Raw genomic sequence first — 140,988 nt, 5'->3', positions numbered from 1 at the left:
TGTCCAAACGGAACAAGAAGCAGACGTAATCAACTTTGTTCTCTTTGGGTTGGTTTTTTTCCTTTTTTTAACCCTCACGTAGAGTCAGGACAGTCCCACATTTTACACAGCAGAAACTAAAGATGGAGACATTAGTATTCTGTGGATTCATTTGGAATCCACCAGTTAACAGGTTCCTGTCGTCCCTTCAAAAACTTAAGAGCTTTGTTGCCAAGTTGCAACAAATTCATGGCTGGCTTTGATTGACAGTCATTCTGCACATGAACAGTTTCTGATATGATAAATACCTTCACTCACTGGAAAACAAAGTAAAGCATCTACTTCCAAGTGTGTCCGTCCTGTGGAATTTAGGAAGAACTCCTGGAAAGCCCGAACAAGGCACGCTGAAATTTGTGGGACTATTCACCTACTTCAAGTTAGGCAAGTACTAATGTGAGCTACAGCTCCAACATGCATCCTAATAAAAGTGATGCATACATTTATAAGATCCTGACCCTTATTCAAGAGATGCTCTGAACAGCTTATAGGAATTTCCTATGGACATTCATAGCTCCTATCCTTTCCATATTCTTACAGGCAATCAATCTTCAAGATATGCTTCAAGTAGACTATTAAATAACCTACAGTGAATTTCAGGGTTCTTGGCTGACCTGAACTCTTCCCTTCAACGTAAAAATCTGGTTTTTAGACTGTTTTTTATATTCTGGAGTTTATACTTGCTGTCTTTTAAACCTTTTTGAAAAACTAGAGCAACATACTGTAGCGTGACCTCCTCTGCGTTGCCTTTCTTTACTTCCCCATTAACTAATGGAAGTAAATGTTCCTTATTAGAATTCCTTTTTACTACCTTGTTAGTTAGGACTTACTTTGAAGCTTCAGCCCTTCTGACTTTATACACTCATGCTATTATTTTTTACTTGCTTTAGCCAGAAAGCTTTATTCTCACTTTTTATATGATTCCTCATCATTTCCAAGTCTCAAACAGTGACTGGGGCATTCTCCCCTGCTGCTTTTTCTCCACCTTTTGAGTTTTTAATACATTTTTTCAGTCACGGTCAATGCTTTGCTGAATTTTACCCAACAGATGAGCAGTTCTCCATTCTTTGCTGGTTGCAGTTCCCCTTGCACAACTGTAAATTTCTGAACATTAAAATAAATTTATTTTCTTTCAGGGTTGTAACTTTATTGGCCTTAATTTCAATGAGTTTCACCTTCCTGTGGAAAGAGTTCCCTTATCAGACTAGGTCCTCTAGAGAATACCCTGTCCTGGTTTTTGTGCGCTGAAGGCTGCTCTTTGAACGCCACTACCATTATTTTGCTTCCCTCTTCCTTCCTGACCTTAGAATAACGGACATCATCACTTTGTGATTATTTTTATCCAGATCACTCAAAAAAAGGAAGACATTTTATTTCAACACAGAAACCATAATTTTATTAGAAATAATCAACAGAACTGCAAGAAGTTTTAACTCAGTGTTGCACTACGTATATTTTGTTACTACAAAACTGCTCTCTGGTTGAAAGACCTACAACTGCAGCAGCTTGAAAGCTGCTTAACAGAATGTCACAAATAGCATTTTTGGTTTTATTACATACCTCGTGCTAGCAAACCTCCCCACGTGTGGCAAACCTATTAGTCTGAAAGAGGAAGTGGTGAACAGGCTGTACAAAACTGATCTTTCAGTATCTATGGCAGTCTTGTCTTTGCTATTGGCAGGCTCCATTTTAAAGTGAGTGGCTTTTTCACTTCATTTCAGTTTATCACTAGGCTGACTTAGAGTTTTGCCATCATCCACCTCCAATTCATTTACCTCTTCCTGTAATTCATCCTCCAGCTCATAGTCCGAGACTGATTCAGTGTTCTCATTCCAGTAATCGGCTTCGTAACTGTCCAGTAAGTATTTCTGTGGTGTAATGTCATCATCAGGAGGATTCCTTGGTTTTTTCTTTTTTATTTTCTTTTGGATCTTAGAAAGCTGCTGCTCCTGCTCTTCTGTCCAGGCAATGCTTTCTATATCTCTTGACACCTTCAGTCTTTTGTAGTCCATTATCTGCTTATTCAGCAATGCATGATCAATACCAAAAAGATTAGACCGCATGGGTGAATCTGAAGATTGAGTTGCTGAGGAGAACAGTTCACTGTGGAAAGGAAAACAAACATTGTGGGGTTTTTTCCCCCGTGTATATTTAAGGGGTAATGCTAATTGTGACAAGTTGAGTAACACAGAAATAAACTGGAGTTTTCAGTGTGACTTTATTAATGCACTGTGTTCAGCACCGTGGTCCCTATGTTAAGAAGGAAGAGATACCACCGTACTACGTGTGCAAGGACAGGCTGCGTATAAGCCTGTCAGCGTGTCAACAGATTTAATGAGAGGAAGCCAACAAAGCAACTACATTCCAGATGAAACTGCTTGCTTCTGGGAAAAGGCGTGCGTAGGTAAGAGAGTGAGCACTGGACCTGGGAGCCCCAGGGAAGTTGGACTACTCACAGCTCTTCCAAGAAGCGAGAAGCAGCAGCCTGTGCCCAGAACACATCAGACAGGCGTATGAATGACACCATATAGCGCTTTAAGCTGGACTTAAGTATTTCCACAGGACACAGAGGAAGTTGTTAGGTGTCCTATGGGAAAGTCTGTCACAACAGTGATTTCCCCCCAAGAAGCTATGTCTGATTTGCACCTGATGAACCGCCCTGTGAGACGTTAAAGCACAAAAGGCATTTCCACCAACAGACTGCAGCACACAAATGCAAGGCTGTTGGCTTTGAGAGCATCCAGTCCAGAGAATCATTATTCCAGTAGACTGTTCAGCCCTATCCCTCAACGGCCAAAAATCCTCACATAAGAATGGTTAATTAACTTACTTTTTGTTAACTTAGGGAGATTTATCAGTAAACTTGTACTCATGTATAACAACCCAAACTCTTACTAGAAAAAAGTGGCCAAGTAGAGGAGTGCTGGTAAATATAGAGCTTTTATCCTCATGAGAAAATTACCAGCAAGAAACAAATGCTGCAAAGCATTTTTTTAAATTTAATTAACACAAACACATTGAGTCTTGAATTCTTAGAAATTCTAAAAATATTTCCCTCCTAAAAGTAAAGATACTAATACCAGAACAAGTATTGGGTCTGCAGGTAACAAGTCTGACGACTATGTCACTCGGAGTATAAACATCAAACACAACTGATTTCTAAGACTGTGTTCTGATATCACCTTATGGGTTAGTTGCCTCTGAAAGCATATACACTCCGCTGTTACAACTGACAATTCAGGCATTCTCCACAGCTTAACAGAGGCCCGCTTATACATAAAAAATAGACTTTCCCTTTCCATATTTGCAAACCTGTGGTCTGCAGCAAGGTACCTGTGCACAAGAGCCAACAACAAGATAGCCTATGAAAAATGCATCTGCACTAAAATACGAAAGTAAACCAGAGCATATATAATAAGAAATATTTTCCCTTAATTTTAATAAATGGGTGTAACATTAGTAAAGAAAACTTGAGCCACAAAATAAAATGCCAACCTCTACATTTAATTTCTGGGATGATTATGTGTTAGTTTTGTCCTAGGCTATTCTGTAGCCTCTTCTGTTAATAAAAGGGCCCAAATGATCTGTTTAAAAGCTGAGATGCCTTTTTGGTAAGGTCTTCAAAAAGTCTCTCTCTTCTACTTTCTATTTCTTCATAACACCATTTGCTGAACTCTGAGATAACAACAATGTACACATCTAATTAAAATATACTTTGTCACATCAAATAATACCCAATTTAAGCTGGCCAACAGAGATGAAAACGGACACTTGTACAATTCTGATTCAAAAAACCCACCTAGAATCATTTTGAGATAATGTTTCTACTTCTTCTGGAGGTCCAAAATCAGCAACTGACAATAATTCCTCAATCTGTAAACACATAAAGACAACACATATTAAAGGCCCTGTATTAAATTCACTTTGTTCACACCAACACAAGAAACAGACAAGTATCAAACAGCAAATATTTTATTTTCTACATTTGGAATATTTAGCAAAACCATTTCAAAATAGCCTTTTCCTCCATTTACATGGAACTGCTTATTCTTGCCTGGGAAGTTTGTGTCAAATAGCATAACTGATCCAGGGATTCCTACAAAGTTTTTTGCCTTATGTACATTCTGAACAGCTGGCTAGGGAATGCGTGACGTATATCATTTTTGTTTTATTTGGTCTTACTTCAGTCTTGCAAATCCTTTTTCATAACATCCTTACACTGGGATTTGTTTCACTTCTTCCCCCTTTCTGCAAGTTTGTATTTCTATTGCATGTAAATATTGAGTTCCCAACTCCCTTTTAACATGGCACCTAACCAGTAAATGCTACAAATCCTGTATATCCAGTGCTTATAGACCGTACCTAATTGTGAAAATTCTACACCTCTTTTGAAATTTTTATTCCTACTTTTCTTTACATTACTTCCCTTCTAATTCAACGTATTTTTCTAGGAGGTGAATTGGATGGTCCTTCCCTGTCTTCCAATACTTAAAAATCAGGTTCCGCTACGTTATTTCAAGCCCTGTTATTCGAATCTGTGGATTACATAAATCTGATGATCTGCAAAGTGTGAAAAGATGATCCACCTAAGTGCTTCCCAGTGCCATTCACTGACAGAAGCTATGTAAGGAGGATTTTTACTTGTCTTGTGTAGTTAACGTTCTTGGTCCCTACGCACTGAACTTGAAGGTAAGGTAGTCCAGGGGTTTTCTTCAAAAAGAGTTGGTGGTCATTTAACAACGTTTGAGAAACAGGGATTAATGGAACAGGTTCCACAATAACAGACCTGAAAGACAGGACCTGCAGGAGTAGATATTTGTAGCTCCATCTCGGTATGTTAATGACAGAGTAATAGTAACGACAAAGTGCTTCAATAATCACTTGTTACTTGTTGTGTAGAATTTTTTGTGTTTATTAGGTGGAGCATAATAACAAATATAAAAAGCCTTCAGAAGTGTTTAGTTCATTTCTATTCTTCTGCTTTTGTTTTTATGCTAATGCAGGTGAAAAGCATTTGCGCTGTGGATCGGTATATTGGCATGAAACTCGGAATTTTCCTGACCACAGAAAGTTCAAGCAATTCACTGTATTTCTAGAGAGTCTGAAGTTTGTGTTACCCCTTCCAGCTCTGCTAATACACACCCCATGAGCCCGTAAGTCACTAACAGCAATTGGCTGTAATAGTAGCGCATCTAAGAATAAGGCACTTCAAGGCACAGAAATGTGAACACGCTCTTTTCAACTAATGTTCTTTCCATTCACATCAACAGCTTGAGCGATGTTTTTCATGAAATTCCACACATTGGTGTCATCTTCTGGAAATCTCACTATTTAAGAGATCTCACTTCACAGTCCTAATGACAGCAAATTCCTAGAAAACATCATTATTCTAGCAATATTTCAACTAGTTAAAACTATCAACACCTTGACACAAAATGTGAAATAGTAAAGATAATTTTTAAAGTGAAAAAAAAAAAAGCAGTATGAGTGAGCTTACATCCTCTGTGCAAAGATCTGCACTTCCCTAGAAACACACTAGCAATTCACAGATGGAAAAAGCTTGGGGTAAAAAAAAATAAAAATCACTGATTAGATTCAATGGCATTTTAAAAACACGTAACATTTAAAATGTGGAAGACAGCTCCTCAGACCTCATTTCTATAACCATGTATACCAGGCAACACACAACTGCCTACCCTGTATTATTCCTTAAAACTGTAATTTCATTTTTTAGGATTTCTTTATTGACCTAATGATCTGGCCTACAAGCTGCTCTGAAAACTTCAGAGATTTTAATAGTAGCATCAAAAAAAGTTCATGAGCTGCAATGATTCTTTTACATTGTATATAAGCATCAGTCTTACTCACGATTCTTTGCTAAAATGCTTTGGAACATGAAGAGGAAAGGGTATAGACAAAGACTGATTTTTAATGTAGATTGGTAGAGCAATTGAATGATCAGCTCTCTCCGTATTCCTAAGCATTATGGTATGCTAAGTCACCATGTTTGCCTATAATTATTTTGGTACATTGAGTCAAAGATTACAATTACCTCTTTTACAGCTGCAGCTTCTTTGTCTTTTACAAATACTATTGGGGGTACATTTCCTAGAATCTGCTGGCTCATCAGAAGATACCTGGCAAAAATACAGCATTCACCAGTATGAGTAACAGTATAGCACCTTCAGGACAGATAAAATATGTTAAATTAATTCCAGCAGTCCTGCAAATTTAAGGACATGGTTTGCAAAACTTACAGTTTGATGGGTATCCATTCAGGTTAGTGCTAAGCAAGACATCACTGCAGAATCCCAACTCTGAATGTATAACATACAAAAACTACCAGCTGCAGATCCCACTGAGTACCGATGGTATTAGATTTGTCTCCTATATGCACAGGCTAGTGGAGGTCTTTCCCCACTTCATTTGGCTTCCTTCTCCCCACTGTAGGAGTGACAGCAGTGGGGGACAGAGCCCTCACAGCAGGGCAAGACAACTAGTCCTACATGCTAGCTGCAGGAAGGAGTGACAGGGCTCCCCTCGTCTTCTTCCTAGCCAGCAGCATTCCTTCTCAAAGAGTGGAAGCTGTTGGGAGTAGAGGAGAGCATTGTGCTGGAGCAGGAATTACACAGCCTAGGGAAACAGGGGGAAAGGAAATGGCTCTACAAGTATGCTTCAATGCCACCCTCCCCATGGGGTGAAGTCCTGATCCTCCAACAGTCCGGCTGGGTAGCAGAGGGTAAGCCCAGGAAAGGGGGAGAGACAAAAATCTCTATGATATCCTGAAAACTCACTGGACTCTCTGCCAAAAACGGGTAAAAGCATCACAATACACGGTAGCATCCCGACACTTATTTTTTGGTATCAGTATTGTGAAAAATTTCTGTAATATCAGTCGTCCCTCCTGGAGGCCCAAATTGTCCCTAGCGATCAGAATTGCCCAGTGAATCTGTAAGGAGATCCTTGTTGTAATGGCCAGTCCTCTTGTGCAGCATCGTATTCCAGCCTGCTGCCATGCACGGCATGTCCAGCCCACCATCACTAGTACAATGAAGTGAAACTTCATCCAAACTCCTCTTTCTTTCTGCTCAGCCCAGTCCAATCCTAGGAAAGCACAAAAGCCGAATAAGCCAGCTGTGCTCCAGCAGGAGAATACACAGGTGGTCTGACATGGTCATCCTTCCCTGTGACGCTCATCACAGGAGATGCTCCGACTCCAAGTATCTAAAAACCTAAAGCATCCTAACAGGTCAGATACAGACTGTTAGAAATACTTAGGAAATGGTACTAGTACGTGGCTATGAATTATGAAGTGGTCTAACTGTTTATCCCAGAGCAGTACCGTATGCGTGGAGCACTCTTCCGCAGTACACTTTCAACATAACTTTCTTTCTCCATAGTAGCAGCAGGATTCCAGTACACACGACACGCTGAAAAGTTTGATGCCAGGGACACCTGCAAAAACACAAATGTTTCTTTAAAATTATATATATACACACTCTTCATATACAACAAAGTCTCTAATTCATGAATAAGCATACAGTGACCCAGACTGGATATGTAAATTCTTAGGAGAATCTCTTCTTCCATCTCTGCTCTTAAGAACCAAAATTACATGGTGCCTTTATAGAGGTAGAGTTTAACACCAAGTAAGATTTACATTCAGTACCTGAAAGGACTTTTTTTATTTAGGCGAGTCACTGCCTAATCTCCCCTTCAACTGAAATTAGATGGAGGAGAAGTCTGTCAACACTTCTACGGAACTGACAGTGCCACATTTAGTCAATGTGACGGTGCTACCACCACAAATAGTCCAGAATGACAATTTATGGCATGCTGTTTTGGAATACAGTTGAAAGTGTAAGTTTCCGCTAAAGTGACCTGTGACACTGCCTGCTTTGTTGTCACTCAGAGTTTTGTTTTGAGATTGGCAGAAAAGAGGACGCCCTCCATGCCCCTGCAACGTAAGAGTCTCTCCAGCTCTAGAGCCTGCTGGGAACTTCCAGTGCGTTAGCTCACTAACAGAGAATATTCATAGCTGTCATGCATGCAATTGAAAACACGGGGTGTGCAGGGGCCAAAGCACATGAGATAGACTGACACTATCTTCCTGAAGAATAAACTTCTGAAACACAAATTGGATTCTGAAAGATTTCTATAACTGTCATTCATTGCGTCTAGCAGCGTCTTACAGAACAGGTTCTCACTATGAGAGTACACTCAGCAAACTTCTAATAACCTATCTGGCTCAACCGAAGGAAGGAGCTGAGGAAGAGGGAGAAGAAGGCACAAACTACTGATTAAAAGGCACAGTTCAGAGGTCATCTAGTCCAGAAACCAACTCTTCAGACAAACAGGTGTCTACAGACATTAGCAGGAAAAGACAACTCCATCAGAGTACTCCCAGGAATGAAAACTGCATCACAGTCTGCTGTTGACAGTGCTACTCTTTCCTAAAGCAGAATGAACTGTCCCCAAAAAACAAAGTCGATATTAATTTTTTCCACCACCAAATAACTCCTGCCTCAGGAAACCCATCAGTCATTAAAAAAACCCACAGTGATCATTAACCGGCCGTTTCTACTGCAGGATCAACCCTTTCTATCTCCCACACTGAGCTTAACGTACGCACACAAACAACCCTACCTAACACAAGCCATTTCTTCATCGTCACATGAGTAATGTTATCAAGTGGATAAAAGTTTGATGTATCAAGCCTGAAGCATGATTCTTATTTGTATTACTATGATGTAGTTTTAACTTATACTGACAAAAACAAATTCTGATGGATTGTAGAAAGCCTGCTAGAAGATTTCTTTTGATAACAGAAGTAACAATATTGGACCAGAATCAGCTCAAGAGTAAATCAGGACTGAGTCTCAGCCACGTCCCAGTGCAGCACAAACACTAAGCACTATGCAGTTATAATAAAATCTGTACTATATTTGGAAGAAGGCTGTTTCTTTCCCTCTCTCATGTTATAAGTTGTTTTATTTACAGCAATGCCTCCTGAAAGTGCTGTGGCTTGCCTACATCAGCCAGTATTTTTATGTGCAGACATGCCATCCGAGTTAGACAAGCAATCTTCAAAGCCCTAGAGAGAGAGAAATACTAGATGAGGGACGCTGCACATATAGAGCCAAAAGATTCATCTTGCCCATGTAATTTTAGTCACTTGCCTGAAGACAGAATGAATTCAGCTGGCAAAACCATGTTTCAATCATAAATGACAAACCCCTTGCCACAGATGCAGCTGGTTTTTTTCCATGCTTCTAACTAACAAAGCTGAGTCCATCAAGCTTTTTAAGCCAAACACTGGTATCATTTAATCTTAACGAAACAGCAGATGTAGAAGAAAAAACTACAGACAACAAACAAGAATGTGGAGACTTAGTTCCTGAATCAGAGCTCTAACATCCCTTTCAAACTCATGAATTATGACAACACCAGCTACAATTTAGGTACAAATTCCAATTCTTTCTGGAACCTTGCTTGCCAATGGCATTTTCTTAGGCTTGCCTTTTTTTTTGAACTAAGCTCATGCCCCATTTAGGTCTTCTGCCTGTGTAATGATGCTGGTGAGGGATACAAGGAGGTATCAACTCTCACGCAGCTGCACGAAGACAAGACTCCCGGAAAGATACAGTTATGTTGGTAAAACCGGGCTCCTCCTCCTGAAAGGGCAAGGCAAGCAGTACATGTCTGAGCAACAGAAAAAAAAAGTCATACCGGGAGAGTCACCATTTAGTTGGCCTAAGCTGCATTTGCATTATAGTGGCAAAGGTCTACTAAGCTAGGTACAACCGTGGCAAAGTTCTGCTAGCGTGCAAGATGAATCCAGAGCCTCATCTTGCTGTGCTGTGCCACATCAGAAGCAAGGCAGTAAAACTCCTCCCGCACACATCACAACACCCGGGGAAGCTCCTCTGGCGCGCCATGCTGACCTCAAGGCGCAGTCAGAGCGGCTCAACACAAACTGTAGCTTTGGCACTTGCCTTGCAGATATCCAGCTTGAGATCATAAAGTTCTTGATTGACTTCACAGGTAGCCATCATCTCCGCCACAGCTTTATGAATAAGACCATTCAAGACTCTGCAGCGTATATTATCTTCTTTCCTAGTTTTTGTCTGGTCATCTTTCATTACAGAGGGCAACTTGGTTGGTTTATACATCTTTAAAAACAAAAAAACCCCCGACACGTTAATCAGTAGTTACAAACTTGTATTAGGCAATTATATACAGTTTTGCGCACTCTACTAAGTATGCTCTCAGAATGCCATTACTGGAGCCGTGATGGCTTTATATAGATCTCATGCATCAGGTGTTTCAATAAAGAATATTTCTGTTCACCAAATCTCTGACCCTCATGTATTACAGTCAAGGTTTCTCAGTTTCTTCAGTATTTTGTAGCAAGTTATACAGCTCAATAAATCAGTTTTTTGAAATACAGCATGTATTAACTGAAAAGCACTGCTTGTTTGAAAAACAAACGTGAAAATCTCTTTTCTGTAAAAGTAAAGCTAAGGCGGTATACAGAAGTTTTAATCTGGATCAGTTCTCTGCTACGGGCTCAAGAGCGTGCAAGAGAGCGGTGGTGCTCGCGCAGGTGACAGACCGGCACAGAAGAGCCGAACGGCTCCTCTCGACAGCCGTCCCGGCATGTCACAGTGAAACCGGAGCGCTAGTCTCCGCTCACAAAATTCCGCTCTTGCTCCACCCGAAAGTACTTTTTGCAAAGTTAGACACAATGGCAGAAGCTTGTTCCTCCTGGCACAGATAAAGACAGCACCTTAAAAGCGTGCACTTACCATTTTAGATCCCAGGGTAGGGCTGTCGTACCAAAACTTCTTTCTTTTGGAAAAAGGAAAGGAAATCGGCTTTATCCTTCAGCAGCCCGGAGGAACAAACCGTAACTACGCCGGCCCGAGGGCGCAGGACGCAGCGCCCAGGTTTCCGCCTCGGCAAGCCGCTTTCCCCGCAGCGGCTGCCGGCGCGGAGCGGGGCGGGGAGCGAGGCTGCGCTTGCACGGCTGAGGCTGCGGGTGGCGGGGGAAAGAACGGCCCCAAGGCTGCTTCAGCGATCGGCGCGGCACCGGAGGGGCGGCTCGTAGGGCGACGCGGGGCGGGCGGCTCTCCCCCACGCACGGCGGACACGGGAGCGCCCCGAGCCCCAGAGCCCCTCTCACACGGCTTCGCCCAGCGCCCACCGGCCACCCCGCCAGGGCCCGGCCCGGCGCGGCCGGGAGCGTGGAGCACGCTGGCCAGGCCGGAGGCAGGCCCTGCCCGGCGGCCCGCGGCAGCACACCCGGCCGCGCCGGCGAAGGCAGGGCAGGCCCGGCAGCCCGCCCGCCTCCCCCCGCAGCGAGGCCCAGCCCGGCGGGAGGGCCCGCCGCCCGCCAGCCCCCCGGCCCGGCACCGCACGGCCCGGCGCCCCCGCACCTACTTTTTTTTGCGGAGCATTTTCTTCAGCAGGTCCCTGGAGCCGCCCAGGGCGGCGGAGCTGCGCAGCGCCCGGCACCACCGCGGCACCGCCGCCGCCCGGGCGCCCCACATGCTGCCGCTGCCGCAGCGGCCCGGCCCGGCGGCGGGGAGCTCCCCGCGGTGCCGGCTCCCCCTCGCGGCGCGGCGGCCCCGGCCTGCGGTGGGCGGCCGCGGGTGGCCCCGCCGGCGCCGGGAGGGAGGCCGGGAGGGCGGGCTGCCGCCGGGCTGCCGAGCCTCGGGGCCGCAGCGGGGGCAGGCCGACACACGCCCGTGGCCGAGGCGGGCGCAGCCGTGCACAGGCCCCGCCGCTTGGGCCAGCGAGTTGTCTTGGCCGCGGCAGCGACCCGCGCTGCCCCGGAGGGCCGCTGCCCGGCGGCAGGCGCTGCGGCGGGACGCGCCGGCGGGCGGCTCGGCGGTGGCGCTGGGAGGCGGCGCAAACGTCCTGGGACTCCGCGTTCGGCCGACGGGCGACTTGAAGCGGATGCGAGCAAAACAAATCCCACCGACGCGGGACTGTGGCCTCCTGTACGTTGCTCACTGAAGTTCATGACAAAATACTGCGGTTTTCCACACAGAATCACTTTCCGTTATTTAAATAAACGAAACCCATGCGTTATACCTGTTATCTGTATAACACACATGGGATAATTACGTGAAGAGTGATCAAATTACCGTTTCCGCACCCCAGGATAAACACTACTGGCATTAACATTAAATGCAGGCCGCTTTACAGAATAACTTCATTAGGGATAGGAAGACCTCTAAGACCCGCTTGTATGCTTTCCGTCATGTTTTCCATCATGAGGCGGCGTGTCTTTTTGGTGGCACTTCCAATGTGAGGAGTTATTATAACATTCTTCAGCCTTAACAAAGGGTGATCCCTGGGAAAAAAGAGAAAAAAAATACTGAGCTAGTCACTCACAGAGCATCCATCTGTTATTTTGTCACCTGAAGGGAGCCAGGGAAATATTTAAAATAATAATTAAAAATAAAAACTAATTGCATCACCCAAGCATACTCAGAGGAGTTCAAACTGCTGCTTAGCTTGTGGGTTTTTTATGCAAAAAATCCTCCAAATGAGTCAGTGGGAATTTTGTTTGGCTAGGACGTAAGGATTGGGGACATCGTTTCGGTAGGATGAGGGCACATACATCACGTACTCCTCCTAACAAAATTATGCGACTTCTCACATGCTCACAAACTTGTACTTCGCTTGAACCACACGCTTACGCTCATCTGTATTTAGTTTAAATACATGTCCTACCTTGGCAAAGGTTCAGGATATGTCACATCCAGAGCAGCTGCCTTAATAACTTTGTTTTCAAGGGCTCCCACCAAAGCATCCTGATCCACAACCAGACCTGGGTTACAGTAAGAAGGCTACTCTTATTTTCATATTCCGTACTGTCCTCTCACCATCCTTCCGGGCATGGTGGTCAGGCAAACGGCAGGGCTAGCGATGTTCACGAAGCAGAAGTGGCAGCAGGGAAAGGGTGGTGAAGCGGGAGGAGGAAGCTTGGGTACGTGCATCGGAGTCAGGAATTTTAAAAGGCAGCCCGTAGCACCATAAAACAAAGTACAACGCCAGACTTCAGAGTTGGCTGTGCCACCCTGATGTGTGTTAGCAACAACACTGCACTAAATAAATAAAAAGCTTAAGTAGGAGATTATACATGGGCTCCTAACACTCCAAGCTCACTAACGTTTTAGAGACCTACTTGCTCATAATTATGGAAATGCTTAAATGTTTTGCTGAGATACGACCAAGGACATCTAAATAATCTAGTAATCAGAGAATTTACTGAGAATTCCAGAGTGACAGACTCTGTATTAAGGGTTGGGTTTTCCCAGGTCTTTTCATGCCAGGAAACCATAATGCAGTTTTGTTTATTCTGCACCCTACCTCTGCTGACATTAATAAGAGTAGCTGTGGGTTTCATCAGCTCCAGCTCCCTCTTCCCGATCAGTTTGTGTGTCTGCGGAGTCAGGTTCACAGACAGCAACACAAAATCTGACTGCTGGAGCAAATCATCTATCTTCTTACAGTAAATAGCTCCAACGGCACTTTCTTCTTCCTTGTTTCTGAGGGGAAAAACCCAAAATTAAACTCCAGTAGTAAGCAACGGGAAGAAGTTCAAATCACCATTGGAGAAAAGGTTTCTTAATTGTTTTCTTCGCTCCATAGTGCAGAGCAGTTAGCAAGTTATCTGACTGAAACTCAGTGAAGAAAAACGTTAAGCTGTTTCCCACAGTACCAAGTGCACTATACACAAATGCGCAGTACTGTACCCGTGGGGATGGAAAGTAAGAAATGAGTATCATGTAAATGCACTGAATAAACTAAATGCATTTGTGTCACAGCTTCTGGTTGTAACGGGGATTCTTTTCCAACCCAAAAGCAAGACTGACGTTTGACATGAATTCCTTTCCCTGTGAAAAGTAACTCGTCTGAAAATTACTGAGGAAACCCACAAGACAGGGCAGGGGTTAAATCTTTGGAAATTTGTGTCAGCAGCATTCCGCTTGCTCTGTGCGTCGGTGCTGGTTCACTGAAACCACGTGCGGCAGGACCTGCCGGTGCATTCGATCCGTACCAGGACAAGGCTGGGGCGTGTACTGCCCAGCTCCCATCAGATTCCCACAAAAGAAAAGGATGCGATGGGCCCGATGGGAGCCGTGGCATATGTGAAGGGCGCATACACCTCATCTAGAAGACAGCAAACAGGCTGGCGAGTCCGGCTCTTCGCTGTCAGCTGGCTCTGACAAGGCGAGGTGTCTCTGCCTGCGTCCCTGCCCCACCTAAGTCACAGGAGTTATGTCCTCCCAGACGACTACTCCTTTCCTCAGACTATTGCAGCGTCACCAACATGACAGGAAGGCCCAGGGAGCCCTGACTCACAGGGGGACCAGCGAGATGTCTCTCTCCCATTCCTTCCTGACTTTGTTTCTGTATAAATTGGGACATTAATGACTGTCTTGAAGCAAGTGTCTGTGCTTTGCAACTTAAAATAAAGAGCCAATAATAAGGCAGTGACTTATTGTCATGGCCCTGAGGGCACCGCCAGCCCTGGCTGTCCCTGCCTTGCCCCCCGGGGCTTCCCCACATCCCAGGACCCCACGGCAGCTCCCCCTGGGGCCGTCAGCCCCTGCCCCAGCGATGCCACAGCAGGGCCGGTCTCCAGCTCCCCGGTCTGGCCTCTGCCCTGCCTTATCACCATGAGCTCACCTGATGAACTGGACTTTTGGGTGAGCCTGGCCACAATCTGTGGCCCTCGCTGCTTCCTGGCACAACATTTAATAACAATAGTGCAGCGAGCACATTGTCCTACCGTAACACGGAGAGAACGGGAGATCAGTTTGATAGTGAAAGGTACAAATAGTGTTTAAAAGCAGTGACAAAATAGACTTCCCATGGAGCTGCAACCAGCTTTACCTCTGATTCCTGTTGTGGTACAAAATCTTCATTTCAAAGGCTTTGGCTCTCTCGGCCACTTTGTAGCCAATGGTGCCCATTCCCACAATCCCCAGGGTCGCCCCAGAAACCTCAGCCCCCAGCCAGTCAGCAGGGAAATACTCCGTGTCAGGGGAGACCGCCATCTGATAGCCTTGGAGGAGGGAAAAGAAGGAAAAATGTCATGTAAAGCATGTCCTGGCATCTGGTTACTTTTTTCCCCGCTTACTTTTTATCATAAGACAAGGCAGAAGCAGAGGAGCAGTAATATAATGTTATTGTGTTTCTGGACAAGACGTGAGTAATGCTGCACTGTCAACATCACACGTGACATTGATTTCTTGCTTAGGATGGAAACATATCCAGAGCTTGGCAGACAAGGAAGGTAAGGCCAAAGCAGGAACCTCCCTTCGATGTACATCACACACCTGCCCATCATCTGTCTCTGCCTGCAGTAGAGATTATTGTGGCATTGAAATGCACCTTGGCAACACAGCTTCTTACTCACGGCGGGTCATCAGCAGGGCTTATGAAACGGGCAGCGCCACGGATGTCGCCTGTATTGTAAATACTGAATGGTGCAACTGGTGAATCAGTTGTAGTATCATCAAGACTTTCAGTAAGGCCAAAATATGATTCCCAGCTATCTTGCAGATACACCAAAGTTGGCAAGGAAAAGAAATACAGAGCATGGTGGACAGATTTCTGGACAGCTTGTTCGTAATGACTCAGATACATGTCAGCTTGGCAAAGACAGGTTCCAAGCCTCCTTGAAAATATCTCCTTTTAATCCCCTTTTATTAAAACCTGAAAAGCAAGACTGCAGTGAACAAGTCGAACGAATAAGTGGCTACGGGCTGAGGGAGAAGAGGCCTGAATTTAGGGCTGTCTGAAGAAGGAACACATCTACCTTGCTGATACACCCGTTTGGAAATGGTATGCACTGTGTGCAAGTTATTGTCACCGTGACAGACTTGTCTTAGCTTTTTTCTCATCCCTGTATTTTCCTGTATTTCTACTTTTAAGCGTACCTTTGCATCAGCACACACTTTCTAACTGCATGTTTTGAAGAGTCACCTTTCCTCTAAAAAGACTAAAACCATTTCAGTTATTACCTTCCACGAGCCTCCTGGAAGATGCCAGCATCAAAGCCATCCCCAAGTCTGCAGTGTCAGTGGAAACAACAAATGGAGTGTTGGACACTTTCACGCCATAGCTGGAGAGGAGGCTCAGGTCCAAGTGATCTATTCCCACTCCAGAGCTTGCAACTATCTTCAAGTTAGGCAAGCTCTGGAGCAGCTCTTCATTAATAACTGGTTTGTGATACCACATATAAATAGCGCTGATCTTTTTGCTGAGAAATTTCTTGTTTTCAAGATATTCTTTCATGGTGATGAGATGAAAATGTTTCTCCAGAAATTCAACATGGTCTTCATATACCCCATGCTTCCCTCCTACACAGTCAATCAGCACGTAAGGCAGTTCCTGGCCCTCCATGCCCTATAAAAGCAATGAGAAACAAAAAGGACGTGTCCTTAAGTGACTCATTATACCTTTATTAAAAAACAGGAATTGATTGGCTCCATTACATGCTGTTTTCCCACTTGATGACAGAGTTGGCTGAAGATATTCACTCCCACACGCAGAACCTTCCTTGTGTTCTTCCCGTGTTATTCAGAAGGGTGTTAAATGTTTACGTAATCTTGTTAGTAAGACGGGAAAACATGGTTTCTGGCATACCAGCTATGCTGACACTTAAGCAAACGAGCTACCAGATGTTACTCCTGTTCAATACTCAATATTTAAAGGCCAAAGTCTAATTTAAGAACGTGGCCATGTGAGTGGAAGGGTATCTTTTAGCCCCCAAGCTCTGCCTTCGATCGCCACCTAAGCAGCCATATTAAGCAATTAGCATGAACGAGATAATCTCGGGAAAAGTCTCGTTTAATGTAACAGAGCTACAATTTGCCAACTGCGAACTCTGGAGTTACCAATTTACCTCCCGAACGTAAGTTTACCCTTTTTTGCCTCCGTCTCCTTCAGCGCCCTGACAACTCCTCGCTCCGCCGACGCTGGAGAGGAGCACGCCTGCTGCCCCGGGTGAGGGACGGGAGACCCGCACGATGCCTCCCGGCCCCGCGCCCGCGGGGCAGCGAAGGCACCGGCGGGCGGTGCCTCCTCCCCGGCGGCGGCGGGCCGGCCGCGCCCCCAGCTCCGCGGCTGCCGGGCAGGGCGGCACTGCGCTCCCGCCTCCCGCCGGCCTGGCGGGACCGCCGCCCCCCCCCCAGCCGCCGCAGCGCCGCGTCAGGGCCGCGCTTCCAGGCTGGGGGCGGGCGGAGCCCCCTCCGCGGGGGCTGCCGCTGCCCCGGCGGGCCTGCAGGTGGGACTGGGGATAGGGCGGAGCCGGAGCGGCGGCCGCGGGGCTGGGCCCGGCCCCGCAGGACGGCAGGGAACGGGCGCCGTCCCCTCCTGGTCCCGCTGCCGCGCAGCACTCACCCGCGCCCGCCCCGCTCGCCGCCGCCGCCGGGCCCGGCGAGGGCGAGGGCGGAGCGGGGCCGCCCCACGCTGGCACCGCGCCGGCCGCCCGGGCCGGGGCTGCCCGGCCCTCCGCGCCCCCGCCGCCGGGGCCGGCCGGGGCCTGCGGCCCGGGGCGAGCGGGGAGGAGGGGGGTGGCAGGGCGGCGGGAGGGGCACCCCAGGCCCCGCGGGGGAGCCGAGAGCGAGCGACAGGTGCCCACAAATAGTGGCGTGGTTTTAAAAATGCATCGTGTTTCTTGCGCTGTTAGTAATTTCAAAATAATCGGGATTTTGCGTTAGCGTCAAGCACGCTGTTTTTTCCACGCTGCGTTTGAACGCCAGCTGTGGTCTGGTCTCTCTGTTGGTCGTCACGCCATTTGCACGCGAGTTAACGCGGCCGGAAGAGTTGTCCCTGACCGACAGACGCCGGTGACAGGTCTCGTTGCACACACGCGGGTCTCCTCCAGCCCAAAGGCTCCTAAGAACACCCTCAAAAGCTGCCTTCGAGAGCCGAGCAGCTGGGGCGCGCTCAGGTGCTCAGTCGCTGCAGCTGTTATCCCGGCTACAGGCAGTCCTGTGCCTACCCCAGCTGAGAAACGCGTGGAAATTCTCCTGACAAGGTTACTCGGACTGTAAATCCCCGGTGATGGAGGCTGCCAAGTACAGCTCCAGTCCTCTGCTCGCTAAGCCTGTGCCGCCGCGATGCCCCGTGCTGCGCAGGTGGTCAAGGGGCACTGGAGAGGCGGCCTGGCTTCTGCGGCGAGGGCAGCCCGGGAGCCGGGAGGCACCGCCGCGGCGGGCACCGGGGATCGCTCCTTCCACCCTACGAAATAACCAGCAATCGCGCACTGCCGCGTCTCTCCTGACGGCTGTAGTGCTTTGCCAAAGAATGGATTACAAAATCCTGTCGTCTTGAATTCCACCAAAGACGTTTTGATAGGCTGGACATTAAGGCAGTCAAGTTTACCACCAAATCCTCTGTAAAATGACACACAAAAAGATAAAGTATAATAAAGTCTTGTAATAATTATACAGAACCATAAATTGTTCTTGTTATCCTGGTGATGATTTTTGAGTATCATTTGGTTACACGGATTTCAAATTCAGACAGTTAAACTTTAAAGCAAAAATTCATTAACTAGCAAGATGGAGTTACAGCTTATTACCTGGATTCTTAGTTAAGTCTACTTGAACTTTCTTCTTTAAAAAACAAGCCCTAAAATGCTTACACATTTCCTGTTTCAAATCAACTGCTCCCAAGTTTGCTGATAGGACATAATGGGTGATCTTTTAACTTACTGCTCACATTACAATACCTGAGATCCAAGGACCGTTGCAAAGCCCCTCTCAGACACAAGTCACTCTAGCTATGAATCCAGGAAGGACGTCTACCACTTTTGAGTAGTGAAGGTAAAAAAAAAAACTTTGGAAGGACAACACGGTAGTTTTCCTCTTTGTATATCAAATCAACAAATTTGAATGAACACAATGAAGAATCAATTAGTCAGAGGAGCCAAAAAAATAATAGTCAAAGGAATTTCACTCTCTTTTTAAGCAAAAATTCAGGACATACCTATCAAATGTCCAGAAAATGGGTGCGTTATCTGGTTAGATGTGGAGAGAATCAGATGGCTTCAAAGGTTTTTTGTGTAACGTGAACATCTAATTTTCAAGTTATGGTTCAGGAGCTGATATATCTCTATAGGAGACACCTGTACAGCAACATACATGCTAGAAGAGGTCAGGAAGCCATTTATATTTTGAGTGACTGAAGAGCTGTTGGAATTATTAGGACACAAAATGTCGCGGAAAGTAGAGTGTGGGCAGCAGCCAAGCAACAGTTACCATAAGCTATGTCTGATTAAGGTAAAACGAGATGAGAGTGTTAAAACAGTGCACTGTCATGTTCTAAGCAGATTTAATTTGTAGAGCACCTTAAAGACCTCCATGTAGAGTGTTAAGCTGAATTATATAGTGTTGCAGTGTGCTGTTAGTTTTATATTATAGAAAGGGATCTATTATACCAGCATTGTGACAAAGTTCTGTGAAATTAATAATGTCTATGAGTATGGGGAGAGAAGTATTGCACAGTCTGCGAACGTCGCTCCCATTATTAAATATTGCCACTGGTGTCCACGTACCACTGCAGGGCAAGCTGATGCCTGCAGTGTTAATGAGGTGCCTGTATAACAATCGTTTCTTAGGATTATTAGCCTTTTGAAGTATTGCGTTAGCCTAGAAGACTTACGTATAATGTGATGTAATACATTTCCCAGTTGGGATGCATAGACTAGCTTAAGCACGAGACTGGATAAGGACGTACGTTTCCCATGCCTACGTTATGTGTTACAAAGCAGTATTACATGTGACCAGGATGCAGAGGACAAAAAAGGCCGAGGCAGGAAATCTGAATTCCCGAGTTTGTTGTTTCAGGCGAGGCCAACGCAAGCAATGCATGTGTTGTCACTGACTCTAAACCATCATGAAGCGCTGTCGCTAACCCGTCTGCTTGCCGTGGGTAAGGCCAGCTTTCCCAGCAGACTACTGTCTGATCTGAATTCTCTCAGTGCCAGGAGGCACACAAGGCGCGAACATCGTTCTTCCACTTCGCTCGGTCTGCGGCTGCGTGCTCAGGACATGACCGATCCAGTTCCATCTCCTCCTCCTCACTTCGTTAATCGGACGCTGAGCTTCCCGAACGCTTTGACCCATCGTCGTCATGTTGCCATTACCGGCGATCCCCGCTTCACCCTGTTTTGATGCTCGTTGTTTCTGCAACTTTTTTTTTTTTTTTGTCCGGGAGGAGGTAGTTGGCCTCCTGCCCAACCCCCATGACTTGGAGGGCCAGTGGTTTTTCTGTCAGGGTGGCCTTCCCTTAGGCTGCGTTGGTTCGCGGCACCTTCTTCAATTTTACCCGGTGCACCCTCCAGAGAGGGATCCCCTATCCACCACCCAGGGGACGCGCCTTCTAGCCGTGCAGCCCCAGCCGAAGGAGCAGACTACTGTAGCAGCATTTTATACCAGGTCACGTACTGTTTGCCCCTCAAAATGTTTCAAACGAATCTGAATCAACGGAGTGAACTGTAACGGATCATCTCTTTGCTTATGTGGCCACTGCATTTTTTGACCCATTCTTAGTAATCGTAAGATTGGATGTATTGTGTTTTCCAAGCACAATCTAAGTAGAGTAGCAGAGATGGGAAACAGCATCTAGTAAGCACAGGAAGGTTTCCTTAACTGTATGTTAGTTAATTTGATACTATTCAATAAATATTTATAGTTAAGGAATGGCAGGAAACAAAGGGCTATTTTTTGCAATGTGATTTGAAAAGAGAGGTAGTTGCTTCCTGAAGACATTTTGGGAAGCTCTCCTTCCAACGACGATTTCTAGCCTGTGCAATGCCAAGTCATTAGGCCTTGTGTGCGAGTCAACCCATCACTCCAGTGACTGACAGGTATCCTGTTGTCCAGCGCTGTGTCTCCCTCTCTAAAGCACCCCACCGGCAGGGAGCACTTCTGTAACTAAGCAGCCCAGATTCTTGAAATAGTTGCAAAAGTAGAAGTTAAACTCCAAGCAAATGCCAAGCACGTTCTATTGTTTTATGTAGAAGTGAAATGAAGTACTGTATCTGATTTTATGTTTGCTGCTTCACGTCTAGAGAATGTGCAAAACCTTGTGTGTTTTTTCCAGTTTTAGGATATTGAGCTAATAAAAGGTATTTTTTTGTCTCTGCTATTTTAGCTTCTTGTAGCTTCGTTTTCAGCTCTGTAATTTATTGCTTAGCCTTTTATTTTGAAAGAATAAACTTATTTTTGCCAAGGTCATACAGATGACAATGAAAGCCATGCTGGGTGCCTGTACCTCAGAGAACAGGGAGGTACCTGGGACAGCCTTGAAATTCTTGCCAGCCAACTTGCTGCTCCTGAAAAGCTGCAATGTCTTGTTTCCCTGAGCTGCAAGAGTTGGTAGCACCATCATATGTTAAAGGAAGCGTCTTTTGGCAAGCACCAGTGACAAACTTCTGCAAGAAGAAGAAAGTGGAAATGGCTCTGTAAAGATGCATGAGACCACAGGCAAACTCCTGGCTGCACTAAATGGCAACTTGCCTATAAATTTTACTGATAGATTAAATAATCATAGTATTCATAAAGTCATGCCACATAGTAAAATGCATAGCACTGCCACTTTGAGTTGTGTATTGGTTTATTTGTCTTTTGGACTTGTATTAAGACAACAGAGAGCACATAAAGACAACTGAGAGGACAGCAAACTGTTTCCAATGAAGCTCTAGTGAGGTGGATGAGCATTCTTCTATTTAAAGAGATCCTTTTCCTGTGGAATTCAAATGATTAATTGTAATACATGTGCTATTTCTGGAGGAGGAAAGCCATGGGATTTTGATTTCTTTCTGTAATAATTGCAGTAACAAAAACAATTTATCAAAGTATTTTTTTTTTCTCTTTACAGTAGTGAAGGTCCCTGTTATATCTTGATTCAAGTATAATTATTCTTGCGAACGTCCAGGAGCAGTGGTACAAAGGAACACATATAGAGATTTGGATTTTAATGCTGCGTGTGTTTTTATAGACTTTTGTGTTCCCCCTAATTTACAGAATGGTGCTGGAGGCTTAGAGGGCTCCAAGCGTTCTTCCAAGTATTTGCACAAAGCTGAGGGAGGGAGACTGCACAGAAATTTGGTATTACACAGTAGCATGTTCATCTGGAAGACTAATTTTCCTTAGTGCTAGTACTTTAAATTGTCTTCTAAAATCCAGTCTGCTTTGAATAAATGCTTCTGAAAACTGACTTTTGCCTCAGCATTTTGTGTCTCAGGAGCTAGTTTAAATGGAGACTTCCATATGGAAAATCACTAATATTTCTAGGCAGGTAGCTTACTTTGTTGTTTTTGATAGCTAATAGAATGGGAACAAAGTGAATTATGTAATCTAAAACGTCATTTTCTTTAGGACTAGGGAGCCTAGCAAGAACTGTAGGTGCATTGGCAACGAGAAGTTATTTTTTCCAGAGCCACTTAAAGACTGCATGCATCTATCTATGGAAGTGAAGAGTAATGTATTCCTCCACTTCGCAAGGAAATTAAAATGTAAAAGCTGTTTTTTAACGACATGTGAGACCCCGACAGAGCTTTCCGTGCCCGCTTGGAATAGGTTTCTCTTAACGGGGAAAACATAAAAATCTTTAGAGCTGATGGGGGAAAGACAAGAATAAAAAGAGAGCTGCGATATCCTTTTGCACATCCGCTAGAGAGCACTTCACTGGGTATGGGGAGACCATTAAGAACTGCTAGTATGTTTTCAGCTGCTTCCTCTGTTATCATGTAGGTGGCCTTGTCTGTTTTGATGCCAAGGTGAGGCGTTACAATGACGTTCTTTAATTTTAACAATGTATGATCTCTGGAAGAAAGGAAAAAAGAGATAGTTAAGTTACCTACTGTTGTTCGTCCAAACGAACGAGTAGTCCAAACGAACGAGTAGTCCTACTTTGGCTTTTGCACTGTATTTAAATATAATTTAATATAATTTTACAAGTCCCACTTACATCCAGAGAACCTGATCACCTGTGTTCAAGTAATTTTGGACATTAAAGGGACATGTTAAGAGTTTGTACTGTGCTCTTTTGTTCAGAAACAGACTTTTGCCATTAGGCAGCAATTTGAGCTATGTCAGAAGAGAGGATTAAGCCCTCCTGACACATTAACCCTACAAAACGGTCTGAGCTGTAGTTATGCAACTCCGATAATGGACAGCAATGTCCTGGCACACAGACAGAACAAGACCAAACTGCCCCCAAACCAAAATGCAGCCGGCACAGTTAACTCCACAGGCACCATTCTGGTAGAGGTGTGTTTTTACAGAAGCTAAGTAGCCTCTGGGCCCAAGAGATCTGCAGTACTTCAGCCTTGTATTGGGAAAACAAGCCTGCAGGGAGGGAAACCTCGGGGCAATGCAGCAGGTCTAAGAAGGGATGAGTCGAGCAGCTTCCACCCATTCACGGCAAGTTGCACCTTCAGATAAAGCAATTTGTAAGTGAAGCACTGCTGCAGCTTCCTATGGTGATTCTGTGGAGGGGGTTTAACGCTCCCCATGGCACGCAAGCCCCCTCCTGCTGTTTCCTGGCGCCCAGGCTCCCCTTTGGCCTGTTATCAGACCCAACATCTGGGCTGCATCCCATCTGTATTCATGGCGCTGTTACGCAAACGGGGCCGGGGCGGGTGGGGCTGCCTCTGCCAGACCCCTGCCTGCTGCAGGCATGCCTCCTGTCTCCGGCAGGGCTCACCCATCCTTTCCGAGAAATAAGGCAACCTGGGCAGTGGTTCGGGGCAGGTGACATCCAAAGATGCGGCCCTTGATGACACCAGTCTGCAGAGCTGTCGCCAGGCCTCTTGGTCAACGGCTGCACCTGGTTTGGAATAAGAGTGTCTCTGAGTGCCATCTGCAGGGAATGATCTGAGAGTGAAAAGAGAACAGAAGGGGAGAGAGAGGAATTTTCGCCCTGCCTGATCTCTCCTTGGTGTATGCACCAGCTGCGCGGCGGATGCAGCATGGTGCCGTGTGTAACACAAGAGGAGCTGGCTCATACTTTCTCATCAGGCCAGTCAATGGTTCTGGATGGTACCTTGGCTGATGTTAATGAGAGTAGCTGTGGGTTTCATCAGCTCCACTTCTCTTCTCCCAATCAGCTTGTGTGTCTGAGGTGTCAGGCTCACCACCACCATCACAAAATCTGCCTGCTGGAGCAAGCTGTCTGTCTTTCTGCAAAGTGGTGCCAACAGCTTGCTCCTCTTCCTCTTTGCTGGTGGGGAAAAAAAGGATCACACTGCATTTCAGGGCATCAGTCATGAAAATATTTTCTTCAATGATGTGACGGGTATACAAACTAAAGGATCTGATTATCACATTCATGTAGCAAACAGGTGGCAAACAAAGGTGAATTTACTCTCAGCTGGCTGTTTAGGCCCTTCTGGAAGGCTTCAAGCCCTACAGCAGGGGATGGGTGCCTGCCTCTCAGCCATTGCAGTGCAGGGTTCAGGGGCTTCTTTTGAAGTCTGCAAGTGGAATAAAGCCAAGCAGTGGAACAGATGGCAACACATGGTCCACTCTCCAGGATCTCCTGTGGGTACAGTGCACCTCACAGGATTCAGTAATTGCTTACACCAGAGTAGTGGTATTCACCAGAACTCATCTGTGTGAGCCCTGAGCATGCTGGTGGTCCTCATGCTGTTGGCATCCTCCACTGAGCCTGGCATTTTCTGATGAGTGGAATCAGCAAGGCAGCTCTTTGATCATGGGTTGGTTTACAGGACACCAGGCCTGCTGGCGACAGACAAGGCACACCTGTCTCGAAAGGGAAAAAGGACCTTTGCACAGGAGTTAGCAGGGCTCATTCATTGAAAGAGCTTTAAACTAGATTTGAAGGGGGGAAGGGGTAAAACCAGGCTTGCTAGAGATAAGCCTGGGGCAGCAATCCAGGGTTTGAGGGAGGATGTGCTAGTGAGGTCCTTCAGTATGCCATCTCAGTGGAGGTAGGGGATGGAGATCCATGTGGCAGCAAAGACACAAGGGTTATGGATGTGTTAGAAACCATGGAAGCGCCTGAGAATGGTCACGTAGGAATTAGAGCTTCTCCCTCCAAAAAGGTGGCAAGATCAATAGCCCCACTGAAGTGCATCTACACCAATGCACGCAGCATGGGCAACAAATAGGAGGAGCTGGAAGCCGTTGTGCAGCAGGAAAACTATATGACATAGTTGCCATCATGGAAACACGGTGGGATGACTCGCACAACTGGAGTGCTGCAATGGATGGCTATAAGCTCTTCAGAAGGGATAGGCAAGGAAGGAGAGGTGATGGGCTAGCCCTGTGTGTTAGGGAGTGTTTTGATTGTCTAGAGCTTAATGATGGTGATGATAGGGTTGAGGGTTTATGGGTAAGAATCAGGAGGAAGACCAGCATGGCAGCTATCACGGTGGGAGTCTGTTACAGAACATCCAACCAGGATGAAGAGGCAGACCAAGTATTTTATAAGCAGCTGGGAGAAGTCTCATGATCGCTAGCCCTTGTTCTCATGGGGGACTTCAATTTACCAGATGCCTGCTGGAAATACAATACAGCAGAGAGAAAGCAGTCTCAGAGGTTCCTGGAGCGTGTGAAAGGTAACGTCCTGACACGGCTGGTGAGGGAGCCAACTAGGGAAGGTGCCCCACTGGACCTCTTGTTTGTGAACAGAGAAGGCCTGGTGGGTGATGTGATGGCTGGAGGCTGTGTTGGGCATAGCGATCATGAAATGATCGAGTTTTCGATCCTTGGAGAAGTAAGGAGGGGGGTCAGCAGAACTGCTACCTTGGACTTCTGGGGGGCAGACTTTGGCCTGTTTAGGAGCCTGGTTGACAGAGTCCCTTGGGAGGCCGTCCTGAAGGGCAAAGGAGGCCAGGAAGGCTGGACATTCTTCAAGAAGGAAATCTTACAGGCACAGGAGCAGCCCGTCCCCATGTGCCAAAAGATGAGCCAGTGGGAAAGACCAGCCTGGCTGAACAGAGAGCTTTGGCTGGAACTCAGGAAAAAAAGGAGAGTTTACAACCTTTGGAAGAAGGGGCAGGCCACTCGGGAGGACTACGAGGATGTCATGAGGTTATGCAGGGAGAAAATTAGAAGGGTCAAAGCCCAACTGGAACTTAATCTGGTTGCTGCTGTAAAAGGCAATAAAAATGTTTCTCTAAATACATTAGCAACAAAAGGAGGGCTAAGGAGAATCTTAGTGACAAAGGATGAGGAAAAGGCTGAGTTACTTAATGCCTTCTTTGCCTCAGTCTTTAATAGCAAGACCAGTTTTTGTCAGGGTACCCAGCCCCCTGAGCTGGAAGACAGGGACAGGGAGCAGAATGAAGCCCCCATAATCCAAGGGGAAATGGCTAGCAACCTGCTACACCACTTAGACACACACAAGTCTATGGGGACAGATGGGATCCACCCAAGGATACTGAGGGAGCTGGCAGAAGTGCTCACCAAGCCACTTTCCATCGTTCATCAGGAGTCCTGGCTAACCAGGGAGGTCCCAGTTGACTGGAGGTTGGCAAATGTGACACCCATCTACAAGAAGGGCTGGAAGGAGGATCTGGGGAACTACAGGTCTGTCAGTCTGACCTCGGTGCCAGGGAAGGTTATGGAGCAGATCATCCTGAGTGCCATCACACAGCACGTGCGGGACAATGGGGAGATCAGGCCCAGTCAGCAGGGGTTCATGAAAGGCAGGTCCTGCTTGACTGACCTGGTCTCCTTCTACAACAAGGTGACCCGCTCAGTGGATGAGGGAAAGGCTGTGGATGTTGTCTACCGGGACTTTAGTAAGGCCTTTGACACTGTCTCCCACAGCATTCTCCTGGAGAAACTGGCTGCTTATGGCTTGGATAAGTGCACTCTTCGCTAGGTGAAAAACTGGCTGGACGGCTGGGCCCAAAGAGTGGTGGTGAATGGAGTTAAATCCAGTTGGCGGCCGGTCACAAGTGGTGTTCCCCAGGGCTCAGTATTGGGGCCAGTTCTGTTTAATATCTTTATCAGTGATCTGGATGAGGGGATTGAGTGCACCCTCAGTAAGTTTGCAGATGACACCAAGTTGGGCGGGAGTGTTGATCTGCTGGAGGGCAGGAAGGTCCTACAGAGGGACCTGGACAGGCTGGATCGATGGGCCAAGGCCAACTGTATGAGGTTCAACAAGGCTCAGTGCTGGGTCCTGCACTTGGGTCACAACAACCCCATGCAACGCTACAGGCTGGGGGAGGAGTGGCTGGAGAGCTGTCTCGGAAAAAAGGACCTGGGGGTGTTGGTTGACAGCTGCCTGAATATGAGTTGGCAGTGTGCCCAGGTGGCCAAAAAGGCCAATAGCATCCTGGCCTGTATCAGAAATAGTGTGGCCAGCAGGACCAGGGAGGTGATAGTGCCCCTGTACTCGGCACTGGTGAGGCCACACCTTGAGTACTGTGTTCAGTTTTGGGCCCCTCGCTACAAGAAGGACATCGAGGTGCTGGAGTGTGTCCAAAGAAGGGTGTCCAAAGAAGCTGGTGAAGGGTCTGGAGCACAAGTCTTAACGAGGAGTGGCTGAGGGAGCTGGGGTTGTTTAACCTGGAGAAGAGGAGGCTGAGGGGAGACCTTATGGCTCTCTCCAACTACCTGAAAGGAGGTTGTAGCGAGGTGGGGGTCGGTCTCTTCTCCCAAGTAACAAGCGATAGGACAAGAGGAAATGTGCTCAAGCTGCGCCAGGGGAGGTTTAGGTTGGATATTAGGAAAAACTTCTTCACGGAAAGGGCAGTCAGGCCCTGGAACAGGCTGCCCAGGGAAGTGGTTGAGTCCCCATCCCTGGAGGTATTTAAAAAGACCTGTCGATGTGGTGCTTAGGGACATGGTTTAGTGGTGGACTTGGCAGTGTTAGGGTAAGGGTTGGACTCAATGACCTTAAAGGTCTTTTCCAACCTAAATGATTCTATTCTATTCTATTCTATTCTATTCTGTTCTGTTCTGTTCTGTTCTGTTCTGTTCTGTCCTATTCTGTTCTATTCTATTCTTTGGCAGGCCTCCAGGACTTTCACAAAATAAAGTGTTCAACACAAAAAGTTACCAAAGGAGAGCGACATTTTTAGTTTGAACTTTTCACAACAAAAAAGGATACTTGCCATTTCTCCCGTTCTTTGTAAATTTAGCTGCCTGAACTTTGGGAACTAAAGCAATGATAAGAGATTGTGTGTAGAATCTTCTGCTCCTGATTGCAAGAGAATGGCTCTGGATTACCTCCTCCCTAATCTAGAAATAAAGAAAGAAATCACACTAAGAAAATAACTGCAGTGTAACTTTGGACCATGTGTCTCCTAACGCATGCATTTCATTATTTTCTTTCAGTGTCCAGGTCAACAACCAAAGATTAAGTGGATAAAGAACAGACTGGAACTATAGCCAGTTTTTCAGCACGCAGAGTGCATCTTACTTCAGCCCATAAGCTTGAAGTGTAAAGGTACTTTAAAATAAGCAGGTTTTTAATTTCTATTGCACTATGCATTGATTATTCACCACAGCACTCTTACATAAATATTACTTTAAAGGCTGAAAATTACTGAACAGGGAGTTAGTGATGACCTACAGGAAAAAAAAAGATTTGTGCCTTATTTTCTCTTTTTTGTGGTTTATGAGGAAATTCTGAAAGATCTTAAGGAGGGTGTTCACTAGTACTTTTTTTCATGTGAGTTTGCTCAGCTGTTTTTATAATTTCTGAAGTAACAGGAATGCCAAGCAAGGCTAGAAATTTCTGGCCTCATCCACCCTTGTGATTTGGTTAGGGCTGGCTAGAGCAGTAACCCTCCTGCTGCCGTCTGCATATGGAGAAAATCACTGAACGCCACACACGCTAGCACTGCAGCTTCTCCCTTCAGTCAGGGAGGAGTAAAATTGTCTCAGGGTAGATCACGGTTTATAGCAGTAAACATTTGTTCTTCTTGTTGGCTGCACCTTGCCTGATTGCAACAGCCTTGAGTTGTACATGGGGATCTTGCCCACCTTTACATTGAAGAGCCCCTGTCCTGAATCTCTAACAAGGATCAGATTCCCAGATACGCAGGCTAGGAGGGGCCAGAAATGAAGGGTAAAATCCAGTTAAATACTTGGCAAAATTCCTGCTGGATTGAAGAGAAACAAGGGTTTCTCAAACACAGCTCTCAAGTTAATCAGTTTTCATATTGTGCCAAATACACGTTTCCTAGTTCCCAAGTCATTCAGAGTTTCAACAAGATTACTCCAGAGCTTCAAAATATGGAGAAAAAATAAACAAAAGGTAGACTTATGTGTCACTATAGTAAGATATGATACGAATAAAAAGGGTATAAGCTTGATTTTCCTTTTTCTCTTCACATCTCCAGGAAACCTTGGAATTTCTAATATAAAACCTAAATTAAGTTTCCAAGTGTTTAATCACCAAGTAATTCCTCACAAGACTGATTTGAGGCAACCGTTCTTTTTTTTTTTCTTTTTTTTTAATCTTGGCCCTATTCCCTCATTTCTTGCTATGTTCCTGACATAATTCCTTGAAAAGGAAATACTGACTATCTAAAAGGGAGTTTCAACTGTAATTAGGGTCAAGACATATCTTTACCTCCGTGTCCTGTTGTGGTACGAAACGTTCGTTTCAAATGCTTTGGCTCTCAGAGCAATCTTAGACCGAATGCTGCCCATGCCAGTGATCCCCAGAGCAGCTCCAGTAACTTCAACTCCCAGAAAATCGGCTTCACAGTACTCCATACCTGAAGAAATCGCAACGTGATCGTCTGCAAGAAAAAACACTCCAATATGAGAAATCAATGGGGTCCAACACAGAGGAACAAGGCAAAAGAGTCTGGGCTTGTTGTGCTACTATAGCACAACATAACTTTTAACAGTTACAAACACACAATTTTAAATAGCAATGGTTTTTGTAATGTCCTAGGTGACTCCCTAATATTCCCTGCCACATGTATGTGACATTCCCATTTATTCTTACCATACCAGAAAAACCCTTTTGATGTAATCTTCCCTAAAAATCCTTTCACTGCTTTAGACTCATAAAAATATTGCCCTGTTCTGCATCAACAATCAAAATAATTATTGCCACTAACACTGCAGAGTTTGGAAATGTCACGTGGAGAATAACACCAGAATAACACCAGTTTTGCTATGTATAATAAGAACAGGTTTCCTGTTCACCTCTGCCACTCTCCTTGGAAAGAAAAGTGTGACTTCTTTAAAAATCACTACTCAGTAATTTCCATAATTATCTGTTAAACCTGCAAAATTTTGGATAGTTCTACAACACAGAAAATAAACTTATATGCACAGAGACAGCATTTATTAGTCTGCTAGCAAGGTGACAGGCTTCTGATATTTCAGTCTTCTGATATTGCCAGCTCTTCTAAAACACAAGCAGAATATTGTGAAAATATCAAAAAATGCCTCAGGATAAAACTCAGTCATGCCAGGGCAGAGCTATCAGAGATGCCACCAGGGATAGTTTATGTAGATGGGAACAAGAAATTAATCTCCCTTTTAATCTGTCTCCTCCTTGTGAGGCAGAAACAGATTTAGGGGGAGACAAATCTCCTTTTGAGTTTCTGTGAATCCTGTGGCACAGCTGGTAAATCAAAGGCAGGTAAATTTAACAGGATAAATCTGGAGGATCTTTTCCTGAAGCAGGAGGCATTCTAACCAAGCCAAGGGTAGGTCTACTTGGGGAAATGACAAGAAAAAATTGTGGAAGAAACTAGAAAGGATGCTACTAGCAGACACTGGAGCAGGCTGCCTTGTTGCTTTCTAACGCTCCTTAAATTCCCCAATTCTGCACGAACCCATTTTGGTCCCTGAGAATACGCCCATGCCTCTGTCAGCCCCAGCTTTCAGCACGTACCCTTATTCCGCTCCATTGTTTCCTCCCACACTCTAATTACTTCTGCCAGCCTGTGGTTGCAGCGATCACCTGATCTTTGGCAGCTCCCACTTTTGGTCAATAGCACTGTAACGCTGTCACATCAAGAAGCACGTGTTAACGTCAGCCAAATGTCAGAGTCACTGAAAGTGCGCTGCTCAAGAAGGCAATGAAACTGAAAGTTTTCATATGTAGGAAGCACACTTCAGTGTGTTGTTCATCTGAAACTGTTAAATTAAGTCTACAGCCGTATTTATTCTAAAAACTAAACTCCAGCTTCTAAGACCAAGCCCAGTCCATAAAGCAAAAAGTTGTATTTGAGTCGAATGAGATTAGATTCTGCTCAAGTATTTTCAACCCAGGCTGCTGACCTGTGAAAAATAAACTCATATGATTTTATTTATAACCAGTTGAAATATATGCTATGCATGTTTGTGTATAGTGTAATAATTTAGATATATTTATGATATATAAAATATATGAAAATACCGATTATTCTATTTGTCAACCCAACATATTTAGATTTTCACATTTTATGTGAAACTATGTGCACTACAGATAACTCTAGGAAAAGTCAAGTTAATGGTAGGTAAATCTGGTATGATTTTTCAAAGCCACAAAAGAATTGAGATGTTACCTTCCACTAGTCTTCTAGTAGATGCCAGCAGCAAAGCCATCCCAGTATCTGCTGTGCTGCTAGAAACAGCACGTGGAGCATTAGGCATCTTCACACCAAATCTAGCTACAAGTTTCAGATCCAGGTGATCCATCCCTTCTCCTGAATTTGCAATCCCTTTCAAGTTTGGCAGGCTTTGGAGGAGCTCTTGGTCAATGACTGATTTGTGACACCACAAATAGATCACTTGGACCTTTTTACTCATATGCTTTCTGTTTTCAAGAAACTCCTTCATGGTGATAAGGTAGAAATGTTTCTTCAGGAATGCCATGTGGCCATGCAGTATCCCACGTATGCCACCAAAATGTTTTCATTTACCAACATTTCATTTACCAAAAGCCCAGGTAGCTCTCTTCCTCCTATGATCTGCACAAAGAAGAAAGACACAAAGTGTCAGAAGAAAGATATATAATTGTTTCCAGGCATTTTAAAGAATAATCACTTTCATGACCTGTTTCATGACATCTATGACGAGAGATCTTATAAACCACATATTTAGATAGGGAGGTAAACAAGATGAGAAAGCAGCTCTTTTAAGTGTCCTTTAAGTGTCCTACCAATCATACACACACACACACACACACACAGAGGTATTCACATAATCAAGTCTGAACAAGTTCTGTCCCTCATGGTCTGTAAGGTTTCATATCACTGCCACCAGGTTCATAACACACAATTATTTCTCATTAATTACTTAGTTTCAGACCATCAATATTCTGGTGCAATAAATCTCCTTCCCTACCCTGAAATCACAAATTACCACGTCTAAGTAGTTTAGAAAAATGTTGGACCAAATCTCGTTCGTGAAAATAAATTGCACAGCTTCATCATGAACTTTGAGTTACCAGGATAATTTTTAAATGCTTCATTGCAGAGATTTTTGCAGCCCCCTGTCTTATAGAGACACCAGCGACCTCTTACCTGCAGTGCTTCCCCTGAGGCTATTTTAAGTTAACAAAGTAATACATGCTTAGGCAAGTGTTTTCCAAGAAGGACTAATGCACTCAAATTAAAGCGTGGGTTTTTTTGCAGGAATCACTGACTGTCTGTTTGCAGTTCCCAGAGGGTCTGTGAATTGACAGCTTTTTTTTTTTTTTTTTTTTTTTAAATAGACTATTTACAGCTACCATTGATTTTCCATAGGAATTTTGGGAAGAGCTGCAGGGAGAGCTGAGCAAGGGCTGAAGATCTTGGAATCCCCTATAGCAATACTTGCTGTTGTCTTGTTAGTAGTATTTCACTATCTGCATCTGAATGTCTAACTCTCGGCCTGTCTACGCTTCCTGTGCTAAAACTTCATTTTACCATCCCTTCAAGAAGCCTGACCATATTGCCAAATAACGGAAAGGCTCCCAGATCTTACAGAGGCGACAAACATTTTACTAAATTTTCTGACTTTGTTGCCTGGAAAGAGAATGTAAGAAAAAGCTTGGCCCTGGGCTGGAAGTTAGGACTGATCACTAATTTTACTTTAGGCTGGGCCCTCACCCATGTGATTTCAGTGGTAGATCTACCATTGTTTCATGGCCAGTCAAGATAAAAGCATCATTTTTGTCTGCATGGAGGAACTAGATCTCTTGGGATTTACTTTGGTTTTCAAAGGATCCCCTCAGGAAAATCAAAGATGCTTTTTCAATTATTTGCTTTGCTTTAACATGTAGATAAAGCAGAGCTCTTCTTACATTAGAAAATCTTAGGCCTACAATCATTTCAAGGAGTCTGCTTTCTTCAGTGTTTTGATATAAAAATAGAATATTGCAATATTGGCTGAAAAGTGTTTCAGGATACAGTCAAATTTCTGCAGGGAATTAATGCTCAATTCACCTTTAATATATTTGAGAGTTACACAATCTGCTTGGTGTGCTTACTTATCATTACGTAGCAGCAAGTACTGGGAACAGAACACAGGCATTCATTGAAATAACAGACTGAAGATATCAAAGTACATAACTGCTTAGTTTAAAATCTTCAAACAAATCCCTTTTATTAGTTCCATTTTATTTTTCAGAATTGGAAATAACAGTACAGATCAAGTCTAGTCAGATGACAGCTTTGCAGTATCATGACAACAAAAGCAGTGCAGGAAAAGGTTGCTTTTTTTTTTAAAGTGGTACTGTAAGAAATAGTGCCTTCCCACACCTATGAGGTTTAGTGATATCATCTGGCACACATCATTTGGGAAACACTTCACTTGGAATGGGTTGGCCATTGAGAACAGCCAGCATATTTGCTATTGCTTCTTCTGCCATCATACGGATAGCTTGCACTGTTGCGGTTCCAATGTGAGGGGTTATGATGATGTTATTTAATTTTAATAAAGGATGATCTCTGTAAGAAACAGAAAGAACACAATGCATTACACAGGGAATTCACTCTGCAGCTATCCTATACTAGTTGTTAAGAACTGAACCTCAGGAAACAGCAATGGCATGTTGAGATAAAAGGGCCACAAAGCACCGAACCAGCAGAAAGCTGTGGGAAGCTTGCTTACCCATTTCTTCCTCCTCCCTATTGGTCTCGTTGCCCTGCCTGTCAGTTAGGCTGGCAAAGAACTGACAGATGCGGGAAAGCTGAGTAGTTTGTCATTTATTTATGACTGTGTACGACAGGCTGAGGTTCTGCCCTTAAACAGTGAGAGGAACTCCCCATGGAGATGAAGATTACGAGCACACTTTTGCACACAGTTTAAAACATTTCAGATTAATAGAATGGAAAACAGGTTTCTCTACCTTGGCAGAGGCTCAGGGTACGTCACGTCCAGAGCAGCAGCCCTAATAACCTTATTCTGGAGAGCTTCTACCAATGCATCTTGATCAATCGCTGCACCTGCATTGAAATGAAATCTTGCTATCCTGATGAGTTAATAAACACATTTTTACCTGGGAGCGGGGAAAGGTCTCAAGAGCCTGGTAAGAAAAATTACAGGCTCTTCATCTTGTTAGAAAGTACAATAGCTTTCTAATAACCATTAACCAAACAAAACAGAGATTTTATTTATTAATCTTTAATTAGAGGAGGATTATGGTCCACTGTATAAGGCTTTTGCTGGGATGTGACCAGTTTCAGTCTTTTCCTCATTTTGACACTGACTTTCTATATTATTTATTTATAGTCAGTTATTTTATAGACAATTATTATTTCTATATAGACAAATAATTTAAGCTCTTCAAGCTTTCCACTCTTTTATCTCTGCTTTGTTTACTGAAACTATAATCTCTCTCTTACGTGCTTGTTCAGTATCAACATATCTGTAATACCTTATGAGGTTTCTTTTCTACATAGCTGTTCCAAATGAAACTTAGATTTTTCCTTGTACCCCATTCATTATCGGTGATGATAAACCTTTCAGTTATTTCCACTAAAAAAAGCTGTCTTTAGGATAAGGCCAAAGAGAACAGAACATCTGCTGAGCATCCCTAAATTCCATAGGACCTTTGAACACAGAGCATCTGGTCTATGATACATCATTCACTTGGAAACTGCCAGCTGCTTCATGACTCAAACAACACAGGGACATCACGGACTGAGGTCGGAGGGGGGAATGTCAACATAATCAGACAAAACACAACCTTAACCGTGGAGCCACAAACAGTGCTTTTAGACCACCCTACCTCGGCTGATGTTTATAAGAGTAGCTGTGGGTTTCATCAGCCCCAGCTCCTTTTTCCCAATCAGTTTGTGAGTTTCAGGAGTCAGATTCACAACCAACATGACAAAGTCAGATTGCTGCAGCAAGTCTTCCATCTTCTTACAGTAGTGGGCACCAACTGCCTCTTCCTCCTCCTTTCTTCTGAAGGAAAAATGCACACACCCCCACATTGACACAACTATTTCTAACTGGCTTTAACAATCAATCAACCCTAGGAGGGATCTGGAACAGCACAGAGATTGAGAGGTTTGAAGCCAAGGCAAAGGAAAAGACATTGGCAGGCACAGATGGTGGAAGGGAGGAGGGAAGGATGTGGGCTAGAGGGAGCAAGAGGCTAGAGGAGTGGCGGGACACTGAAGGAATGACGTACGTGTGAAAGTGAAGCACATGGGCGATATTCGGTATAGGAGGCTGGGGATGGAGTCAGACCCCACTCTTCTCTCCTGCGTCTATGCCAATCCCTGTAGAGTCTCTCCTTGCCTGACATGTGAGTTAGGGCTTGGGGTGGAAAAGGAATGAAGGGGAAGTGAAGTCTGAAAGAAAGGGAACTATAAAACTAAGAGAAGTTAAGACCGTTGTCATTGGTGCTGGTGCGATGAGTGATCTGGCTGGGCTGAGGAGAGGGGTGACTGCCTGGGTGGGCCAGGGATGCTGCCAGAAGCCTGAAGAGCCCAGCAGGACAGGGGACACAATGAGGGCACAAGGCCTGGGTTGCTTGGACGACATCTTCAGAAAGGTTACACGGCCCTTGTTCCAAACTGCTAGTAGCTAACCAGGGCAGAGCGATGGCGGGAGGCGAGGGGGAGCTGCTTCCCGAGGGGAGCAGTAGGGAGCCAAAGGAAGGAAGCGGCAGCACGCTGGTGCTCCTCATACTGCCTGTAGCTGTCACAAGTGCCTAGTCTTGTGCGATTTGGTATACTACTTACACAGAACTTGTTCAGCATAACTTGCTTAGCATAAATTTGCTGAAGCCTGAGGCCGCAAGCTGTGAACTCTCACCGAGATATGTTGAACTTTTACCTAGTCAAGTAAAAGAAGGCCCCAGAGCGGGTTCAAGCCAAAAGATAAGGAAGCTGCATTCATTAACAGAAGCTGCAGCCTTAGGGAGAAGAAAAGAAATGGCCCACCTAGAAATAATGAAAGGACCCAGTGAAAAATGGGAAGACCCCAGACCCTAATATTACTGCTGGTCCAAACTGTCACATGAGGGATAGGGAATTTAGATTGTAAGGGTATAATTGCCCAGGGGTGTCTTTGTTTGAGGTCCCTCTTTGGAGGCACCAGCTGGAGGTGCTATTAATAAAAAGGACTTTACATTTTTACCTCTGGTTCCTATTATGGTACAAGATCCGCATGTCGAAGGCTCTGGCTCTCTGAGCCACTTTGTACCCAATCCTGCCCATCCCGATGATCCCAAGCGTCGCTCTGGTTACTTCCACTCCCAGCCAGTCAACAGCAAAATACTTTGTGTCTGGAGAAACCGCAATCTGGCAGCCTGAATGTAAATACATGATAAATGGGTACAAACCAACCATAAATGTAGGTTTGGGGGAAAGAAGTTTCTCACCGTCACAGCAGAGGGGCTCTGGAGCACCCCTTACAAAACATCCTTGATAATTTTGACCAGTTTATAGAAGGGCCTGGATGGTGCCATCCCCTGCAACAGCCAGGGCTGGAGCCAGTAACACGGGGGGCTCCCGGGTGGGTACTGTGCTGGGAGGAATGGCTCCGCAGGGAAGTAACTCTTCTGTGGCTGGAGTTCTTTCTTGGAAGTTCAAAAATAGCTTCTTTGACACTTACCACCCCGCAAGCATTGACTTCACTGTTCTTTAGCTGGGGTAAATCTCACCATTTCTCTCCTGGATCACAACCCAAAGCAGCCCCACTGCTTGAGTAGGGGCAAAGGCTGCAAATTCCAGCTCAGCCAGGGATCACTATGAGCTTTTATTCAAAGAACCTGAGGTCCAGCAAGATGCAATAGTGAGAAAACATCACAGGGAAAGAGGTGTTATTTCATGCTCAGGGATGGAGCAGTGGTGACAGAAACACTATGAGTCCCTGAAGGCAGAGGTAACTTCTTGTGATAGTCTCTACTGACACCTTCCTTCCCCTGAAAGGCACTGCGTAGCAAGGGCATGTGGGGAAAGGACCTGCCTTTAAGGGCACGAACTAATGTCGGTGGTATAGTTTGGAATAACTTTGTCAAAAGGATTATCAGCTTTTTCAATAATAATGCTGATGTTCTTCTGGAAATACAACCCATTGGCTTAGACAAACTCTTCACAGAAGCAGGAAAAAAATGAAGAGTTATACTGATTACTGCTCTAGAGATGGGGACATGGCCATTAATGCTTTGTACCTTCCTGTAGCTCCTAACACTTGTTCCAAAGGGAAATGGAGAAGTGGTGACATTCGATTTGGATGCACTTTGTATTCAGTTTTTACAGCTATAAACAACTCACCCAGTGAACACCGGGAGGAGAATTAAGCTCCAGGCATTATTCCAAACAGGGTATCACAAGTGACTTTAAAGTGCATAATTTAGGCAAAGGCCTTACTCTTGTCACCATTGCCTTAAAAAGAAGCGGGACATAGGAAAAGCAGAGGCCTCTGAAAATGAAGTCCTCAGAATTTTTTTTCCCTGTAAAAGCATCCCAAGTATTGATTTGGGCAGATTACCTGTATCATAGTAAAAGTGAGACGTGCCAAAGAAGCAGCTAAGATCCAAGAAAATGTAAAACATTACCTTCCACTAGTCTTCTGGCAGAGGCCAGCATCAAGGCCACTCCTATGTCTGCTGTTGGGTCCGCCACGGCGTGTGGGGTGTTGGTCACTTTTACGCCAAAGTCAGAAATCATTTTCAAGTCTAAGTGATCGACTCCAACCCCAGAGTTTCCAATTACCTTTAAATTAGGCAGGCTTTCTAGAAGCTCCCGGTCAATAGTTGGCCTGCACTCAAACACAAAAACAGACTGGATTTTTTTGCTCATTTCTTTTTTGTTTTCAAGAAATTCCTTCATGGTGATAAGGCGAAAGTGTTTCTTCAAAAGTGCTGCGAGGTTTTCTAGCACACCATGAGTTCCTCCTATATCCACAATCAAAACACCTGGCAACTCTTCTTCTGCCATGACCTGCAACAGGGGAACAGAAGAAATAACTCCTTTCTCTAGGAGAACACCCTTAAAGGAATGCTGCTGTAGTGATCACTTAAATTCACACCTGTAAAACAGGAAACTGATGGAACTCAACACTGCTTTTACTGATACAGAATAAATCCACAGTCACTTGGTACTAGCGTGGTACATTAGACAACTTCCCAGCATCTTCACTAAGTGCCGATTTAGACTATAACACCAAGGAATATCCACCCCCTTAGGTCTAAATCCAGTCCTACAAGGTGTTCTTCTTAAATAGTTTCATTTTACTCCTGAATCAATATTGATTTCACACAAATCTGGTAGCTTCTCAACCTTATTCACAAATTCATTTCTATAAGCAGTGGTGTGAAACGGAGGCTGCTAGAAAGTGACTCAAAGTTTCTTGCCTATTGATTATGGTTGGTGAAGGCGCAGGTAGCGTAGGGAGGCAATGAGGCTCAGATGGGTCTGACAAACATCCGTCAGGAATGGTTTAGGTCTAACAAATTTGCATGATGTCCTTGGACAGCTGCTACACTGCCTGCCTTCAGTGTTTTAAACATCCAGATCTGTCCCTGAACTTACCTCCTGCAAAATTTAGCACACCCACGCCTGTGTGCTGAACCAGTGAGGAAGAGCACCAGAGGTGATACTTGAAGTCCCACTGACAACACAGTCCTTCAAACTAGAACTTTTCCCCTGCCCAGACAGTTTTGAGCCCAGTCCTCTCTGCAACACCCATGCAAATGTATTGTATCCTGCAATAAGATAGGGGCTCCACAGATAGCCACACACCTAATTAGAGGCAGCCTTTATTGACAAAAATGGTAGCAGAAGATTTGCTCCATGTCTTAACAACATTCGTGTCTAATTTCCTACAATTCTGTTTGCCGTGCTCCACTCACTTTAGGTCTCTATCCCATACTGTGTCCTAGACTTGGGTCCAGGAAAGCCGACATCCTGCTAACTGAATCAGAACAATTTTTGCACAGCAGTATGCTGATTTATTCTGGACACACAGTGCTGGGCAGAGATTTCCTGCTGCTTCAGTCCTCTCACACAAGCCTTCAGGGAGTAACCAGAATTCAAACCTCTGACAAAAAGGCATCAATGCAGATTGGAAGTTTCCGTCAAACTGTATTTACCCTTCTCCTGAGCAAGCTCAGGCTTATCCCAACTGCATCGATTAAATGCTTACAATCTCAACATCAGTAATACTTCTTTATCCTGGTCTTGACCTCCATTTCTGCCTCCAGTTTGCTGCTGTACATGGGCTAGAAGGGGCCTCCATGTTAGGACAGGTCTGCTGTTCACCACAAACGGTGTCTCTGATAACACTAACAGTGGCAAACAAAGCAATGAGATGAATAGTGCAACCATATTGCAAAGGAATACTGTGTTCTTAGAATTACAGAATCATAGAATCGTTTAGGTTGGAAAAGACCTTTAAGGTCATTGAGTCCAACCGTTACCCTAGCACTGCCAAGTCTACCACTAAACCATGTCCCTAAGCACCACATCGACAGGTCTTTTTAAATACCTCCAGGGATGGGGACTCAACCACTTCCCTGGGCAGCCTGTTCCAGTGCCTGACTGCCCTTTCCGTGAAGAAGTTTTTCCTAATATCCAACCTAAACCTCCCCTGGCGCAGCTTGAGCACATTTCCTCTTGTCCTATCGCTTGTTACTTGGGAGAAGAGACGAACACTCACCTCACTACAACCTCCTTTCAGGTAGTTCAGGTACTTTCAGGTACAACCTCCTCTCTCAGGTAGAGAGCGATAAGGTCTCCCCTCAGCCTCCTTTTCTCCAGACTAAACAACCCCAGCTCCCTCAGCCACTCCTCATAAGACTTGTGCTCCAGGCCCTTCACCTGCTTCGTTGCCCTTCTCTGGACACGCTCCAGCACCTCGATGTCCTTCTTGCAGTGAGGGGCCCAAAACTGAACACAGCACTCGAGGTGCGGCCTCACCAGTGCCGAGTGCAGGGGCACTATCACCTCCCTGGTCCTGCTGGCCACACTGTTCCTGATACAAGCCAGGATGCCATTGGCCGCCTTGGCCACCTGAGCACACTGCTGGCTCACGTTCAGGCAGCTGTCAACCAACACCCCCAGGTCCTTTTTTCTGAGACAGCTCTCCAGCCACTCCTCCCCCAGCCTGTAGCGTTGGATGGGGTTGTTGTGACCCAAGTGCAGGACCCGGCACTGAGCCTTGTTGAACCTCACACAGCTGGCCTCAGCCCATCGATCCAGCCTGTCCAGGTCCCTCTGTAGGGCCTTCCTACCCTCCAGCAGATCAACACTCCTGCCCAACTTGGTGTCACCTGCAAACTTACTGAAGGTGCACTCAATCCCCTCATCCAGATCACTGATAAAGATATTGAACAGAACTGGCCCCAATACTGAGCCCTGGGGAACACCACTTGTGACCGGCCGCCAACTGGATTTAACTCCATTCACCACCGCTCTCTGTGCTCGGTCGTCCAGCCAGTTTTTTACCCAGCAAAGAGTGCACCCATCCAAGCCGTGAGCAGCCAGCTTCTCCAGGAGAATGCTGTGGGAGACAGTGTCAAAGGCCTTACTGAAGTCCCGGTAGACAACATCCACAGCCTTTCCCTCATCCACTAAGCGGGTCACCTTGTCATAGAAGGAGATGAGGTTAGTCAAGCAGGACCTGCCTTTCATAAACCCCTGCTGACTGGGCCTGATCCCCTGGTTGTCCTGTACGTGCTGTGTGATGCCACTCAGGATGATCTGCTCCATGACCTTCCCTGGCACCGAGGTCAGGCCGACAGGGCTGCAGTTTCCCAGATCCTCCTTCCAGCCCTTCTTGTAGATGGGCATCACATTTGCTAACCTCCAGTCAGCTGGGACCTCCCCGGCTAGCCAGATATTCTTAAATTTTTAGATATTATTAGATATTCTTAAAGAATTATTTTCTTATTTATTTATTTATTTTTATTTATTATTTTTCATTATTAGATATTCTTAAATATATCTAATCTATTTGTTGCCAACTTAAGTATTTTGAACATTGCCAGCCCCATATTGTGAAATTTGTGCAAATTTCCCCAGCTGTAGTCTGTATATTTCTTAAGAGTATCACACAACCTGACCTTAGAAGGATGAACTAGATATGTCCTCCAGAATGAATGATGCATAGAATAAAAGACAAGATTTGATGTCACATTGTGACAGCACTGTCCGGCTTCTTGCTGATCAGAACCTGATTCTCCTGCGACAGCTTACTCAGACAGGATGGCAACTAGACCTTATGCTGTTTAGTGATGGAAAACTGCGCGCCAGATATGGTCAACTGACTGGCAGACGCCGGTAAGGCAGCACTGTACTACACCACTCGCTTTCATCACCACTTCCTCCTCCATTACAATACACTACTCAGGAAGGTCAGTCAGACCCGCACCGATTTTAGAAGCACTTCCTAAACTTCACAAGCAGAAAGGTGATCCATGAGGAAGCCACAGTGCAGCGCACCAAGAGCTGGTTTAGCTTTAAACAAACCAGGTGATGCACTAGAAGCAGGCTAGTCGCATGTAATTAATCTTTTAATTAGCGTGGAACTGCTGAATCTGCCACAATCTCAGCCATGTTTGATACGGGCGTGAACCATTCGTAGACTGCAGCTTTGGTTCAAGAACTGGGGTTCTGCTAGTAACAGCTACAATCTTAAAAAAAAATATATTGATAGCAGTAAACTAAAAACACTTAAAGGAACCTTGCAGAGGGAAGGGGGCTCTCCAGATACCAACCTTGGTCTGAGGAGCAGTTATCGTCTGTCCTCCGGCACTACCTGGGCCTGTCTTGTGCCTCTGTCTGTAATCCACACTTCTGCTGTGACAGCGATGTCCTTGAGAAGCAATAGCTGGATGAATAAATTTATAAGCCAAATTTGGCTGGCCAGACATCAAGGGAATGTGTTTTAACACACCAGATGCTATGGTCCTGAACATAATTTTTCAGATGTCAGATGTTTTGTCCAGTGTGCTAAATGTAACACCTGTTAAGAACATGACAATTCTGGTTGTGGACTAGTATAATCCGAAGTATGGCTAACTCTTTTTTTTATTTCTTTTAAAGCTGTCTCTCCTCACATTTTCTATTTACATAAGATTATTCCATGTATGCATGCATCTATAATCAAATATAACACTGATAATAACGTATGTGTACTGATAATGAGTTCTGGTCCTCGCATTGGAGAGAAAACTTTGAAAATATGGATCGGATTGAGACAAGCGGGCAAACAAAAAGGACCACGGGCAAGCATTAACTTCAGTGTTACTGTTTTTCTAAGCCGGCCATGTTTCTTTTGTGGAGCTTGACTCACTGCTGACTTGCAGGTCTGTGGACTGGCCCTGCTCTATCACTTTGGACTTAGCCAAATAACAAATAAACCCACGTAGTTTTTTTCCAAGCTCTGTTTTAAGTTAATAGCACGCGTTACGCAGGATACATTCCTCCCACTGACTTCTCTGCAGAAGAAAACGAATTACCCGAATGACAACCAGAACTACCGGCGGCCGGCTTCCTCCTGACGACGCTTCTCCCACGGCGCGGCCTCCGGGCAGCGGGAGGAGCCGCCCGCCCGCCGCCCCGCTCCCCGCCGGGCCCGGGCCCGCCCCCGCCGCGGCCGGCGCTCCCCGCGCCCCCGCCCCGCCGCCTCAGCAAACGCGCACCCGGCGGCTTCCAGCACCGGCACCGCGGCTCCCAGCGAGGAGCGAGCGCGGCGGCGCGACCGCTGCCGGGGCCGGGCGGCGCCGCTGCGGCGGGCAGGGCCGGCCCGGGGCTGGCAGCACGAGGCGGGGCGGGCGGGGGGCCGCGGCGAGCCGCCGGGCGCGCACGGACCCGCGTCTCCACGCGGCGCTCACGGCGCGGCCAGCGCTCGGCGAGGCAGGCGGCCGCGGGCTGCTGCGGCCGCGCAGCCCTCGCCGGCCGCGGCGACGCGGGGAGCCGGGCCGCGGCGACCTCCGCCTCAGCCAGCTGCGCCGGCCGGCGCGGCGCGGCTCCGCTTGCGAGGGGAGGCGCCCGCGGCCGCGGGCAGCAGCGGGGCGGCACAGCCCGCCCGCCCGGGGGCGCCCGGCTCCTCGGGCAGCGGGGACACCCCCGCAGGGCCGCTCGCCGCCTCGGCGGCCCTCTTGGCCATCGCCCGGGAGCCAGGCCCCCGCCCTGGGCCCCGCGTTGGTGGGATGGGGGCGCAGCGACCCCCGAGGGGACGACGCCTCCGCCTGGCCCCGGCCCTGACGCCGGGGGCTCCCGCGGGCCCCGCCACGCCGCTCCCGCGGCGACGCGCAGGGACACCCCAGCCCGGCCCCCCCTCCCCCGCTTGGTACGGTCCAAGCTGTTCTTCCGCGCCTCCCCGCCCGCCTTCGCACTTGGTATGGTCCGAGCGCGCTGCCCCGCCCACTGAGGCGAAACCCCGCCCCCTCCGGCGTGCCCGGCCGTGGGAACGTATTGCCTCACTTCCGCTTCCTCTCACGCCGTGGCTCCGTCGCCCCGTTTCGCTGAGAGAAGGGCGCCCACGGGGTGCGGCGGGGACGGGGACAGGGACGGGGACAGGGACGGGACGGGGCGGGGCAGGGCAGGGCAGGGCAGGGCAGGGCGGGGCTCGGCGGGGGCCCGGTCCTGGCGCCCCGTGGTCCTGGCCCGCTGGGTCCGGGCGCCTGGGCCTGCGGGGGTGCCGCCGTGGGGGCTGGCGGCGGCGTGCGAAGGCAGGCCGGGCTGTCAGCTCCCGGGTGGTTGCTGTCGTCCCGCAGGCCCGGCACCCGCCCTTCAGGATGTCGTACATGTTGCCGCATTTACACAACGGCTGGCAGGTGGACCAGGCCATCCTCTCGGAAGAGGACCGAGTCGTGGTCATCCGCTTTGGGCACGACTGGGACCCGACCTGCATGAAAATGGATGAAGTCTTATACAGCATTGCTGAGAAGGTAAACTGGAGCTGTAACGTGAGGCGGTCGCTTTCTGCGCTCAGTGTTTCAAATGGCGTATACAAAGCCTGAGGCAAGTTATAACTCTGGTTTCTGGAGAGGTATTCCTGCTTCAGGAGGCAGCGAGAAAGCTGTTTGGTTTGCTTTCATGAGTGTCTCCTAAAGTCATCGACTATCCTGATGTTTGTAGTGTTTCATGGGGTGAAAAGAGCGTTTCAAGTTGTGAAATCAAAATCGCTGCCTGTTACTAGTCTATCGTTGAATGACCCTCAGCGTTCCAGCAGAAACAAGTCCTTGGTAGTAGGACTGCTGTGGCTCTAGGTAGTGCAGCACTGTCGCTTTACAATCAGAATGTATAGTAGCTTCAGATTTCCGTTTGAGTAACTTAAAAGGTTACTTTCATTTTGACTCTTAAAAATAGTAAGATGCTAAAATGTACAGGATGGTGTTGATTAATATATCAGTAATGTTCTTCATGGAGACAGGTGGCATTCCATTGTGTTGCCTGGCCTGAATTAAATTTTAGGAGCCAAACTCTGAAGCTGTTTTCAGATGGAAAGCGAATGCCTCCTGACAGCTGGTCACTCATTTAAGAAAGATAGATATTGAAGAAAAATTAGACTGTTAACATGCACACTCAGCTAGAATTTATCTTTTCATGTATTTGGTAAAGATTTTGCATAGTGATAGATGTAGAAAATTGACAGCTCTTCTTTAACTGAACCACACAGAAAATGAAGCAAAAAAAATCTGAACCAGAAATGGTAACTTGGGTAGGAAAAGGAGTCAGTTATCCTTATGTAAAATTGTGTGCATACTGAATAACTTGATACAGAGTTCTTTTCTTGGTGTGCTCCTTTCTCTTTCAATATTATCTTTAAATAAATGAACTTCTGTGTCTAAAATTCCTGCAATGAAAGGTATAGCCAAATGTTGAGACATGATAGAATACGGTAAGGAATTGTGACATGGTTTAATTTAGTCATTTTGTGTTTAACATGGTGGGAGTGTCTTATGCTCAGATCTGTTAGTATCGACTTTTGGCAGGATGCTTGGCAATTTGGCAGACGTATTGGCAGTTAGGGGTGACTGGGGAAAGAAAGAACAATGTAACTTCTTATTTAAAAATCTCCCTCTGCAGAAATGGCAGATTAAAGGGGGAGATCCTTCCTCATCCTCTTGCTTACAAGCCATGTTTGGATCTCTGCTGTTTTAAAGAGTGAGTAAAAGTTCCAATTGTACAGGTGTTTATACTAGAGAATAATACAGAATGTTAACATGCTGTAATTGCATGCTACATTTGAAGAAAATGTAGCCATATTTTACATTTGAGACCATGGTGCAATATTATTTTAGTCTGCAGTGTATTTTTGGGTAGCAGTAATATTTATCTGTACTTTATGATAGAAAAACAGGATTTTTTCGGTTTGAATCCTTTTGGGAGAAAAAGAAACTAGAACACTGTATGAAAATACAAAGCAGCTTATTTTCATTGAAATGTACTCCACTTACAGTGGACCTTCCCCCCCCCCCCCCAGTGTTACATGAAAAAGAAGCAAGGTTTCACTGAGTTTCAAAACAAATGATTGTATGATGTTAGTTTTTTGCTTTGTCAGGGTTTCAACCAAACGTCTAAGAATTGACTTTCATAAAATTCTTCTGGAACACCGTTTTTAAAAATACGCTTTTTTTTTTTTTTTTTTTTAAAAAGGAGGCTCACAATTATAAAAACCCATTCCCTGAAATACAGGGCTTTGGCTGCTAAATTACTTTAATACCCCTTTTTAAAGAAATATTTTAAAACCAGGATTTATCTAGGGCTGAATACTGTAAATCAGACAACCTCTTGTGAAACCAGGTCACTTTAACCAACAAGTTGTATTGGGTCAATGTGGGTTTAGGGAGGATTGTTCACATATTTTGCATTTATTTAACTGTAATCGGAAGTGTAAACAGCTATGGCTTTTGCTCAAACATCAGTTGTGCCTCTGCCTTCCTGTTAAGGTTACATGAAAAGTAAGAGAGGAAAAGAAAGGGGGGCAGGGAAAGTGGGAGCTATTAAAAAAAACATACTGGTATTATAGTTACTGGTGTTTGTAATTAAAGCTGAGCAAAACTAATCCATTTACTCATGTCTATAGTTTTCAAAATTGTTAGCTGTAAGTATTGCTCTCAGCAGTATGTCTTTTCTCTTTTCCCCTATAAATTTATCACCTAAACTTACAGCATGATTAGCAAGAAAAAAAATTCAACTAAATATTGACAGTACAGACTTCGAAGTTTGTACTTAACTGTGTTTGCAGCCTCTTTCAGTTCAGTAATGCAAGTCTGCTAGCTGCCTTCAACTTGAATGATTTGTTGCAAAAGCTAGTCTTGGTTCCTGTATTTTTTTTCCCTGTGATTTCCTTGACCATAAAGACATCTAAACATAAAAACCATTGTCTAGAAACTGGCTAGGAAGATGAGAAGATGGAATCTTAGATCTTGTCTCAGATTTCCTTAGGTATTTGCTGTACACACTTTGGTCCGTAAGGTAACGTGTGGCTGTGAGATTTGCTTCTTAAAGGAAGCTGAAGTCTTAACAAAAAAAAAAAAAAAAGAAGAATATTAGTTGCCCCTAACAAATTTAAAGAAGCTTCACGATTATTGCCATTCTTCCTAGTCATTGATGATATTGCTGTAGCAGTCTCATGTTGTAGGAAAACATTCTTTTTTTTTTTTTGGAATGACGTTGTTAATGAAGAAAGTCAGGAGGGAGAGCTTTGAAGGACGAATGAGATTTATTTCATCTGGCATGATTTTTCCTACATCCGTGTTTCCTATTTACCAGCTAAGTGTGTGGTCTTGATCAAGATAGGATACAGAATCTGTATCTGATGTTAAGGATCCTGTAGATTGCTCTGTTTTATAGTCTTGAGCCGTTCCGTTTAAAGATTTAATAGTAGTCTGCCCAAGCAGATACAGTTCTGTGAAGTATTAAAATAGCCTGTAACTGTGGCTAGGCAATAATACACCTCTGGGTTTTGTATGTGTGCATTGAGTGACGTAGACTAATCTGTGAAGCTACAGAAATTAACAAAAAAAACCAACCAAACAAACAAAAAACAACCAAAATTGAAGCCCAACCCATGAAAGTAAGTCTGATAAAATTTTGAATCTATGCTGCTCTTTGACTTTTAGTTTCCTACTCCATCCTGTCCCCATGGACAGCAGCTATAATGGTCCGGTAAAACAGAGAAAGTTTTGAATTGAAAGATGGATAAAGGAAGTCAGAGTGTCAGAAATACATACATTCAAAAGTTAATATCTGTCTTGTTTTTCTGCTGAACATGTTTTTATCTTAAGGTGTTGAACAAGTGTGGAGCTGTCCAAAAGGAGGTCTATCACCAGAGGTTTGGGGGTTTTTTTTTTCAGAAAGCAGCTGACTTAACTGCACCAAATTTACCATATTTTAGTATATGTTATGAGGTTAAGTACTTTCAGAATAAACTTGTGTTATTATGTGTTCAACTTCTAAAATACCACAAGTTTTTTTGCCTGTTGTCTGGACAGTAACATTTTGGTTTACATTAACAACCTCAGTGTAGTCTCAGTTGTTGCAACTGTTTTTATTTAGTGTGATTTGCTTGCTCAGAGTTGTATTTAATTGTTCTGAGGTCTCCATACTGTATCCCCAGTTATAACTCAAAAGTCAGAAAGAAAACTTCTTAGCAACCGCTGCCTGGAAATGATAGTGAAGTTTGTTCTACATAGGAATGTAGTTCTTCAACAGCTCAACTAAGTTACATGTATATAATGTAAAACTAACTTTAAAAGTTTTGTTGTTCCCATACTATGTGGAATACAGAATTCTTGGAAGTAAAATTTTGGTTTAGCAGTGCTTTTGTAGTGGTCTTCTGATGTGACGTATAATCTGCTTGGACTAATCTTTCAGTGAACAAAGCAGGTCCTAAGAATGTTGTATTAATGCTTGGTTTAACTTAAAATAATTTTCTAATCTCCAAATTAAATACTTGTTCAAAGATTATGTTTAGTTTGTCAGAATTTCCAAATGTGGTGTAGAAATTTCCCCACACGGCGAAGTGTGCTGCTGATGCTAAAAATGTCAGCAGGATGGAAGAAGAAATGATAGGAGAAGATGAAAATGGCTTTTCAGGTTTTCAAACAAAACCAAACAACAAAACCAAACCAACCAACCAACCAACCAACCCTCTTTTGCCTCCTGTGGCTAACCAGGGAGTAACTTCAGTCACTTAGCTAAATTGTTGACTCTGAACATCCCATTAAGTTTCTTAGAATCTTTCATGTAAAATTGAAATGGGCATCAATGATGACTTCAGCGGGTGTTGGAGTTGGATATTATGACTAACTTGGGTTTTCAAGGCTTTACCTCTTGCCTGTTTTGGAACATGGCTTAAATGGGATGTTTTCATTAGATTATTGACAGAGTCTAGGGTTATAACTGGCTCCATAAAAGCACAGTAAAAATTGTTTAAATGCTGTTTCACTCCAGAAGAGATTTTACTTTCTTCGCTACTAATACTTAGTTACATCTTTGAAGTGTGATTATTTTTTTATAATTTAGAAACTGTCTTGAAGCAGAAGTCCATCGAAATTTATTTACTGTGTGCTTCTATTTTTTTGTAAACAAACATCTCCGTACTTTCTCAATTAAAGTGCCTGCTAGGATATTTAAGTACAGGGTACACCGTATATAATATTTTTCTGGTACAGTCTAATCCTGTTTTTTGGACTAAAATAAAGCATCCTTACATCAAGCAGAAATTATACTCATTGTAGCATTTCTAGATGTTCGATAGCAAAATTAACAAGTGGGAAGTACTGTGACAAACAGTAAGTTTGTCCTAAGTCTTAGACCACATGTGTTACCGCAGACTGGTAATTTTGCGTAGTCAAATGGAGAGGGACAAAATTGTATTTGTATGTAAGTAAGGATGGGGGGGGGGGCAAGGTTGTCTGTTCATGGTATAATGCATGAGTATTTGATAATGTACTTTACAGTTAAAGGTTTGTGTAATTTAGATGCCTACTGAATTATATGTTAATGCTTGTGTGTGTTAATTTCTACCGTACATGTATAAGCTAAGTTTAGCCACTAAGACTTCTCCTAATTCCACTTAAGGTTAAATATGCTACATCTAGGAAACAAAAATGTGACATGGTTTTCTCTCAGAAACAAAGACATCAACTATGACATTAAAGGGGAGGGATTCTTGTGCATTTAATTCAGTAACTCTGCAAAATGAAAGCCTATTTTACCAGAATTGCCCAGAGAATAGCTTCTCATCAAGGTCTTTTTTTCATTGTCAATTAAATTTTTAAGTTCCTGTTTTAGCTTTACACCTCTCAAAAGAGCTATCAGTTTTTATTATTAAATTATCAGTTTTATTTTCATTTAACGAGCCTTGTTACACAAATTAGATGGTTTAGAAAGGGAAAAATGCTTGGAGGCAGCACCGGGGCATTTTAGATCATTAATTTTCTGAAGTCTATAAGCAGCTGATGACAGAGGCAAAATGTGTCAGCTTGGCTTGCAGTAAGCAGTTACTCTACTTGTTTAGAGCTGTGCCTGTCACTGTGAGGTCTCGGTTGTATATAAAGGGCATTTGTTTCTCTGGATGTTGATTTAGCATAGTATCTTTCCAGTTGATACTGGATGTGAAATGAGCATCTTGCCTATAGTTAAAAATATTTTCCATGTTAATTGGTCGTTGTGGTTAAAAATAATGGCAAGACTGTTTGCTGTGATTTTATGACTTAGTATTTTAGAAAATAAATGTTGCAATACTGAAAGCTTATGCTTTTTAATCAGTAACACAAATAATCAAAGGCTTGGTAACATATATTGCTTTTATATTTCCTGTTTTCTTCTGTTTAGGTAAAAAACTTTGCTGTTATTTATCTTGTGGATATCACTGAAGTACCAGACTTCAACAAGATGTACGAGTTGTACGATCCGTGTACCGTCATGTTTTTCTTCAGGTACATGATGGTTCTAGAATGTAACTCAGTTAAATTTTTTGTGTGTCAAATACAGTGTCTCAGTAGATGATTTCTAAATGAATGTCAGCATACTGATGCTTGTATTTTCATTGCTCTACAAAAGAGTAAATTGATTAAATAGGAAAATGGCTTGTTTCCCAATTAGCCTAGTAACAGCGTTTTGATAATAGAGTAAAAATTAGGGATAGTGAAAACTCTTTTTATTGTCCATTGGTTTTAGTTTTAAATCTGAAACTCCCTGTATAGAATACTACAATAATACAGCAGTCAAGCTTGTTAAACTTGCTTTAAAGGTATACTGAAAGTATTAAGGTTTTTTGGAGCTAAGGCATCTACATTAATGAGATAAAATGTGCTACTGACAAGCGTGGAATTCTCTCTGGTGTTAGACAGTAGTGGGAAAGAAATATAAACAATGAGGAATATGCTGAAGGATAATTGCACTGAGTAGCGATCTTGGAGGCATGTTTGCAGTCTTTATTCTAGCTTTAGAAATAGGCAGTAAAATGTCAACTTGAGTGACCGAAGTGGATACTCTTTCTTTGAGGTTGATTTTGCAAGCCTGTTTATGTTAAAGAGCTTCTTTTGAATCCTACAAAGCATTCTTGTGGGGGATATAAAGTTTCTTTCTGAATTATACTACTGTATTAACTTGTCTCTTTTTTTGTTTCTTCTCTTCCTTTAAAGGAACAAACACATCATGATTGATTTAGGTACAGGTAATAACAACAAGATCAACTGGGCAATGGAAGATAAGCAAGAGATGATTGACATTATAGAAACTGTTTATAGGGGAGCCCGCAAAGGTCGAGGTTTGGTGGTATCGCCAAAAGATTATTCCACTAAATACAGATACTGACATTTCTTTGGGGCTGCCTTTTTTTTAAACCCTATGTCCACTTGTATTCTTGTGTATGTGTGTACATATATATATTAAATGGAAAAAACCTACAAATTCTTCAACTTTGAGCATATTTTGAATTATTTAAAAGATTGAATTCTGTTTGGAAAAGTAAAAGACATGAAGCCTGGAACTGTCTGACTGCAGTAATACTGTAGATGAACTTTGGATATTTTTTTTTTTTTCCCCAAGACTTTACTCTGTGTTGTCATTTGGGTATGACGTATTTTTGTACACAAAAAGCCTGTTTGCAGAAAAGCTTTTCAACTGTTTTTGTTTGCTTTTGTTACACAAATATGTGGGAAAACTATACTATAGCTTTTTTAAAAGAATAAAATGAGTTTCACTTATTTACCTTAATTTTCTTTAGCTAATTAAATTTGAGAATGAAAACAAATGTAATTGGATGCATCATGTTGGACAATGAAGGCTTATGCCTTCTGCCAGGATTTCCTTGCATGGTATCTTGGTCTTCTGTATCCACTAAAAATAGAACAAAACACTAAGGTGCATTTATTAATATTTAGCAGAACTCAGAGAAAATATCTTCCATGACTTCCCTCCTCCCCAGCTTAATTGACTTGTGGTGAAGGACTTCTTTTTTCTTGGTGAGTATGCATACAGTAGTCAGTTTGAAGTACTTAGTAGATTCTGCAGTGCCAAAGGGTAATTGCAGTTCTGGAGCTGCCTGCATAGTCAACAGCTGCAGAAAGGATGAGCTGTGCTTTTTCTCATTTGACCTCCAGTTTGTCTGATGGTACACTAAAATGTGTATCTGCCTGTGAGACTTGGATTGGATTCCACTGTGGCATGGTTTTTGAAGTTTCCATTTGCATCACTCTCAGTAAGTTTGCAGATGACACCAAGTTGGCCAGGAGTGTTGATCTGCTGGGGGGTAGGAAGGCCCTGCAGAGGGACCTGGACAGGCTGGATCGATGGGCCGAGGCCAACTGTGTGAGGTTCAACAAGGCTCAGTGCTGGGTCCTGCACTTGGGTCACAACAACCCCATGCAACGCTACAGGCTGGGGGAGGAGTGGCTGGAGAGCTGCCTGGCAGAAAAGGACCTGGGGGTGTTGGTCGACAGCCGCCTGAACATGAGCCAGCAGTGTGCTCAGGTGGCCAAGAGGGCCAATGGCATCCTGGCTTGTATCAGGAATAGTGTGGCCAGCAGGACCAGGGGGGTGATAGTGCCCCTGTACTGGGCACTGGTGAGGCCGCACCTCGAGTACTGTGTTCAGTTTTGGGCCCCTCACTACAAGAAGGACATCGAGGTGCTGGAGCGTGTCCAGAGAAGGGCAACGAAGCTGCTGAAGGGTCTGGAGCACAAGTCTTATGGGGAGCGGCTGAGGGAGCTGGGGTTGTTTGGCCTGGAGAAGAGGAGGCTGAGGGGAGACCTTATTGCTCTCTACAGCTACCTGAAAGGAGGTTGTAGTGAGGTGGGGGTCGGTCTCTTCTCCCTAGTAATGAGTGATAGGACAAGAGGAAACGGCCTCAAGCTGCGCCAGGGGAGATTTAGGTTGGATATTAGGAAAAACTTCTTCACCGAAAGGGTAGTCAGGCAGTGGAAGAGGCTGCCCAGGGAAGTGGTTGAATCTCCATCCCTGGAGGTATTTAAAAGACAGGTCGACGTGGTGCTTAGGGACATGGTTTAGTGGTGGGCTTGGCAGTGCTGCGTTAACGGTTGGACTTGATGATCTTAAGGGTCTTTTCCGACCTTAATGATTTTATGATTTCTGACAACTTTTGTTCTGCAGTAATGGAGGAAGTGTTGTGTGGGTTTTTTGTTTTGTTTTGTTTTGTTTTTTTAAACTGGTACATGCTACATGTACATGATACAGGATTAAGAAAAAGCAAGCCAGACTATGCAGAAAGGAGATACCTGTACTTTTGGTCCAGTTTGTCACAAGACAAAGTGGAATATGCTTTTTTACCATCTGTGTGTTTTGGAGGATTTAGAATGAGTCAAGAAAGTAAAATTAAATTAATCTGGTTTACAGTGATTATTAATTATGGAGTCATTTATGTTGGAAGGGACTCCTGGAGGTCTAGTCCAGCCTCCCAAAGTAGGCCCCACTTGATCAGGTTGCCCAGGACTGTCCAGGGTTGAGTATCTCTAAGGCTGGAGATTCCTCAGCCTTTCTGGAGAGCCTGTTCTGCTGCTTGAGCACCCTCATAGTTGAGAAAAGCGTTCCTTGCATCTAGCTGGAATTTCCTGTGTTCCAGCTTGTGTCTGTTAACGCCCTCGTGTAAAACACCTCTGACAAGAGTCTGTTCCCCATGTTCAGCCACGGGGGTGTTGTAGCCAGAAAGCAAGCCATAGTGTTTTCTTAAGGCTGAACCAACAGACTTCTGTCAAACCCTCACATGCTTTGTACTCCGCCATATCTTGGCGGCTCTCTGTTTAACTGCCTCATAACAATCTATTTCTTGGACTGGGGAGCCCCCAAAATGACCCAGTATTCTGGCTGTGGTCTTGCAGGAGTGGAATAGAGGGGAACGACCTGCTGGCTCTGACCTGCCTGTGGCTGCAGCCTTTGTTGCCCGGGCACCCTGCCGACTCGCTTCCAACTTGCCCACCAGACCCCGCTCCCCTCCCGCCAGCCCGCCCCTCACCACCGCGCTGCAGCATAACCTTACCCTGTCCTAGCGGCGAGGCTTGGCACGTGCCTTTCGCCTTCACCACGTTCCCGTTGCCCACTTCTCCAGCCTGTCCTCTAGCATAGCAGCTCTCCCCCCAGTTTGACGTGGCTTGCAAATCTACACCGATTAAAGCATTGATTAGAATGATTTCTTGATATTAATGAAGACTCTGTAAGAGATGGTAAGTATTAACACCTGCCAAAATTTAAAAAAGCATATTTATCCTTCAGTAGCTGAGGTATTCTGTTTACCTGGTAATGCTTAAATTTCTCCATTTGTCGTAAGCGGTTCCCGTTAAGTTTCAAACAAAATTTTCCCTGCCAAAAGCGCCCATGTTTTGGCGTACAAGAAACTTAAAGTTAGTGCAGATGTCCTGTTTTCTTTGACTGCTGCGTCTTGTTCAGGACATGTTTGGTAACTAGACTTCCTATCTGTCTGCAAGTCTTGAGGCTCCTTCATCAAAATGGGTAATGTTGAAGAACTGAAAGTGGCACAGTAGGCGTACCTGGCCGACGATGCGCGCGCAGCTTTGGGTGGGCTTGGGGGAAGAGCAACAGCTGAACAGCTGTAATCTCTGCAAATACTGCCATTTCTTTCAGTGCAGAACAGCTTATGTTCATCGGACCTATGAAGCTTTGCAAAGGCACCTTTGTAATAACATCAAATAAGATAAGGCGCGTTTTGTACTGTAAAACATTTAAAGGAGCGTCAAAATGGCGCACGCAAATGGCGAAGTTTTGTCGTAGAAGGATCTTGTTGTTCTGAGAACATGGAAGTTAAAAAGGCAACAAAGAAATATGATGAGAATTTTAATAATATTAAAATAAATGAAATACATTTTCATACATTGAAAAAGTTTGTGATTGGGTAAATTCACTATATAGGATATAGTTTTCTGTCCCAAATAGTGGGTTTGCCTTCCCTGAAACGAACGGTTCTTTCCCAATTACAGGAAAGAACAGTGTCCCATTTAGATAAATAAACCGAGCTTTCTACTTCTTTTTCCTGGGGCAATAGTTGAAAAAAAATAAATTTGAGATTCTATTGTGACATGATGGAAGTGCGTTTGTTTTCACCGATGCTTTCTGTGACTAGCGACACTGACTGTAAACCCCCAGATTCCGTGCGGTGCTGTTCCCCCTTTCTCTTTCTTGATCACATCCTCATTTCAGTGCTGCAAAGAAACAGTGAATAAGTAGGTTAGTGGTTTAATTATTCATGAATGTGATTCATCAGAAAAACAGGAAGATCTCTGTACAGTTAAATACATCTTCATGGATTGTATTTCTGAAAATTATTACATAGCTTATCACGAAAAAGGCATCAGAACGAACAGACGCCAAAATTACGTCAATATATTTACCGACGTTCCTGTCTTTCACTGGGTAAGCAGTCTTTAAATGACAGAAGTAATTGCTGTATCTCAGTTTGAATCAGGAAGGCGTGTAACAACAGGAAGAAGCCATCGCCCGCAGAACAGGGAAGCAGCGCTGTCTTGTAAATACTGACAACACCCACTAAGGCATCCATCCGGGCGGGGGGTGGCATTTGCAACAGCCAGCCATATCAAATCTCACCTGCAATCCTGAACCGCAGCGTGGTTTTCTGTTACAGAGTGTTTGCCAATAACACCAAAGTTATCCTTGCTCTTCCCACCCCCCACCTTACTGCTGCCGGAAGAAACAACTGCTGCGTTCGGGGCGAACGTATTTAGGCGGTGTGCTCTGAGCCGCGCTGGCAAGCTGAAGCAGGCTTAAAAGCAGATGTACGTGAATTTATACCAAGGAGAACCCTCAGTCAGCTAGGTTAGCATACTTGAGGGTCAGGAATGGTGGGCAGGAGCGCTTTAAGCCACACACGTTTTATTACAAATGTACAGCCTCAGTTTACGTATTTGGGATTAGTTTGCACTACCCCCTGTACGCGGCACTCGGCTGGAACAGAGGCATCAAGCAACAGTTTTTCTTTTGAAAAAGTGGTAGCATTCTTTGGCTCTTGGCAAAAAGAAATCCACGGTAATTTTAAATATTTAAATAAAAAAAAACCCTCACTATACTTTAAAGTCCAAGGAAATGCAGGTATGATAAAATAGATAAACAATATTTTCATGCTAGGTGCTGCCCATAGTTCAAAACTAAGTGGAAACACATAAAGTACAATAAAAATTAAGTTCCTTTACTCTCAACTCTTCATCGGTGTTTTCTATCCCAGCCTCTGTCATCAGGTCAGCAACGTGCTTCTCCAGGTCACCGATGCGCTCACCCATTTCTTCCAGTAAAAAGTTAAAGATAACTTCTTTATAAATGAGAATAATGTAATTTGGTATTTTTTCTTCTGCGAGAGTAACAAGCAGCTTTCTTCCAGATGTCTCAGCCTCTTACGTTTAATGCAAGATGAAGCATGCACAAAGTTGCATTGTTACAAGACGATCCCGCTTTCCCTTGCAACAGAGAAGCATTCAACTTCTAAATATTTTCAATATTTAGAATATTTTCAATATTTAGAAATTTCAGTATTTTCACGGGCGTTCTTCCTGCATGCCCATGAGAGAACTGGAGTGTTTTCTGTGAAGAGGTTGTTTTCTTTCTGAGGAACTATTTCAGGTGATACAGTCAACCCACACAATGGGAACAGGAGCGCTGCTAACACGTTATTCTTCCCTTACACTAAAGCAGCTGCTTCCTGAAAGGCTGAGTTTCAGAAAGAAATGGAAAACGCAATAAATTCCCAGTTTCAGAAAGCAGGGGTAGTTTCTGTAAATACATCTAACGAGAAAGCGCGGGGCCCCTTCAGCTCTTAAATTCCTCTTTTTGAGGGCTCGCCTCCCACGCTCCGGAGGCTGGCCCTTGTTTTTAAACCACCAACATGCGGCGATACGCTGATTTAAGTGGCATTTTTGAAGACGGTTGCTTTTTTAATGAGCCGTCACCATCTTTATACCTGATTTGTTGCTTATTTTACTTGGAAGCAACGCACAGAGGCTAGCTCACTGGGAGTTGATCCTACTTTTAGTAAAACCTTTTTTAGGATTTCCTTCCTAGTAAAGGGGAAAGCAAACGGGCACGGGGGGGCAATTCGCTTCTCTCTACGTCATAGGCCTTGAACAGCGTCAATCGTTACAGCCGAATTTGACGTTTGGGGGCAAAGCGACAGCAGCAAGGCCCCCCCGTGCAGGCCGCCGGAGGAGCGCGACCCCGGCCCGCGGGGCCCGTCACCCCCTGCCACGCAGGATATTGCTCAGCGCGATCCTCTCGCTCAGCGCCTGGAAGCTCGCCTGCAGCTCACGCAGCGCCCTCTCCGCCTGGGGGGGACAGAAAGCAGGAGCCCCGGGCGGCGGGGCCCCCCCGCCCGCCGCCCCGCCGGGCTCCCGCCGCTGCCGGGCCGGCGGAGCCCCCCCGCAAGGCGGCCCCGCTCCCGGCCCCCCGCTCCCCCCGCCGCACCCGGCCCCGCGCTCACCAGCTGCGACAGGTCCCCGCCGCCCGGCGGCTCCGCGGCCGCCATCGCCCCCGCCTCCCAGCCGGGCACCCCGCGCCGCGGGGCCGCCACCTGAGCGCCCCGCCCCGCCCGCCGCCGCCGGCCCCGCCCCCACGGCCGCCGGCCCCGCCCCCACCGCCGCCGGCTCCGCCCCCCGCCGGCCCCGCCCCCGCCGCCGGCCCCGCCCCCACCGCCGCCGGCCCCGCCCCGCCCCGCCCGCCGCCGGCGGCAGGGAGCGGGCGGGCGGTTGACAGCCAGCGAGCGGCGGTGCCCCCTTATTTTCCGAAGAAACCGTAATCCGCAGGGCAATAGCTAAGGACGGACGCTGAGGTGTGATCTCCGGGGGTCTTACGGCTTCCCAGAAGTGGCAAGTTAAATGATGAAAAATGCCTGTCTACCAACGAAGCCCAACTTTTTTTAAGGTTCCTTCCCTTCCCCCCATGTAATTACTTTTGTAATACAGAGTGGTAGAGAGACCGTGCTCGTTGAAGCTCCTTGCACCAGAACGTCTGAACCGACACGGCTGGCGGCGGCGGCGGCGGCCAGCACCGGGCGGTGCCTCCCGCGGTCGTGCCGGCCTGTAGGCCATCCCTGCCGTTTTCAGCTTCGCAGCGCAGAAAGCTCCTGCTGCGTCCATCGCAGAGGTGTCTTCCCCTGTACGCAGGCGTCCTGGGTGCTGTAACCGGTGCCTGACGCAAATGAAGAGGTTTTTCAATTTACTGTGCCTCTGTGGTTAGGAGAATATCGCTGCTGGGCGATAGCTTTCCTTCGTCTATTACTTTATAGCTATGCCAAACACTAACAGTGCCTTCATCCGTAACAAGTTTCCCTCCTGAGTTAGCAGTGACCTCAAATGCTGGAAAGATTATCTCGCGTAAGCCTACCACTTAGAATCTTTCCTAATAAACTTAATTGCCTTCCTTCTTGACCTTCCCCACCTCATTTAGGAAGGTGTGTCCACCTCTGTGGTGAGATTCTGGCATCACAGCAAACCTCCCCATTGCTGCCCGCTTCCCGTAAGCGTGGCTCCTCTGTACATCCTCGTCTTCCCACTCTTGCAGGTTCTCCTCTTTGCCTTTCTCTTTGTAGAAAGAAAAATCAAGCCAGTTTTGCAGAGCTTGAGCGCTGTAGCAGTGTTACTGCTCTAGAAAGCTAGATAAAACAATTTGAACAGTAATAGGCATATAGATAGGCTTTGCATTTGTACATAGCCACTAGCTGCAACCACATAGCTTTTTCGTTCTGTTGCATAAATAATAAGAAGCAATTGTTGCTTCTTACCTATTTATTCATTGCTAATAAATCTCCTTTCCCTTAGGGCTAGGTAGTAGAGCTGCACTATTTTTGCATTTTTACTCCTGATAACAGCCATAGTCTTCCTGGTTTTCCCTCCCGCCAGAACAGCTCCATCGGCTTCCCTCTTAGGCAGCAGGATTTTCCCCTGGAGGCCGTTGAATTGCCTCTGTCTGCTTGTGTCGAGGTATCTTGAATAAAGTCATAGAGTCCTATTTGCAGTGAAAAGCTTGCAGGGGTAACGAAACAGCTGGAAATGTGGAGGAGCAAGCATTATACCGCCAACGAGTTTGCAAGAATTGCACTAAATCTTTGTAGCGCCACATCTTGGCAATGGCTCGGTTAGAGTTCAGCTGAAAACAAGCATGACTTGGTAAAGGCTTTTTGTAAATAGCTGCTCTTGTTTGCGAGGCAGGTCAGTGGGGTCAGAACAAAAAACCACCGTATCCAGCCAGCTCAGCAATGGAGGAAGGGCAATTAAAGCGTGAAGGAGACCCAAGGAAATACTTCACCATGCATTTCCCCCTCCAAAGGCCTGGTTCTTTTACTTTGCGGCCTCCACAGCTAATTTGAATGGCCCTCCTAGTGCAAATCTTGAGCTGAATTAGGCCAATAGTCCACAGCTGGGTTTATGGAGTAAAAATGGAAGTGTCTGTAAAGCCAAAAATGGTCGTGTAAAAGTTCGAAAGTTCAGAAAACCTAAGAATAGAAGAGACAAACTGCAAGACCAAAAAGACTTTGCTTAACAATGGATTTATTTAAAATAGAACTGGCACTCTCGGCTTTGCTCTGCTGTCCTCTCCCTCCTCAGAGGGCTCCGTTCTTCCGAGCTGAGCTGGTACATACATTTCCAGGCTCTGAAAGCTGGGAATGTAAGATGAGCCATATTTTAAAAGCAGCAGTAATCCATGTTAGGCGTGCATCCAAGGGCTAAGGGAAGTTGAGCAAAGATTTTTTTTTTTTTTTGTTAGTTTCAAAAGCAGAGGCTTAGCTGAGAACCAGTAAACAACCAGTGCTACTGGTGCTTATAAGAGTATTTACTGCAATAAGTAAAGAATACTTAATTTACTAAAAGCAAACCGAAGTTAGTTGGCAATGAATACAGACACAGATCTTGAGGGGGTTAGAGAGAGGAACAAAAGAGAAGTTTTGACAACATAAATTCATTTTCCATGCCAAAATATGCTCTATGCTACTTTCTTTCAGTAAAAAGCTTAGACTTTAGTCACTTTCAATTTAAGTATGTCCTCTTGGTATGAAGCACATGAAGTTAAAATAAAAAATAGGGTGACCTAGAGGCTGGGGAGCCATCTGCTTCCATCCTATTTCAGAATTGCAGGCCTGTGCTATGAACTCTTCACATTGTGCATTTATGCCGAAGCACGTTTCTCTTCCTCTTTCCTAGGGAAATTCCAGTCCCTCCAATGCTGGAAGGCGAAGTCAGGGTAGCAGGATAGAAAATAGAAGTATGTTTAAACATTTATAGTCCTAAGCTCCAAGTTCAGCGCCACTACTATACGATGCCATGCTGTAAAAGCCCGCAGTGTGGAGCGGTGGAGGAATCGTTTTGTAGAAGTGCATTACCCTTGTTGTTTGGGTGTTACGTAAAGTCCCTTCCCTCTCCTCTTTGCTGACAAATGAGATTTTATATACCAGGGGTCCAAAATCCTCTGGTCACGTACTCTAAGCATGTCTGGCTCAGGGCCGCTTTGGAATGGAGGTGAGGACAGAGAGAGGGCATCTCGAAAAAAAGCCTAATATTACGTGTGTGGTAAGAAAGAAAACTGGAAATTTAGTCGTGGAAGGAGACAAGGCGGCAAGTATTCCTGGGCCAGCATGGCAGCTTGTCTGGCTGCAGATCAGAAGGCAGGATGCTCACACTGCGAATTTGGGGGGGTTTGTTTTTTTTCTTTCTTCCTGGTAGGGGCATGGTCAGTTGTAAAAGTTTTCTCTGAAGAGAAGAGAGCTAGGTAGGAGCCAGTTCTTGCACCACAGTCATGGTATTTCTGCTACTAAATTGTAGGGTTGGGTCTTTGAGTCATGCTGTGCTTGGTCTTTCCCTCTCCCTTAGGAAGCTTCTCTCGTGCCACTTGGCAGTCGTTGTTTAGAGGGACACAATGTGCAGAAAAAGTGTCTGGCTTTGCTAGGTCATCAGCTTTGATACGCTGAAATCCTAAATGGTGGTGATGTTTCGTGCAAGCAAACTATTAACATTTATCTGTTTCTCTTGACTCAGCATAGTGTAGTTCACTGAAAGCTTGTTCCACTGGAATACTTACTGGTGAAGACATCACTTTTCTTTCATCTGGTAACATCAGTAGAAGTAACAAGTGGCTGTTATTTAAAAGCGTGGAAAGATGTGGTGAGTGAAATGCAAATGCTTCAGGCATGGGGAAAAGGCATTCGGGTCAATGGTGTCTGACAGCTTAGTGCTTCTTTGAAAGACAAGTCATTTGAGGTGAATATTAAAAGCTTGGGTGTTTGTGCGTGGTTCATAGTTCAGGCTCTGTATCTTTGAAGAGAAAAGGGTAATTCCAGTGGTCGGGAAACCTGATCCCTGATGGAGGTGCTCTGCCTTCAGTGAAAGTATTGCTTTTTGGGACTGCCGCTCATAAATCCCCTTATTGTGAAACCTGCTCAGTCAGCCCCTTTCTGCAAGTTTCTCCAGAAAGAAAACTGAGAGGGTTAAGGCTGTTCTTTATCAGAAGTTCCTTGTGTGTACTCTGGGCATCACGTATCACTACGTAGCTGTAACAGAAAAGAGGGTATAGTTTTCCTTATAAGTGTTCTGCATTGGAGATAAATGTAGGAGCAGCAGAAAGCCTGCTGCAGATGCTTCGACTACGGAGGCTGGCATGGTGGCATCCTTCGGCTCCATGAAGAGCTGTGTGTAATTCGTGGTTGTGTGAAATCGCCCGTCTAGCTGCTGTTGCCTGAATTATTATGTGGCGATCCAGAAATCTCGATCTATGTTTCCCAGGCATGGCTGGTCGGAGGTGCTACTTCCCATGCTGCTTTCTGCTCCAGCCTTGTTCCTACTGTCTTTGGACAGTGAGGGTGGGGGAGCATTCATCCAGGAGTTCCCCTCCTGAAAGGCTGCAGGAGGGAGCTGGAGGCGTTTGTCCCAAGCGGAAAAGGGAGCGGGGTCTGTTTCTGCGGCCTCGTGGCCCACGGGCGGCACGCCTGACGCTGGATCTGGAGGCTGCGTTCAAATCGTCCCGCAGTCTTGCTCCTTACGCTGGGTGACGTATGTGCACGGTGGAGCTTTCTTGAAGAAAACGCAGTGTGTAACAGGCAAGGCTCCGCCAGCCTCCGCGGCGAGGGCGAGACGAGGCAGCCTCTGCAGCACAAGGGCGGTGATCCGACCCCACCTGTTCAGATCCCACAGCCTCCTGTGGCTCTCTTCCAGGTCCCTCATGGTCCACAGCAGAGCGCGTGTTCTGTGCACAGAGATTAAATGTGGCATGTGTTGGGTGTGTGACGGAAAGAGTATTTTTCTACAAAATTTGATAAAAGAGCCTGTGCTGAAGAGGCTGGAAGCTGGGTGAAGGAGGCAATGGTTCATTTGAAGATGCATGTTTTGCTTTTCCAGAAGCTGTAAAGAACCATGGCTAAAGTTTCCTGTGAGCAAACTGCAGCTATGTTCGTGCTTCCTTGCAGCTTCAGAGATAATTTATCCCAGAGAAGACAACTGGAGTGTTTTCCTGGCACAGGCAGTTTAAATTCACCTTGAATTAGTGGAAAGCACTTACTACGGTTGCAGAAAACATGGGTGGATTTGGGCAAACATGGGGAATAACACTGGGGAACATCAGGTGTAGGACAAATGATATGTGCTGTAACAAGCAAGGTTTGAATCAGTGAGCAATGACAGTAATATAAAAACCCAAGGGTGTGGAAATCTGATTCTTTGGCAATTTTTGTTGGGCGAAAAAGATTGTGCTTCCTTGTCTGAAACAAAGATCCTTTGCAAATGTGCTTTTAAGGCTGAAACCATTACTGACAGCGGCCTGCTTGCTTCACTTGCTTTCTTCTGTGAGACATTTGCGGCAGAGAGGGGGGTGCTAAGAGTATGACAGGTATTTTATGCAGCTTGGCTGCTGTAGGAGGCCCTCCCACCCCTACTCTGCTCAGTGCTTTACGTGGCGTTTGCCAGCAGGAGTCTTGTGGGTGCGTATTCCAAGCGTGCCTGGCAAAAGGCGTCTTGACCGACAAGGACATAGAGGGACCGGAGGGTGCCAAGGGATGCTGCCAGCATAGGCTGGCACAAGTGTCACCTGGGCAGCGCAGCGCTGGCGACTTGGCCCTCCGTAGCCGGGGGAAGGGGTGCAGTGGCACGGCCTCGTGGTGCCACGGCGGCACGGCCTCATGGTGCCACGGCAGCACGGCTGGCTTCCGATCAGAAGGTTTGCACGTTCAAGTCACACTGGGGTCCCGGCGGGCCCCCCAAGGCTGCTCCCACTTTTGGTGCTGGCTGGAGGGGCTCAGAGGACACGTGAGGATGTTCAGCTTCTCTCTGGGATAAATGTTGTATTATTCGAAAAAGACCTATAACTGCAGCTCCTTGGGGTTTCAGAAAAATCAGGCTGCAACGTTTGTGTCCGTCTCATCTAGATTATTGCCTTGGACTCAATTGTTACTCACACAATAAAGGTGTTTTTTGGTTTTTTCCCCCCTGTTGCACTCTTTGCACCTGGTAAGGGCAGCGTAAATTTGTTTTGTTCTGTTCTTATGTGTAGAAGATGTTCTTATGCATACCACAGATGCTGAGCTTATCTCAACAGAAGCAAACCAGGAGTGTGCTACAGTGCGTAAATGCCACCAGAAGCACTTTGTCCTTGTCTTGGAACAGAGAAAGAAAAAATAGTTTGGGTGCTGTAATGCACTGACTCCAGATCACATGGTGGTATTCTGAATCACGCTGAAGCTATAGTTTCTCTGTCATTTTTCTTTTCTCTCCTTCCAAGCCACTCCACAGCTTCAAGAGGGAGAAAAAATGAGTCAGAGAAGGCTAGGGATAGTTCTGGTGAGACTTGAGACACTGCACTTGCACCCTCTACTTGTTCTTCAGAGATAAAGCCAGTTTAAGGATTTCCCAAATTGCGTTTCACTCCCTGTGCTGGGTCTGGCTAGGATGGAGTTAACTTTCTCCATAGCAGCCCCTTCGGTGCTGGGTTTGATTTGTGACCACAACAGTGTTGATTGATAGCACACCAGCCTTTTAGCTGTCACTGAACAGTGCTTGCATAGCGTCAAGGCCGCCTTTGTTGCTCACTCTGCCCTCCCAGCAACTAGGCTGGGGGTGGGCAAGAGGGTGAGAGGGGCAACAGCCAGGGCAGCTGGCCCCGGCTGACCAAGGGACGTGCCGGGCCCTGTAGCATCACGCTCAGCAAGAAAAACGGGCTGGGCGGCTGGTTTCTTCCAAAGTCGCTGTTGCTCGGAGACTGGCTGGGCGTTGGTCTGCTGGTGGGAGGTGGTGAGTGATTGCCTCTGCAGCACTTATTTTTGTTCTTTTTCTTCACTTATTAAACTGACTATCTCAACCTCTGAGCTTTTTTTTTTCTCAGTTTCACCCTTCTGATTCTCTCCCTCGTCCTGCTGGGGGGGAGCGAGTGACCGACTCGTTGGGGGCTTCGCTGCTGACTGGGGTCAACCCACCACACTCCCTCTTTCCCATCTCAGTCCCCCGTATCAGCAGCTTCTTGCTGAACGCAATGATCCTGTAATTACTAAGTATTCTGCCTTGGGGAGGGGTGAAGTGCGGGAGAGAGGGAGATGGTGCAGGGCTCTTTCTGCATCTGGGCAAGAAAGGTCCAACAAAAAATGGCTTAATAAAATAGCCATTTTAATAAGAGAATAAAAAGAGGAATATAGATAGTGAGTAAACCTTATGGCCCTTCCGACACTGGGCACCGTGTGTTGGTTCAGCAAGGGATGGAACCTGCATGGGTTTTCCCGCAGCATGCTGTGCGGATCCCATCTGTGGAGACATTCCTCGCTTCTGGTCCTTCAAGCTATTACATATTTTCTTACAAGAAAACAGCTCTCCTCCTAAAGGTTGTTGACGTGAGAACTTCTGGCTGCACTGTTGGACGCGGGCAAGGGTGCGCAGCGGGCGGTGCGGCGCGGGAGCTGCCTGCAGGCTCCCCTGCTGCAGCCAGCGGGCTGAGGTGACCCTGCGGCCACGGCACACGCGCAGTGGCATACGAAGAGCACGTGGGGAAGAAACGGTTCTAGTCAGCTGGACCTGTTTGACAGAAGAACAGGCTGTGGGTTAAGCAGTCCCGCTTCAACTTCTTGCCTGTGTGGTATGTTGTTTGTTTATTTCTCCACTCGCGTGAACTTTGCCCGTTGTTTCAAAGCTGTAATGGTTTGAAGAAGGGTTCATGTATCTCTGCCAGCTGTCAGGTTGATTCCTGCTTCTCCAGCATGTTTGGTTTGGGGCTTTTTCTTTATTTTTCTGTGGAGATGGAGCAGTCCAAGTACAGAGAGGAGTCTAATCAGCTCAGCCTGCGTGGTCCTTGCTCCCGCTCCCCGGTGCAGAGCATGCCACCGCTGCCCAGAGATGGGCTTGGAGGCTGGGCACGTTTGTCAGAGGTCCTCCTTGGAAGTGCGGAGCGAGTTCCTTTGCGTGCCGGTGGGTGCTCCACCTGTGCTTATACTCACTGCTCTATGTTTACAAAGACCAGTGCAGAAGGAGAAAGAAAAAGTAGTGAAGATGTGCAATAAAACAGTGTCTCCTGTTAACACTAGCTTGATTCTGTCCATTGGTTGCAAAAACAGGGGCTCATCGGTGTTTGAAGGGGCCAGGAGGTAGCTTCTGCCACCAGTTGCAGTGGGTTGCTTTAGAAAAGCAAAAGTGGAGAGGACAGCTGATTTAGCGATAATGCACCTGGCAGGAATGGCCAATTTCAAGGTACTTAAGACCCATTTACTTGTTTTATGAGCAGTACAGTGAATATTTCTTTTTAATTTCACTGAGACTATAGTTGTAGAATGAGACATAATGTGCTAATTGAAGGGAATTTGGCTACCGTAGGAATTCACGTAATCCTTATGACAACATTTATTATGCGATGTGTTCAAGGAGTGACTTAGAGCTTATCTGCACTGTGTCTTTCGCCTATGTCTTGCAGGGACTTCCTATGCTTGCTTCAATGCAACAACGTTTCTCTAATGTAGAATATAAAATAAATTTAATAGTCATCTTTCAAAATCAATTGACAGAACAACAGACCGGTTAGAAGACTTGCAGCAACCTGCTATTTTTGCTACTGCAGTAACTACAAGTGAAGCACCAACAGCCCCCCTCCTCCTGTAAAAAACTGCAGAGTAGCTCAGGCTTCAGTCTTGAAACTGGTCCAGCCTTGCGTGGTTGATTCCTGCGTCCTGTTGGCCCTAGTGTCCTTCTGCTAGGAATATGGCTACATGGAGCCAATTGTAGAAACAAGCCTCTGCTTACTCTTCTAATTCAGTGGACCTATTTGCAAAACTAAACCTTATATAATAATTTTTACCACCTCTACCAATGCTAAAATCCCTTTGAAAACATCCCAAGTCTGTTTACCACTTTCAGCTTGCTTAAACTGTATCCAAAGATACAACAGGAACATTTCTTAACAGGTATAATCTCTATCAGATTTCTTAATCTGGAATTAACCAAAGCTCTCATTATGGTTGGAGGTTTAGGGACTACGCTGTCACCAAAATGTTAACTGCTAGGAGCTAGTTCGTAACTAGGTGGCTAGAGCTGCTCACGTACTCAGTTGCAATTCTCTTAAGCAGTTGTCATAAAAAGAGTACTATTAGTCTTCAAGGACCTGGTGTGAAACATACTGCCTGCTGCTATTTTCTGAATGGGTAATGCAGTCTAGCAAATGGAGATTTTTTTTTAAAAGGGGGAATTTTGCCAGTCCGTGGGGAAAAATAAATGCACCTGTTCTTTTTCTCCTCACTCAAAACCAGAGGATTGCTGTCTGGCAGCGAAGCAGTACTGTTTCCATGGTAGGCTCTGCTTTCACACCAAGGAAGCGGTCCTTTGAGCCCCCTCTCAGTTACTACTGACCAGCCCAAGAAAACTAGTTTGATGTAAAGCCTCACAAGGCTGAGCATTCTCACCAGGCTGCGCTCCGACCTGCGGGCTGCGGAACTCCTCCCTGATGAGGCGAGACTCTCTTTGATCACCCGTTATCTCCCAAGCTTCAGATAAATCTTCTCCAGGAGACGCTCCTACTGGAGCCTCGCTGGGTCTGCCGTGGCTGGATAGTCTGTGTGCTGGGCTGTACGTTATGCCGGAGTCAGCGAGAACTTCGGATGGCACCACTGCCAGAGGAAGTTGCCCCTGGCTGCTCGGAATATTGTGAGACCTGAACGGGCCCTCCCTGGGGCTGGCACAAGCTTTTCTGCAGCTGCTCAGCCGAGGAGTTCAAGCCAACCCGTCGTTCCTCCCCCCACCCAACGCCTGGCATCACTAGTCAGTTTAGCTTACATCGGTGGATTAACTCCTGAACAACCCGGACAGTTTTCAGTGGCCAAAACTGAACTACATTCACACAGCAACATGCCGTAATTCAGCATTTGCACTCTTAAGATATCAAGTAAGGGCAAACAACCTAAGTTAAGGCAGTTGTCTGTTTCCAGTTGAGTACTTTAGAATCTTAATATTGTATGAAATTTGTTATCACATACACTTAAAAGTGTCCTGGAATTATTCTGGAAGCTAACCTGGAGAAGTGGTGTCCGCCTGGGCAGTTTCTTCCATGTAGGTAACCATTACTTCAAAATACCTATTTCCTCAAGATAATTTCTCAATGTTTTCTCAAAACACTTGTATTTACATGAACAAAAGTTCGCTTCCTAATCTGGGCTACTCTTATTTTCAGCCCGAGCCTTGTTTAGACCTTTGCGCTTAAGGAAAAATAATGTGGCAAGGGGTCCCAAAAAAAGTTTGGAAAGAAGTGGGCATAACTGCATGATTATAACAACGCACAAGTGATATGTGGAATATGAGCCATTAAATAATAAATTATGCAGTTTATACATAGTTTGATTGTTATACGCTCTCTGAATGAGTCAGATGCTCCGAAATCAAGAACTTCAGGCTCCTTATCCAAAAATCAGAATTAAAAGACTTCCACTGGGTATTTTTAACTTTGAAAATCAAACTTTTGAGGCCTGTGGACTTGAAGCAGAGCTTCATTTGAGTAGCAGAGCTACTACTTCCCTGCAGGAAAGGTGAGTCCTAGTGTTAGCACTGGCCACCTCATCTACGTAGGAGCTTGTTTTGGATGTTTGTGTGATGGTACCCCAAAAACGGCCTTTGAAAAATACCCTCTGCAGCAATGTGCAGGTTCATGTGCCGCATGTACGCCGCAAAAACTTGCCAGGTGCCAGAAACGGTTGCAGTTGAGTAAGGTGCTGCTGTGCAGGAAGTAAACACGGGGCTTCACAGGCCCTGAAAGAAACATTTCTTTCTATTTTTAATTCAGCTCCTTTCCATTAAAGACTCACAACAAACATTGGCAGTCGCTGATATACGACACAAAATAGTACACCATTCAGTTGCAGGAAGACCCATTGCGTTTCTCACCTGCTGGATCAGCACGTACAAGGAAGGAAGCAACATGTCTAGGACAGTATTACCGGGAGCCCAAGGAACGAGCCCCGAAGACGGTTGTGCAGCCACGGTTGTGCAGCCACGTGTACGGTTGGACGGACGAACCATCCTTGTTGGTGCCGCTGCAGGTTGCCACCACCTCGAGCGGCCGTTTGAGGATGCAGCGGCCCCGCTACCCATCTCCTCGTAGCATGCGTGCGCAGCACCTGCCATTGCCCCGCTGGCCCGGTGCAAGCAGCAGTAAGGCCGCGCTGACCGCTTCGGCTCGAAGGCGCACGCTTTCCCTCCCCCTGCCACCTCTGATCAGTACCGTCGTGGGAAAAAGCCCCCCCCCTCTCGGAAGGAAGACGGGCCGATTACCGCTGGGTTGCACGGAGTTACGGCGACTTTGAGGGCCACTGAAATGTAATTTTCACGCAGCGTGACGGAGTTTCCCGCAACTCTTAAGGGAAAGGAGGGAGGCGGAGACAGGGCAGCAAGACCCGGGCCAGCGCCTCGGGCCAGCGAGCGGAGGGAAGGGCTCGCAGGGACGCCCGGCGCCGCCTCTTTCCCGGGGGAGCTGAGCCGGCGGCTGGCGGTCCCTCTGCGTGCCGGGGAGCCGCACCGCGGCGGCGGCCGGGCGGCACCGGCCCAGGTAGCGGCGGCGGGGCCGGCACCGCCCGCGGGCAGCCTCCGGGGGGCTCCCGTCCTCGGGGCCTGGCAGCGCCACGGGCCGCCGCCGCCTGCCCCCCGCCCCCGCCGGAGCGGCCGCCGCTGCCGCCACGGGGCCGCGCGCGCGCTGGGACCCGGCGGCGGCGCCGCGCGCGCGGAATCGGCGGGGCGGCCCCGTCGCTCATTGGCGGAGGCGCGGCGGGTCATCGGTGGCGTCACGGGCCGCCCCGGGCCCGCCGCTGCCGCCGGCCCGCGCCCCCCAGTTGCGGAGCGGCGGAGGGGGATGGCGGCGGCCGGAGCGCGGGGAGCAGGTGGGGAGGGGGGCGCGGCGGCGGCGGGCGGCCGAGCGGACAGACAGACAGACGCCCGTGTTCGCGTGGCTCCGGATGAGCGGGGCGCGGCGGGGAACCGCCGGCGGGCCGGGGAGCGGGCGGGTGAGGGAGGCCCCCTCAAAGCAACGACCCGGCGGGGGGGCGGGGGCGCCGGCCGGCGGGGGGGCGGCGTGCGCCCGTGCCCTCCCTGGCGCCCCCGGCCGTTGGCGGGAGGTCTCCTCAGCGGGAGGTCTCCTCCGCGGCGCGGCGGGGGCGGCTGCCGCCCCCGGGCCGTGCCAGCGCCGGGGCCGCCCCGGTGGGAGAGCCCGTGGGAGGGCGGGGGCGCGGGGGCGGGGGAGGCCCCCGGCCGGCCTGCGGCAGGGCGGTGGTCCCGGTCCGGCAGCGCCCGGCGGCCGGCTGGGAGCGGCGGGAGCGGAGCCGGGCTGACGCCCCGTGCCTTTCCCCAGGTCCCGGCCCTGCGAGAGAGGGCGCAGTCCCGGTGCCGCCTCCCCCGCAGGAGCCGGCGCGTGGCTAAAGCCGCCCTCCGCCGGAGCGCGGCGGCCGAAGGCGACCCCGCAGCGCGGCGGCCGGCGGGCAGCGCCCCCGCCCCCGGCGGCATGGAGGCGGGCGGCTCGGAGTGGCTGCTGGTGCCGGCGCGGCAGCTGGTGTCGTGGGGCGCGGCGGGGGCCATGGTGTTCGGCGGCGTGGTGCCCTACGTCCCCCAGTACCGAGACATCCGTCGGACGCAGAACGCGGAGGGCTTTTCCACCTACGTCTGCCTGGTGTTGCTGGTCGCAAACATTTTGCGGATACTCTTTTGGTAAGTTGGCTTTCTGCGTGCGTGTCCGCCCGGGGCTGCAGGTTCTAACTCGCTTGCTAGTCGTGAAGCTTTGATTTGGAATATTTGAGGAAGTGGTGTTTTACATGCTTCCCCCCCTCTCTTGAAGATCAAAATACTGTCTTTCCATAATGGGTTGAATCTGCGTTGATTAAAATGAACTGGGCTCACGAGTGCTGTCTGTTACCCTTGCCGGATCTGATTATCAGTGCTCTGATGTTCCAAGATGCGACTTTTAAACTTGTTGGTAAAGAGAAGAGGTTTATTCGACGTCAGATCTTTTTCCTTGCCGGCTGTATTTTACATTTCCCTTGCCCCTCTAACTCTGTTCTCACAATGGAGGCCCTGGTCCCGCACGCTTATTCTAGCATCTAGTTAGTATTAACGTCATTGGGACACTTGCCATATGTTCTCGCGTTTTCCCGGGATGCCAACTGGCTTCGGAGAGGGTTCACTTCTAGAGCTCCATGGACAACTACAGATGAAAATATTCATTCTTTGATAAGCAGGCAAAAGGTGGGCCATCTTTCAAATCAGATTCTTTTTGTTTTCAACACCGCTTTCAGTATTTAAAAGCAAGGTTGTTTCCATGTTTAGGTCTTGTGCTGCTGGACAAAGAAGATGTTATTAGGGCGTGATTCCCGTGTATGAATTTTATTAACTTGGATTCCTCATTACTTCTTATAATAGAGATGCTACAACACTGGGAGCGTACTTAAGAAACCAAAGATGAAATAGTCTGGGAAATTACTGCAACTAAGAACAGTTATTCTAAGACTATTTTGACTACAAAATGCTGCTTTGTAGTCCACAAAGAACTGATAGGTAACGGGCTGCGTCCTTTCCAGTTTCTTTTTAAGGCTCCTCTGACTCTTTTAAGTATAAAGAGCTTCCTGGATTCTTCTGCAGCAAAATGTAATGTGTAAGTGCTGTGCTGGAGTGGAGAAAACAGGGGACCTTCTCTTGGGACCACAGCTGGCAGTCAAACTGACGAGCCATCACTAGATCAGAGCAAGGTGTTGCATTGGACCTATGTTTTCCTGGTGAGAAGTGCACGGAGCAGAAGAGAAGTAGAGGAACTGGCAGGGGGAGGAGAAGTGAAAAGCCTGAGTTGACAGTTTGAGAAATAGAAATGGTCTAATTTTTTGTTTCACTGGAGGTAGTTGAAATATACAAACGATTTGCACCTGAACGGAGATGCTGGCAGTATCCAGGCGAGTGCATCTGTTAAATGAGACTTGGACTACGGAAGAACTGAAAAATCTTTAATTTGAGTTGATTTTAAGTATATCTAGTTAGGAGATGTGCAAAAGAATAAATATAGGAGTAATGAAAAGTTATGATTTATGTCAATGTTAAAAGATTTGTCCACACTTCAAAAGAGAGAGAATGCAGTTATATTGACAAGATTATGTAGTTTTTCGCTGTGAGTATTTAAGCCACATGATAGTATCACTCCCTGACACATCCTAGCTCTGTGCAGGCTCTGGTCATCTTGGAGCTCGGTGATGGCAGGGAATGGCTTCAACACAGCAGGTGCCTAGGTGTCTCTGGCTACAGGGGGAGGAGCGTAAGGCATGCTGCTGGCTTGTGGTACAGCCACTTCTATGGGGAAACGTTGCAGGCACGAGCCTGCAGAAACCTTTCTGTCTGTACTTACCATGAATTGTCTCTTTCTAGTTCTGTTGAAGTAAAAGACAGAAAAGAAGACTTGCAAAATGATAATTCAGTGTTCCCTGAGAGAGAATATTTTGCTTCTCTCCTTATAAAGGTTAGGCAGCCCTGGTAGTTCATTATAAACACCAGTAAGTCGTGAAAGCAGCATTGAGAGTGGATATTATCCTTGGGCATATGGATGATTAAAGGAAGATAGCAGAGCAAGAGCCTCTCATTTCAGTAAACATGTTTAAAATGCACCCGTAGAGCAGCTTGGCAATTCAGTTTTTGTATTAGTTGTTTACTGTCACCTATGGCTGATGCATTATCTGGGACACAGCACTAGGTAATTTCACATGAACAGCAGAATTATTTTAATTATGTATGTAATATTCATTGGAGGGAATGAGAAGGTGTTTGTTTTGTTTTAAATATGTTAAATAATTTGATCCATTCTTGTGCTGGAACAGAACTGTTCCTACAGGTAATTTTACTTTGTGTATCATTTTTCCCCAATCTGACTTTCAAAGTACCAGTTGATAAGATTACTCCCCCTTCCCTTTAGCAAACCAGTCCAGACCTTAATCCAAGTCTCTCTTCTGAAAACTTTACTGACATATAGCTGCTGTTTCCAATTGTTTTGTTTCTCTTCATTACCCCTGCTTATTAAGCGTATGATTTGTGCCAGACTCATCCCTCCTGACTTCCCCTCCACCCTGATCCAAAAATAAGTAAAGTGGTAGACCTTGAAAACTTTCAACTTCTAATAGTGTTGCTTTTCAGGCCTTAGTTATTTCTTAGGATGGCTCTTGTTTGTTTGTGTTTGGTTTTGTGTTTTGTTTTTTTTTTTTAACTTCAAAGACATTTCTGTAATTTGTTTCTGTTGTTACTTCCAGATTTTCCCTGAATTTCATGGTTACTTGAATTTGAGGCTCACAGAGTGGGATGTTATGTATTTCAGATGCATAGGCAACAGGAACAGACAGTTCCTGCTTTTTATGCCATATTTCCTCTGTATTTTCACTCTTGAGTAGTGCTGGTCTTTCTGCATCTCTGTCACTCATAACAGACCCAGTCCCACCTTTCCCCCTATGGCTCTACTATAGTTTGTTCACCTCAGCTGTGGGGGCAATTCCCTCATTTCCTATTTGTGAATTGGCAGATTCCAGGGGTTCCTAGAACTGTACTTTGTTATCTTAGAGGTTTTGTTTGTTTGTTTTGGTTTTTTTTTTTTTTTTTTGTAATGTCTGGTTTTGCAGTGGGTGAAGTTTGACCTTTTGTCTCCCCTCCAAATAGAGGATTTACTTTCTAATTGTTTCATGTGTCAGTAGAGTTGCAGCTGCTGTATCGCACTGTGACAGTAGCCAATCAACGAAGTACTGCTGAGATCAAGGATAACAATCCTATTTCCAGTTACCTGTTTTCACAGTTTCTCTCCCTCCAATTAGACTGTCTCCAATGGTAAGCCATCTTTTAAAGTCAAGAGGACTCAGTGCAATGCCTCTCCTCCTTGTCTTCCTCCCACCTAATCCCTTAGTTTTAGGGTGTGCTTGAAGAACATCTGTTTGATAGTGATGACAGTAACACATTATCCATTAAGTCATTTTTCATGCTTCTCTCTTTCACAATGTCTCAAAATGTCATCTTTAAAGAGACGTTTCTCCTTTCACTTATGTGTGTTTGGCCTTGCTCTGTTCCAACAATGAGTTATATGCCAGACCTTTGTGGAAAAGCAGTGGGAGAAGACTGGTCTGCAGGAATGAAAACTGCATATGGATAGCAGTGGGCATGATTCCACTTTGTTTATGACTGTATGTGAAATCTTTGGCCTTTTTAAAGAGGATTCTGAAAAAAAAAAATTTTGAGTAGACAGTCTGTGCTCACAGCATCACACAATGAGGTCTCCGTTTACCCGTGTGAAAAGTAGATTTTGTGCTGTGACTAGAGTTGGTATCAAGTTAGCTTTATTTTTAGTAATAATCTGTTGTTATAATTTTATATGGCGCTTCAAAGCAGCGCTTATTTTGGGGTGACAGTGTAGCTGCTGATCATGATTTATGATTGGTATCAGCTGCTCCTTTGTTCTAGTCTTCTGCCATTGTCAGTGCTGCTTCTCCTGTCTGCCTTCTTCAGGCCCCATAGGTCATTGTTTCTCACTCTCCCATCAGTTCAACTTCTGGACTGATCAGCCTGGAGAAGATCTGCGCTGCGGGTGAAGAGGAAGAGCCAGTGCAAAACTTTGGAATTCCGGTACATATGAAGATGTATGGCATGCTCAAAAAAAACTGATATAAATTTTTTTCCCTGCTGCATTTTTAATAAAACACTTCATTACCATTTTTGTTAGCTAATGTCTTAGCTAACTCTAGGAAGTACGATCTGATTTCTTGTTCAAGACTGGTTGTTAAAATATCCAAGGCATACTCTGAGTCTTACTAATGCTTGAGCTTTGAGGTGGTTAATCGTCTGGTTAAGCTGTCCTAGGCTGTTTTGAAGTTGTGGACCAGCTTCAGAGCGCACTGTAGCACTTGAACTCAGTTGTGACCAAGACGGGCCTGTCTTCTTGGTTCATGTGGCGTGCAGTCTGCCAGCGGATTAGCTTTGCATTGTCATCATCAAGAACAGGAACAAGAAGGCGGGTGAGAGTTGTGTAATCGGTTGGGGGTGGAGGATGCAGGAAAACTTACTTGTGAGTTCTCCCTCTCTTCCCCTTTTCTTTTTTAAAACAGAGCTTATGATGACATAAATTATGGTTTCTTTTAATACTAAAATCAGAATAAATAGCTAGAGGAAAGGGAACTACAGATTTCTTAGAAGTCAGCAGTAAGCATTTTTATTTGTATCTTGAGTAAGTTCAGCCAAAAGTACTTATGCTCCCTGCTATCCCCAGAGGTTTTTGGACTTTTTTTCCAGTTTTGCAGTCCATAAAGTGTTTTATGTAGTAGTATAATATGGTTTGTATATTTTTCAGGAAGACAATATTCTTTCCAAAAGTTTCGAGATACAATTCTGTGGGCCACTGGCCTAAACCTCATACAGCAATACCATAGAAATCCAAATAACGGAAAATAAAACTTTCCAATTTTGGAGTTGTTCTTACAAAATAGTTGCCTTAAGACAAACTGTGGAAACAAGTTCTGACAGTCAGGGAAAGGATGAAGACTATGGAGTGCGTTATTTTTTGAGCAAAGCTAACTCTCTACCCATTCCACGTCAGTTCACCTGAAACGAAGCGGGTTCTGAAAACTGTAATGTCGGTAGAACTGGGAGCTCTCTGTGCCGGAGCCAGTGAAACAAGCTCCCCGTTAGGAGTAGAGGTTTACCGAGACAAGTATGCAGCTGGAGGTAATTTATAGGAAAATGTTGGACTTGCTGTTGTCTGGGGAAGATTCCTACATAGTTGTTTATTTTCCTGTAACACCTACAGTGCTACTTGTGGCTCAGGTCACTGCCATCAGGTGTTGCTTTGGCTTCAGATATGGGGCCAGCGGTGTCTGTCTGTAGGACCTCCTGTGGGAAGGAGAAACTCTTGCTTTTAAGACTTCTGTTACTAAAATGGACCTTGCCAGCTTTTACCCTGTGGGGAAGGTGGGATGATGCTGTAAACCAAGCTGACAGAGTGACTACAACTTTGAAAGATTGCGTTACATATGGCCTGCTGGTGGAATCTTGCTCAGATACTGAGAGCAAAAGCGTTATGCAATTCCTCCTCCTTTTTATAAATGCCAGAGAGCAAGGATAAAATGCACTGCTCTTTTGTACAAAAAGTAAAGGTAAAGTAGGATTTTGTACCTCCAAGTGAGAAGCTTGTTTTGGGTGCTCCATAAAGTCCTGGAAGTTTACGTGTTAAGGAGAAAGTGTTGTATCAGGAGATCCTGTTGTAAAGCTAGTTTGTTTCTTGTTCTTCCTGCTGATTAAATTCCGTAATTGTATGGGCTGTCTTTCAGGACAGCTGCCGCGCTGCCACACCAGGCTATCCGTCATGGCCCTGCTGGCGTGCGCAGGGCCCCGCGCGCTCTCCATCTCGCCTGGAGCCTGTCACGTCCCGAAGAGCTGGAAACGCCGACCCTGAGCGGCGAGGCCTGGAGTAACTTCGGTGGTTTCCAGAAAACCGCCTCTGTGAGCCGAGGCGGTGCTGCCTTAGGCCCGCTCGTGTGCGGGCCGAGGACAGGAGCGAGGCCCTGCCCCAGAGCGGGGAGCTTTCTTTTCAGAAACGTCTTAGGAAAGGAGATAAGCAAACCTTTCGTGTTTGGTATAGTTTGGGCTTCTTTTGCACAATCGGTATTTGCTGTGTTGAGTAGGCCCGGGGCTGGAATAGCAGGATTCTTGCAACAGGATTGAGTCACACCGACGGAATTGCCTAGTGTTCTCCGTGACTAGGTAGTCTCTGCTCTGGCTTGAATGTTCACTTCCCTTGTCTTCATCACCCTGAACATGCATTAGTTGTTTTAAGGCCGTTGAGATACTAATAAAATGTAAGCCCCTCCCCCCCTTTATTTGCACATTTGACTAGTACAGGAAAAAAAGAGTTCTTTTGTTTTTACAGTATTAAGTAAACAGTGAAAAACTCTTTGTGTCTTGGTAGTCTGACACATGAAGCCTGAGTTCCCTGAATACTGTAAATGTCACGGTTGTTCACTTTACGTCACATAACGCTGTAGTTGTGTGGTGAAAATGCAGAATAATGATGGTGACCGCCTCATCCCCAGGACTTCAGAGTCGTTCTTTTCCGTGAGCCCATTCTCGTATCCTAAGGCCTTTCATCTTTCTCTCATAATCTGCTTTAATGTTCCTCCCCTCCTGGCCCCTGCTTTGGCAAAGATAGGAATCACCTCTGTGAGGCAGAAAGTAAACAGAAGAGGGACCAGCACACCCTCCTTGCAGGGCTGGCATCCTGCGGTGCTCCTAGCTCAGGCTGGCACCAGGAGTCCTAAACTGGATTAGTGGTGCTTTGGCAGGCCCTGATATCAATGCAAAGTAGAGTAAGCAGCTTGGAGTGGTGTTTGTTTCCATGATCCTGAGCAAAATGAGTGTTCTGGCTTTACTTTTAAAGCTTCAAGAACCCAACAGTGTTCTTTGACACTGCTATTCCCTTCAGTCTGGTTGTCACGGTAGTGTGGTGTAGGCCACGTCCTGTTTGCTCTGCCTGTTGGTCTCCGTGGCAGCTGTTTGATGTCCTGTAGATGTGACCTAGCTTAGGGAGTTGTGTTGCCTGCAAGACTTAGCTTGGGGATTGGTGTTTGGGGAGATGTATTTCACATGAGTATGTTTTGTTGTGTAACCCTTGCCTTTGGCTGGAGGGTTGTAAAAAAAATCTACAGGTGGTGTGCATTGATTGAAGTCCCTATAAGAATTTTTAAATTTCTAGTTTAGCTCTCATGTGTTGTGAGTTTTGTTTTGCCTTTTTTTCAGTTTTTAAGGGGCAGAGGATCTGCAGCAATACTTTCAGTCTCATTTCCAATAAGGCTGTGGTGATGGCAAATTGTTACAGTCAGACAGCTGGTGGCCATGCTTACGTGTGTTTGTAGTGGGTGGATGTTTATACTGCAAGCAATACTTTTGTGAGGCACCCATAACTGAACGGCCAATAATCTCATCAGCAGGGAGAAACTAACCTTGCCGTGACCTGCGCTGGATTTACCATCATAATAGCTTCAAGCTTATTGTGCTTCTAGCTCAGCCCCTCTTAAATGCATTACTGTATTTTTACATGCAAATGCATTTGTAATTGGAGATGGTTTTTCTAAGCCTGGTGTAAACATTTTTAACTGCTCTGTAATTCTAAGTAAGTCTTTTTTTTAATTTTTTTTTTTTCCCCCCTCATTCCCTGAAAAACAGACAAATATAACAGTAGTGAATTCCAGTAGTTCAGGGGAACTTGGCCACAGTCAACAACACAGGCTGAGTGAGCTTTGGGACCATGGGCATGGGGCATAGGCTGGGCCAAACCTTTGTTCTTCTCCCCTGCATTTTTTCCTAGTGTAGTGAAAGCCTTATGCAGAGAGCGCTCTGCTTGTGATTACATGCATCAGTTGTTTTCTTTATTTCCTTCCTCATAGCATCCTCCAAATTTGTTATGATAATGGCTCTCACGTGGCCCACCATCGACGGTATAAAGAAGTGGGGGACTAAGGTACACGCAACTGCTGTTCTTCCAGTAGCTACTGGTGGTGTCTTTGGCAGCGGTGTGGAGGTTCAAGGCGTTGTTGTACTTTTCCTTAGCTGTACGCCATTATGCAGGAAATACTTGGCCATTTTTATTGGTGTGGGCTGCTTGGCTGTTCTGCGCAGGAAGATTTCCAAGGAAGCTAGTCAAGGACTTTTCAGTCTCTCTCCTGTTCCTTATTAGTTGACTCATAACAAAAAAATATCTCTGGTGAAACAGCTATAGTGGAAATGCAGTATTGTGTGAGAGAGTGTGATGGTGAACCTAGTTGCTTTTTACTGACACGGAGCTCTGCTGTGAAAGTAGCCCAAGCATAAGAAATTATATGTTGCCCAGGTGGTGTATAACAGGAACTGTCAAGAAGAGGGCGGTGGTTGCCATGCCTGTGAGGCTGAGGTCTCCAGCAGCACGATGTGCTCAGAGGATGGCCTCAGTAACTGTGCTGTGAGGGGAATTCAGAAAGCCCGCGTGCCTCATGGTGCAGGCTCAAGGAGTTGGGGAGCATAGCAATGTGTTTTCACCAAATCCCTTCCTCAGCATCTCTGTCTTCAAGGCATAAAACCTGGCAGAACTGAGCACAGAGAAGCAGCTCACCGTGATGTGTGTGCAGCCTTTCTGTTGGAAATGTAATGTACTTTGAGGGCTGCATATGAAAAGCTTCCACCCTTTACCCCTGATGCACTTACTGAGAGTGTCTGGTGGGGATTGCTGAGCTTTCATCAAGTAATGCAGAAAGAGGAGCTTGGAGCATCACCAGTCTTCACTGAAGGGTCTCATTTTCCTGTGGCAGAACGTTGTACAACCACACGAGAGGAAGCTCTTCAGTCAAGATTGGCCACAATCCAACTTCTCTCTCTCTGTGTTACGTACAGGAAGGGCTCAGTAGTCCCCACCAAGCATCATCTGCGAGCAAGCAGAAATTAAACTGGGGGAAGGGGAGAGGGCAGGAGAGGACAAATTACGTCTGTTCGGTTCCCACATCTTTTGGGCTTCCTTACTTCCCCCAACCTTGGTCCAAATTAGACACAAATTGATTAATTGATTGGTGTGTTCTGCAGACCTGGTCTTTCCACTCAGATGTCTACGGGTAGACAAGGCATAATACCTCCTCCCCCCCCGAAGATGTTATATTAAACCCAGTAAGCTAATATCTGTGGGTATTTATTTCTTTATAGGGCAAGTGCTATTGTTTTTATGACTTGACCTTAAAAATGAAAATTTGAGAGAGGTAAGTTTTGCACAGAAGTCCTTGTGAAATCTATGGAGTGTGTATGTGGAGAGGACACATAACTGGTATTAATGTGGCAGAACTCTCTGGTCTTTCTGTACTGCCTTGACCGCTCAATGAATCTGCTTCTCGTTTCAGAATAGTAGGTTTGCTGCTGGCTTTGCAAACAAAGACTTAAGCTTCTGGTTTCAGAATTTCTAGGATCATTTCACAGGGATGTTGTAATAAGGTTCTCAGATACTCCTGCAAGGGGATTGTGACTCTGAGCTACTGTATGTGCATCTAGATTTGGCTGGCGACTTCCCCTTCCTCAGCCTTTCATACCTGTTACTGTTAGGATTTCCTTTTTCAGGTGCTTAGATAGGATCAAAGAATGAAAGTAACTGAGTGCAACACTTATAATCTTTGAGATGTTTTATATATTTTCTTTTCCTTTTTTTTTTTTTTTTTTAGGTTTGGAAGGCGTTTTGAATCCCCTCTTTTGTGGCAAAGCATTATCATGATCATTACTATGTTACTGATGCTGAAACTGTGCACTGAAGTACGTGTGTCCAACGAGCTAAACGTAAAACGCCGCTCTTTTGCAGGTTAGTGACAGGAACTGGCTTTTGCAGGATAAATCTTTTTGAAAGTATGGCGCGCTGTATTTTTGACAAAAGTTCTGTCTTAATTGCAATCCACTCTCCTTGATAAATCAGTTTAGCACTTCCTGAACTTCTTTTTTGAAACTGCTTTTTTCCAGATAAATATGTAAAGCTGTAATTTTATTTCAGATGGGTCTTCGTTCAGTCTAGAAATCAGAGTTCTCCTTAATATTTCACACCACGCCCTGAATATAGAGCTGGCTGTTATGCCATTGTGCCAGCCTGGATTTTTTTTTTTTTTTTTTTTTTAAGATCTTGACCAGAATAAGAAGTTATTTTCTTTAGCTGTACTTTTGACTAAGTTCTTAGGTATGATCATACACTATTCTCTGAAATTTTATTTTGCAACTGCAAACACTTGCTTTTGTACATAATTTATTTTCTACTTATGAGTTACTGCCTGTCAAAATAGGAGGTGCTGTCATACCATAGTTGCCAAACCATGCCTTTTTCTATGCCATTTCTGTGGGATTAGTTGGGATTTATGGGAATTTTCACATATTTTTTTATTTTGGTTATTTGTTAATTTTTAGGCATTGATAATTTCAGTTGGGGCCAGAGTGCTATTCTTTATTTAATGAAATGTTCAAGCTTTGTGGAAAGTCTCTGCATTTTTTTTTTTCCCCAGATAAGACATGTGAGAGGGGTAGTTTTTGTGTTTCTCTGTGTTGACTTTGACTTATAACATTTTATGTTACAGCTTATTACCAACAAGAACAGAATTAATGCTGTCAGCTTTTTGTCAGTTGTTTTGCCAATATGGATGTATAATTTGTTCTCTCCATCTGTTCTCTTCGCTCACTCCCTAATAATTGAGGGTCTGATCCAGTTCCAGATACCCACAGGCATCATTAGAAGGCAGCAGCTACTGGCTGTGCAGTAGGGTAATTTATCTAATAGCTAAGGAAGCTACTTCCATTCCTGCTCATTGTGGAGTGTAGTGTGAAGCTATTCAGGTGAGTGAATTCATGTAGAAGAGGAGCTGCACTCCAGCTCCCAAACACAAGCTGCTGTGTTCACAAGGGTTGTTAGTCTGGCAGGATGAATGACTTAAAAACTACTTTCAGCCAGATACAGCAGCAGTTAAAATCCAGGAAGCATTTGGGAGGGGCATGTATGCTTTTTCCCTCCTTTGCTCCCTGTGCTAGAGTTTTGCAAAGTGGCAGAAAGGTTTCTCTGTTTGCCCTTTCTGAGGGGAAATATCCTTGTGCACATTTACACACACACTCTTGGCTCTTGCAGGCTCCTTTGGTAACCTTTGGACAAAAAGGGAGGCTATTCAGTTTAGTATATAGCTCTCTTTAAACAACTCTCCCTGAAAGACCCACAGTCTCCTAAAGGATAATCAGTCTTTCCCTTAGCAGGTAATGGAAACTTCTCAAGATTGCATTGTGTCATTTGATCCTTTTTCCTGAAACTCAGTTTGTCATGTGTTTAATTAGCTAGAGAGACTGATTTTACCTACTTGTGGACCTTAATTATTTGTTTTCATCGAAAGGCATGCATCCTCCCGCAAACGTTGAAAACAGCTAAAATCTTTTTCTTACCTCTGATTGATTTTTAGTAAGGCCAGCTATAATGCGATGGCTCAGAATAAACATACAAATGCATACAAAGCTCCTTTCAAGCGAGGCAGAAAGATAGGTTTGTATTTCAAGCATAATATGAGTAGGAGTGAGAGCCATGTTTCTAATCCTACTCCAAATCTTATCTCTTAAGTTTTATGGTGATCTAGGCAAGCTGAAAATCTGTGTACTTACTTTCTTTCCTCAAGGCTTACTGGGGCAGTGAGAAGCTAGGTTTGAAGTCAGTGTTTTTGATTAACCTTGCAGCATCCTGAGGGGAAGGTGCACAATTTCTGTATGATAATATATTTGGTTATTTCTTACATGGTTGATCTTCAATTTAAACATTTTTCTTCTTTAATTTCTATCCTCTCTCTGAATGTTTCTGCAAAATAATCCAAAATATTTAGAAAGTGAATAGAACAGAATATTTCAGTGGAAGGGAGTTTGCTGTTTTCTTGCATTACTATTAAATGCGGTATTTCTCCCCCAGTCACATTAGTATATGTTTACCAGTGTGTTTTGAACTATGTGGGAGTTGCCTTTTTTTCTTTTGTTTTTATTATTCTCACAGATAAGGTCCTTTAAGTAATAACTAGTTCAGAAGGAATCTATTTAAAATTTCTTGAAGCATTAAGGAACAGTTTCTACTAATCTTGACAAGCTTGTTCTGTATTCTCTAGCCTGTTTTGTGGTGTTACTGGGTTAAAATACATATCAATAGCAATTCAGAACATAGACATAAAGCCATCCAGTTGAAATGCTTGTACTTTCATTTGTAGGGTAACTATCATAGCATGAAAAGCATGAAGAATACAGTCTCCCTGGGATCTTTCTAGTAATGTTTGATTATTTCTTGTAGACTCTGTATAGAGAACTTACTAGGAAAACTCACATAATAGTTTTTTTTTTTTTCTCTCGGTTACTTCTCAATTATGGGATTTCCACTCCTCCCTTTTAGTCTTGCAAAGTGAAAGTAAGTTGAAAGTGATGCAGCTCATCTTGTGCTGCTGCTGCCTTCTCTGACTTTTTGTTCTGGATACATAAACATCCTTCAATTACATGTACTGATTGAAGACAGAGTAAGCCCTCTTTATCTATCCAACTGTTTTATTATTTTTTAAACGTAGACTGTATAGCCTGTTTTTAACTGTTCTGAATTGGGGAGAAAAACCAACCAACCAACCAAAAAACACGAGCAAACCAAGAAAACAAAACAAAAAAACCCTGACTTTATTTTAAAACCTCCAATGATAGGACAGTTCTGTCTCCTGCATATGCATACTTTGAAAGCTATGTGAAGGAGTCTTCAGATGAAATCAGCATGCATGAACAACACCTCTTCATCTTTTATCCTTTATTTAACACCGCTTTAATTGCATCTTGACTGCTTTAATGCAGCTCTCCTGGTACCATTGTTGTGGTAACAATAGCTCTCCTTATTCATTGCCCACTTTTAAATTGGTGTCCGTGCAGCCGTAGGTATGCTGTGTTGTTGGCTCAGTACAGAAAGGTTCAAGGTTCAATGTTGGCTTAGTACAGAAAGGTTCAAGGTTCAATGATAGTTTCTTTTGTTATAGGTTTTTGGTTTGGTTTTGTTTTTTTGTTTTGGTTTTTTGTTCAAAGCACTGTAGTATTTGTGGGGCATGATGGTGCCACCATGCTAGAGAGCTAAATATTGAGAGGCAAAATGTGCATGTGCCATGTCTTGACTTGAGAATCAAGAGGAGGCTGAAGCAAGGTGCTCACAGATAACGGACAGCTAAAAACATCTGGTCACTCTTAAAAGTGTTGGCAGGCCACAGCAATCTCTTTATATTCTTGGAGAGACAAATGCTCTGTGAAGAACCCTCTTTTTCTTTCCCCAAATAAGCCTTCCATCTCTCTCCAACAAAGATTCAATTTCAGTTATGCCCAAGACACTGTGACAGATTTTGAGCACCCTGAATGTATGAACTATACTGACAACCAGTGGACAGCGTTTGTTAAAAACAGGCTCTTAGACATTTCTTATAGTACAGCCCAGGCTCCTTAAGTAGAATATGGGCTCTTGTGTTTTTACATGAAGGTGATTTCCTCTGGTCAGTCATCCAGTTTTGTCTTCCTTCCAACCTCTGGTTGTCTTAACCTGCTTTATAACTTGTGTCTTATTATAGCACTCTGATCCCTTGAAGAGCTGTGTTTTTGGCACTGGAAAGCACTCTTGCATAACACATGGTTCTCAACTGGCAGAAGAAGGCTAGAGTGAAAAAATTTAGCATGTGGGATGGTTGCAGATGGGATCTACTCTGTCCTTGATACGATTGGTGTAAGCTCAGGCTTTTTGAACTATTTTAGAACAGCATTTGCCACAGGAGGCAAGGCAACTGTATTGTCTTAGCTGATTATACATACATATCTACACAGTCAGTGTTGCTGAGGTAACAACTTGTTTTCTCTGATCATGAAAAGTATATAAAGTAAGAGTTAAGCTGTCTGTTTCTCTGGTTTTAAGTCTTCATTTTCTCCCCCTAGGTACATTGCTGTTGAGTTGTGCATTGAGACTGTTCTGGAACTTCCTACTGCTCGACCCTATCTTAACATCATGGGGTGGGAGCCTTATAGAAAGCATGGAGACTAAAATTTCTGGCATGTTTTGTTTTGGCTATTATTTTTTTGTAAGCAAAATGTACTAACTGACTAAACTGTAACTAAAAGACCCACTGTTGTATTTAATCATACAAATCTCTTTGTCTTTCCTTCCTTTTTTTTTTTTCCCCTCAACTGTTTTTTATGTAGCTGCAGATAGTAAGGATGAAGAAATCAAAGCACCTCCCAAGAGATCCTATCTGGGTATGTACTGTACAAACCCATTCTGCATGAAGTTGTCCTCTCAACTACGTATTTCATGCTTTGCTACTTTTTGTAACCGTTTTTAGAAATGATTGCATGATCATTTCTACAGAGAATGTTTGCATTACCTTTTCTTGACATACTAAAACCTGGTGCATGATTTCTTTTTTTTAAATTTTCACCTCCCCACTTTTACCTTTCATAGAGGAAAAGATGCTTTCGGCTCTATTTCAGAAACCAGTTTTTTGAAGACTTTTGAATTCACCATGTTGTGTGTCTCGATATCTTCCTTTTTCCTTCCCCAAGCTAGACAAGCAAAATATTACACGATACAGGGATCCATCTCTTCAGACTCATATTCCTCCTCTTCCAGCTCTGACTCTGGAGGAAACGATGAAAAATACAGGAGTATCTTTCAGCGTTGTTCAGAATGCTAGATAAGAATTTCCCACACTTGATGTTCATGCAAAATGCCTGCATCCTTGTGAAATTTTCTGGCTTGTTCTTCTCTTTCATTAGAGCAGCCTCAAAATTGTTATTTGTTAGTAATTAGTAAATTATTAGTAATTAGTAACACTTAAGGTGAGAGCTTCCAATCTTCAGTTTCAGAGTTGGAATCCATGTTCTTTAATTTGCCTAAGGAAGAGGAACTATTAGGTGCGAACCAGCTTTGCAGTATTTTTAACTTAGTCGTTTGGGAAGACAGTTTTAGTCAAGTCATGGTAATTTTGTTTTAAATTAGTTGGGGTATCGCATTAAGGATGTTATATCAACTGGAGACACAGAAGTTCCCCAAAGTCAACTTTTAGACTGATTTTAATTGAACTGATTCAGAATCTCACATTGTACTAGTTATGCTCTGTTGCAATTCTCAAGTTTGTAAGGGGTCAACTGAAAAAATACAGGGTAAAGACGACTGTTACTGGTGCAAAAAGAGAGTCTCTACTTCTATATTTGTCAACACACGCAGTTAATTAAACTGGAGTTAGCTCTGAGAAACACTGCCCAAGAGTAACATGAATGTGAGTGCTTTCTTGAAGCCATAAGACCATTCCTGCTAAGGTTAAATAGACTCTCTTTTAATGATTCATCTTCTGGATCTCCCCTTTCAGATTCAGGGGCAAAATGCATGCTTTGGGAAACGTACCTTTTTTGGTCTGATACCAATATTTTGCAAAGCACCTTTTCCTTTTGTGTTTTCACAACAGTTTTTTCTGGACTTGGTATCAAACTATTCTGTTTTTCTGTTTGTCTTGAGTTATAGTTTGTAGTCATTCTCGCTGGCTTGCAACACTAACCAATGGAATGTAAACTTTAAGGAGCCCTGTCTTTCTTGTGCCTATATTCCTGTTGTCTTTTACTAGTATTCAGCAATGCTTTATTTACAGTGTCAGAGCTAGAAACAGCTGTCTGTGCTCCTAGTTACGATTGAGTGGATTATTTAAAAATGTTTCAAGTGGTTAAAATTAAACAGAAATAAGTAACTTAAGGTGACCTTTTACTCATTTCAGATTTTTTTCTTGTCTTTTTTTGGTTAAAAAGTCATTTGCTTGGTAGTTTGATAGCTTAAAAAGTTGAGGTTTGTAGAAAAAAGCACCATACTGCTTAATCCAACTGACTGAAGTCTGAAACATTTGGTTGAAAAATGTTACTTGGAGTTCCTTTTGGAATTGCTTAGCAAAATGGGATGAATCGAATTATCACTAAGGAACAGGGCAGTCTTACACTACTGCTCAGAAGTTTAAGGAGTGGGATGGGCAAGTCTGTTGAAATGTTATAATTCTTACTGGTGTAAACAAATTACAGATTTTTTGAGGTGTTTGTGTATAGTGTACATGCAGAAGTATGTCCTTGTGGTTTAAAGAGTGGGATGCATGGTGCTTTACATCACAGCATAAATCATACTTCAGTTTACAGAGGGCTTAACTGAGCTGTGTCCTGCAGTGCTGTGTTTTGCTACAGCTCTGGGGAAGCTCACTTAGAGGTTAGGTAAGGGGAGTATTTGCCATACTTGCATGTGGCGGTGCATTCTCACAATGTCTTTTAATGAGTTTTGATTAAACTTTTGTTCAGGAAGAACAAATTGGCTTTTTCATTTCCCCTGTTTATTTCCTTGGTGTAAAAAATGTTCTTCAATGTGTTTTTAGGCTTCAGAAACTGTTATATTACCTTTTTTCCAGTTACATAGTAAATGCTCTGTGTATTGCATTTGTAATTGACGATTGACTATCCATGAACACTATTTTGTTGCAGAACTGTTGAACCGTTAATCTGAAAATGTACTGGTCTACCAGTGAATTTCAGGTGAACTTGTTAGATGAATACCGAGGCGTTTGTTTGATGCCTCTCTTTGAATAGGGGCTGGGCTCCTGCTGTGCTCCCTGGGATTGCTTTTAGGTATGTTTTATTGTCAGTAATCCAACAAACCACTTAATGCCACTGTTTTTCCACACGTTATCTAAAAAAGCCTTTATCTGGCACATGACTGAAAACTGACTTTCTAGCAGTCAGTGCTGAGGGGAGTTGAGGGCGTGGGGGAAGGTTGCTGCAGTTTCACTAACCTAAGTAAAATAAATATAATTTACAGTATGGTGGACCCGAGAGTGTAGAGTTTCCTGATTTCATGCAGAAGTGAAATTATTCCCCTCTTTCGCTAGGCAAAGGAAGGATTAAAAAGGATTAAGTCGCTCCAGTTCCAAAGGAATAATGCATTAGAAAACAAAGGGAATAAAGCAAGTATCTAGTTCCACCTAGTGCCTGCTAGCATTTGATGGCTACTGCTGGGGCTGAGCAAAGCTGCAATTGAGTGATTCCCCCCCACCCCCACCCCGCCCCGATAAGATGTTTTAGAACAAATGTGGATAAATGTCTTAATCTGTTATACTAAAATACAAATTTCATCTATCTATCTATCTATCTATCTATCTATCTATCTATCTATCTCTGTGAGCGTCAGAGATTGTTGGGGCAGAAGTAACAAAACACTAAACAAGGCATTGCTCCAAAGAGGCTGTGTCTTTTGAAGTTGTTTAGAGTGGTCTCTTTGTGTGTGGCAGGTAAGTCTCAAAGTGAATGGGAGTTGTTTGACTTTTTCCAAGTAGGTGTTTAAACATTTTGAATGACACTTCTGGTAGATCACAAGGGTTTTCCTTCTCTGAAATTGGTTTTAAAACTTGCCATACTACTGAACCCTGAACCTTGCTTTTAGCCCAACCAAAAAGTTATCCAAGTAACATGAAGTTTTAAAACAGTACTAATAAAATGACAAAAACTTAGATTGAACAAATAGCTGTTGCAAAAATATTTAAACCCACTTATTTTTTAGGGGAAAAAATGCAAAATGTCTGTGTAGTTAACTTTGCAGCGCTAGTATCTGCGTGATAATGAAGAGAAAATAGTAATGTGAATTAAACAGGTGCAGTCATCGGCTCCATGGTTTCCACTGGCAGTGTGACAGCCTGGTAAATAACTCGCACGTTCACCTCTTCTCTTGTCCGCGCTCTTTACTTAGGGCATCAGCTGGCTTGTGATAAATTAAGTGTTGGCATACTCAAGGACAGCACTACTCCATTACATGTGCCATGAAGGACATAAAGTTTATTTGATCGGCTCTCTGGCTCCCTCGGTTCAGAGTGTTTGGTCTGTTTGGGTTCAGCAGGGGCGTCCGGCTTGCAAATGTGCAGGCGTGCACTGTGATTTTCCTCCGGTGCTCTGTAAATGTGCACAATGTGCTTCTCTGTCCAGGCGTCGGCATCCTGAGCAGAGGTAAAGACAGAGCAGAGACACAGCTTCCCTAGGCAGGTTGCGGGCAGCGCTTCGGTTTCATTGAAAGTATGTGACTTTTACACCATGCCCTCTAGTAGCTGAATTCCCTGTACAGCTGCTGTGCAGTTAAATACATAACAAAAGCACGGTTGTTGCGGGGATGCAGCTGCTATCACCTCTGTCCGTGCATCACTGCACATGGACGTGAAGGGGTTTGGACCCCTTCTCCCCAGGATTATGTGTATCTTTGTTAGACGAATTTCAAAGTGCTTTTGTTGATTTTTTTGGGGAGGGTGTCAGGAGAGGGGGTTATAATGGTACCTCTGTGTGAAACTAGGATGCCAAAAGGTTTTTGTTGGAGTTCTAGTTGTTGACGAATTCAGGTCTACTTTGCCTGAGGAAATGGCACCCGGCTGCATTGGCACGTTAGTTGTAGTTCTGTGTATGGTGGGAACAGGTATTTCCCCTTGTCTTTCTCTGCATCAATATTTAGACCTTTTCAGGAGACTAAAGAAAATAAGAAATGGAGATTCTAAGGATGAAGTGGCAATTTTCAGTTTGTTATAAGTAAATAGTTAAGTTGAAAACTGTAGAATCTTTGGGGTTTTTTTATTAAATAATTTTTGTTTCTTCTTAGTTGTAAAGCAGACAAACAGAAGTCTGGAAAATAATTTGTCTATCCAGGTATGAGTCTGTGCTAGAGGTCTAAGTTACTATTTGGCATTCCAGAATAATTCAGTCCAAATAGAACACTAGTAATTTTTTTTTAAAGGAACATAGGAATATTTTGCATGTTGAACTGATAGAATGGATAACTTTTTTTTTTAAACTACAGATGCAGACAGAGAGAGGGAATAGTTTCATTAAAAAGGTTGTTCTTTTGTTTTCATGGGGAATTTCTGTTTCCTGAACCATTGCAAAACAAATACGAAAATACTTTTATTGCAGAAAACTTGTGAAAAATGGATTTGGGTCAGTCTGTTTTCTAGGGCCAATGTTATGTTTCTCAGTAGATACTGTCTTTCAAGCTTCAGAGTTCCATTTAGTGTAAATCTTTCTTCAGCTCCTCAGGCTAATGGGCCTCGAATGAAAAGTCGTACTGTGGCCTTTTCTGTCCTGTTGAAAAGTGTTGGAAGTTATTCAGTAGGAGAGCATACCTTTTTGCAGGCATATCTAGTATTATTCAGAAGTTATAAAAGGAAGTAATAAGTTTATCTACTTAAATTCTATGTTCCAGAGAGACATTTTCCTTTTAGAAAAGACAGCTGGGAAGGGAGGAACCCAAATAATAGTTCATGATTGTTGAGGCCTCTGTGCAGCTGTGATCCCCCCTCTGGCAGTTCGCCGTTTCCTTAGCCTGAGAGACCCGAACCCAGGCAGCGCACCCCCCACGGCGAGGTGGTGGGGTGAGGCCCCTGCGTCTGCTGCGTGCCCGAGTGCTTGTTACGGGCTGGGACACAGAGCTCCGTGTGAAAGCACGGTCCCGACCGCCGTGCAACACTGGCTTTTCTTTTATTCCCTGATTTCCCCGTGCCGGAGGCAACTGGGCCACGTGGCTGTGTGTGGGAGCTAGGAAGGGAGAGGGAGACCTGTGATAAATCTGTCCCCAGACTTACCGATGCTGTGGTGAGGGATCCAGGTGGGCAGCGCTCTCTGGGAACGCGTGGCGTGCAGCAGGTTTATACATGACAGACAAGTGGTGAGGTGCATGAGAGCCAAGGTGATCACCAACTGTTTCTTTCCATGGAAGCCATGGATGAACTTGGCAATAGAAGGGGGAGAGGCTGACATGACCTGCGTGAGGGATACATAAAGTATGAGGCAATAGCTTCCAAGTCTTAAGCTGATTTCAGGTTTATTGCTCCATTCATGAACTGCAGGCATAACATCAGTAGTTGTCGTAAAGCCACAGGGAATAACACGCTGTCCCTGTCTTGTGGGCTTACCCCGGCAGGCAGCTAAGCCCCACGCGGCTGCTCCCTCACTCCCCTGCAGTGGGATGGAGGGGAGAATCAGAAGGGTAAAAGTGAGAAAACTCGTGGACTGAGATAAAGACAGTTGAATAGGTAAAGCAAAAGCTGCGCGTACAGTCAAAGCAAAATAAGGAATTAGTTCACTGCTTCCCATCGGCAGGCAAATGTTCAAACATTTCCAGGAAAGCAGAGCTTCATCACGGGTAACAGTTACTGGGGAAGACAAACTCCATAACTCCAGACATCTCCCCCCATCCGCCTTCTGAGCATGCTGCTTACACTTTTTGCGATCACTATGCAAACATTTGCATGAAGGCCATTTGTCTAGACTGATTAAATACCACTATTACACTGAGTAGTCAGTTTTTAGACATCCAGGAATTCTTGCCTCAAATGGTTTGTCTCAAGTTTCCTCTTGGAGAAAGGTAAGGTGATGGAATGTGGTTTGTATCCAAAAAAAGGCTGGTTCTTTCCAGAGACCAAGAAATGCCAAGGACTCATGTCTTAATCCTGCTTTCTGGTTTATTAGTATGTGTGATCTATGGAGAGCCTGTTACTTTATGCTAGCACATGGATCCTTCTTTTCAAGTTGCAGTCTTACACTGTTAGCACAGTTCGTGCTGACTTCTTACTGGGTCTGACTGTCATCTGAAAGTGGAATGACGTGTATCTGCCAGGTGAAGAGCTCTTTTGACTGCTGAGCTGCTATTCTCTTGTGTAAGTAGGAGGAGAGGGGAGAAGAGGGGTCTTGTTTGGGTGGTAGCGCTTAATCCTATTTCCAGAATTTTGGTTAGCACAATGATGGTTGGAACACGTTCCTGCTGAATTCAGGCTTTGGATTGGAACTTACATATTTTATCTTCTTTTAAGATGAGACTAAGATTGGTAGGCAGAGAGGTGATGTCCTTTAACAGACTACTTGGGGGGGAAAAAGTGTTTTCTGCTGTGCAAGTTCTTGTGCAGGTCTGAAACAGAAGCAGTGAGCTTCAAGCTCTATTCAGTTTGGAAGCTAGTTTTCTCCAAGTTTAACTTGTTTATTTTATCAGTTAGACCAGAGAAGAATAGTTGCCACCTGTCAGGTCATTGTTCCCTGTGGGACAGAGAATGGGGTAAACACCCACCATGGAATGCAAATGGGTGAGTTGCATTTCAGGAAATATTTTTAGCATGCAACAAAGCCAACAGTTCTAGAGTGTCTATAATTTTTGATAACCATTGATGAATTTTAGTTTCTAGGCTTGTCATTTGGCAACTTGACAGAAAAAATTTCTTCCTTGAGGCTTCCACTCCGAGATCAGAGATGGCATCTTTGACAATGAAAACCCTGTCTGGCCGGTGATGTTTCTCTCCTTTGAGTTTGCATGTGGGAGTTGGTGTATAGTGGTTGTTTCATATTAGCCACACGTTTTCCACAAGGCCATTTGATACACTGAATGAAATATTTTACATGCAGTGATAAGTGTAAGTAGCATCTGTGGACTTTGAGCGCTGTATTGGAAGGGTCATTGTAAGAAGTTGTTTTGTTTTGTTTTTTTAACAGGCCTGAGAAACTGGAGCTGCTACCCACAACTTCTCTTAGTTCTAAACTGAAACCTCCAAAGCCTTAAGGGCTGAAGGGATTCTTATCTCGTGCATAATGTGGGCAGTAACATTTTGCTTGTATATTATTGTAGTGCACACAGTAACTTGTAGTCAAACTGGTTCATCATCATAGTTTAAAAATGTACCCATTGTTGATCTCAAAGGTCCAAAGTACCACTTGAATGAAATGACATCACTGGAGTGAAGTGTCCTCTGTTTTTAAATTTTAACAGGTTAGCTTTGAACAGGAGACTGGACTAGATGCTCTGCAGAGGGCTCTTCCAATTCAAGCTGCTGTGGGATTGTAAATAAAATATTCTGCCAGTGGTCTACTGTGAGACCACCACATGCAATTTGAAAACACAGTCCTTTTGTTCCTTCAGGATATGTATTTTATTAGCTAATGAATACTTCTGCAATAATCAGAAATACACTATGTTCTCAGTTTTGTCAGCTGTATTAGCTTTGTAATGTTTTGCATCACAGATGTTAATTCATCTGGCTCCTGTCATTGGTGGTAATCAAACCATATATGTCTTCTCTATCCCTGGAACAGGGAGTTGAGAAGAAGGTGTTACCTGTGTTTACTAGCGATCAAGGCAGGGAACTTGGAGGACGGTGTTACATTTTTGGGGTTACCACATTTTAAATTATTATTATTTAGCTCCCTTTAAGTTTCCAGCTTACAGCCAGTAGGGAAAACTGCCAGCCAGAGACTTGTAAAATCTCTACCGAGTCGGAGTGGTTTCAGTAAGACGTTATTTGGTGGTAGAGCAGTACGTTCAGACCTGAGTTATGGGCCTTCTAACCCCTCCTTTTGTGCCAGCCTTGCTACTGCTTTTGAATGGCTTCGACATGAAAATGGAAGCAGGCCATTCGTTTTATTTACTTCTAATGCAGTTTACAGTGCTTGTGTTTATAGTTTAAAATGATCTGCCAGGTTGAGTGTAGCTGTTGAAGGGCCCATGCCTATTCTGAAAGCCTACCTGCTACAAGGAGGAAGAGCTGGGGGAAAGGTGGTTGGATGGGGATGGACAGGCAGGGCATGGATGCAGGTTAGGTGGAGCAAGCGAGGCTTGCGCAGTGGGGAGGCCTCTCCTTTGCCGTGTAGCATGAAGTGCACACTGCAGTGGTTGGGGGAGCTGGGAAGGAGGAGTGCAGCTGTTGGTCTCTCGGCTTCTCTTTATTTAAAAAAAAGGTAGGGAGGGAATTCTAGTTTTATTTTAAATTGAGGGAAAACTGTCCTTTAACACTGGAAGAAAAGAGAGAGGTGGTAAAGGTGGCTCTCCAGCTTGGCATGAGCAAGCTAGTATCAAGAGGTATCACAGGAGGCAAGGCTCAGCGCTGTGTTGGCGACGACTTAAACAGGTTCTGTTGGAAGAACTGTGCGGTGGCAGAAATATTACTTCTGGCACAAGTACCGCTTCTAGTCGGTGCTGTTGTGGGGAAGTAAACCTGTGAATAAAATGTGAATTTTGCTTGTGCTGCGTGTATTTTAAATGAAGGAAGGAGAGCTCATAGCAACATCTAGCCACATGAGGGTGCTCTTGGGTTTCCAAATCTTGCCTGCTGAGCCACTCAAGTGGAACCTGGGAGAGGAGTCTTATCTTGCTTTTAGGGCTGCGGTGGTAACAGTAGAAATAGTGAATAAACAGATTTTGAAAAAATCTTTTTCTTCCTGGTGGGAGCCAGAATAATTAGTTGCTTTAATAACATCAGCGATGAAACATCTAAATGTTCAAATACAATCGATTTGTCTGCCCATCCTGCAGATCAGGGAATGCGTATGCAGCAAAGCTGCTGCTTCAGTTTGGTAGATGTGATAAGCTTCTGCAGTTGCCTACTTCTTGAGCATGCCACGTGCCATTGTATGCTTGGTCACGTCTAGATCCACATGATGAGATTGTTCTTTAAGCAAGGCCACAGAATAATGTGGCTTGGAAGGGACCTCCGAGGTTATTTGGTCCATTTCCCTCCTTGAAGCAGGTCCAATTAGATGAGGTTGCTCAGGGCCATGTCTGGGTGAGTTGTGAGTATCTCCAAAGATGGAGACTCCCCAACACCTCTGGCACCTGTGCCACTGTCTGACCATCCTCATGGTGATAAAGTTTTTCTTCCATCTAATTAGAATTTCCCTCGTAACGCATGTCTGTTTCCTCCTGTCCTGTCACCATGTGCATTCAAGGAGATCCTGCCTCCATCTTCTCTACACTCTCCCCTTAGATAGCTGTAGGCAGCAAGAAGCCTTCGCTGCTTAAAGCTGGACAAACTTGGTTCTCTTAGCCTCTTCATGTACACCATGTACCTCGGCCCTTTACTTGTCTTGGTGGCCCACCACTGGGCTCATTCCAGTAGGTCAATGTCTCCCTCGTACTTGGGAGCCCAAAACCGAACACATTACTCCAAGTACCGTCTTGTGGGTATTGAATAGAGAGGAATAAACACTTCCCTCCATCTGTGGGCCACGCACTTGCTCAAGTATACATCCCAGTAAGCGATTGGCTGCCTTTGCCATGAGGACACACCGCTGACTCGTGCTCAAATTGTCTGCCAGGCTACCCTCCACTGGTCTATAAAGCTGCTTTCTAGGGAGTCAGCCCCCTGCACCCGTACTGTGGTGTGGGCTTACTCCTTCCCAGCTGTGTGATAACCGTGAACTTCATGGTATTCCTGCAATCCATATCTCCAGACTAAGATCCCTTTGAATAGCAGTGCTGTCCCTCAGTTTATCACACACTCACCCTAATTTGGTATCATTCATGAACTTACCATCATGCAGGTTGTTAATAAAAGATGTTAAAGAGTGTTGGCCCTAGTACTGATCACTGTGGGCTGCCTTGTAACTGGTCATAAATTGTATGTTTTTCCTTTGGGAAGAAAAATTCTTTGAGCCTGATGATCCAGCCAATTTTCTACCCTTTTTATTGTCCACTTACCAGTTGATATTTTGCAAATAAAGATACCGTAGGAGACTGTCAACAGCCTTGCTCAATGCACTGTAAACAATATCTGCTGCTCTCCTGTTGTCCTTAAAGCCTGTCATCTCATAACAGAAGCCGGTCAGGTGCAGTTTGCCCTTGGTAAATCCACGCTGGCTGTTCCTAGTCACCTTCTCCTTCATGTGCTTGGAAATGAGTTCCATGAGGACTTCTTCCATAACCATCCCAGGGATAAGGTTAGGCTGACTGGCCTGTAGTTCCCTGGATCCTCCTCCTTGAAAATAGGTGTGGGTTTTGGGGTTTTTTTTTCTTTCCCTGCCCCCAGTCATAGAGAACCTCTCCCAATCACCATGACCTTTGAGAGATAATAGAGCAGCCTTGCAAAGACAGCAACCTGCACCCTCAACACCCTCAGATGGTTCCCATCTGTGTCGCATGACTTGCATAAATCCATCAATTCAGGTGCTCCCAACCTATACCTGCCTGTTCTGTGGGTATTGCTTCACTCCCTCCACTTTGCTGGTAGGGCTCAGGAACTGTAGGGGGCAGAGCTTACCAGTGAAAGCACATTAAAGCATTATTAACGCAAGAAGGCACTAGGTAAGTTTAGGGCCATGGCGAGAATTATTTGTCTAGCTTTTATTGTGATATCCTGCTTCGCTCATTGTCTGATATCTTTCAGTTTCTGTAAGTAAAACAGGTGAGAAGAGAAATGATTTTCTAGGTGATGGCCAAGTTGCCAGTTCAGTGCAAAAGGCATAAGTAATGAAACATTTAAAGGGTAACTCAACTCCCCACAGACTCCAGAATAAACTTTCAAGCCGAGGTGGTTTTAGTTGTTAGTCCAGATGCATTGATAGCTCACTTTTTTTTTTTCCTAAGTGGTTTGTAACACTGGATGACATGGTGTGTGCTTAAAGAAGCGCTGTTGCCCAGCACTGCCTGCTCAGACATAATGGATTGTCTAGACAGCTTGCTAGGGAAAAAAATTCTGTCTGTGGCACATTTTTAGGATCTTGTTATAGATCCTGGCACACCCATGTTTTGTAGATTTCATGTATTTTTAAAGAATGTTATCTTTGCATTTATGTAACTGGTGTAGAATCAACGGTTCAACACATGAACACATCATCAGAGTCAACATATGAAGAGTTACGTCCTATACAGGGGGTGGGGGCATAGCTTGCACTCAGTTTCTGCTGCTGACTCTTGTAAATGGACTCCATACGAAAGACAGGCATGCTGTCACTCTGGAATTCTGCTCGTTTCATATGTTGAGGCCCTGTGGGCATCATTTGCTCAGGACTTTTGCTTCTGTTTACAGTTTGTCTTAGTCTGTTGGAAGTGAGCCCACTGAGATAACCAATGCTCACTGCAGTATGCAGAGTGGGGGGAATGGACAACGAGGTGACCCAAAGTCTGACACTTAGAAGTGCTGAGCTGGGTGGCAGCTCTCCCTTGGTCCCAATTAAAATGGTGTTACAAGGGGCTGGTGTGACAGTAGGATGTCTGAGCTGACATAATATGCTCTGTGAACTATATGTGGAGGTGATGCTCAAGGTACAACCTGATGGTTACATTCAGCCTGATGTATTTTTTCACTACATTTTATGTCCTGTATGTTTTATTAGCCTTCTTTTATTTAAAGTGCACTGGAAATATAAAATTACTAGTTTCTACTAAGCTAGAAACAGGGAATATATTTAATAAGTCTATGTTTCTGAAGCTCTTCTTTATAAATAATGACATGTTAACAAGACATTTCCTTATGCTGGATATCGAAAGGCACTTATCACTGAAGCATCAGTGCTTTGCCATTTTCATTGCTGTATCAAGGGAAAACAAAATAAAACCTTTTCTATTGAAAAGGAAATGTCATGCTTTTAACCTGTAATGCACTACACTGACCATCCTTGACTGAAAACAATTAGGGATATTTTACTGAAAGGTTCCCACCTTCCCCCCACTCCACACTCCCGCTTTGCAAGCAGCGATACACCAACGATACATTTATTGGAAAAGAGTTTTCAAGCCCGAAGTGAACATTTCAAGTGAGAAAGAAGAAAGATCTTTGCTACCCTCCCGTTAGCCGGTCTCCCTGGGCTGTTCGCTTTTGAGAGATGACACAGGAAATTCCATTTTATGTCCTGGCTCTGAAGCAGAAAAACTAGGCAGTGGAACCAAGGTGCTCCGTATCTGTATCCCATGGGAGTGCGAAGCAAGGATGAATCAGGGCAGGGGGCTTAGGTGCTCCTGCTTTCTTGTATCTTCTTTGTCCCCCGTTGCCGTCCCCAAAAGGATGCATGCAGTTGGCTCTGTTCTGCCCTCACCCCCCCATTTAGTTTGTGTCTGCCTCTGCCCCTGAATGCTATTAGCCTTGTAAAGACTGGAGCTGAAACAGGCCAGTTACACAGGCTACAAGGCAGTACCGTGGCACTCACATGGGGTATGAGGGACTGAGGTTCCTGCTTGCACAGGTAACTCATAGTGTATCAGTCTGAGCAAAGGCTCTGATGGTCCCCTGGGAAGCCAGGCTGCAAGGCAGGAGAGGGGGGCCCCAGTGGGAGCCTGAAGCAAGCACGCTAGCCCTTGGGCTATTTAGGTACTCAGGTTCTCGGTCTTTGAACGTGCATGTCTGAAAGAGTGTGATTTCCTACTGACTTGGAGTGGAGAAACATCTGAAATCTCAGCGTTTCTCATAAAAGAAAAAGGCCTCCTGTCTGGTTCTACCCTTGACTCCCCGAGCCGTCCACAGAAGCGGCAGGCAGGCCGGTCTCTCTCCAGTGACTGCAAAGGGCCTGAATCCCCAGCTCAGGCTCCTGGATTGGACTCAAGATCTCTCAAGTCTGGTGAGATGAATACTGCCCTCTGTGGTGTTGAGATCAGCACTGCATCATGGAAAACTTCCCTCTCCATTACTAAGTTTTACTTACTAATTTTCTTTTGCCGCAGTAAGTTCACAGTTGCATGTATTTAATGGTTTTTTTTTTTTGAGTAATTTTTTTATGAACCTGCAGGCCCAAGGCATGCTGAAGCCAAAACCAAACACCTCTCTGGTGTGAGGGCCAAATGGTCACTTCTGATGTTTGGCAGTTAACAGGTGCCGAAAGGACGACGTAAAAATGCTGAAGAGAAGAAATTTGTTGATTTGTCGGTTCTGTTCCTGTGTGTTGGGGAGATGGGCATTGTTATGGGCAACGGCAGAGACCTTGGCAGTCAGTGTGGAGGCTGTTTGATGGGAATGCTGCAGTAGCGCAGACTTGGCCTATGTGTAGAAGTTAATAACATAACTAAACATTCCTGCTCTGTTGTACTTTTGACAATATCAGAAATTTGTTTCTTCTGAACTTTGTGTTTTAAATGTCTTTTTCCTGTGCCCATACTCTGTCTAATCTTTACTGAGACATGACAGTCAACTTCTGAAGATAAGGCAGTACATCGTCTTCTTCCCCCCGCCCTGGCTTGATACTTTTTACTATTTTGTGCACCCTAAATAGATTATTTCAGAAGAGGTGATTACGTTAGATATTGGGACAAATTATTTAGACATTTAGCGGTGTGACAGTGCAGAGTGTTTGGCAGCGCTGGCTTACAGCCGCGTTCCAGATCACAGCCTGGACTGCTGCAAGGTTGTACAGTACGTTGCGTCAAGGGAGAGACAGGATTAAGGTGGAAGGATGTTTTTGCAAGCCATATCAGTTCCTGAATTCACTTGTCTTGTCCCACAAACAGTCGTTCCTGCTTTAAGATCCAAGCCATCTGCCTTTGACTTCCAAAGACTCATTGAAGCTGTGATGAGGAAGCCTTATATTGTAAAAGATTTTTTCCTCTTTCTTTGTGAGGGTGGTTGGGTTTGGAGCTGCCTTTGCAAATCATGATTTAAATTATCAAGCAAGAAATATGGGACTAAAATAAATTATTTTGTATCTTTCATTTACTTTACTAAAGAAAGCTTGGTTCGCATGGTGATGTGTGTAGCAACGTAGTTGTCATGCTGACGTAGGTTTTGTTGCTGATGAAGGAAATGTAATACCTATACATTTTAGTAATGATACAGCATAATATGTGATCCATTCAAATGATGTTTTTTATCATGTTAAAAATACTTTAAATGGTCATGTATTAGATTACTTTTACTTGTAACTTATATCAAGCTGTTTTGGTTGAAAATTGATTTAAAATAGAAATGTGGAATAACTTATTTAAATTTAAAAAATTTAAATAAACTGCAGTGTTTGTACTGAATGTCTTTTAAAAAAAAAATCCAAACAATAAAAGCAGGTATTATTTTTAGATAGATTTTTAGGAAAATTCATTTACTCGTTTTTTTTCTGGTCATCTCATCCTTTTATACTCTCAGTCATTATTCAAAGACACAGAACAAAGCAGGTGTTACTCAGCTCCCAATCAGCTTCTTATTGTTTGAATAAATGAGTTACTTTTATTAAGTTCAACTGAAAAAGTAAAAAATTGTTCTTGCAGAAGCAGACAAAGCTTTCTAAGCTCTGGTTCCAATGCATCAGCCAGTAATTCTTTAGCTTTAGTATTTGACTCATTAAAGCTATGCAGTAGATGCTCAGTGATTTAAATAATACTAATAGATTGGCAAACATAGGCCTCATTAGAAGTGTGCATTTAAAAATTTTATTTTTTTTTATTTTTCAGAGTAAATGTTTTTCACTTCAAAATTTTATTTTATCTTGTTACTAAATAATTATACGCAGTTTCTATCTACATGAGGAGATGACACAATACTGAGCGAGGTTGGGGAAGAAAGGATGTAACTTAGCTGTTCATGGGAAGGTGCTTCCTGTATCCTCTTGAATCAACAGCAGAAAATGTGTAATTTTTTGGTGAATCATGAGTTTATGGTGAGGGTCGGGGTGTACGCAGTCTCCCTCCAGACACTCGGATTGCTAGTCATGAGCATGTTTCCCTCCTTGTGGGGGGAACTATACCACCACTATTCCTGAAGTTATGAACGTCTCCTTTCATATGCATTTATGTGCCCTACTTTCTCTTTGCTCTGCTCTATGATCAGTATGCATTACATCTACTGCATCAAGATCCTATGTTCTCTCCCATGGGTAGGGGAAAAAATCCAAACCCCAGAATTCAGTTATGGCAGATCTATTTTTACTTGCATTGTACATTTAAAAAAACGGGTCTTGTTCATCCTGGACGATTCCATGGAGACATAGAAACTAGTGAAAGGAAGACAGATCTTGAGTATTTCGGGGAAACATTTTTTATTTTTAATAGCTGCTTAAAGCTGTCTTTTTTTACTATTACTCATTGCAACTCAAAAGCCTGATGAGAACTCAGGAGATGCAACATTTTAAATATTCAGAACATCGCTGTTTCTTTGCTTAAGGTATATGAGTTTCAAGATTTTTTTCCCATCAAAATCAGGACCAATATTACTGTCTCTAAAGTACATAGACTGCTTTGGTTTTTATACACACTTCAGTAGCCTTTGCAAGCTTGCTGCATTTTTTGTGTGCACATGTGCATAGTTAATCTTTAAAATTTGAAGTCTATATTTGTGATAATAAAAATTTTGCCATCCCCTCCTTACTTAAAGTGACTTTTTAGTAGGTTGTTTTGTAAATGTCATAAGCTGTGCAGTCGTTGCTAAGTAAATTCGCGCGCCCCCCATCTCCAGTTTGTATAGCTTTTGAAAAGAAATGGTTGCTGGTCTTGACATTCTCTGCTTCCTCTCACCCCCATTTTTTTGTCCATTTATACAAACCACCAAAAACTTGGAATGACTCCTAAGGTTTTACTCTGCTGTGCTTTTTGTCTTTGCACCCCTTGGCATGTAAAAATCATGAGCAGTTATTTCAGAAAATTTCTTTCGCCTTAAATTTTTTACTGTGTCTTCGGAGATGTTATTTACTCCCTCGTGCCTTTCTTCATCCCCTGTTGGGAGTAGGTTGTAGTAGAAGAACAAGTAACTGTGCACTCAGGGAACAGAGCAAACTTAATATCGAAACGGCTTAAAATAGTCTTATCCACAAGTTCCTCATTAAATTGCTGTGTACAGTAGATGCCAAAGAACTGCTCAGTCTTTGAAGAAATTTACTATTTCTTCACACAAGAACACAGAAATGTAATGAGGAATTTGCGGACAGGAGCATTGTTCGGCAGCTCATTGTTTATGGTTCACCTGTCATCGTTCTCCCCGTCCCCTGCACTCCTGAGTACGGGATGCGTAAGGGACACAGCAGTGGAGGGCAAAGCCAGGAAAAAAGGACCGTACCCTGTGGTGGCAGAGTCATCTCACGGGTGAACCCTGCCAGTGCACCCTCTTCTGCATGTTTTGGTGTGGAGGTTTTTCCTGTCCTTTTTAAAACTAATGATATTTATAAAGGGGCGTAACAACCAAAGTCTTTTGCCTCCAGCAGCGGCTGGGTGCCAGAATGTTTGGCAGTAATGCCAGCCTAAGACACTCCTGATCTTCTTTTTTCTTCCCCCCCCCCCCCCATTCTTGCCCCCCTGAGTTGTACTGACAGAACAGTTTGTGGGATTATGTTTTGAACCAAATAAGGAAACAGATCTGGCTTAAAATGCAGGCTTGTTCTTTTTTTTTTGTGTAAAATCTTAAAAAAAGAAAAAAAAAAAAGAAAACCCCACGATTTGTGGCTTGAGTGAGAAATGCTTCAGGGAGCTAAACAGTTGTCTTGCTGTAGCTTGAGGGGGATGAGAGAGGCTTAAAATTCTGCTGGGAAATGTGAACAATTTGTGAATGCACACCTGTGTCACCACCAAACTCTTCATGACAGAGGAACTTACTTAAATCTACTACCATTGCCTTTCTTACCAGATCTTGAAGATACATTGACTATGGAGCGTTAAACTGCATACACAAGGTGTTCAGAAACACTGTGGTATTCAGAAGTGCATCTTGCGTAACAACCACTGCTCACGTCAAAGCAGGGATTTATCCGTGGTCAAACTAAACAGCTGGCAAGTTGAAGAGGAAATTCTGTTTGAGGGTAGCTCTGTCTCGCTTGGCTCCTCCAGTTACAAGTGCTGTAATCAGTAAGGCAGTCTGCAAGCACTCAAGTGAAACTCTGTACTGGTCTCCCTCCCTATAAATTCTTCCTGCTAATGCAATGAAGTCATTTGTGTGGAAATTCCTCCTGTTTGGTCACTGTATACAGTAGTTCAGACCTGTGCAGACTTGTTGCACAGAGTGAGTTTTGGTTTAAAGGTTGTGAGAGAACGCTGCAGGCATGTAGGTTCTGGAAAACCTTCTGCTACCAGCAGTCCTTTTTTTCCCTTTCCCTAGAAAGTCATACAGAGATTGAAATTACTCCCAGCTTCATCTACCTACTTTTTTTTTAAAAAGTGGATGAGTTTCCACAGTCAACTTTACAAATGTCAGTATGCTTAAATGATGTTTGTGGTTGCAAATGAGAAATTATAAGTTGAGATTTTTCTGCTACTACTGGCTAGAAATTTGTGAATTGATTGTTGGGGATAAGTGTTGTCATGGGTGAATGGTCACATCTTCACAAACACACATATAAATTATTTCAATGAATTTGATCAAAATTGTTCGTCTGGAAAGGGCAGAATTTATGCTGAGAGGAGACGCTGCCTGACCTGACTGGGCAATAGCCTCATGACTGGGTGCTCCCTTAGGACATGGAAAAACCTAGGCGAAAGGTCCTTAATTCAAATTAGAGACGTTAAAAATTTGCACCTATTTCCCAGACCCCATCTGTATGTTTGCCTCTGTCTTCATCCTCCCCCAGATTTTCCAAAGTCTTGCTTTTGTTCCAGCATAGAACAAAAATCCAGAAATAACAATTTCTTTTTTTCAGAACAGGATTCTTGTTCACCAGCCTACCCTATTATTCTTAACTACAATAGACATTTGAAAGGAAGCCCTATGAAATGTAGTAGATTGTGCAGTCATTTTGAGATATTAGCATCTTTGTAATGCAGTTCAGATAATTAAAGAAAACATGTCTGGCATTTTTGTGTGTGTAGCAGGGACGGGGCAGAGGAGAGAGGCAAGTGAAAAAAAGAGCAGAAATCTTCCTGCCGTTTCCCACGTGCTTGTGATGACTTTGAAGTGTCAAACTATCGATACTAAAACGGGTCATTCTGAGGTTAACTGAGGCAATTGCCAAGAGATGTTTAGCAGGCCACATGGCATTATTTTAGCAAAGGAGGCAGCTGCACAAGGCATTATTCTGTTTTGATGCTAAATTGGTAGGGCCAGTTCGGGGGCTAGAACTTGTCTTGGCTGGTGGTGGGTTACCTAGGAAACAAGGATTAAACTTTCCCCCAAAAAATTCTAAGTGAGGAGAGGAGTTTATATTTTTAGGAAGGGTGTTTAGCTTTGTGTTGCATACCTACTTACACATGCACGTATGTGTGCCTGACTTCAGTATCTGAAAAAAAAGAATCGTAAATGCTTTCTTTTTGTGGTGTCTTCACAGTAGAGGAGATAGGGTCTCAGGTATGTCAAGCTCAGAGAAGGCTGAAAAAGAGAGAGATCGTTTATCTTTAGGCAAGTCACTGGCTATTCGGCATTCTCCCCAGAGATCTGCAGTTCAGAAGGGGGGTGTGTGTGAAGTATTACCTGACAGTTACTTCCAGAGTTTCTGGGAGTAACTTGCTGTGTTATACATGCAACCTGGCATTGTAATCCCTGACGTGGTGGTATCTGAGGCAGCCTGCATCTGGGCTAATGCACAGCTTGGTTTTGTAATATTTAGAAGAACTTTAATTGCAGTCTTTGAATGACAAGGAGTATGATAAGTGCATATTGTTTCTAATATTATAGTAGTCTTGATATCTTCTGAGATTTAAACTTCAAAAAATAAGTTTCAGTACTATTCAAAATAAATTAAACTGTTTTCATAGACGGTTTATAACTCCCAGCTACAAGAATTTGGAGCCAAGGCTGCCTGTTCTGCAGTGCTTAACTTACTCCATTTTAGCCTTTTGTCTGGAGGCCTTTGTGTACTGCCTGGTAGGGCTGTGGGTGATAGCTTCGATAAACCACGCTGAGGATAGTGTAAAATATTGTTAAAATGATTGTAAAAATAGTAACTTGGTACTACGCGTTCTTCTTGCTGTGACATTCTCATCATCCCTGCTTAGCTTGCTGTCAGAAAAAGAAGTCTCTTTCTATAGTTAGCATAGGAAGGCGTATCTAGCCAAAAGAAGAGCAAGCTTGGCTCTAATCTGCCGCCTCCATCATTAGCGCAGTTGGGAGCAAAGGCCTTACTTCAGAGCTGCGCTTGCAGGTGAAGGGTTGGGGGATTTATTTCTTTAGTTTGACTTGCTTTGGGATTTTTGATGCTCTTGGCATAGGAAGTGAGCAGAATCAGGAGCAGTGAAAGCATTGGCTGCCCAGAGTCATCAAACTCTGCTGTGGCGCTTGCTGGGCTTCCCATTTCACTCCCGTGCTGCGACTCGAGAGGAGGACTTCCTCCTGAAGTCTGTGCCCTCTCTGTCTCATGTGGTTTCTAAAGCTGTTTACGCTGCTTTCACTCCACCTTTCAAATGCATAGCTTATTTTCCGTAGCACTAATTCCTTTGGGCCACAGCTACGTCATTCCAGTGGCTTTCCTAGCCCCGTGGTCTGCCTAGTAATTAGGCTGTTCTCCTTCATCAGTCATCTTGTAAGTCAGCTAATAGCTGCTTCTGCCAGCTGTTGAGTCAATCTCATGGAGACAGTGACTAAGAAGAACAGTCAATACGCTAGAATAGAAAGAAGAGAGACTTCTGTACTGAACAGGCAAAAGTAGCAGTAACACAGTAGATAATTTGAGTAGTGATGTTACTGAGGAGGCCAATCTTCACAGAGGAAGTACAGTCCTATAACTACATTGATTTAGATATATCTAGGCTTAAGTTAAGTGCCTTGCCCTAGTAGCAATATCGGAATGTATCTGTGGTGGTGGCTGTCTGTCTTTTTGCTTCTCCTAATCTTAGTGGCCTGCTCTGGAAGTACAGACCTGGTGTTTTCTCTCAGCTGGACTTGGGAAGAAAACGAGTTCGGATGGCTTATGTTGCACAAGGTAAATTGGTAGGGGGTTGCAAGAGTACCCCCTGCAAGATTGCCTTGAAAGCATCTGCTGTCTGGAGAACTCCAAGAAATGTCCTTGCTTTGGAAGAGACTAGTCCAGAGTACACTTCTGCAGGCTTTTTTTGGTGGGGAGCAGGGAAGGAGTTTGCTTCTGGCTCACTCAAAATTGCTTACACTCGTTCTGCAGCAATGTGCAGAGATGGCTGGGCTGAGCTGTACTGCTCCATGTGGATTTCCCAGCTCAGTTGGCATTCGCCAGCAGTCTCTGAGCCCAACAGTTGGAGCCCTGTTCACAGATACCATACTTCCTAAAACTTCCTCTGTATTAGAACAAAAAAACTTTGTTCTTCCCTGCTTGATTTTATAATTTTGCTTTCTTTTTAATGCTTGTAACATTAGCAGTTGTACTGTGAGGAAGAGGTATGTGTGTGTATGCAAGCATATTTAGGTGTATATAGAAACATACACACAAATTAAAATTTTGACAGGGGCTGGTAACAGTGCAGCGCAAGTGATGTAAACAATTCTGCATCCTTTTGTAACACAGTGCAAAATGTCCAAGATGAGTTAAAGGTCAACCTAATTTTGTGGGTTTATATAACTGCGTTTTCCTCCAAAATGTTTTTTTTTCTGTACTGTGAGACTCCCATAAACTGAAGCTGTGTACAAAGCAAATTACACTGCAGATAGCACAGCAAAGGCTGTCAGCTGCACAGGAGGTGCCCAGGGTATGAATATTTTGGTTTAGGTTTTATTCCTACTTGTCCTGTGTGATGTTAGCAGCAGGGGTAAAACTTTCAGACTAAGTGTAACTTTTTAATTGCTGTTCTTTAAGGTTCACAAAATAGTCAATATAGCTGTTATTGCTAATTATCTCTGGTCAAGACCACTGTGCTATGTGGTATTCAAAGGTTTCCCTTAAATCAAAGGCCGTAAAATCAGGAAAGTAGCAAATTAAGGGGAAAGGCAGGGTGTTATGAAATAGAGTGTGTATTGTTTGATTTTTTTATATATACCAGTGCATTTGTGTGTGATTTTTTTTAAGTAGTTGTACTAACGTGTCTCTTAACCTTGCAATTACTAATTCCCTTTGGTGAGGAGGTAGAGTGGACCTCACAGGACCTGAAGGGGGAGGGCAGAGCAGTTGCTGGTGCTTGAAGGTATGTGTTGCTGGGGGACAGTAATGGAAGATGAGTGAGAAGCCCTGAGGGGGGGACAGTGCTGGAAAAATTTCAGCTCACTTATGTATAATTTTTTTGAGAAGGAGGAAGAAGAGTGAGTAATAACCCTGATGGTGGGGAAGAAACATGAACTTGATGTGGCGAAACAGAGACCCAGCATAAGAGACTTTAGAAGCTGGTGACACCACATAAAATGAGGCAAAGAAAACCAAGGCACCTACTTGCCTTCAAACTAGAGGAGATGACTGAGGGAGACAGGGATAACGTTGATGTAGAGGAGATTTCATCAGACTTGAGCTTCTAATCTCAGGTGTTCAACAAGTCCTCCACCAAGTACCAAAACCTCCAGTGAGCTTTTAAAAACAAAGGTTCTTTGTATGAATCTTCAAGGTTTATTTGGGTCAGGCTTTCATCCTTTTTCTCTGCAATTAAGATTTGACACTCCTCTCCCTCACATGAAAATCTACTGGCTACTTTTTGTTAACTAAAGGACTTGGTGCTGGGGCTTTAATGAGAGTCAAATACTAAGAGGATTGGCTCTATTGAAACTCTGACATCGGCCTAGGTGTGGCCAAGGAAAGGCACTGTATGGCCCAAAGGATGTCAAAAATGGATTTCATTAAATGACAGTAATTTGTTTAGTATAGGCTGGGGTGATATTTCAAGAGCCTCTGGAATATTTTGCTCCCACCTTAGACGTGCTAGGGAGGAAGAAGTGACGGTATTTGGGTAGTACCCAGTGTGAAGGCCAGATGACAATAGCCTGTAGATGGGAATGTTGTAAAGTAAAGGCACTTGGAGAGATGCTCAGGTACTATGGTGACGGGGCTGTGCAGATACTTAAAAGTACACAGAGATGCGGAAATTCCTAGGTCACAGGCCTGAAGGAATGGAGACGGAGAACGGTGATATTAGCATCTTTATAGAGACTATGCAAGATGGTGGATTCCTTAATTTTTTTTTCAAAAGCAGAACGGTTTGGATCAGAGCCAGAAGTTTTTGGCGCTAAGCTCTCATTTCTTCTCTGTTGTACCGTTAGTGAAACCTAACAAGTCCCTTTTCAGTCCCAGTGAGTGTAAAAGAAATGCTGGCTTCAGACAGTATTTTGCAGGTTTCTATCACTTCTTAAAAAAGGAAGAAAGAAAACCTAAATGTATCAGTTCTCACTGTCTGTCTCTAGTGCTGCTTCCTTCCTGCTTTCTGGAAAGTGCCTAGCTGGATATGTAGTTGATGGGAGTGAGAGAAGAAGTTATGGATCGCCTGGTAGCAGTCATGCAGAGCCTTCCTGCTCCCGTCACCCCAGTTATTTTGGGGTGCCCTGTGGGGTACGCGGGAATTTCAGAACAGAGGATTGGAGAAACCTCCCTGCTGGCTGGGAGCTGCTCAGAACGAGCAAGGTGGGGAGTGCTAGCCAGCCTGCTTCTCTGTAATCCTGCTGCTGTCTCGAGATGAGGCGTCTGAAATCAGGATTGCCAGGGAGACAGGTAACGCCTGAGGCAAATGTCTGAGGATTTGCTGCAGCTGACGGACTGCAAGTGTAAAAGTCTCCTTTTCAGAATCCACTGCCCAGGCCCCACCTCCTGCGGCGGATGCCTCCCAAGTCCTCTTCAGGGGATGTGGCAGAATTTATTTATTTTAAGATATTACTGCTGAGTGCAGTGCCTGTGTGTAGCTAAGAGCACTCACTCAAGGTGTGAGAGGTCTGAGTTCATTTCTCTTGTCAGCCTGGGGATAAAAGTCTGCAACTTCCAGCTGTCTAAAGAGTTGCCCTTGTTGCCAGGCTGGGATGAGGAGGGGCATCGTATTTGCCTGCTGCTCAGAGCTGAACCCTTTCTACAGCAGAGACCACAAGCTTCTTGAGACAAGCAAAAGAACAAGTGAGGGGGAGCCTGCCGCACCGTAGCCCGGTGGTTGAGACCCACAGGCAGGGCAGAGAGTTGTAGGTTCCAGCTCCTGCATCCTTGAACTGCATGTACATTTTACAGTAAACAGACCGTGGATAATGACCTGAAATAATTCCCAGCCAAGACTGCATTTTGTAACTGTTCCAGGTTGGCTGAATTACCATTATCAGGCTCTTTCACAGCATCTAAGCCCTCAGGTTTTGGATTCCAGTGTTGTTAAGGGAGGCACTGGACATCTGACTGCTCAGGCTGGGCTCCTTTGATCATGTGCAGAAGCAGGCCGTGAGAGGAACAGTCAGGTCAGGTGGGCAGGCACTGTGGTCCGCAGTTAGATGATGGGAATTGGAGGTTCTTTGAACAGCAGTCTCCCAAAGCACAAGACTTAGCTGTAACCCTGGGGGGGAGGAGGATTAACTACCCAGGCATCTGTTTAGAAAGGCACTCAGGAGTAGAGACTGTCCAGCATGCTCTTAGAATGAGTTAGTGAGCAGCTTTCATACAGGAGGTCAAGAGTTTGATTATGGGAGGCAGTTTGGTGAATGGCTGTGAATTGATGGTGTTTGTAAGGAGTGGGAGGGAGCACAGTAAAATAAAACCAGTAGCCTTCATAAGAAGAAAAGAGTTTGTTTCCTTGGTGAAACTATACAAAGGGCTCAAATGCAAACTCTCACACCTCGCAAAGACAGGGAGTGCAAACTGCAAGCTCTTTATTGGCCTCAAATGCAAGAAGGAACCAAACAAAAAGTGGGAACTCGGTCAAATGACTAAAGACAAATATAAGTGAATGTAGCACAAGGATGTATATACAGAATTAGAAAGGTCAAGGCACAAAACGAGATGCAACTAGCAAGAGAAATTGAGAGCTACAGTAAATAATTTTTAGGATGTCAAAGTCTTTGCTTCACTTTCCCAAAAGGAACTAACATGGTAACTGACTTGGTATAAAATGCTTCTTGACTAAAAATAATGTAACTGTTTGGACCTCTGTGTCATCCTTACGTGAAAGTTGATACTGTGGACTCTTCTTTGTGTCACTCGGCATCTATCTCACACCAGAATCTTGAATTTTTTACTTGCATTTTGGCCTGACTAGTGCTGACCATGGTTATTTGCAATGCTGTCTCTGCCTGCTTTACATTTTTTGTACCTGACATGCAATGTGCCTCCCAGAGGAGGTCTTTTAATCTCATCTTTCTTCACCCTCAAGCTGTGTAGACTTCTCTACAGTCAGTGCACAAAGAACCTACTGAGCTGCTCCTTCCCCCAGCATCAACAGGATTTTCCAACATAAATCTCTCATCTATCAATGGATTAACATGTTTAAAATGCAACTCACTGAGTGGATTAAAGAGCTTAGGCATGGGTAATAAGATATAGTACCTTTCAATGCAGTAATGCCAGTTCAGATCAATCCAGGATGTTAGTGACTGGGAGTTACCATTTGAACTGCATCAGCTGAGTATGGTTACAAACTCGTGTCATGAATTTCTCTCCAGGCAGGATGGGGAGCTAGTGAATGGAGTGACTTGTGCAACCAGTGCCTTCCCATTTCAGGGAACACAAAGATATGCATCCAGATTTAACTTGTTAAGACATTTGACGGAAATAAATTGTGGTGCAGCGGGATTTCTTGTTTTGTCCTTTTAAAGAAAAGGGGTGGCGTTTGCTGAGGGAGGGGGGGCAAAAATCCCAATCTCATCTTTATTAGTCATAATTTTCTTCAAATGTGAATAATGTTTGCAATAATATTTATATCTTTGTTCAGCTCTGCACTTCAGGTGATGTGGCCCAGGGCACTGAGTGGTATCCTCTGGCTGTCTTCTTGGGACAGGTGTGGCTACATATGCTGCAGATTGCTCTGTATGGAGGGGGATGGGACTGGTCTGCTCACACATGTGGGTTTTGTTCTGTTTTTAAAACTTCTCCTTTTTTTTTTTGAAGGGACAGTTCCCTTTTGTTTTTAAGCATTTAAAAGCCTTTTTTGCATATACCTGTCACAGTACTCAGCACAATCAACATTTTTTTCTTTGAATGTCTATAGCTCCTATTACAGAACTAATGTGTTTGGACCCCCTTGAGAAGGGACCCACTTGGAAAAATGAGTCACAGTTTATTTCCAAACCTTGAAGTGATGGGTATATGATTTTTTTTTTCCCTCTGAATTTTTGAAACCATTTGTCAGAGAAGATAAGCTTCAGCCTTGGTTAAAAAGAAGCAATCATGTGGCAAAACAGTTTAGCAGTTCAAGTGAGGGCCAGAGAAACTACAACCCATATGAAAGGTGAGGTGTACCATTCTCTACCTTTTTTTTTTTAGTTCAGTCATTCTTTTACTTCTTTCTGGAAGTAGTTGGTAATGCAGAGTTTGGTGATGTGTAGTGTCCTAAAATAGACTTCTGCATTTCAAAAATACAGCTGTTAAGTAGAGCAATTAGTGATTATGTATTGGGTTGTTTTTAAGATAATTCAGATGTTTCTCTGTAAGGCTATGTCCTGGTTTTGGCTGGGATAGAGTTAATTTTCTTCCTAGTAGCTGGTATAGTGCTGTGTTTTGGATTTAGTATGAGAATAATGTTGATAACACACTGATGTTTTAGTTGTTGCTGAGCAATGCTTGCAGTAAGTCAAGGACTTTTCAGCTTCTCATGCTCTACTGACTGAGAAGGCTGGAGATGCACCAGAAGCTGGGAGGGGGCACAGCCAGGGCAGCTGACCCAAACTGGCCGAAGGGCTATGCCGTACCACATGATGTCACGCTCAGCATATAAAGGTGGGGCAAAGCTGGCCCGGGGGCTGCTGCTCAGGGACTGCGTGGGCATCGGTCAGCAGGTGGTGAGCAATTGCATCACGCATCACTTGCTTTGTATAGTCTTTTATCATCATCGCTATTACTATTTTATTTCAATTATTAAACTGTTCTTATCTCAACCCATGAGGTTTTTTTTCAACTTTTACTGTTCTGAGTCTCTCGTCCATCCCACCGGAGGGGGAGTGAGCAAGCGGCTCTGTGGTGCTCAGTTGCTGGCTGGGGTTAAACCATGACAGCCTATTACCAAGGTTATAATTGTTCTTGTCTCATATTGTCTTTATTTCAGGAAAATATTAGTGAGCAAAACTGATAGCAGAAACTAGAACTTACTCATAATCTAGTATAGTGAAATGGAGACTATATAGCATCATGATAGTTTTGAGCAAAAGAGAATCTCAGTCTCTTTCCTGTGCTAGTAATTAACTCTCCTGCTTCAGCTGAAGTCCTGTTTCACATGATAGTTTTCTCATCTGTGTATGTTATTATAATAGAAATAATACTTAAAATTTTCAGACAAAAGATGATGAGTAAATTATCATAATTACCAGATATCTTGGCCGCCTAATACTAGGTTCAGGGACGTTAGTACTTATGTGAATGGAAATGGACTTCAGTGCAGCAGTACTGAATACGCACATGAACAGCTGGCGTAGCAGGAGGTCATGTTTGCATGGGTCCATGGATTTTGTAGCTGGCCTCACGGCATCTGTGTGAAGGTTGACTTTTTTTGTTCCATGAACTTCCAGAACTTCCACGCCCCCATGTAGATTTAGTTCTTTCATTTCTATTATGAAAATAAACTTGGGGAAATAAGGATTTGGTGTAGAGGGATGGGTATTTTAAAAAGGATCCTTGAGCATGTGAAGAACGCAGGAGGAGAAACACAGTGTATGCAGGGCAGCCCTGACAGCTGGTGGGAGGGCTTAATGAGTGAGGGGCCAAGGGTCCTGCACGCCCAGGGCAGCACGGCAACCAGATCCAGAATAATGCTGTCGAGTCCAGGATTAGAGGTGTAATGACTATATAGCTATCTTGAGAGCCAAGAGGGTCTCTTCTAGGGCTGGAACTGCCTGGAAGAGTGTGCTTCATGTGTTCTTGCCTATGGCTGCCGCCAGTTGCCAGTTTTCAGGTTTTGGTCTGAGCCAGTATCTGTTGAACAGTGTATCAAAGTTGAATGCAAGTTTTCCACCCAGCATGTTTGAATGCAAGAGCTCTGAATTAAAATGAACCGCTTGCCCTTTTAAGGGTTGAAAGCCAGTGCTTTAGGTGGCTGTGAAGAAACTAAAGGCTGCGTGAGAACATCTCAGAATCAAGGTTTAAAGAAATAATCTGGAAAAAGTAGCAGTTAGGTCTTACTCAAAAGCCATCAGTACCTCTCCTTTTCCAGAATGGAGGTTGCTTTTTTAAACGCCCTGTAACCTCACCAACTTCGTCTTTCTCTTCATCCTCTTTTCTTCTGCTGTTCATTATTCTGTCCCCATTGTAAGCCCAAATGCCTCTGTCCCAGAGAGCATCTCTTGCTAATGTAACAGTTGCGTAGTGTTAGATTTGTTGTGTTGGGTCAGGTCATTTGCTTGGTATTGCTCATGAAGCTGGCAAAATTAGTGGGAATGTACTCCGTTATGCCTCTTGCTATTTTATGTTACGCAGATGTAGGTAAGGCAAAGTGAAAGGAATGGGAGTTTTGGGTGTCTCTTATTCCTTCTACCTTGTCCGAGGTTCTCGTTGACGCTGCTCCTCTCCAGAAAATGCAGTAGATGGAAATTAAAATGGATAATTTTTTCCTGCCTTTGTGGTTGTGGTTGTCTTGTGCTTTCTTTTTTCTGCTTCATTCTGCTTTGTTCTTCCTTCATCTCCACAAAGGAAAGCCTTCACAAAGCTCCAGAAATGAGTGATGCTCACATGCTGCGTGGGCTGTGCCAGCATGGGTCTACCTTTTATTTAGTCCTGTGTCCCTGAATTCTGAGGCTGGGGGAACCACTGCCGTAAAATACTGAAGGTCAATGTGACATTGACAGTGTCTTTGCCACGGATTATTTAACTCGGTTCTGGGTGATGGCTGACAATGCTACAGGTTGGGTATGGCTCCTGGCCAGTTTTGCCTTCTTTGTGGGGCAAAGTAAAATGATTTAGCTGGATGTAGTCAGTAGTTGTCTTGAGGCATGGGTTTGCCAAGTATTAAAAAGGGGACACGAGTTAATAAAGAGTGAGGGCCAGACTGGTAATGATATGAAAGTGTGAAAAGATGCAGAAAATGAAACTATTATTTGGCATGTATATGTATCCTTAGGCAACTAAGTGCCCGTACAGATTTATTCCCATTCCACTGAATTTGTTGTTAGTGTTAGTCAGCGGAGGTCAATGTCTTCGTTGCCTGAGTTAACAGTAGGGCTTTTTTGTAGCATTCTGTACTTCAGCTGAGGAGGCAGTGGCAGAAATCTTCTAGTGATGTGCCGGTGTGTTGCACATACTTGGGCTGTTAGAATGATGGTTCATCGCCTTGATAATGAACAGAATCCAGTTGGTTTGAGATAGGTATTTTTAACTTCAAGTGCTTTTAAGAAAGGAAGACATGAACAGCACCTGCTAATGAACAGTTATTTCAGAGTTCTTATTATTCAAAATTACATTGTTATTTTGCTATACAGTTAATGGTAATGGGGTTGTATATTTTATTATTCATCAACAAGATAGCTACATATCTTCCAGCGGTATGCTGTTAATGTGCCAAGCAAATGGCACGGTTGCTTTGTTCTTTTGTTCTCTCAAGAGAGGATATTGTGTTTTGTGGTACAGCATTTTGTTCTGATGGATGTAGAAATGGGTGTGCACCCTGCACTCACTGGTACTGGCAAAGGCAAGAGTGAAAAGTGGTGATGTCTGTGGGAGGTGTTGTTGCAGGGGGGATTCTTGTCACAGTCTTGCACCTATCTCAGTAAAGCCGTACCAGCTGCACATGGCAGCTTCCCCTTCACCACAGGCAGCTGCACCGCACCAGGGAACAGAGCTGTGGACTTCAGGTGACCTTCTCAGCAGCTTGGATTGAGGCAGTTTGAAGGTAGAGATAATGACCTAAGAGAGAGAGCACTTGCATTGACGTGCTTGGGGCCTGTACTTAGTATTGTGAAGTTTTTTGTGAAACGCTTCCTGTGCCAAGTCTGCCAGAGCCATATCCAGAGTTCATGTTTGATACCTGAAGGTCAATGCTTTCTCTTTAAAAGTCATCTTCATAAATACTTTGGTAGTTTGCAAGTCTTTGTTTAATTGTTTCTTTATTGAACACCCCCACCAAAAATGTTTTCCAAATCAAGACTCCTATTTGTTATTTTTCTTGTTCGTTTTGAGTTTGGTGGGGGTTTGAGGTTTTTTGTTTGTTTGTTTTGTTTTTATTTTTTTTAATCCCTTCCCTCGTTTTCTACCTTCCCCTACCCCCAAAGACTGACAGTGGCTCCCTCCTGCTTCCCAGTTTTCCATTCCACCCTGATTAACTTTGAGTCCAGTTTGGAAAAAATATTTTATTCTTCTTCCATTCCTATTCTGTTGCAGATTTTGACTTGAACTATTTTTGGCATTGGAGCAAGTTTACAGACTACGTGCAGTGTGTCCTGACCTTCACTGGTGTGACTGGTTACGTGACTTACCTCTGGCTTGACTCAACTCTCTTTGTGGAAACGCTGGGCTTCCTTGCAGTGTTCACCGAGGCTATGTTAGGCGTTCCCCAGCTCTACCGTAACTACCAGAACAGGTCTACAGAAGGAATGAGGTATGGTGTTTGTCTTATGTAAAACAAGTAAGTGTGTGCGTGTGCATGTAGGTAAATCTTTGTGTAGTGTGGGAATGCTTTTCTAGGCAGGGCAATGTCATCTTTCTAAATTTTACTTGAAAATAAAACAGCTGTTGGAGTAGATTCGCTGTCAGTAGGAGCTGGTGCAGAACTGCTGAAGGCAGTGGAAGCTCCGTTACACCTCTGAGGTCTGACCCATTGTCCAAGTCCAGCTGGACAGTTCCAAGGTGAAACATGTTTTATTAAAATAAACATGTAAAACTATGCTGTTAGCAACATAATTGTAGTTAAGCTCAAGCTGGTAATTAGAAATGGACTAAAGAGATCTTGCATATCAAAAGTAAGAAAGAGGAAGAAAATATTTTGAGCCTGCAGCAAATAACTCTGTCAGTCTAACTCACATACTAGCTTATCACTTTTTCTCACATATCTACTCATCACTTTTTCGTAATACATTATTATGTATGTAGCAAATGACATCAGTATTTATTTATGTGTAAAAGCTTGTAACTGACAGTTAAAAAAGCTCAAATGAGATGTTTGTAGTCATGACTGGGAAACCCTCTGTAAACAAGTGTGGGACAGAAGACTTCTGACACTGTTGGGGCATTAAACTAGATTATCTTTTCATGCTGTTTACTGGATATCTCAATCATAACACTAAGATTTCCAAATTGCAAAGGCAACTTGTAAAGCTTTTTAAGAGAGAAAATGTTCATTATGGTGCATCAGTGCACCGGTCTGTAGAAACAGTACAGCAGCGAATTCAGTTCACAGAGTGCTGTGATCATTTGTGACGCTGTCTTCTCTTTCATTGTTTTGAAATGACTTCTCTTTCATTGCTTTTAAACTTTCTGGGATAATTTTTACTTTGGTCAAAACAAAAAAAACCCAACCCTCCCGACCACCCCCAAACCAAAGCAATTCTGTCCTTTGTCTGTTGACATTGTTCCCTTTACTTTTTTGGCTTGGAGACACTTCTACTAGCTACTTTAAGTTCTTTTCTAGCTTGAAATGTTGTTGAGGGAATGTTCAGAAATTTCCTTTGATGCTTAAAGCATTTTTTGATTGGGAGCCCCTTTGGTACAGAGTGAGTCAGGATTTACTTCCAAAATATTGGGGTATTTTTCATGGGCAGACTGCCTTTGAAAATTCTGTACCTGTGATATGCAGAAGGCAATTTACGTACTAGATGTTCTTTATGCTCTGGTTTGGCTTTTCCCTTTGTGTTTTTTATCTGTGAATCATAATGCCGTAACGCCACATTATGATAGCTGCTGCTAGATAGTGTTTTGCTTTTCCTTAGCTCCTCTCTGGGGACCTGAGTTTCAGTTTTCCAATTTCCTGTATATGCTATTTAGCAAAAGGAGAAAAAAACCCTTTGTGCTTCACAGCAACACTTTCTTTGTAAAGCATTAAGCACAGAATTGCAGGATTCTCATCTGAAACTGCTTGGCAAGAGAGCGATGTGTTTAGTCAAGAGAAAATAGCATAAAAGCTCTTGTTCCCTTGCCATCAAACAGAACCAGGTCCAGCAGTAGCCACCCTCCTTATTGTCTGTGCCCACAGGTTTTCCAGAATGCATTCCCCTCTCTGGTTCTACTCTTGAAGCAGTACTTTGCCTGGCACTGGACATGGATGGGTCTGGGGACTGATGAGACAATATACAGCTTATGCTGCTTTACTGCAGTTGGAGTATGTTCATGCAGAGGCACATGTTAGTACTCTTTTTTCAGGTTCTGTTGCAGTTTTATATACGTTGCAGGTACCACGTATACTTTCTAGCACCATGCAATCCTGAGGTGACTTGATGGTCTGTCTCTAAGCATTACTGGGCTGTTCCTACTGTGAGAGTGACTTCTGCTAGTGTGTTACCTTCTGTTGAAGGGGCTGTTGGAAATACTCCTCTGAACTTCCCTTCCTGTGCCTGCTTCTCTGTCTAAAAGCACGTCAGAGAAGAGACCGCAGTCCTGGAAGCACTGAAGGGAGCCTGTAACAGTCCAGCCAGGCTGAGTTCTCATAGGACTAAGTTTATGAACTTGCACGGGTATTTACCAGATGGGCACTAGTTGATGTCCACTGCTCTGTGCAGTTATTTACTGTTCAGTGCAGAATTAACATGCACGTGGATGGTTACGCTGTCAGAAACTGTTGAACTGGTGATCCTCCGCCCATCGGCTGGGCCATAATGGCTGGCTGACAGACACGCTCTTAGCAAGCCTCAGTGGCAAAGTAAAATAGATGAGTTTCAAGTGTCTTTGTGGCTTTAAGCTTAATGGGGAGAGCGGTGAGAATTAAGCTGTTCAATTTAGTGACCTTTTGGTCAATTATCACATCCTGACTGGAGGCGGTAACTTCTTAAACCACAGTAGCTCTGTCACTTGTGGTGCATGAGTGCAGTCCATGTCCTTGATAAACATCACAGCCTTTGCTAGTGCCAGAGAAGGTGTTGTTCGGAGGTCCTCATGGCTTGGCTGAGAAAAGCAGCAACATGCATCTGTCTCTGAATTGGGGCAGAATGGGACACGGCAGCCGAGTTGTTAAGTCTGTTTCTACTTTAGCGAATAATTCCTTTCCTAAGTGTAAACTGACAAAACAGAAATGGAGAATAAGGTTAAGGTATGTGGCCACATCTGATCAGGGCATCCTGCCAGACTCCTCAAACATTGTCTTGTTTCTGAAAAAAGGCAGCAAAAACCCCCAAACCTGTAGCCCCCCTGCCCCATCGCCCCTTTCTGTTTAAACAAGAAGTCGAGGATATCTCATGCTTGACGTAGCAGTCATTTCCTAATACACAAACTTGGAGACTGGAGGCCATGAGAGAGGTGAATGGCACAGGTGGCTGTGGTGGCAGGCAGGATACCCTTTGGGAGTCTGTTGTGAAAAGGGTCCCATCATCTCACCTCTGCATTTCAGTCTGCTGCTGCCTGAAAAGTCCCCTGCTGAAGGTGTGCTCAGTGTCTGAGGTAAACATCCAGAAGACATCTGCAGCTGAGTCAGTTATGTTCATTGTAACAAGGCATGGCTGGAGTGAAAGAATCACAGTTACGTGCATTGTAGTACTCCTGAGAATGAGTCTTCCAGTTCTTTGATATCTCTGTTCTGCTGGATATAGCTCCTCACTTCTTATTTATGTCTTCATTTCTCCCTATTTCTCTAATTTTCCTTCTTTTTGTAGCAATATTGCTACTAGGTCCTATCCTCTCTCTGAGAGAGCAGAGACCAAAGGAGAAGCTGGAAAGAGATGGAAACAATAAAAGCAGAAAGGAGATGCATGCTGAGTAACAGCTTTTGTGGAGGGAAGGTAGTGTAGTATGTCCTGGTGGGCTGATGATTGAAGGGTGGAAATTTTCCCATAATTAAGGAAACAGAGATAAGCCAGTCAAAGGAACAGAAATTTTCATTATCTTCTCTTTGGCAATTCATCTGATTGCTTTTGGAATTAGTACTTTCTAGAAACTTAGAGCTCTGTTCACGTGTTTAAGTACTTTTGAATAGTTGCAAACCTAAATAGTACAGTCATAGTTCTATTAATTATGGTACTAACCTTGACAGAATTGCTTTTTAAATGAACCGTGGTACAAGTTAATACCTATCAAGGAAATAATCACTTAATTTAATCTCCATCCAGTTCAAGAACTAAACTAGTTCTGTCCTGTCACCTAGTAAAAGAGTAATTTAATGACATTAATTGTTATCAAGATGGATTAGAATCATGAGTATGATTAGGTTTGCATCGGTTACATAAAGGAGGAAAGCAACCTCAAAAGAGCTTTGGAATATAGGAGGCATCCTTTTACACGGGAAAAAAGCATTATGAGGTTAAAAGATTGCACATCACTTTTAAATATTTTTTATATTATGTGGTAAAATATTTCAAGATCTTGATATCAAAAACAACCCTCTGCCCCGTCTTTCAGGAGGCAGAGATGCTGATTCTGCTACAGTTGGGATGTGATGCTCGTCATATGACTAGCTGCTTTTGCTTTGTGACAAAAACCATACAGACAAGAACTTCCTCTGTCATTTATCTTTGTGTCCCCACTCCTTCTAAGATACTTGCCTCCCATTCGCTTTCCCCTTCTGATAAACTACAGTCATGAGAAAGGCTGGTGTTGGGCGTGAGGCAGTGGAGGTGAAGGGAAGGTTGGCTCTGGATGTGGCAGCAGCGCTGCTGCACACAGAGGCAGGACCTGCTGGTCAGTTCACTGGGAGAATCGCATCCTTGTGGGGATGACAGCTTTTGTGGAGCTCCTGCAGGGAGGAGGCGTGTGCTTTTGTGCAGGGGTGGGGAGGCCCTCATCTCTGTGGGAGACACGGGCTCATGCAGGCACTGGTGGTGTTATGCAGCCTTCAGGATCCCATCAGACCTCCCTCCACCAAAGGAGGAGGCTGGAGGGTGTTCCTCTGTGTGTCTGTGACAAAGCTGTAGGTGTGCTGTCCTGCACAGGGATGTGTTAACCTTGGGACTGCACAAGGGTGGATTTGCTCCCTGTTGTATTGCATTCCTGTCTGCTGCCCTGCCCTGCCCTGCTCCAGAAAAAAATAACTGCCCTTTGTTGAAAGTTTTGCACAAAAGTTCATGAAAATCACCTGGCAGTGACCCCTTTTGACTGTCAGCTGCTGCTCCCCACGGAGCAACGGTTTCTTTTCAGGCAGTGCTTGGAGCTCAGAGCCGCTGGATGGCAGAATCTCCCCAGGTCCAAGAAGGAGGTCTGGCAGCAGGACTGAGCTGGGCTGCATATCTTGAAGTTTCAGAAGCCACACTCCAGGTGATGCTGAAATGTGCCCATCAATGGTTAGCTTGGAAGCATGTGGTTCCAAAAAGCAAGGTCCTCTTGCCGCGGTTGTTGAGCTCCTGGTGTGCGCCGTTGTCTCTTCCCCGGCTGCACGCTGGGCACGAGGCAGCAGGTGCTGTGCCTGGCTCCGGGCTGCGTGCACGGTGCGGGGTCAGAGGGATGGAGCCGGGGAAGGGCTGTGTCTGTGAGCTGTTTCCCAGGTCTCTCTTCCAGCCTGTGGCCAGTTTTCCCTCTGCTTGAAAGGAACCTCCTTTCTGCACATCCTTGGTCTTCTGCGTTTGGCTGACACAGGGTCAAACTTCGCCACCCAGAGACAGCTGGCACAATCAGTTACCTGCTTACGTGGCGATAGGAGCCTGTCTTGAGAAATCTGGCCTGAAAAGGCTGAATGAGGAAAACCTCAGTATTGCATTCAATCAGATTATTGCGTGATGAAATAAAATACTAATTAAGTTCCTCCTGTGGCAGTACTGGGTCGATCACTGTGATTATCCTGTTTTAAAAACCACAAGTCACTGAAAGAGAAACAGTCAGCATTTATTGTCTCAGAAGCTGCTCTGGAGCGAAGAGTTGCAAATTTTAAGAACGCTTTTCCTTTCAGAAGTGTTTCATGAGGTGCACTGCAGCTGTGGGCTAGTTAGGAGCAGGCATTTATCTGAAATGTATCCAGTGAAATAAGTGCAGTGTAAAGAGGTATGAAAGAAAGAAATGATATTAAATGTATATCCTGAGATAGTATTTTCTCTTTTACCCTATAGATAATATTAAGAATACTAGAAGACAGTATTTCTTAGGGAGATAAAATTTAGTTGTGGGGTGGTTTTATTTAGTACTGCTCTATAGCTTTTTCCTTTATGACACATGCAGCTCTTTATATAATTTTTTAAGAGAAGCTTTTGATTTTGGAGGACAGCATTTGTCCAGAGACAAATCCTGGCTTTATTCAAACTCTGTTAAGATTAATGCGAGCTGCTCGATTTTTCTGCCTGTATTGGATTAGCCAGGTGCTGTGATGAACAGATGTAGAAGGCTTTATTCAGGGCTGGTTAACCAATGTCTGGCCACCTCCTCTAGTGAGATTTTAGACTTAAGGAGATTGGGCAAGTGCTTTAAAAATGCCACTGCTGTGGTTTCTTGGGATTTTTTAGCCTGAGGGAATTTTTGAATAGTGAATAGGTAAAAGAGATCCAGTGAGTTACTTCCTTTGGAGTTCTGCTGTTTAAAAGAAGACAGAACCCTAAGCTGGAGAGGAGTGGCAAGAGTTACGGATGTTTCTGCTCAGGCACTAACTATACATTAGCTTCTTAACTAAAGAATAGATTTCGTTCCATTGAACAGAGATGCTAGATGCAATCAACATCTGTTAGAGCAACTTTGTTACATATCTGTGCTTCTTTGGGGAGATTTAGTAAAGGAGAAAGAGAAATTAATTGGAAAAGGACTTTAAAAGTGCTTAAAAGAAGGAAAGTTAGAAGAGGATGATGCAAGCAATGGCAGTGTTGGTTTTTTAATTTTTTTCGCAGCTCTTGTTTCTCACTGACAGAAATTGCGTGGATGAGAGCAAAATCAAAGAAATAGGAGTAGGGGTAATGGATGCCTACATGAGAGATTTCCTTTTCTGAGTATGCCATATACATGAAGCAGACACTGGCCAGTACAAGGGTGACCTGAGTTAGTAGTGCATTGTGTCCGGCCTGGGACTAAACACCAAGGAAGCTGCTGAAGACAGGGAACTGTTTCTCTCAGGCTTTGGAATTGCAGCCTCCCGATGCTGATATAGCAGTGTCTACTCTTATTCTTAAAGTAGTAGCTGCTTTATGTATTAAACAGTCAAAATAGAGAAGGTGGAAGAGGGATATGGGAAGTAGGGACCATTTAGTTTAAAAAGAAAAAAAAAATAGAATGGCTTTGTGGGTTCCAATCATCTGACCCAACTGAGAAGCAGTTTTTCATTATGGAAAGCATTGTATAGACAATCATAAGGGACTAAGTTATAAAAGAGAAAGTGGTTTTCAAGAGAATAATTAGGAACTAAAGGGTAAATCTGGGACCCTGGCAAATGGAGAAATCAAGGTCTTAAGTGTGAGCCAGAAATACATTGGGTAAATGAAAAATTATTAGCACTACTTGAAAGTCGTTTGTACTTATTGTTGTATAGGCCATTCCTTAGATTCACTGCCTTTCCTATTGCACTAAGTTAATCAAAACTGTCTGTCAGTGTGCTTGCAAATTGCCTATTTTAAACTATTCTTATCACTTACTGTAGTTCTATGATTGTATTCATTTGTCTTCCTAAATGCTCTTTCTTTCTACTCAGATCCTTAGTTTTCTCCATGGGTCTGCAAAAATCGTTGTCATTGCTTCTGAGGCTCCAGCCAGCATTCATACAATTTTCTGGGGAAGTTTTACTTGTTTCATTGTTTTGCTTTGGTGACCTTTCTTCTTTCAGTACTGTGGCACTGATCAGCTGGTTACTGTTGTCCTTTGTGGTGGCCTTTATATAAAATAGTCTGGGGTTTCTCATTTTTGGACTTTGCATACGCATCCAGGTTTGCAGGAGTTTGGGGAGTAGTCAGTAAACAATTTTCATGACTGGATGGACCAGGGTTTGGTACAGCTGGAAGGCTTACTGCTTACTGCTTCTCTTCTCTCTTCCCCTTTTCATTTGTGGTTCTAATGGATTCAGGAACATCACATTCCCTTCCTGAATCTGGCTGTTTTAAAGTTAGAGGTTGAAGAAGGTGGTCTCTAGCCCTCAGAAGATTTCTAGTTTCTTCTCCCTTTGAAGTGATACTACATCAGGAAAGTTAAACAGGCTTGGTCTCTCTCTAGTGCATTCAGGATGAGGGCAGAGTCCTGTCAGCATGTGAACAGATAGATTGAAACCATTTTGTTCTGATCCCAGGAAGCAAACAGATTATCTCCTCCACACCCTCTTTTCAGTTACAGCAGACCTGTGATCTCTCTGCCTTTAATCCCATGTTCTTTCCCTTCCCTGTGCAGTGCTCCAGGTTCAAGGACCTGCACTTTCTGCTTGACTCTCTGCAGACATGTGGCCTGCGGGTTGCTGTGCTGGGGTCAGCACTGCATTCACCTCCATGCTTGCCTGCTGCGTCTCCCCAGAGCTGTTCTCTCAAGGCCTGCAGCAGCACAATATGAGGCTCCAAAGACAGTTCTTTGTGCCCTGTGCCCTCAAGACATCTGAGAATTTCAGGAACTGAAGGAAAAGGCAGGTGGAAAAACCCAGGAGGGAGTGGGAGACCCTTCCTCAGCCTCCCAGCACTTCTGACAGCGTGAGTGGCAATATCCAGTTCCCTTAAGCATCGTCCAGATGGCAGCAGAGTGTGGACTGCTAAAGCTCTTGCACATATTGAACCTCTTTCTCCTTTCTCTTCCCCTGGCACCTCATCCCATCAGTTCAAAAAGTAAATTCAAAGCAAATGACTTCAAACCAAAAGCATTAATCTTTTACAAATAGTTCAAGGCTTCTTTACAGTAATAGGAATAAAGCACTGCTGGCATCTCTAATCATTGCTCTCTTTAGTTGGTGCTTTTCCCTGTGCCCTGAAAATTTGAAATACAAGAGAAAATCTATTGTATTTCTTTTACAAAAACATTCTGTTAAGTTTGGGCACTCCGTTTTCTGCTGGCAAGGAAGTGTCATGGAAGGTATTTTGCATAGTTAAGGTCAGGACTTGCCAAGTCACAAAAAGTCCAAGTTGAGCTTATCATGAAGGCACCTGAGAGATGAAAGTTTTCTAAAAATGTCTTTTTCCTCTGTTACCTAACAGATTTGGGAACAAAAGTGCGTCAGTTCTTGAAATTCCAGCACCTGTATTGTTTTGCCAGAGTTCACTGCAGCCAGTTGTGTAAGTGGGATAAGTTATCTACTTCCATGGTTGCAGAATTGTCTCCCTCAGTGCAGTAGGACTGAGTGGGATTAGAAATATGGAAGTAAAATGAGCTTTGGGATTGGAGAAATGTGGATTGAGATACAAGGATACAAATATCCATAATGGTAATACTGACGGTGATGAAGATCTGTGAAGTGTGCAGAGTGGTGAGTAATTTAAGTGGTTGGTAGATGAGCTAGAACAGCAGGAAAAAAAGGTTGGTGGAACTTGAGCTGGGAAGTGACTTTGCAAGGTGGTCCAGAAAGACGAGGGATTTTCTGTTACAAGTTGACCTGCAATGATGCATTTGGTCCCCTGCTCCTCAGACACAGAAGGACAAGCAAACAGAAGAAGAGTGGGAAGTGCAGTGACTGACATGTTGGATGATCTGCCTGAAAACTGAGACAGGGGAGGAAGTGCTTGTAGCATTCTTCAGTGGGATGTAGAAAGAAACAAAACTTGGTGTCAGAAAAAGCTGTTTCAATAAGGCTCAAAGGTAGGGTTTTAATTTGTTCCGGGGAGGATGGCTGGGAATGATACATATCCACATAAGGGCATGGAATTATATGCCAAACAAGATGTCCTGGCGTTGTCAGGTAAGCTTTCAGGGTAGTGCTGGAAGCCCTGTCCCTTCAGGTACTAAATCTTGTATTGGAGAATTTCCTAAAACAGGATTCATAGTGTGCAAAGGGGCAGATGGCAAGAGTTTGGGAATGAAGATGGGCTAGGGGATGTCTGTCCTTCTTGAAGTGCGAAGACCCTACTCGGGCTGAAATTTTAAGATTTGTGTCATGCTACTGTGTGTGGGATGTGATTGTGATGCTTTTATTTCCTCCCTACAGCATTCAGTTCTGTCCACAGCAGGGCTTTAAAGCACCGCTCTGCAGCCCCTGTGGGTCGGTGGTAACGCTGCACACGGGAGGTGGCTCAGAAAGCGTCGGGTTTGTGGTGGCACCTTCTGACAAAGCACAGCCTTCCCGCCGGGCTTTGCTTTGGGAAGGCACACAGGCGCGTCACTGTACCTCTGTGCGTGCACGTGCATGTGGAAGGAAAGGGGAAAACCTGGCATATAGAGCTTGCAAGCGGTTATTTCCTTATAACAGTAAAGCATTTTTGAGAAGAATGTGAGCTTTGTTTCTTGCAAAAATCTTACCTTATTTCCAGGCAGTAAGCGGACTGGAAGGTAGGACTTTGTCCCTGAGTGATCGCTCTTATTTTACATACTAGTGTGTTTGAGGTTTTAGTTTCTCCAGTGTTATCTTAGAATGTGAGAAGCGTTTTACTAGCTGAAGGATGTGATTAATTCATGAAAAGTGATGACTGTAATATCACTAGATTTTGTCCTTGGGGGCACTTGGCTTTGGAGACAGCCACTGAATGCTAGTCATCTAGAACAAGGTAAGCAGTAGAGCTAGGACTGTTACCTTGTGTATGTTGACCGAAGTGATAACTGCAGTTATTGAACTGAAATACTAAAAGCGCGCTCAGGCTACGTACTGGTTACCATATGAAGGTGAAGGGAAGAATGTGGTCAAATTACCTCAAGTTAAATTGGATGAAGAGTCTGATGATTTCTTTGTTGTTTAGGGCAGGAAGAAAGGAAGATTTAAAAGCGTGACAATTTGAGCCTTGGGATACACAGCTGTGCTGAAGCAAAGCTCTATTCCCTCCCGTCTTTTTATTACCTTTCAAATTGAATGTGTCCCAAGTTATTTAGAACTAGAGAGGAAATACACTGAATGGTGTTACCCAGGGACATTATTTTGCCATTTCTTAGCAGTGGCCCTGTGGGGCAGAGCAGTGTGTCCCTCCTGGCAGCGGGCAGGCTGCAGCAGCCGGGGTGTGGGGGGCCAGTTCGCCCTGCGGGGAGGCGAGCCATGGGAAGGAGTGCTGCTTCCCGGGGTTTGCTGCTGGCCGGCTGCATGGCAGCAGGGGTGTGGGGACGGCCCCCTCACCACCCGCCTTTCGGTGGGTGGCGTGGGGCCCCGGGGGTGGCAAGATGACTGGTTCAGCTAGCTGTGCCAAGCGGCTGGAGTGTCGACGGGCAGCATGAGAGCGTCTAGAGCAGCATTAGCCAGCAGCTGTGCCTACAGCTCCGTTGATAGTAGTGCCTTGAGCAGGAGGTGAGAGACAGGGAAAGGGGGACAGATACACAAGGACAACTTCATGAGCGAGATGCTGAAAGGTGGTGTAATTTCGGTGTGCTCTGCACCATTTACATTAAACTGACACTACCATGTGCGTTGGCAGCTGACTGTGTTACTGCAGGGCGTGATTTGCTGCCCCGGCACCTGACGCTCCCTGTCACGGCACCAGGTCTTGAAGCTTCCAAATCCACCAGCAGCAGAGGCAGAGCCCATCTCATACGAGTTCGTACCACATGTCTGAGCAGACCTGAGCTTTGCAGTCTGGCCAGCATCCACTTGCGTCTCCTGGCAGGAAGGGCACCGGTGTGAATTGTGGTTCAAGTCTTTCCTCTGATTCACAGAAGAGATGTATTTTCACACCTGCTGCACAGACTTAGGGTGTTTGAGGCTGTTAAAACCTGCTGACCTTCTTTCTGCAGCACAAGTTGTAGAGTACTAGAAATATTTTGTAGCCGCTAAGGGTTACCAGTTTCTGGACCTTTAGGCATAGCTGCTTGAAATACCAGTGATCCTGGGCTATACACCAGCTCCAGCCCTGCGTTGCATGTCTTGTAGTTTCCCCTTGACTCTCCTTTGACAGATGTGTTCTAACAAATACTGGCTTTTGGGTCGGTGTGCTAAGTGGGGTGAAACTCCTTGCCGCTCTTGGGAGTTTAGAAAACAGATGTTCAAGAGGAAAAATAATTTACAAGTACCTGTGTATCCTATTTTACTATAAAACTTCGTTGTTTATATGTGAGTCTGCATAAGATGCATATATTAAAAAAGAAGCCACCAACAATCACTTTAGACTGCATCTTTCTGGGTTTGTTTGCCTGACAGCATTCCAGAGTGAAATCCTCCATTTCATCTTTTCTCAGTGACGTCCTTGAAAATCACAGGAGCTTTCAGATAGTTTGCTCTTGTATTCCAGCCCTCTGTGGTATCCATTGTTCATGGATGCGGCTTTAACTCAATTGCTTTAGCTCTGTTCCAGAGATCCAAAATGTTGGATCTATCTTGCTGCATGCTCCTCTTAACTCCTGCTAGCATTGCGGGGCTGGACAAATGGCTCCCTCTGGGGATGGTCAGTGCTGCTCCAGCCTCAGAGGAATTGTTGAGAAGTGAGGTAAGGCACTTATGCCGAGGCAGAGCTCATAGGACTGGTGAACAGTTTCATGCTTGGATTCCCAGCTGGCTGTGCAGTATTTAAAAACAAGATCTGTGCTTGCTCACACGTAAGGACCTGTCTTAGGGTACGCATGTTTAGTTTCCAGATTTTCAAACTTCAGACGTGTTGGATATCTGATCCCAATGTTTTCTTCTCTTTTTTTTTTTTTATCGCCTTTTAATAATTTTTGGCAGACGAAACCATTTGGTTAGCATCAGAAGTCCCTTTTCTTAAGCCATATGGCTTTTTGTTAGGAACAAATGCTCTATTTATTAATTTTTGTTTGTTTTGTGCAGTGTTAAAAATACGATGGCATTCGGGTTTCATGTTTTCTGGTCTGTGTTTCACTGTTGAAGGCAGGCCAGCCTCTGATTGAAGTGCAGTGTTACGGATGCTTGCTGTCTTCCCTAAGTAGACTATTTTGGAGCTGCAAATGAAAGCTGAAGGTTTTCCAAAGTCAGGATGTTATAACTGAATCTGCTTTCTCTTACAGACATTCCCATGCAAATGGCTTGTGGGAGGTAACAGCTTAAAAGGTTGCAGGAGAGATACCTTCTGTACCCTCTTCCTCGCTTCCCAAAACCAAATGCAGTGTTCAAAGTACTCATTGACAGGCTGGCTCAATGTGGACCTTATTCCTGAAGGAAATACTAGCTTGTCGGCTCTTAAATTATTTTATTCTGCTTTTATACCCCCCCCCCCCCCAGTCATTTAAAGAACTGTCACCATTTTTTAACATATATGAAAGTCAAGTGCTAATATACGAAGAAATGTCAGAAACTATGGCAGTCTAAAAAGTCAGATTTTTGAATCCGGTATCACCTGTGTCTTGGTCTAGCACTTCACCATGATGTGGGGAGGTTGTGGTCAACTTCCACTGATTCTTGAACAAAAAGAGTCCAGGCTAACTCTCCTCTTTTTAGTTCCAGTTGCCTGAGATAGAAAGAAAAAAAAAAAGGCAACTTTCAAAGTAGATAAAGGTCAATGAATTATACTCATTTTTCTGTTATTGAAAATAACTTAGGATTTTTGAGTTCGTTGACTGTCTGAGCACAATTAGCACTACGTTTGTGACTGCAGCAGGATGTAATTACATCGGGGCAACACGTACCTCCTGTTGCTATTTGTGCTGAAATGTCTGGTCAAACCTCTACAGAATTTCTCAACGGAAGTGACTGTCTAATGTCTGATTCTCTTTGTGTCTTCCAGCTTGCAGGGTATTTTTGGGTTTGTGTGTTAAGCTACAAACATGCAGAGTCATAACGTTGATGTGGGAAAATCCACGGTGCGAGCAGGAAGCGAGTGCTGCCGCGTCTGTCTTCTTGTGTAGGTTTTGTGCTAAGTACCAGCCCGTGTTCTGCAGGCTGCTGCTCTGCAGCTCTGCTAATGTGCTACTGTTTGTAAGTTATTTTGATGGATGGTTGCAACTAGTTGTAAGACAGACTGGTTTACCAGGGAGGAGGAAGAGGGGGTTTCACATCTCGGGTTTTTTTACAAGATCTTCTATTTGGTAGTTTTTGCTCTTTCAGATGAAGGAAGAAGAAAGGTGTAATGACCAAGAAGTGGCCAATGTTGAGCAGAGCGTGCAAAGATTCCAACGGAAAATCAGAGACTTGAGACTGTCACAGCCAGGTTTTGAGCAGAAGGAATGATGATGCTGAAAAGCTTTGATTCGAGTAGCATTAGTCCTGCATAAGGGGGGTTGAGCCTAAGTATCTCATTGTTCTGTAAATTACTCGGTCTCTAGTACAGTTCCTCAAAGAGAAGCAAGAGAAAGTTGGTTTTGGTTTTTTATTTTTTCCTTTTGAATGCACTTTACGAGCTCTTTCTACATCTGAATAATTTCAGGAGTATTCTGTGAAAATTATGGTTCGTTGGCTGACTGCAGATATGGTGTACTAATAGGTGTTTTTTACCTCTAGTTGCTGTCACTTCAGAATTAATGCACAACATACAAGGAACCTGAATGAAGCAAATTGTTCCTTGAGAAAAGTGAATGCTGTTTTCCAGCATGACATTTATTTATTTGGCAAATGAAGATTGGTACAGTGCCTTTTGAATTCTGCTATCGGTGGTAGAGAACAGCAGTGCTGTAGGGCGTTTTTATATTACCATATTAAAAAATAGCATGTAGCAACCTACCCCTAGTCTAGTGCCTGATCAGAAGTGATGCTGTCCTTCTCAGAATTAATTCCAACAGCAGAATAAATAAGTGCTCTTTCAGATTTTAAGAGCAGTTGAAAAATACCAGACTTTTCTCTTTGTGGTCAATTGTAATTTACACAGACTTGACACTGACTGTTAGAACATTAGCAACTCCTTGTAATGAGCTCAGCTGTAAGGAAGGCGCTTGCTTCCAGGAGGTTTGTTGTCATTGGATACTGCAGTACGGATTTACATTACTGGGAAGTGCTATTTTTACCGCGAGTCTGCTTCAGCCTCTGGCAATACCAGCTATTTCAGCGCAGTTCCTGCCTCCTGCCCCTCCAGTTGGCATCTCTCTTGTCACACAACCAAACGCTGCCATTTGTTTATTCCTGCCTCCCCAAATTGCTCTGTGGCACTGCTCACCCCTAACCTGCTCATTCATTTGTGCTAAGAGCAGTTGTGGTGTCCTACTAGGCCGTATCCTCCGTATCAACAAGGTGAGCGTTTCCTGCCTTCCGCGTCTTCCCAGCTTAGCTTTGGGCTATTTCAGGAAGGGTATCAGTGTATTTACTCCTACATCTTGCTTTGCTGTGTAGCCAGTGCTGTGCAGAACAGCTTCGCTCATGTGGCTTTGCAGACGTCAGGAAGATACAGCGTGAAGTTGGTCTTTGTGAGATAGGTTGGGAAATTTTTGCTGCATGCAGCCTCCTTGTGCTGTGCTGTCCAGTCTCAGGTAGTGTTGATGGTGGGCCCTGATTGCCTCTTGCAGCAAAGCCTCATCTATGTTAACAGTGCAGCATTTTCCCTTGCACTGTGAAGCCAAGGGCCAGACCTACGCCAACGGGCTGCGATCTGCCAGCCGGTGGCCCCTGGCACATGGCACTGTAAAGGAGCAGAGCCACGCAGAGGGCTTGTTCACCACCACTGGCAGCCTGCGTTGGAGCCGCTGCTGCGTCATGCGGCTCTCTGGGAGACTCATGCTGTGGCTGTGATCCCACAGATTTTCCATCACGTGGCACGCAGAGCCCTGCAGGGGAAGAAAGCTGAGACTAGAGGGTTGCCCCCTTTGGTGTATTGGTAGTTTGTTAAAAATGAGCCTCACCTGTCTTACAGGAAGGGACTGGAGCTTCATTCAGCAAATGGAGGTTACAGCAGAGCAGTGGAAGAAGGGCTCAGGTGTGCCCTCCTCTTTTTCCTCTTCCTTCCCCACAACCAACTGAAAACTCAGTTTCTTTTGGGCAATAAAACCCTCCCTTTCTGCACAGACACTGCTCTTTTTTCCTCTGGGGCAGGTAAGAGGCAGCTATCTGCGCAAGATAGGTTGGTTTCTTTTCTACTCCAAAAGTAAGAATAAATACAAGAATTACCTCTCTTCCCCAAGTGAGCGGGTGAAGTTGAGAAGCTGCGGACAAAAACTGGCTTTTCTATCTTGTGTGGCATCCTGAAGTGACACGATAGCTGGAAGCATGAGAGCAGCGATGGTGTATCCGTGTGATCAGTCACACATAGTCACGCACGCACCATTGCATTATTGTGAATGGCATCTGCATACGCAGCAAGGACAAGGCAATTCCACAGCCCAAATAAGGGCGGAGGACCATTACTATTGTACCCGAGCATCTGGAAATTAGGACGTGGCAGAAGCCACGCTGATGTGTACACTTGATTCAGCCCCTCTCCCAGCCTCCCGAAGCTTGGGCCTGTGATGGGGTAGTGGGGGCAGGGGCAGCTCTGTTCCCCCCGAGATGCCACGCAGGTACTCGATGGGTTTCTCACCAAGCTGAAACTTTCAGGCTGTGTGTGCAAATGGGTGCTGGTTGAGACGGGGGAGAGCCAACAGCAGTTGTAGCTGTTCCCCTCCCCAGGGTGGGCACTGGAGGAGTGAGACACAGACTTAATTGGAGAGGGTCTGGGGGTGTTTGGGGATGCTTGCAGACATTACAGTGATGAGGTGGGGGTCCTGGGCTAGCGCACGCCTCTTCTGCTCGTTCCCTAGCTTCACCCTTGTGGTGGGTTGACCTTGGCTGGACGCGAGGTGCCCACCAAGCCACTCTATCATTCCTCCTCCTCAACTGGACAGGGGAGAGAAAAATATAACAAAAGGCTCCTGGGTCGAGATAAGGACAGGGAGGGATCACTCACCAATTACTGTCACGGGCAAAACAGAGTCAACTTGGGGAAATTAATTTAATTTCTTGCCAATCAAAATCAGATTAGGATAATGAGAAATAAAAACAAATCTTAAAACACATTCCCCCCGCCACTCCCCATCCCCCTTCTTCCCAGGCTCAAACTTCACTCCCGAATTCTCTGCCTCCTCCCCCCAGCGGCACAGGGGGACGGGGAATGGGGGTTGCAGTCAGTTCATCACACGTTGTCTCTGCTGCTCCTTCCTCCTCAGGGGGAGGACTCCTCACACTCTGCCCCTGCTCCAGCGTGGGGTCCCTCCCATGGGAGACAGTCCTCCACGAACTTCTCTCATGTGGGTCCCTTCCATGGGTGCAGTCCTTCAGGAGCAGACTGCTCCAGTGTGGGTCCCCCACAGGGTCACAAGCCCTGCCAGCAAACCTGCTCCAGCATGGGCTCCTCTCTCTGCACAGGTCCTACCAGGAGCCTGCTCCAGCATGGGCTTCCCATGGGATCACAGCCTCCTTTAGGCATCCACCTGCTCCAGCATGGGGTCCTCCACGGGCTGCAGGTGGCTATCTGCTCCACCCTTAACCTCCACGGGCTGCAGAGGGACAGCCTGCCTCACCATGGTCTTCGCCACGGGCTGCGGGGGAATCTCTGCTCTGGCGCCTGGAGCACCTCCTCCCCCTCCTTCACTGACCTTGGTGTCTGCAGGGCTGTTCCTCTCACAGATTCTCACTCCCCTCTCCCGGCTGCTGCTGTTGCGCAGCAGTTTTTTCCCCCTTCTTAAATATATTATCCCAGAGGCGCTACCACTGTCACTGATGGGCTCAGCCTCGGCCAGTGGCGAGTCCATCTTGGAGCCGGCTGGCATGGGCTGTATCGGACATAAGGGAAGCCTCTAGCAGCTTCTCACAGAAGGCACCCCTGTAGCAGCCCCCCACCCCTTGCCATGCAAACCCAATACAACCCTGAATGCCCTTGTCCCAGGCTGTACTCCTCTGTCTGTCCACCCCAAATTCAGGTCATTTCCAAGGACTTGTGTCCCAAGTTCCCAGCCTCTTTTTCCTATCCCCTTCTCATCTGACCGACCTCTCTGCTCCTCTGATGTCTCCCTGGCTTTCCTCTGGGGATCTTCATTGCCTCTTCTGACTTCTTGCATGACACTGTCCCCGTTTCCTTGCCAAGCTGTTTTCAGTTACCCCACGCACCTTTAGGTCTGTGCTGGACATGCTCCTTTTGTCCAGTCCCAGCCTCTCCTCTGGAGAGCAGCCGGCACTCCCACAGTCACTGCTTTGCATTAACCCCGGGTTCTGAGAACCTCAGTGCAGCTGTAGTACTAAGGTTTTGTGGAACATCAAGTATATTGTATATTTTTATTTTGCGTTTTTATAGTACCTTGGTGATTTGCAGGTTTTCTCTGCTGTTTTGTCCAAGCTACTGGACAGAGGAAGATGTATATTTTTTGATTCAGTGGCAGACTGGTGATGTTAGCTCTTTAAACTATCCCTTACATTTTTTTAAATCATTTTTGCCAAGGACAAGTTGAGATTTTCCTGTGTATAGAGCATTGTCATGTCCTAGTGAGAACCCCAGGCATGATGCTGATTTCCTTGAGCGTCCGATGTACAAGCTGAAGAGTGGGGCTCTGGAACATGCAAAGGCATTGGAGCATGCACCAGGTTACCCAGTTGGTATTGCAGGCTGTTGAGTTCACAGGTGGCTTCCTAGCAAAACCCAGAATTGCTCTGGCAAACTCAGCACAGCGTATGACACAGCTAGAGGTGTGCTTCTAGTGCTTGGCTCCTACGCTGCTGCTGAACTGCATGTGTCCGTGATGTTTCCCCCAGCAATTATTCTTTCTTTGGGGGAGTAAACTCTTTTGTAGGCTGTACATCTGATAGTGTGGATTTTCTCCTCCACATCTGCACTGCACTGTGGGGTCACTTTTAAAACCCTTGGCTTTCTCCATGGGGAATATGGGACAAATACCCTTTGCACATTAAATTCCTGTTCAGATATTTCGTGGCATCCCTGAATTGTCTTTCTGTCAACAGCGAGCAGTTAGTTTGACCTGCCAGGTTTAGCATGTGCTTTTAGTGAGGGTCCCCAACCATGCCAGGACAGATTCACAATTAAATTGTCATCGGTTGACCAGCAAACACTGATAAGCTTAAAATTGGAGGAGGAGGAATGTTGGCTTCCTGCAAGCAAGGTGCCAGTTTTATTACCCTCAGCGTTTGTCGCCCTTCCTAATTAAAATCCCAAACAATCCCCGCCACCGCCTGTGTCTGTAAACCTCCCATAAGTGTGCTGTAAGGTGACTCGGTGTGACTGGGAACATGCAGAAGGCAGGTGGTGCGGGCTGTTTGCGCCAAGCACAAATGACACTGTGGGTTCCGCAGTTGTTTTCCTTCTCTGATTATTTATTTATGTTTTTAGAATGACGTTGGGTGGGGAATGCCTGCTTACTCAACCCCATGTCCTTGCTTGCACTTCCACGCAGAGACTCTCTTTGGAAGGTCTATAGGATTGTAGACCTGGTTTATGCTCTCAGTCACGTGAGATAAGTTACAAAAAGGCTTGTGTTTCCGTAGTGCGATGGGGCAGAATAAACTGATGCTCTTGGCCACCCTTCCTGTATGGGGAGAGAGTGGGCTGCAGCATTTGGCTTGCAATAGCATTGTGTACTTGTGTCCAAAATACAAATTGTGCGAGCTCCCTGCCTGAATGTTTGACAAATTAAGTCCTACCCTGCTGCATGGGCCTGACTGCGTTTGATGAATTGGAGTCAATGCTGGCAAAACGTAATTGCTCATAATCATGACAAATCAGGTGCAGTGTTCACACTGTGAACTACAAAGCTTTTGTCCACTACTGCTTATCCAGCTGCTGAAAAAGCTCTCCTGTTAAAGTGCGTGAAGCTCAGAAACAGCCTTCAGGATCTGGTTGTTCACATTTTGTTGAGGGCACTGAAAAAAATTTGGTCTGTTTGAAAACCTTGCTTCTGTTCCCCAGAGTTTCTCCTGATGTGGGGGAGCAGGAGCTGGACTGCAGGACAGGGGATGGCTCAGCAGTACAGCAAGATGAAAGCAAGGATGGCTATTACAAGGAAGTCTAAGCATTGCTCTTGATCTGTGTCCTTGATAAAAATCCCTAGTGATGTTCATCCGTCCAGGAACAGCTGCAGGCATGTCGTTTCCCCTCTTTCTGTATTACTGGACAATCTGTCTTTCTGTTTTTTTTGGTTTGGCATTTTCTGCAATAAGAAATGGTTTCTTGTATCTGTCAGAAGTGTTTGTTTCAGCAGATGCTAAAAAAGCATGCACGTATGAGAGAGCAGTCTACGTGTTACTTCACCTTGCGTGAGCACAAAGTTGCACGCACAAGAAGTAGCTGTTGGGATGAATTGCCTTTGTTTTCCATGCACTGTATTACTTTTGGTCAGTGCTGTCGGCATGTGGCAGTCATGTTTACAGAGCACCGCTGAGTCAAATATCCTAGCTGGATATTTTAAAATGTTGGATACCTTCATAGCCACAGGCATTTGGAGCTGTAATTGTTGAGATAAGAGTGCTGCAGTTTGTGGGGTAGAAAATTTGATCCTTCCTTCCAAGTACAGTGCTGCACGTCTTGGCTAGGCACGCTGTCTGCCCTCGTCGAGGGGAGTCCCAACCCACTGTTGAGTATAAACCCTCCCTGAAGTAGGTGGGATCCTTTGGCACAGGAGGTCTAATCACAAGCCAAGTTCTTCTCAGTAAATACTCTTCCCTTCTTTTTTGTCTTTTAGTGTCAAGATGGTGCTGATGTGGACCAGTGGAGACACATTCAAGACTGTTTACTTCATCTTGAATCAGGCCCCTTTCCAGTTCTCCATCTGTGGACTCCTGCAGGTTTTTGTGGACATTGCCATCCTGTTGCAGGTTTACTTGTACAGTTACTACCCTCAGAAGCCTGTGTCCCACACTGCACACCCAGCCAGCACCAAGGCCCTGTGAGGCACTTAGCTGGGCAGGTTGCAGGTCAACAGCGCTACGGAGTCAGCCATGGCAGCTCCTCTTCTGCTTGTAAATACTCCTGTGCTGCCGAGTTGAAAGCAGAAATGAGAACAAGGATTGAAAACTTGGCTGTGCTTCCAGCTCGGGAGGTTTTATTTTAGATAACTTGCTCTCTCTGTTTTCAGACTTAGCTGTACAGAACTGTTTCTTGGTGGGGGGGAGGGGCACTTTATTTTTGCATATGTACCTATAAGCCTTATCAATTCACAAATGTTTGTATATTTAATCACAAGGGCTGGATGGTTTGTGTTTTTAATGCTATTTAAAAATGTTACACCACAGAAATGATAGGATATTTTGTCTGAAACTTTTACCTATTTATATAATATAAAATCTGTATATTGGCAGGAAGTTTGTGGCATATGCTAGCGTTCAGTATCTCCACGATGTAGGAAGAAGTATCGAAGAGCAAATGCAGGAGCTTTTTCTTTTCTTTAAGAAGGGTGTCTGGTGAGCAGAGGAGGTGAGGGCGGGAAGCCCTGCAAAGAGGTGAGCAGCCAGAAATGAACCAGCCACACACAGCGTAAAGCATCAATGTGCTAAGGAGTGAACGGCAGGTGTTCACCCCCGCTGCGGGATCAGTGTGGCAGGCAGACACATCGAGGAGATGGTGAAGGGGGTCTGAGCATGGACGATGCTGGAGCCATGGGTAGCGTGGGCACAGCCAGTCAAGCGGTCAGCCAAAAGGAGGAGCGAACAGGAGACTGCAGGTAACTTAGGTAGTCATGCTTTGAAACGATGGCGTTTGGGAACAGCCCGCCCTGCGCTCAGGGGGCAGTGCTGCACTTGCAGCTGTGCACAGGACAGAGCTGGACTGTAGGACGTCTTTCACAAACCAAGGGGCCAGCAGATGCCTGTTGCCAGTATTGCCAGGCAAGTATTTCTAGATGGCGATTGAGCCACAAAGGTAGAAGCAACTCCTCTTCCATTGCCTCGGAAGGGGAAGTGAAAAAGTTTGAGACAGAGGAAAAGCCATATGCTATGGAGTAGGACTAACATCTGACAGCTTGATTTGTTGAGGCTGAGATTCATGTTCTTGTTGTTTAATGCCAAACAAGAACCAGTTTATGTTTTAGGGTGTTTCTTACATTGACTCAACAAGGAAGGAGTCCACGTTTTCCTTTTTCTGTTGCTTAAGATCTTCTAGGCTCTTAGAAGAATCAGCAGCCTGTACTTAGACAGAGGGACTGAGAAAGCCAAAGGAGCGGAGAGTTTATTTATAAATGTAGATGTTGTCTATAATGGCTGTTTGCCAGCGTAGGTCACCGTGCCCCTTCTGAGAACTGCACGTGTCTAGCAGCTGCGGGTGGTGTGGACCCACAGGGGGCTATGACCAAGCCCCTGGACTTCTGCCAGCTGCCGCCATCAAACTGCCCTGGGCGGTCTGAGGCAGCCATAGCAAGACGCTTAGCCCCAGGAACAGCTACGCCTGCGCTGCTTGCTTCTTCATGAGGCTCCCTCCCTGCTGCTGGGTGAATCCCATCTGACCACAGGCAAGATGTTAGAGCTCGGACAGATTTCTGAGAATCATTTTTTCTCCAAGATGAGCCCAAGAGCTTATGTTTGTTTCTTACCGACAGCAGCAAGTTTGAGGTTTAATAACTTCAGTGTGTAAATCAGATACTTGCCGTACCCTGTTTTATTTGGGAACCTCGTGATTTGAGTCTGGACTGTCTTCATTGGTGGCAAACTGTCCTCTGGAGGGGAAGTGTTGGCAGGCTGCAGCAGTGGGGAATGTCCATCATAAGACAGGGAAGAGCAGGCTGTCCCTGTGCTGCTTTACAGACCTGTGCCCCTCTCACTGCCCAGGCAGCCCCAGGCTGATGTCGGGGCTCCCGCTGCACGTGCCGCTTGGTTTTGGAGCCGACATGTTGGTGGCGGAGGGCTGAGGCCCATACCTGCGGGCAGAAGTCCTGCCCTGGTGCCAAGCCGTCCTGCCCTTTGGTGGGGGCACCGCTGGAGGTGGAAGGAAGGGCATCCTCGGGAAGTCCCTCCAGCCCCGGCAGATCCGGTTGGATCCGTGTGAGTAAAGCAGAGCCGAGGAGAGCTGCTGTTTCTGAGGGCTGGGCACAGAATGCTCTGCGCGGGCACTGACTCCACGCTCTTCGTTCGATACCGTACTCCTTTAGGCCTGAAGTGACCTTACAAAGATGATGTACCCGGCATGGTAGTCTATGAATGTTTTCTTCCTCTCTTTTCTCCAATGTTCAGGTTGTGTTACAGGAACATCTGGGCTTTTGTCTTTTTTAATTGAAAACTTACTTACTTAACAACTGGCTTCTCTGGTATGCTGCTTTAATGAGGATTGTATTTCTACTGTATGCAAACAAACACTTTCTTGTGTGTTTTAATGGTCTGAAGGTTTTTTTTTAATTACTCGTAATGGTAAGATTTTTGTACGTGGTGGTCTTTTTCTAATATTCAATGAAACGGGGATATAAGAAATAAATGGCTCTCAAGAAACATACTTCTCTATGTTATAGCTTCACCTGGGAGTGCACATTTTTGACCACCTCTTTGGCTTTGAACTACAGGTATTACTGAGGATAAAACAACTGTTGTTTTTTCCTTTTGGGACTCTTCCTTGAGCAGGTTCTTGAGTCTGTCATCAGTACCCAAACCAGCGAGCTCTGCAGACCAGTCTCATTCACACCAGAGCTGCAAATGCTGGAAGAGAAGCCAGTGAAACCATGTCTAAAGTCATCTTCTGTATGTGGCATTTAGCAAGGCAGGACTCTTGGCCAGAAACTCTTGAACTTCATCTTGCAAGATACTTTAGGGACAAAATGTTACGGAACTTTGTTTTTGTTCTTTAATTGTCAGGAAGTATCTGTATCAATGATCACCTCAGAGAATAAGAAATCAATTACTTTAAATACATCTCTCTGAATGTATGGCACATTTCATGGAGTTGATTTTCTTTGTCAGTTGCAATGTTTTTTTTTAAATAAAAATTACCTATTATATATAAATTGCAGTGTTTCTTTGTTTTGTTCAGATATAAGATGCGTGCTTCTTAACTCTTATTATAACTCATCTTGTCTAGAGCACTGTCTGTAGGAATAATTAGCGTGCTTTATCCTCCTGATGGGTGGGTAAGCACAAGGCATAAATTGTCCTGAGGTCATGATGCACGACAGGGATTCTGGATTTCTGTCCTCTGCTCTTCTGTACATCCTGAGGTAAACTTACGCTCATGAACCCTTTTATGCTTGTGGTGCTCACAGTAAAAACAAATTACTAGCAGATTATTATGTGGCTTTAAAAAAACCCCGTATTATGCAAACTGCCTAATGAAGTCAAAGACGGGACACAGCTGAGGGACGTCCTCTGTGCAGCCTCTGCACAGAAGATGAGGAAACCGAGCGTGTCATCTCAAGGCCAGCCGCTGTGCCAAGAGGAGTCGTGACCTCCCTCCCTGTTGATGCAGGACATGAAAACAAGCCCGGACAGTCAGGACCAGCCTTGCAGCCCACGTGCGGCTCCGGGGCCCCGCTGGGCTGCTGCCGCAGGCTGTTCGGCTGCTCCGGCCTGGGGAGACGGTTTGCTGTTGCTGCCTGCGGTGGCTGCGGAAGCTGGAGAAGGGGAGTCGGTGAGGGGAAGGGGCTGGGGGCACAGGAGGGAGGGCCGGGGAGGGCAGGAGGAGAGAGGTGGGAGAGACTCAGCCCCCTCAAATAAGGGGCTGAAGGGAGAGACTCCTGGAGGGGAACGAATGAAGGAAAACCAAGACCTGGAAGGGCAAAGGTAGGTAAATCAGTGAAGGGGGGGCAAATGAGGAGGAAAACGAGGGTGGGGAGTAAAACCGGCCTGCTCTGTTACAGCCTGCGGTCAGCGGAGACCACGGAGGCCAACGGCCCAAGCAGCTCCCACAGCAGCCGAGCCTGCTCGTTACTCGTAGGGGTTGCGCCACCTGTCCCAATAGTACTGGTGTTACTGGCTGCTGCTCTGGCACTCGCTGAGGGGAAGCTGATGGTGGGACTGGCTCTGAATGAAACACTGGGGAGCCCCTGCAGCGAACGGGAGCTCTCGCAGCCACCTCCGGGCGCTGCGGCAGGCAGGGCAGCAGCAGGGCCCGCGGCCTGCTGGCTGGTGCGGCGCGGGCCCTGGCCTCGGGGCAAAGCTCTCCCTCGGCCGCGCAGGGCCGGCAGCGCCCTGCGCCGCGGCTCCCTAGAGACGCAGATCTCATGGTTAGGTGTCTGGGTACGTGTGTCTACAGATGTAGTTAGATGCCATTAAAAACATTTTAAAACGAAAGGCAAAGCTCAAATTCAGCACTGGGTAGTAAAGCAAAAGTTGGCCCACAGATGCTGTTTGTTAAATTTGGTTGTGATCCTTAGCTTAGGCTTGAGTGCCAAGAAGGCTTCAAGGACCTGACTGACAGCTGTAGCTTTGTTGGTGGCTTTCTGTAACAGAAAGAAGACATGAATGTGTAAGTAAGTCAACAATATGCCAATAAATAAATGCACTGCCTGGATACCTGTGCCAACAGCAGTAAAGAGGAGACATGGACTAGAACAAAATGTGAGGCACACCCTGGAGCAGATCTCCCTGTAAACAGCCTTGTAAAACAGCCAGGTCCCAAATGGGCATCAGCATCTGGAAATGCCCTGACAGCAAATACAGACTTAGGACTTAGGACCCCTATCCTGCCCCATCTGTGTCCCAGTTTATGTGGATTTGGCTCTTGCAGGTGCTAGCGTAGCTGTACTGGGAGACAGAGGGGCTTTGCTCAGCCTCAGATGGGCCAGCAGAACCACGCTGGATTTCTCTACCCATCGACCCCTCCATCCGCCTCTTTCCTCTGCCGCCCCAAGGCTTCATACTCTTCTGAGGCTGTAGCTTGTAGGTGCCAAGCCCTGCGAGAGCCAAGGATACTTTGCCCCCATGAAGCATCTGCTGTGAGGCTGCTGCAGACCGTGCCTGTTCTGGCCTCAGCAGCCTGAGACAGCAACCTCTCTCCAGCTGACTGCTGAGGAGATGATACCAGTGTCAAGTGTTCCTTATGATTAGTGCTTTTTCTTAGTTCAGGTTGCTATGAGGTAGGAGATGGTGGTGCTGTAGGAGCAGAAGGAGCTGTGTTTGACTTTGTGCCGTTCCCTCTAACTCTGTCCCTTTACCAGTCACTGCATCCTTAGCTCTCAAACACAGTTACGGTTTTCAGATTATTATTGTTGCCAACTGCCACAATTTGTATGTCCAGATCCACACATGCTGCCACCGAGACGGCTGTGTAGAAGAGGTGGCTTTGCTCACATGAGTTGTCAATCTCTGTCCCATAGGAGAAGAGGAGGTGGTTTTTTTTTCCTTGGGGCAAAACGAATGTGCTACAATCATGAAGCACTAGACCGTGTTTCAAAGAAACAGGTGTAACTACCCGCTGGTGCCGGCATGCATGCCTGTAGCATTTGTTATAGTTAGAGACAAATGGCCTTAAATCATGTGTGTGCTGTGTCAAAGAAAAAAACAACCACCACCATACACAGCAAAACCGACACTTCTCCAGCGGCTGAGCAAAATAAGCATCACCCATAACAACAGCTACACGGGGTGAAACTCGCTCTCCTCTGGGTATCTTTTATGTCTGGCAATGCGTGCATCACAACTCTATACAGCTTCCAAAAATAATTTGTTTAAAAGGTTCCTGGTTTATATGTGTTTCCTCATCTGTCATCTCAATAGATAAAATGAAACTTTATTAAAAGCCAGGCCTTGACTAACAGACATAATGAGTGGGTTTTGTCACTTTATTAAAACTCTGTGCGTGCTGGAATTAATTATGTGCCTTTTGAAAAATACAAAGAACTCACTATTGTAGGACAATAGCAACTTGATGGAGCACAGCAATAACATGGTGTGTGTCATCAGCCTGTTTTTCTACACAGCTAGCTGCTGAACTGCAGTTAGCTGTCCCGCTGCTCCTTTTTTCATGCTGCAGGGCCAAAAGCGGCGTTCATTCATAGTTATTTGCTAGCACTGCAAGCGTGAAACTCTTCATTCCGCATGGATATCTACTCCAACATGGCTCTTCTAAGAGTAAGCTAATGCTGATGATCATTCATGGGCCTCACCACCTCGAGGAGATTTATTCTGCACCCTCCATGCCCACTAGCCGTGATCACCCCATTCACACCAGAGCTGCAGCACTGAACAGCACCTGGTGTGCATGAACCAAAGTACCGTGAAAGGTGAACTTGTGGGTTCACCTGGTGAATCTGCTGGGCCCCACCTGAAGACTGAGCACCTGAATGCCACCATAGGAGGCACTGCTGCCCCTCAGCACCATGTACCCCTTACTTTGCCCCCCCCCCGCTCACTCTGCTGGTTTGCATTTAGTCGGCTGCAAAGCTGTATCATCCCTGATGCCAAACCTTAATAAGCCTTAATGCAAGAAATGCCTGCATCAGGATTAAAAAAATAATAAAATTAAAATCTCTCATGAGTCACAGCTGGTATTGCTTTGCCAGGAGTCTGAGTCAGCCCAGGCACCA

General features: G+C 44.9%; 5 protein-coding genes and 1 pseudogene across 11 annotated transcripts; 2 read left to right on the top strand and 4 right to left on the bottom strand.

Annotated features, from left to right (window-relative positions):
* Positions 1–1,404: 1,404 nt before the first annotated feature.
* RBFA (ribosome binding factor A) lies at positions 1,405–11,623 on the bottom strand. Of its 3 annotated transcripts, XM_082324830.1 has the most exons (7): positions 11,479–11,623; positions 10,845–10,887; positions 10,032–10,208; positions 7,379–7,491; positions 6,089–6,173; positions 3,836–3,909; positions 1,405–2,139 (listed from the first exon to the last, which is right to left on the bottom strand). In XM_082324830.1, the coding sequence occupies exons 1-7, from the start codon at positions 11,586–11,588 to the stop codon at positions 1,749–1,751; spliced, it is 993 nt and encodes a 330-aa protein (XP_082180956.1). In that variant the 5' UTR covers positions 11,589–11,623; the 3' UTR covers positions 1,405–1,748. The 3 variants fall into 3 exon arrangements, with proteins under 3 accessions (XP_082180956.1, XP_082180954.1, XP_082180955.1); XM_082324828.1 differs by lacking the exons at positions 10,845–10,887; positions 11,479–11,623 and adding an exon at positions 6,831–7,140 and having other exon boundaries at positions 6,089–6,218; positions 10,032–10,189; XM_082324829.1 differs by lacking the exons at positions 10,845–10,887; positions 11,479–11,623 and adding an exon at positions 6,831–7,140 and having other exon boundaries at positions 10,032–10,189.
* Positions 11,624–12,184: 561 nt separating this feature from the next.
* LOC309588313 (putative 2-ketogluconate reductase) lies at positions 12,185–16,464 on the bottom strand (the record flags this gene model as incomplete). Its single annotated transcript, XM_082307423.1, has 5 exons — positions 12,185–12,397; positions 12,781–12,877; positions 13,420–13,598; positions 14,950–15,121; positions 16,083–16,464. The coding sequence occupies 5 exons, from the start codon at positions 16,462–16,464 to the stop codon at positions 12,244–12,246; spliced, it is 984 nt and encodes a 327-aa protein (XP_082163549.1). The 3' UTR covers positions 12,185–12,243.
* A 5,839-nt stretch (positions 16,465–22,303) lies between these two features.
* On the bottom strand, positions 22,304–33,487 carry LOC309598569 (putative 2-ketogluconate reductase; annotated as a pseudogene). Its single transcript, XR_014230909.1, has 7 exons — positions 33,481–33,487; positions 32,355–32,446; positions 31,574–31,978; positions 29,635–29,806; positions 24,121–24,297; positions 23,808–23,904; positions 22,304–22,898 (listed from the first exon to the last, which is right to left on the bottom strand). The product of XR_014230909.1 is annotated as a putative 2-ketogluconate reductase (transcript).
* A 137-nt stretch (positions 33,488–33,624) lies between these two features.
* LOC309588308 (putative 2-ketogluconate reductase) lies at positions 33,625–42,968 on the bottom strand. 3 transcript variants are annotated; one of them, XM_082307387.1, is made up of 7 exons: positions 42,913–42,968; positions 42,169–42,416; positions 38,008–38,392; positions 36,585–36,756; positions 35,224–35,402; positions 34,342–34,438; positions 33,625–33,940 (listed from the first exon to the last, which is right to left on the bottom strand). In XM_082307387.1, exons 2-7 carry the CDS (start codon positions 42,367–42,369, stop codon positions 33,784–33,786), a joined length of 1,191 nt encoding a protein of 396 aa, XP_082163513.1. In that variant the 5' UTR covers positions 42,370–42,416; positions 42,913–42,968; the 3' UTR covers positions 33,625–33,783. The 3 variants fall into 3 exon arrangements, with proteins under 3 accessions (XP_082163513.1, XP_082163515.1, XP_082163514.1); XM_082307389.1 differs by having other exon boundaries at positions 42,169–42,266; positions 42,913–42,937; XM_082307388.1 differs by having other exon boundaries at positions 42,169–42,403; positions 42,873–42,927.
* Positions 42,969–43,876: 908 nt separating this feature from the next.
* TXNL4A (thioredoxin like 4A) lies at positions 43,877–52,335 on the top strand. 2 transcript variants are annotated; one of them, XM_082327959.1, is made up of 4 exons: positions 43,877–43,942; positions 44,173–44,346; positions 50,246–50,349; positions 51,058–52,335. In XM_082327959.1, exons 2-4 carry the CDS (start codon positions 44,194–44,196, stop codon positions 51,227–51,229), a joined length of 429 nt encoding a protein of 142 aa, XP_082184085.1. In that variant the 5' UTR covers positions 43,877–43,942; positions 44,173–44,193; the 3' UTR covers positions 51,230–52,335. The 2 variants fall into 2 exon arrangements, with proteins under 2 accessions (XP_082184085.1, XP_082184086.1); XM_082327960.1 differs by lacking the exons at positions 43,877–43,942; positions 44,173–44,346 and adding an exon at positions 45,492–45,565.
* Positions 52,336–69,178: 16,843 nt separating this feature from the next.
* On the top strand, positions 69,179–137,438 carry SLC66A2 (solute carrier family 66 member 2). The gene is made up of 6 exons (XM_082306230.1): positions 69,179–69,257; positions 69,725–70,077; positions 79,599–79,732; positions 84,133–84,186; positions 113,938–114,154; positions 134,233–137,438. The coding sequence occupies exons 2-6, from the start codon at positions 69,875–69,877 to the stop codon at positions 134,438–134,440; spliced, it is 816 nt and encodes a 271-aa protein (XP_082162356.1). The 5' UTR covers positions 69,179–69,257; positions 69,725–69,874; the 3' UTR covers positions 134,441–137,438.
* Positions 137,439–140,988: the final 3,550 nt, after the last annotated feature.

Source organism: Platalea leucorodia (assembly GCF_965183815.1).
Source record: "Platalea leucorodia genome assembly, chromosome: 1".
Taxonomy (NCBI): domain Eukaryota; kingdom Metazoa; phylum Chordata; class Aves; order Pelecaniformes; family Threskiornithidae; genus Platalea; species Platalea leucorodia.
This window is presented reverse-complemented; position numbering and strand designations above follow the sequence as displayed.

Bases quoted from the DNA above. Each gene is read 5' to 3' on its own strand.
- RBFA (XM_082324828.1), bottom strand. From the start codon at position 10,057: ATGATCTCAAGCTGGATATCTGCAAG. The intron at 7,141-7,378 runs GTACTGCTCTGG...GTGCTTTCCTAG, and splicing joins AAGAGTGCTCCACGCATACG to GATTGGACTGGGCTGAGCAG. The intron at 3,910-6,088 runs GTAATTGTAATC...ATGTGTTTACAG, and splicing joins AAGCTGCAGCTGTAAAAGAG to ATTGAGGAATTATTGTCAGT.
- SLC66A2 (XM_082306230.1), top strand. From the start codon at position 69,875: ATGGAGGCGGGCGGCTCGGAGTGGCTGCTGGTGCCGGCGCGGCAGCTG. The intron at 79,733-84,132 runs GTTAGTGACAGG...TTTTTTATGTAG, and splicing joins AAAACGCCGCTCTTTTGCAG to CTGCAGATAGTAAGGATGAA. The intron at 114,155-134,232 runs GTATGGTGTTTG...TTTGTCTTTTAG, and splicing joins AGGTCTACAGAAGGAATGAG to TGTCAAGATGGTGCTGATGT.
- TXNL4A (XM_082327959.1), top strand. From the start codon at position 44,194: ATGTCGTACATGTTGCCGCATTTACACAACGGCTGGCAGGTGGACCAG. The intron at 44,347-50,245 runs GTAAACTGGAGC...TCTTCTGTTTAG, and splicing joins TATACAGCATTGCTGAGAAG to GTAAAAAACTTTGCTGTTAT. The intron at 50,350-51,057 runs GTACATGATGGT...CTTCCTTTAAAG, and splicing joins ACCGTCATGTTTTTCTTCAG to GAACAAACACATCATGATTG.
- LOC309588308 (XM_082307387.1), bottom strand. From the start codon at position 42,369: ATGTTCAGGACCATAGCATCTGGTGTGTTAAAACACATTCCCTTGATG. The intron at 38,393-42,168 runs GTTGGTATCTGG...CCCCTGTTGCAG, and splicing joins TAACTGCTCCTCAGACCAAG to GTCATGGCAGAAGAAGAGTT. The intron at 35,403-36,584 runs GTAAAAATGTAA...TTTTTCCTTCAG, and splicing joins TACCATAATAGGAACCAGAG to AAGAAAGGAGGAGGAAGAGG.